At 37.1% G+C, this 144,179-nt stretch overlaps 2 protein-coding genes and 2 pseudogenes across 2 annotated transcripts; 3 read left to right on the forward strand and 1 right to left on the reverse strand.

Annotated features, from left to right (window-relative positions):
* Window positions 1-9,309: 9,309 nt before the first annotated feature.
* SIX6 (SIX homeobox 6) lies at window positions 9,310-11,202 on the reverse strand. Its single transcript, XM_044230466.1, has 2 exons — window positions 10,568-11,202; window positions 9,310-9,478 (listed from the first exon to the last, which is right to left on the reverse strand). Exons 1-2 carry the CDS (start codon window positions 11,137-11,139, stop codon window positions 9,310-9,312), a joined length of 741 nt encoding a protein of 246 aa, XP_044086401.1. The 5' UTR covers window positions 11,140-11,202.
* Window positions 11,203-38,620: 27,418 nt separating this feature from the next.
* Window positions 38,621-97,226, forward strand: C13H14orf39 (chromosome 13 C14orf39 homolog). Its single transcript, XM_044230128.1, has 17 exons — window positions 38,621-38,669; window positions 38,765-38,821; window positions 41,296-41,422; window positions 46,434-46,523; window positions 61,390-61,577; window positions 61,668-61,710; window positions 63,643-63,763; window positions 66,962-67,059; window positions 68,710-68,843; window positions 69,544-69,620; window positions 75,420-75,505; window positions 75,591-75,649; window positions 82,111-82,172; window positions 83,482-83,657; window positions 87,610-87,754; window positions 94,194-94,251; window positions 97,030-97,226. Exons 1-17 carry the CDS (start codon window positions 38,621-38,623, stop codon window positions 97,224-97,226), a joined length of 1,767 nt encoding a protein of 588 aa, XP_044086063.1.
* On the forward strand, window positions 84,716-86,086 carry LOC122894012 (annotated as a pseudogene).
* A 15,178-nt stretch (window positions 97,227-112,404) lies between the features above and the next one.
* LOC122892992 lies at window positions 112,405-113,446 on the forward strand (annotated as a pseudogene).
* The last annotated feature ends 30,733 nt before the right edge of the window (window positions 113,447-144,179 follow it).

Below are 144,179 nucleotides of genomic sequence, written 5' to 3' on the forward strand. Positions count from 1 at the left end.
GTCCCTATCTGTAGGTAATTCATTAAGCTTTTAGCAGCTATCTGTATGTCAATGTGAATTGGCTTATCTGATTTTTTGGAAACAACCAAGAATAGATTTTGATAAAGGGCGGGTAAAGAGCACTGAAGGGTTTTTGACAGTTTGGTATGTGGCACCTATAAGGAGGAAAGGTGAAGAATTCCCAAAAGGAAAAGGTGAGGTTCTAAAGGGTAACCTCTCTATCTCATAGCCCCACCCAAGGCCAGCTACACTCTAAAATTCTTTCCTTCCATCAATGAACCATTTTGTAAAATAGCTTTTGAGTAAAATCTTGTCAAAACTTTCTGGGGAAATACATTATGTCCTGGATGATAGAAAATGATACTAGACATAGAATCAGAAAACCTGTTCTTAAAAAAAAAAAAAAAAAAAGGAAAAGAAAACCTGTTCTCATCAAACACTTACTTGGCCTGCACGGAAGCAGAACTACCTTGAAGCAAGTGATAGGTAGGTTGCAAAATACCCATTTGCACAGATCCCTTCAAAGGCCCTGGGAAGGATCCTAGCAACATTTTCATATGATCATGCATTTTTGGAAAATTTGCAAAACAAGATAATTTAACTATAATACACCATTGTCTCTATCCACTCCTATTTTCCCTTTGTCACATTTCCCCTAGTGCTGAGTGGCACTGGAGTAACCAGTCATTTTTGCTATCCAGTACCTAAAGGGAACTTGAGTTGGGGATACAGTTTGGGTTTAGTGGTATATATTTTAATGGCTTATTGTCATTTCTGCGTACTGTTAGATAATTACTAGCTCTTTTGGTGCAGGGATGTCTTATAGACATATTCCTATTGTCTGTTGGGCTAATTTATGTGTCACAACATGAATATGTAAGGCCCTTGATTAAAAACTGGTTAATGAGTGCCATCAATGCAAAGATTAGTTAAGATTGGCTGCTATTCAAGGAAACTTGAAACATGAAATTCAAGGAAATCTTGAAATCTGTTCATATATGAAGAAACTTCACAGAGGCTTTCCCAAATTTGATACCAACCCCAAAAATTACATATGGCATTACCAATGAGTTATGAAATTGAAAGAAACTTTTCTAAACTATGAATAATAAATATTAAAAATGAACCCATACTAAAGGAAAGACAAAATTACCTTTCTATTCAAGATTATACTGCAATCACTCAAAGAACATACAGGAAAAAATTGGGAAAAAACTATTCTAGAGGGATATATGACAATTAGTAGAATGATTTTGTTATTATTTGGATTTTGTGACATTTGTTGTATTTGCTGGTTTTTAAAATTTTGTAATTGTGATTTATTTGTTTATTTTTTTTTTTAAGAAAGATTTTATTTATTTGAGAGAGAGAGAGAGCATGAGTGAGAGAGCACAAGCAGGGGTAGGGCAAAGGCAGAAGAAGGCCCTTGATCCCAGGGGCTCGATTCCAGGACCCTGAGATCATGACCTGAGCCAAAGGCAGGCAGACATTTAACCAACTGAGCCATCCAGGTGTCCCTGTTACGATTTCTTATGCCCAATTTTGTACTCATAATTTTACACCTTTATCTTAAAGAGTATCCCCCACCCCCCAAATTAGCTAAACTTTAAGTCCTATAAAGTCTGGATTCTTCTCTGATCCTGTGGCTGAGCAAGTAATGTGAGCCCCTAGTTCTCTTATCTGGAAGGTAGGAACTATATCTGCTGACTCACCTCACGGGGTGCTTGTGAGGAAGAGAGATGGTGCAGCTCAAAGGCCCTCATTACTAGTTACAAAGAGCCATACAAATGTAAGTAGTAGGATCACTGCCTCTTCCTCAAAAAACAGGTCTTGCATTTTCCCTAAGAGGTTATCTTTTCAGTGATCATACTTACATTTCGGGTTATCCTGAATTGTAGGATGGGCTAAGATGCCTCTGGAGAACTTCATACAGATGACAAGCAGCCCCAGACAGAGTTAAAAGCCTAAGAAAGAATGGTGTTCTATTAGCACAAGTTCATCCATTACCACGCCTGGGAAACCAACACACTGGGTCCTCCCTGCTAGGGGTAGTGAGCAGAGATGCTTCTAACAACAGCATTTAGCATTCAAATTCAATAATATTCCAAATATGTAGAATGTAAAAATTGGGAAAAAACTATTCTAGAGGTATATATGACAATTAGTAGAATGATTTTGTTATTATTTGGATTTTGTGACATTTGTTGTATTTGCTGGCTATTAAAACACAGTTTTTACAGGAAATTACATAGCTTTTATTTCCTTGGCTGAGCATTTAACCAGGAAAAATGGGAAAAGGGAAGTTCCAGTCACTGAACACTTAATATATGTAAGCATCCAATCTAGGTGCTGTACATATGTTATCCCAAACACAATATCCCTGGATATTATCAACAGATATAAAAGAAATTTTGCAGAAATAAAAGCTAAGGCTCAAAGAATAGAGTGACTTGCCCAAATCCACAGTAATTAGGGTATTTTAAGCAAGGTCTGTTTGATCCCACCCTTTCAGGTATTAGTCTATCGCTACATGCTGTTTCCAGTATAGTTTTTGTTTTCCTATTTGCTCCTCTTTTCTATTGTTATTGAGTCTGGCTCATACAGTCACACTTGCCTGCAAAAATAAGTTTGTAAATCAGATGTCTAGTGTATATATATGCATAGGTCTTTAGTTCAAATGCATACTCCATCATGAATTTATGGAAAGTCAGGAGTATATCCAATGCAATAAAATATGCCTTAAATGGTACTTAATTTGAATGGACAAATCTTTAATAGGAATTCTAAATGTCTGAAAATGTCTGAAATAATAAACTAGTTTACCACCAACCAGACTGTTCATGTATCAAATTAATATGCACAATCTAAAGTAAGATACTTGATTTCGTGCTAAAAAAATTCAGGGCCAATCTCTTCAGTCTGAAAACAAATAGTGAGTCAACATTCTCAGGTTGCAGATTGATAGTGTCAGGTTAAAATGATTTTCCAAGAGGCAGCTTTATATATATTTTATCAGAACTCAAAATTACACACAGTTCACTTGCTTCTGTCCATTAAATTTTAAAATTGAGATGAGTTTAGTAGCTAGTAGATTTTCACAGGGCTTTTGTGATTTAATATTTTAATGGAAACGCTTGTTTTTCATCCCCTGATTTAGCCTAAGCATGGGTGGGATGCCAATCCAAGATCTTAAAATTGAACACCTTGAATATTTGTGATTTTGTTGTTGTTGTTGTTGTTTATCTTTTAATTTGTAGGTCAAGACCAAAGTGAGGGAGGTAGGGCAGAAGGCAGAGAGAGAAAGAAAGGAAAGAAATATTTTGGAAGAGGAAACCTCCTTCATTCTATAAGAGACAAATATATTAGAAATTATATTTTATAGGGTTAAGAGAGTGTAATAGCTAGAATTTTTGAAACCTAAGGGGATGACTCTTATCTTGCTGTTTGAAAAAAATGTGCACACGAGAAGATAATTTTCATATTATGAACGCAAAGCCACAGAATTCTGAAAAACCGTGTACTTAGTGGGAGTATCATCCCAGAGGACCTGACGAGCAGGCAAGAGCCGGTAAGCTGAAGTATTTAAGTGAACTTTGGGTCTAGCCTGTATTGGTCATCTTTGCCGTTCAAATGAACTCAGCACTAGCCGTATTCCCCAGCTAATTCGGGACAGGTTTCAAGGAAGATCCATTGTTTTGGTTTAAATATATATATTGAGCACCTACTACTAGGTCAGGCTGTGAGCATAGAAAGATGGAAAAAATTCAAGAAAGATGGAAAAAATTCAGTATCTGCCCTTAAGGAGCTTATATTCTGGAAGGGCAGGGGTGTGTCAAACATTCAGACAAATGCACAACTATATGACAGTGTTTAAAACTTAACACGTTAGATAAGGTACGGCGAGAGCACTAAAAAGGAAGTCGAAATGTCTCTGTGGGGAGCCCACTGAACCAAGAAAGACTCTTTGGAAGTAGGACAGGTTTCCAGATGGACCGGCTAGCCCAGGAGGTAGGCGGCAGAATTCGCGCAGAGGAAGCGGAAACCGCGCGGGCAGAGGCACAGGCGTGAAACTGCTGGCTCTGCTCTGGGATCGCCCTCGCACCCCTTTGTCTCCAGACAACCGGAGACGACCAGTTCGATCCCTCACGGCAGGGCAGATCTGAAGAAGTTTGGGGATATAAATCCTAGCCAACAGAGCTGCAAGGCACCACCTAGCCTGAGGAGATTTGTAGGAGCCGAAACGGGAGCCGCCAAGTTTCTGAAAGACCGGGCGGGGCTCGGGTGGCGGCGGGGCCCTGCCTGAGCTTAATCGTGCTGCCGCGGGCCTTTGGTTCTCAGGGAGCTGTGCTCTGCGTCCCCGCCCCGACGGCCGACACGCGAATCTGCGGGGCGCTCCAAGCCTTCCCGAAGCTGAGCGCCGGTGAAGCCCGCTCCCTGTGTCGGGAGCCTCTCTGCCCTCCTTGGTCCCTACTTGGGAAACTCGCGTGACGCAGCCGAAAGCCCGCGGTGACAAATGCTGTTCTCTGGTCCCAGCGCACGACGGTGCTTACAGCGGCCTGACGAGCGGCCCTCGGCGCGCGGCCTCCCCCCACGCAAGCCCACCGCGCGCGGCACCAATCCGCGCAGGCCCAGACCCGCGCTGCGGCCTCCCGGCGCGCGTCGCACCGTCTGGCACGAGGCGCACGAGCCACCATGCGGTCCGAGGCTACGGGCTAGCGGGCGCCTCAGTTGCTGCCAGGGCGCTGATCAGTTTATCCCCTCACCTTGGGCTTTTAACCCCGCGCCCCGCTTGGTTTTGAGAGGTTTCTGTGCTCGAGCTATTTGAGTCGGGCACTCTTAACAATAGGAGTGGCTCGCGGCCTGCGCGTCTGAGAGCTTCCAGGGCGCTGGACGGAAAAGGTGGGTGTGTGGAATTGTCACCTCACGGAGTCGCGATCCGAACCTTGGAGGAGGGACACACCTTCCCGGGTACTCTAGATCCACGGGGCTTCTCCTAGGGAACAAGTTCGTCCCGAACCCCTGTCTCAGGGCAGCCTCCCTTAAGGGACCGACGCACCGGCCGTTCCTGCCGCCATTTCCCAGCAGGCCTCCAGGGGGCCTCCCGGCCGCGGCCTTCCTGTGGGCCGCTCCTGGTCCGGGGGCCGCCGCGCGGGGAGGGACGCGCCTCGGCGCCCGGGCCAGTGCGCGAACAATGACCCCTTTTCCCTTCGCCGCCGCCTCTTCCCCGACACCGCCCCCCTCGCACCCCCAGGCAAACCTATTAGCCTTTCAGGCCGACAAAACCCCGCGGCCCCGCGCATTGTCCCGCGGAGCGCCCGGCCGCCGTCATTAGCCCTGATTACGCTGAGCCGCCTGACAGCCCTGCGGGCCGCTCGGCAGACCCCCCATTCACCGCCGCCCCCGGGCCCCGCCTCACAATAGGAGCGGAAATCGGCCGCGCTCCCGCGTCCCGGCTGAATAGAGCGAGAAGCTGCTTCTCTTCTCCTCCCGCCCCTTTCACGTTCTTTTTGGATACAATATTTTTTCCTTTTTGTTAAAATTAGGGAGAGAGAACGAGGTCAAGGAAGATTTTGATTGAGCTCTTTGCCTGTCATTTGTTTAATGTAAACAAAGAGCAAGTCCTCCCCCCGCCCCAGCCTCTCTTCACCTCCCTCCCAGATTTTTATAAACAAACTGGAGAAGGGGTGGGAGGGGGGTGCGAGCGCGGCGGGTGGAAGCCGAGTGGGTCATTAAAGTGGAGGAGCGAGGAACTGCGGCATTTGGGGAGCGGGAGCCATCGCGCTTTTGGTGGAACTGGCGGGTGGTTGAAATATTTATAACCAATAAAGAAGCCGAGCTGGGGCTGGTGGTTAAATCCGCACGTTGGTAAGATCCGTTGAATTGTTAAAATGCAGCTTCTTTCCACTGTGCTGGAATAACTGCTTTTTGGGAAATTGTTACAGGAAATAAACTTCAAGAGAAGACAGGAAGGAAACCCATCATAAGGAGATTTCTCCAAATTCGGAAACCTTCAGCATTGCTCCTACCTGGAATTAAAAACAAACAAACAAAAAACCTTTCTAGAACAGGATAAAACTGATACAGAAAAAAAAATCTTAAAAAGTAAACGAAAACTTTTATGATACCTGCCCAAGGGAAGATTTGGACCAATTAGCATAAATATCTGTGTGAAGATATGGACCGATTTCCCAACATGTGATCATCAAAGAACTGATTATTCACAAGAGCAATTAGGCGCCACCAGGTTTCAGATAAACATTTTAAAAATTCTTTAAAATAATATGTCATCCCTCCCTTAAGATTCTAAAATGAAATCAGATTAAACCTACAGATCGGTGAAACAGAATACCTACTTTATAATATAATTCTTAGTCAACACGTTACTTTAAGCAAATTAGAGGTACTTTAAAGGAAAATACTTTAAATGCTTTCACCAAAGCAGGAAGAAAATTCCTCCATAACTTCGGTCTTCTCTTTTTTTTGCCAGGCCAAAACGGTTATTTAAGAACTATTTGTACAGGGGCTTCTGGGTAGGTTCCTGAATCCAGGGTCCTAGGATCAAGCCCCACAACGTCCGGCTCCTTGCTCAGGGAGGAGACAGCTTCTCCCCTGCCTGTTGGTCCTCCTGCTTGTGCTTGCTCTCTGTATCTCTCACTTGTTCTCTCTGTGTTAAATGGATAAATAAAACCCTAAAAATAAATTATTTGTGCAGAGAAAGCTTAGTTCTTAGCAATATAATCCTTTTTTCTTCAGAGTGCAGAATGGACATTTTCTTCTGCTTTTAGGCATCATTTGAATTGGTTAGTGGGATGGGATTTTTAAGAATCCCAACTGCCATTACATCATTCTACTAATTCTTTCCCTTCCTTCTTGGACCTAGAAACATTAGCTTAAGAGATAAAATTTATCTTCTCCAAGTGCTGGTTTGGACAGTTCCTTAGTACTAGGTGGATCCGGTAAACAAGACTGGAAATTTCTTCGTTTTTTCTTGAAGTGCAATATTCCTTAGCAGACTAGGGTAAGGCAAGGGAAGCACCTACAGTGCAAAATTTAAGGAGGCACTCATTTCCAGATGTCTTGCACTTGTGTAGCTGCTGACCTTGAGAGTGAATGCCTCCTTCAATTTTGTACTCTGGGTGCTTCCCTTGCCTCATTGGAGTCCTGGCCCTGCTCCTCAGCATTCAAGGAACTAGATGTGTGTAGGGGGGGTTGTTCAAGAAAACAAAGTTAAGAGTCTTCAGGAAGCTCTCCCATCCTAGCCTTTCCAGACCCATGGAAGGGCATTTGCTTGCTTTCCTGAAGAACACCAGCTTGATCACAAAGACATCCCCACTCCTTCCATCTAGAGCTCTTGTGCAAGAGAGTTTTGACTGTCAACAGTTCTCTGGATAAGGGCCCCTCTATATAATGACAACAGTTTATAAAGCCCAAATGAGCCAAATCTGTTTAAGTGATTTAGAAACTAAAAAATCAGCCCTTAGTCATATCCTGGACTTCTCTCAGATATCTTGCCATTTGACTGCTTTTTGTCTTTCAAGACTTCACTTTTTCTTTTTCTTTTTTTTTGGGGGGGGGCGGCGGGGGGCACATTGGTATTTCTACCCAAATAAGTTAACAGGGTTCTGAACCAAAGGACATCTGGTAAGGACAGAGAGGTACATTGAAAGGATCCAGTGTGTGTGTGTGTGTGTGTGTGTGTGTGTGTGTGTATGTGTGTGTATCAGGAGGAGCTCAAGGAGGGAAATTCAGCTTAACTGATTTAAAGATCAGTGTCAAATTTTATAATATACAACCCATTTCACTAGGAAAAAAAGCTTAGAGACTCAGGATAGCATTTACTTTTTTAGCGCAAGTACAGTGAGATTTTTTTGTTTGGGTTTTGGTGTGTGTGTGCGCCTGCATGTACCTATACACTTTGGGAGGACAAATTAAATCCCAAGAATATTTGATAGTTTTAAATGAGGCCATTACAGAACAATGAGGCTCTAGATGACTTATTTCATGTTTAATACAGAGATCAGATTTTTAAAATGCCAGTCATTTCTCTGCAGCCTTCCATTTCACTTCAGCATGTCACATGATTACACCCTTTCCTTCATCTAAGTATCACTGTTGTGGAAAAATGTGTTTGATTAAAACCTGCTTCTGCATCAAGATGTTAGTTTAGTTATTAAAACCTCTCCTATCTTTTGTCTTATTTTAATATGAGTTCAATCCTAAACATAGTACATACTCATTCTAACATGATCATGGGTGCCTATTGCTTTTGTATGGGAGGGGTCTTGAAAAGAGATGGAAAACTTTTGTAATTGCAGAACCTGTGTCAGTATAGTCTTGCATTTTTATAAAATAGGACTCATGACTGAATCCCAGAGTTTGGCTTCTTAAATTGTTCCTGAAAGACACTGACAATTCATAAAAATGAGTGTCAGGAGGACAAGCCATAGTAACCGGAGTTTGGGGATGTGTGGAGTTGTCTTATAGGGGATGCTCATGTTGCAAGTTTCTAGATTTAAACATATCACACATACACACATGTATATACATACATACAATTTTTTGAGCAGGTGGTTATGGATCTACCATTGGCCATTTAAAATATATACCAGGAGACCTCAGAGAAAGCAAAAGATAAGACTCTCCTGGGACTATGCACAGGGGCCCCTGCTTACCTGGTGAAGAGCATCTTTTTTTGTTTTGTTTTGTTTTGTTTTGTTTTTAAGGAATCTGAGAGCAGCTCACTTAATTAAGAAAGTTTGCTCACCAGGTTTTTATTGTTTGGCTTCTTCACACCGAACCCATCTGCTCCATCCTGCGCCTTTAGAAACAGCAAGTTCCCAGGATATAGAGAAACCTACCAGGCAGTCTCTTAAATAAGTAAATAAACAGCATATATATGTTTTGTTTTGTTTTGTTTTGTTTTTCTTAAAAAAAAACCTTTAAAGCAAAAGTTATACATATATAACAGCGTCCTTTTGACGTGAAATACCCACGGAAGATTTAGGACAGGCGCTCAGCGTTCAGTTCAGGTTCCGGAGCATATTTGCAGCAAAATTCTTGGGAAAAAGCAAAGCAAGGAGAACGTAGCGCTGGGTTGGGCCTCGCCGCGGACCCCTGTGATAGCGGCCGGAGGGCGCCAGTGGAGCCAGGCCGGCCGTGGGGCGGAAATGGGCACCCGGAGCCCGTGGGTCCCTGGCCCCCCCCCCCCGGTTTTGCAGGCTGTGGGTTTGCTTGGTCTCTCATCCTTCCTATTTCATTTTGTCTTGTTTTTACACTGGATTCTGTTTCTGAGCGTGCTGGGTGGGCAGTTCAGATGTCGCACTCGCTGTCGCTGGACGTGATGGAGATGGCCGAAGTGGCTGCCTTGCTGGATAGGCTGGCGGCGGGGCTGGCGGCGGCGCCGAGCGCCTCAGGCGTGCCCTCTTCCTCAGCCCTTAGAGCCCGTCCGGAGCCCTGCGTCATGACCTGCTGCTGGAGTCTAGGAAAAGGAAAGGGATAGCAGTCACAGAGCACAGAGCATAACATAGCCGCCCTTTGCCCCCCGGGGTCTGCATCCCTTAAGCCCAGCGGATCTCCCACAGGCCCTGGCACTTAAAGTGGGGAAAGTGAGGCATCAGAGACCAGGGCCAGAGTCCGCGGCGGCCTCTCCACGTAGCCCCGCAGTTGTCCCATCCTTCTTCTGAATCCTTTCTCGGCTCCCCATCCGAGACGCTGGGCTCAGGGTCATTCGCGATTGTTGGCCGCCTTTGGGAGATTTACAATACTGTCAAGATAAATGAGGTGTGGGTGACAACGACGTATCAAGCTCTTGGATAGGGAACCCCCTTCCCAGCGTGCATCTGCTCCAGGCGCACGCTTCTGTCAGTGCCCTCGAGGACGGGTCAGACCAAAGCTAAAACAAAAAAGGGCTGCCTGAGGATTGCACGGAACGTTTGGGCCTGGGGGATGAGGCGGGGTTTCTTGGCCAAAATGTTTGGCTAATTTAGATCCACACGCTGCGAAAGGAAAAGCCTCAGCTGACTAGTTTGCTGTTTTGAGGCAGGGTTGTCCACGCGTGAAAAGATGAGAACTCGACTTCCATCCAGAAGTCCATGAGAAACTCTTTGCAAAGCATTAGGAGAAGAATTTATCTGGGCTTTTAAAATGGCAAAATCGGTAATAAGCCAGGCTTCACTTAATAAGAGGAGCCTGGACCCAGGCTGACAAGAATTAGCTTTGGGCCTTGGGGTCCCTAATTATTGCTGGGATTTTAATTTTTATTATTTCTTTCCACTACATAATGCAGCTTTGGTTTGGCGACTGGAACTATCTGGTGGAGGGACTCCCCGCCCCCCCCCCAGGTGCCGAGAACGAGAGGAAAAGAGTATGGGGAACCAAGAGCGGGGAAGGAAACCGTGCCCCTCCTCCCGGACCAGGATCCCAGAATACGGTGGGCTCATAACTGAAGACAGACTGAGCTCTCAAGTCCTGCGGATCCAAGTCGCCAGGCCCCCGTAAGGGCGCCCGGGTGCCTTCCACCTGCCCCATCCAGGGAAAGTGCAAGGCGCGTAGGCCTCTAGGTACTGACCTGTTCTTGGCTGCAGCCGCCCGATCCCTTTGTCGGCGGTTTTTGAACCAGTTGCCCACCTGCGTAGGGGTCAGTCCGGTTGCCTGGGCGAGCTCACGCTTTTTGCTGGGGTTGGGGTATGGGTCCTGCAGGTACCATTCCCGTAGCAGATGCCGCGTGCGCTCTTTGAAACAGTGTGTCTTCTGTTCGCCATCCCAAATGGTGCGCGGCAACGGGAACTTCTTCCTCACGCGGTACTTGTCCACCGGCCCCAGGGGCCGTCCACGCAGCTTCTCAGCCTCCTGGTAATGCGCTTCGAGCCACAACGCCTGCAGCTTGGCGTGGGACTCCTTAGTGAACTTGTGGTTTTCCAGGATATGGTAGAGTTCCCGGTAATTGCCACCGTGAAAGGCCACGATGGCTCTCGCGCGCAGCACCGATTCATTCTTGTTGAGGGCCTCGCAGGCCGCAGGGGCCACGGGCAGCGACCAGAGGAAGCGACCCAGGCGTTCTACGTCGCCGCTCTCCTCCAGAGTCTCGCATACCCCGGCCACTTGCTGGGGACTGAAATTCAAGATGGGCAGCTGGAACATCGAGGCAGCGCCGACTGCAATGGGGACGCTGAGCACGGAGTGGGACACGCAGTAGATGCCCGCGGGCCTGGTCGGGTGCTCCAGGCTCTCCTCCGGGAGGCGGCTTAGGGCAGTGGGGACGCACAGCTCCCGGCAGCTGCGGCGGCGCAAAGGATGCGAGCGAGCGAGCGGGAGGGATTGGAGGAGGTGCCGGCCCCGCAGCCCAGGTTCGGCTCCGCTCGGTTAGGGCACGCAGGCCGGCGAACTGGCGCCGCTACTGGAAAGGGCGGATTGGCGGCGCGGGCGCCATGGAGACCCCCTGTCAGTCACCGGCCCGCTCTGCCAATCAAGACTGCGACCAGTGCGCCCGGGTCCTTTCAGCACCTCCCCGCTCTCGACAGCGCCCGCCGTTCACCCGTGGACTTTTCCTCAGTATTTTGCAGAATCTGGAGGAGGAGAAGACTGGAGAGTGGCTCGGAGAAAAAGAAAGGCAAGAACAGCAGCGTTTCAACACCCTCCTCCAGCGGCCTTCCTCCACCCTCGAGCCCCCCAAACCCCCCACCCTCAGTCAAAAGAGGCAGTAGTGCTACAGGAATCCACTTTGGAGTGATGCGCCGCCTGGGTCAAGAGGTCTCCAGAGGACAATGAGGACTGGACCAAATCGAAATCCTCGGAGAATTCGCCAAGTTTAACTGGAAAGAAACAGAAAACTTTGGGGGGAGCGCATGAATGGGAAGGGAGGGAAATAGATCACCTATTTTTTTTTTCCCACTCAGCACCCATCCCCGCACGGCTTTCCCTCTTTTCTAGCTGCCAAAGCAGCCGAGTGGGAAGTGAATCTGAAGCAGAAGGCACAGGACCAGGGATCTGTTAAGAGGTCAGTTTGGGCTATCCCCAACACCTTCAAAAGCCTCCTGAAAATTTAAATACGGGCTAGAATAAATCTCCCACCTGAAATCTCACACCTGATAACACAGGTGTTGACCCTGAAGTTAAACACTCAAAAATAGGGGTGTTGTACTTCCCCAAAGTTTATATTTTTCAGCCCCCCCCCCCACGTTAACAGACTTGAACAAATGTGCAGCACAGCCACATCTAGAGTGAGAAGTCACTGGTAGGTCAGGACAGCAACTTAAAAGCTTATTGCAAAGATCTATTTAAAAATATTGATTTGCTCTTTTTGCAGGCTGATTTTGCCTTACCCTGTGTTAGAACATGTAACTCTTGTGCTGGGAGTAGAAACTCTAACCTTGGCCTTTTTGTCCGAAAGAAACTCAGTGCAAGTAAAATAGAGAAAGGGGAACCACAGCAATGGGAAGGGGGGCAGAAAATGCTTTCTAAGCCGCTGAGCACTGACCCCTCCTGCAGAGAAGAAGGGCCTTCTTGGCAGCTCTGCCTTAGGGCCAGCAGACTGAATTGGCAACTTTTATTGATTCCCAATTGACATCCACATCATACCATTTTCTGAGGTCTCTGTCAAAAGAAACCATGATCTCACCTGGGCCTTTGATAGGGGCTTGTTCAGTTTGAAGAAAATAATTGGGAAAGGGGAGTCCAATGAAAATGACTGGAAAACCATCTTTAGAGACCTATCCCTAAAGAAATCAGGTAGAAATGTTAACCCCCGAACTGGACTGGGCTGGCCCTCTTTTCTTTAGTATCAAGTACAATTTGTATGCGGCTTGTACAGCTCTGGTAAATCAGAAGGCAGATAGATAGCACAGATGGTTGGAGGTGTCGGGTCAGATTATGCTACGCCTGAGTGCAGGGCAAAGCTCGTTCTGACAGAAAACCCTGATATTATTTTCACAGATCTTCACAGTTCAAAAAAAAAAAAAAAAAAAAGCTGAGGTTGGCCAGGGGAAAAGGGGGAGCCCTGCAACCATTAACATCATTTCTGTGAGATTGCCAGCCACCTCCACGGAGAGGCTTTCTTTTTTAAGGGCTCGGGTTTGTTTGGTTGGTTTTTGTTTTTGTTTTTGTTTGAAATGCGACAAGGCAGGGGCAAATAGGGTGGTGAAGACAATGTCAAAGCACAAATCTTCTCTAGCTTGGGGAGATTTCAGAATTCGCTGGAGGAACAACTTCAGTGAGGAAAGTCGCACACAAAGTGCCCCCTAAAAACGCAGTGTAGAAAACCCAGAGGACCATGGGGATCTGGCAGCTGTGAAGCAGAACCTGGGAAGGCTGTGTTCCCAGCACCTCTGGCCCGGAAAGAAAAGCATCCCCTTGCTCAGGATGTCTCTCCTGCCTGCTCCCCCTAGCTGAATGGTCTCACGTTCTCCTTCTGCGCGGAAGAAGCCGCAAGTCTGGGAGACCCTACAGCCCCAGAGCCCAGAGAGAACCCCAACACTTGCACCTAGCCGCTGAGGTGAGAAGCGGTGCCTCACGGGACCGCGCCTCTCCACCCTTTTACTAAACAATTTGAAAGCTGCGAATTCCGGGAAAGCTGGCTACTTGCCCTTAGTTTTTGTGAGCAAAGTCGTGTTAATTTTCCAGTCTATGTGCACTATCCAGGAAATGGGAATATCCTATTTCTTGGATAATAGTTCTACAAATATTAGAGGAGAGGCACTTTAGCTTCTGAGTGTTTGGGGATCTCAGGCAGCTGGAACCAAAATCCTGGCTTGGCTTCGCCTGGCGTCTGTAGCGTAGGAAAAGGGGCACTGGTTAGTGTCGACAGAGTCCCAGTTTCAGCGGACGCTGTGTCTGGACACCATGCGTATGGAGGTCTGAGAAGTGTCTAGAGGCCTCGGTCTATGATCAGGAGCTCCTATCCTACCACAGCGGACTGGTTTAATTTTATTAACTCAAAGGAAATAAACCACCCTTCGGAAACTTAGGATCACATATTCATTCATCACTTTCGCAAACAGAAGAAATGCATGCCCACCCTCCTCCCGTCTCCCCCCTGTCCCTGGAAATGAGAGATGCTCCACTGGGTTCCTTAGGAAAAAACCCATTGTGGACAAGGCGGTGACCCCCACCCCACCCTTAAAGCTCCAGATGAATGTTGGACTTTCGGGTTGAATTTTCTTAATTTTATGGAAGGATAAATTTTTACTAGTTTTGAAACTTTGCACCAACTACCTGCTTGCTACCCCCAACTTTATTTTTCTTTTGCGTTTTACCAGGAAATCTAGAAAGCTTAGTGGCAGCCCTTAGCCCGATTTTCAGTTTTCTGTGGTTGGTCTGTAGCTAGTAGATTTGGGAGGCCTTGGGCAGGCAAATGCTTGATTCTCGCTAGGAATCCAAAGACGTCTATTTTGTTCTCTGCAGACTCAATTTTACTTTAGTGGGAAAAATAGGGAGAAAAAAGCTTTTAGAAGACGAAGTCCCTGGGCAAATTGTGTTTAATTATTCAGTGAGGCTGCAGCAGAGCAAAGTGCCCCTCTAGCCCTGCAGAAAGTTTTGAGGTTCCTACCAGAAATGTTCAGAGTGGGACTTTTTGAGGTTATCAGTGTTGCTCCCTCATTTTGCCCTCTCTGATTCTCCTCTAGAGTAGAGGGACATGTGGATTCCCCGCTTACACCTTGCTGAATAATTTGCCAGTGGAGAGTGCTGCTTAGGGGTCAATACAATCTTACCTCAAGATTTCATTCTCTTGTTTTGTCTCTTGTCTTTGACTTTTCCTAAATCAGATACCTGTAAAATAAATGATATATTTTTGTTTTCTTTCCTACATAATTTCACAGTTAGGGATTTTAAAAATGTGGTAATTGAGTGCATCTGAATTCCTTGATGAAGACATATGTGCTGCATGTAAGAGTCATAGACTGGAAGACAATGAGGTCCTAGCCTTTTGTGTAAGTCCATTTTGACATTTGGGGAGAGATCTTGGTTTTCCTTTCTTGGGTCTCAAAGCTGTGTGTTGCTGGTGGGTGAGAATCACGTAAAAAAAGATCTAGAAATCTTTAAAAAGTGTTTTACGGTCTTTGAATTTACAGTATTAAAAATTTACACTCTCACACATTTATTCATTTTTAGTATTCTGACTTTCAGATGATACCATATGCATAAATAAAGATATATGTTTGTTTATGTATTTGGTAGTCCAAATCTTGAGGTTAGGGAATTAATTCAATATCCTAGTTTTTAAGTGCTGATCGTCCTAATTAGTTACCAAGGTAGATTGTTCTATTTCATTCATTCTTCCCCTGCCATTATGCACCTTGTAACAAAGAACAGAGATGGCTCTTTATTGTGTGTTCCTGAGAGCAACATGATTTGAGAAATATTTTGTAGATTTCCTGGCATTGTAAAATTAACAGGGAAAAAGTATTACAATTAAAATATTGATCTAATTTTAAGTGATTAGAATATTTTTGCTGTTATTAGCACAATTATTTACCAGTTATTTTTAAAATGATGCAAAATTGCTTATGTTGTTAAGTAGAGGAAATTTGTATAAGCTTAAATGTGGGAAAATGTACCATTTGAAAGTAATGATGAACTAGCAGTAATTTTTTTTTTTTTTTAATGTTAGCCTGACTACACAACTCTGTTTGGACCTCTAGCTTATTGTTAATCCTAGGCTTTGAATGAAAATTTGTATTTAAACCACAGAGTATATTATAAGTCATACTTCTTTTTAAATCTATAGTCTTAAATTCACTTTTCTCTCTTTCTTCTGCTTCTGTAGCATAAGTCTGAATCTGCATGGGGCTAACTATACCACAGCATAGCTTGCTTAGGGCTGTGTATCAGTGGGTTCTTGTAGCATTAAGGATTTTAAGCATTAAGGATTAATGCTTAAAAATGTAACTAATATGTCACTTATAAACACTTTATTATTAGTAATGGAACACTAGTTGAATGACTGAAAGAATGATTAATTCGATTATTTTTGGCCATTTTCAAATCCAAGATCAAAGTATCTTTCTAAAATATACATAGAAATGTTAAAATTTAAAGAAGTGAAAGAATATAAGTTTGTTTATGCCCTTTGGAGTGAGCCAAAGAGTATTCGTGTTAAATTATATGTGTGGCACATATATGTATTAATTACATGTATTATATGAGTAAATAATTTCCTTCCAATACTATAAAATCAAATAGAGGTATTAGCCTGTAATAAAAACCTAAATTCTCCTGGTAGTCCAGAGACTGCCAGAAAATAGGTTTTTTTTTTTTTTTAAGATTTTTTATTTATTTGACAGACATATATCACAAGTAGGCAGAGAGGCAGTCAGAGACAGATAGAGGGGGAAATAGGCTCCCTGCTGAACAGAGAGCCTGATGGAGGGAGGGGGACCTCAATCCCAGGACTCTGGGATCCTGACCTGAGCCACCCAGGCGCCCCAGCAGAAAATAGTTTTTAAAAATATTGCACTACAAAAATATTTACATAATATATTATTTACATATTATATATAATATGTAATAAATTATGTACTATATATGATTCATATAAATAGGTATAAATAAATAATAATAATACATTACAGAAATACATTTATGTGACATCTTACCTGTCAAAGCAGCAAATCTCAACAGAGAGCAATTTTACTCCCCCTTTCAGGGGACATTTAGCAATGCCTGAAGGTATTTTTGGTTGTCACAACTAGCATCTGATGGGTGGGTGCCAGAGATGCTGCTAAACATCTTACAATGAACAAAACAGTCAATTATAACAAAATGTCAGTAGCACCACTGTTGAGAAACCCTGCTTCAAGAAAGAATCTCAAAATAATCAACAAGGTGTAGACAAACAAAACCTGTTAAAATTGTTTATTCTGGAGTTGAAGCACTTTCAAAGGAATCAGTGCTCCTTTAATTTCACCTTAGACCAAGTCTGCACCAATAAAATCTTTTCCTAAGACCCTACTGTAATTTTATTTCTCCTTAAAATTTACTATAAATGATACTTATGGTGACTGAATACTTATATATTTAGAAGTATCTCTGGGAAAGGTGGAGTTTTGCTTCTATCATGTTGGAATTTATACTGTTTGAGTAACTGGTGGGACATGCAACAATGGTTGAAAGTTATTGCTCAACCCTTCTTTATTTCACAAGTGAATAAAAGATGAAGACCTCTTTGGTTAAAAGATTACTCATGTTACACAATGATTAGTGGCAGAAATTGGTTTAAACACAAATTCAAACCTCTCTCCACTATATACATCGCTTTTCTTACCCAAGGAAGATGGTAATAATTGCAGTTGAGTTTAAGCACAAAGGATCTGAATCACGCATGAGTATTTATTGGTGGTTGCCCTGTGTAAGGTCTTATGCTGTTTCCCATTGCTGTGACTTTCAGAGGTTGATGCGCTCTAGTTCATGGATCCCAGAGAGATTTAAACCCTTCTGGGTCTTGTCAAGTTTTATGCCCTTGTAAGCCCTAAAAAGGCTTTGAATCTCAAATGTGACTCTGGGACTTCTTCTCGAGGGGGTGGGAACATTGGAGTCTGGGTGTAATTGAAGACATTTCTCTGAGTCATCACTCTGTATACTACAGGAAAATGGGACTGAATCCAGCCTCTTGGGGAGGAGAGATTGGAGTTGAGGTGTTGTAAGGCTTGGTTTAAGTAAAAAAAAAAAAAAAAAAAATCTGAAGTCTTTTGTCAGGTTTTTCAAAAGAGTAACAGTGATGTTCACTAGCATTTCTATAATTAACACGCTGTCAGCATTTCTATTACAACCACAGAAGTCTATTACAGACCACAGAATTGTGATAAATGTTTCTTTAGGTTTAAATGTTAGCCTTCATCTTCTTTTCAGCCTAAGGGCAATTTTTGAAACCAATTTTGTTTCAATCATTTTGGATCAGTTGTGTGGTAATTTTGGAAGTGCAGATGCTCTAGGCCCACCTATTGAAATAAAGATTTTTAAATGGAAACACAGAGAGGAGTCTGCTTAAGCCCCAGTGGGGACCAGCTGCAAAGCTCTGGTAGGGAATTACATAGGCAGACAGTGGGAATAGATTTAGAAAAAAATTAAGGGACAGAGAAATGTGTGCATGTTTCCTTTAACAGCATATATATATATATTTTTTTTCCAGATCCTTCACATTATGGAACTTTAATCCTCCAGTTTTTGTGTTTTGTATTGTTATCACTTTATTATTGCTGGGTTTGGGTGAAATTAAGTGTAAAAGAATTTGTTATTACAGCTATTAAAATTTGAGGCTGAAATGACTTTTTGGAATTTTAGTATTTAATTTTTATCCTTCACTTAGTTAAATTTTCTTCCTATGTCTCTCATCTTTACGCTTACTTTATGCTTACTTTATACTTCATGCTTACTTACCTTTTTATCCTTATCTGTCCTTTTTGTGTACTCTGAAAGTTCATTATTTCCCAATGATTGTAGTTTTCTGTAGTGTAATGATTTGTATTTACTTCTCTTTTCTCTTTGTTCTGACTGTGACTCCTTTCTTCTGTTTCCCATTCTCCATTGCCAAATACCTCTTCACTAAATTAAGCCTTGTAAAATTGTGATAGACAGAGACAAAGTGCTCACTCCTGAAAGTCAATGGGGACTGGGAGTGGTTCTCAGAGAAGAGGGATGTAGTGTCATTATAATGATGTTTCAGAGAAGTGATGCTTCTCAAGCTAAACTTTGTGGAAGCAGATAAAATAGTAGAAACAGCAAGCATTCTAAATAATTTAAGTTTATATCATTGCAGTAACCACATGATTTTAGGCCCTAGTTTCTTTCTTTCTTTTTTTAAAAAGATTTTATTTATTTATTTATTTATTTGACAGAGATCACGGGTAGGCAGAGAGGCAGGCAGAGAGAGAGGGGGGAGCAGGCTCCCTGCTGAGCAGAGAGCCTGATGTAGGGCTCAATCCCAGGACCCTGAGATCATGACCTGAGCTGAAGGCAGAGGCTTTCACCCACTGAGTCACCCAGGTGCCCCGAGGCCCTAGTTTCTTTACTGGATTATGCATGACTATTCCTTGCATAGTACCTGGCTTATAGTAAATTCACAACAAGTATTATTTCCCCTCTTGTGGAAAACCATCCAGTTAATCTGTTAGTTTGACCCTCTGTATTAGTGATGGCTCACTTTCCATCTTGTCTTTGGTCTCATAATCCCTTGGTGTTCTGCTTAGGTCTCTTGAAACTTTCCAAATAATAAATTATTTTGAAGTTGGCCTTCCTGTTCTATGGGCCACTATTTTTACAATAAGTTAGTCTAAAGAAGTTAGTGGATAGTTCACATGAAATTCTCCAAATGCTCATTGTATTAGTCTCCAGTAGCTGCTATTACAAATTATCACAAACTGGGTGCCTTAAAACAACAAGAAATGTATTCTCTCATGGTTCTGGAGGCCACAAGTCTGAATAAAGGTGCAGTGCTCCTTCCAGAGTTCCTAGGAAAGGATGAGTTTCTTGCCTCTTCTAGCTTCCAACGGCTTGCTGGCATTTCTCAGTTTGTAGCCACATCTCTCCAGTCTTTGCCCCCTTCACACCACATCCTCTCTTCTCTTCTTTCCTCTCTCCCCTTTTAAAATAAATTCCAGTGTAGTTAACATACAGTTATATTATATTCAGGTGTACAATATAGTCATTCAACAACTCTATACATTACTCAGTGCTCATTAAGATAAGTGTACTCTTAATCCCCTTCACTTATTTTACTCATCCCTTGACTTACCTCCCCTCTGGTAACCCTCTCTTCTCTATACTTAAGGGTCTGTTTTTGGATTTGTCTCTTTTTCAACTCATTCATTTGTTTTGTTTCTTAAATTCACATATGAGTGAAATCCTATTGTATTTGTCTTTCTCTGACTTATCTCACTTGGCATTATACTCTCTAGTTCCACCCATATTGTTGCAAATGGCAAGATTTCATTCTCTTCTATGGTTGAGTAATATTCCATCGTATGCATATACCTTATCTTCTTTATCCATTTATCCATTGATGGACACTTGGTCTGCTTCCACAATTTGGCTATTGTTGATAATGCTGCATCCTGCCCTGCTCCCCCACCCCGCTGTCTTGCTCTTACTCTCACTGTATCTGTGAAAACTCCTTCAGCCTATATTTTTTAAATGCATGTGATTGCCTTTAGGTCTACCTGTTTAAACCAGGATAAGCTCCTCTTCTCAAGATCTTTAACTCAATCATATCTTTTGCCACATAAGGTGATATTCATAGATTCTAAGGGTTAGGAAGTGAATACGTCTTTGGGAGCTAGTCTCAAATGTTTCTTGGAAGTAAATTTAGAGAATAAAACATTGTAAGTAGTTAGTATACAAGTAGGAAAATAGTCTTTTTGGCTTTGTTGTTACAAATTATAGACTTTTCAGGATGCGTGGGGTGGCTCAATCAGTGAAGCGTCTGCTCAGGTCATGATCCTGGGGTCCTGGGATGAGTCTCGCATTGGGTTCCTTGCTCAGCTTGCTTCACAAGGAGCCTGCTTCTCCCTCCTCCCTTCCAAATTATATATTCTCCGTGCTTGTGCTCTCTCCTTCTCTCTGACAAATAAATAAATAAATAATCTTAAAAAAAAATTACAGATTTTCACCTCGTCATTATTCAGAGTTAAGATTGGCAAGCTCGGGGCGCCTGGGTGGCTCAGTGGGTTAAGCCGCTGCCTTCGGCTCAGGTCATGATCTCAGGGTCCTGGGATTGAGTCCCGCATCGGGCTCTCTGCTCGGCAGGGAGCCTGCTTCCTCCTCTCTCTCTCTCTGCCTGCCTCTCTGCCTACTTGTGATCTCTCTCTGTCAAATGAATAAATAAAATCTTTAAAAAAAAAAAGATTGGCAAGCTCTTAAACAAAGGAAGATGGTAATTAAATTCTTTATTTTCATATTAAGCTTTCTTTAAAAGCTTCCCTTGGGACATTAACTGAATTAAACAAAGTAGTTGATTTATCTTATGGGACAAGATAAAAGAGAAGACTCTTTCCCTCTCTGCATATGTTAGTGTAAAATGAAAACATATCATGGTATTATGTTGAAGTACAATTCACAAATATGAGAAGAAATTTAGAATTTGTTTGTATTTTTCTTTAGTTCAGTTAGTTGAAATAATGATTTGGAAATTCTACAGTCATTTTTAGTTCATCAGTGGTTATCTTTCTTTTCCCTGCTCTCTCTGATTTTTACATGACTCTTCTACAGTTTATAAACAAGATACTTAATATTTCCCCCATCCAGATGTACTGTTTTTCCTACCATGACATAAATCTTCCCATTCTTCTTATCCAAATAGGATCAGACTTTTGGAGTATTTTCACGTCCCTGTTTTCCTCCTCCTCGGTGATGCGAATCCCCACATTTCCTGAAACGGTATAGAACCTAGTTTTCCTTGAAGTGTGCCGCTTCTGTTTTAAGAATACTTATTTAACAATAGTCACACAGTTCTAGGCCATCTAGTCTTATTATGAACACACATACAGACACACACACACACTCCTCTCCATTCTTCTTTCTGCTCTTGTTCATTATTGACATTTAGATTCTGTTCTCATGTATTTTCATTATCTGGAGCACTAGCAGTGTTTTTTTTCCTTCTGGAAACACCTTTTTTGCTTTTCTTCTTGTAAAAGTAATACATACTTACTGCAATAAATATCCATATATTATGGTTTTATGGAGTCAAAAGCGCAAGTTTTTATAGTCATTATTCCAGAGAAAATCACTAATAGTGCTAGGTGCATATCTTATAGACCTTTTTTCCTTACATATACAGATACACTTTTTTTTTCTTTTTACAGAAATTTTGTCATATTATCCACACTGTTTTATAACCTTTTTTTCATGATAATATTTTGTGAACATTTTTATTGATAATAAATGCATATTATTATTTTGAATGGTTGCATTGTATTTCACAACATGTATGCATAACTTATTGAGCCAATCTCTGTTGATGTTTGTTTAAATCAATTCCAATTTTTCAGCGTCATAAACAATGAGGCGTGAGCATCTTAATGCATTGTCCAATCTTTTTCCTTAAAATTCTTCTTTTTTGCAACAAAACAGCTCTTTTTAAAAAAATTTGTAAATAATTTTATCTTCTTCATCATGAAAAAGTATACTCTAATCCCTATCGCCCCCACTTCCCCTCTAGTAACTATCAGTTTGTTCTCTATATTTTGATTTGTCTTTTTCTTGCTTTCCTTATTTGATTTGTTTCCTAAATTCCACATGGTATTTGGATTTTTCTTCTGAATGACTTATTTTGCTTAGCATTATACTTTCTAGCTTGATCCATATTGTTGCAAATGATGAGATTTCGTTATTTTTTATGGCTGAATAATATTCCATTGTATATACATGCCACATCTTCTTTACCCATTCATCTATCAATGAATATTTGGACTGCTTCCATAGTTTGGTTATTGCAAATAATGCTGCAATTGAATAGGGGTGCAGGCATCCCTTTAAATTAGTGTTTTTTGGGGTAAATACTCAATTGTGTGACTCCTAAATTGAGGTACCTCTGTACAGTTTTCTACAATGGTGCACCAATTTACATTTCCACCAATAGTGCAAGAGTGTTCCCCTTTCTCTACATCCTTGCCAACACTTGTTGCCTCTTGTTTTTTAAATTTTAGCTATTCTGTCAGGTGTGAGGTGATATCTCATTGTAGTTTTGATTTGGATTTCTCTGATGGTAAGTGACTTTTCATGTGTCTCTTGGCCAATCTTCTCCAGAGATTTCCATTTTTAAATTGGATTATTTGTTTTTTGGGTATTGAGTTGTATCAGTTCTTTATATATTTTGGGTACTAATCCTTTATCTGTTTTGTCATTTGGAAATATCTTCTCCCATTCAGTAGGTTGTCTTCCTTCAAATTCTTGGAAGTGAAATGAGTGGATTAAAGAGTTTACATATTTGAAAAATTGATACACATTTCCAAATTATCAACCAAAAGGATTTTTACTTCTACTTATACTGCGTAAGAGTATGAGAGTATAAGATACCCCCCCCATGCCCTGGCTGTTATTATTCTTTTAAATCTTTGCTATCTTGATAAGTGAAAAATGTTTTTTCATTTTTATAATAGGCATTTCTCTGGTTATTAATAAGGTTATGTTTATATTTCCCCTTTGAGAATTTCTCAATTATATCCCTTCATTGGAATATTTTTTCCTTTTACTCATTTGTAATATTTCTCCAAATATTAAATATCTGTTTTGCCCTGTCCTATATTGCAAATATTTTCCCTTTTTCACTTGCCTTTTAACTTTATGGTTTTGTTTTCCCTGTAAGTTTATAATTTTTACATAGATCTATCAAATCTGGTTCTATTTTGCATGGCATACTTAGTATTGCCTCCCTTCCAAATTATATAAATAATCAGCATTTTCTTCTCCTACTCTGCCTAGATTAAAAACACAGGTTTTCCCCTTCATATAATTTTCTAATTCTTCTGCTATTATTTTTTGATTGATGCATTCATATCCCATTGATTTGAAGTGCCACCACTATCACATACTAAATTTCTATATATAAATAAATTTCTATGTATACATAGAATACATAGGTTTTCTTCTGAACCTTTTATTCTCTTTCTTTGGCATGTCTACTTATTCCTATGATTTCACTGTAGTTAAATTACATTTTAATATTTGATATATTAAATTATTCCTTAGCATTTTTTTTAAAGATTTTATTTATTTATTTGTCAGAGAGAGAGCGAGCGAGAGCGAGCACAGGCAGACAGAGTGGCAGGCAGAGTCAGAGGGAGAAGCAGGCTCCCCGCAGAGCAAGGAGCCCAACGCGGGACTCGATCCCAGGACGCCGGGACCATGACCTGAGCTGAAGGCAGCCGCCCAACCAACTGAGCCACCCAGGCGTCCCCCTTAGCATTTTTTAAAGAAAAATTTTTTGGCTTTTCTGTGAATATTTTCTTCCAGATGAAAGGTCAGTTTTGTCAAGTGTCTTTTTGACACCTGCAGAGAGAGAGTCCAGTGGGAGTTTTTGTGTAATTGTGTGCGTTTGCAAACTGACCCCATGCATGGAAGGCAGAAAGAGACCAAGGAAAGAGGCAGACCACTCCAGATTGGCAGGTGGCAGGTTTAATAAGCAAGCAAACTTACTTACAAGGGATGTCTCAAGCAGTCACAAGACGACCAGATCTCTGCACCTGCCTACCAAATCTTTTTTTTTTTTCTGCCTACCAAATCTTAAAAATTTATATAGAGGCCTTGATTGGGCTCAGTCATGTATTCAGTCCAGATGATCTCAACAATACCTTATCCTCTCAAGCCCATGTCCTTGAAAATAGCTCCCACTATGAAAATAGTGAGTAGAACTTACATTCCAAGGGTAGGGAATGGGGTGAGGAAACTCCAGTTGGCTGGTCTAGCTCTTAAGTTAATAGGTAGTCATGTCTTTTCAATGACCTTCTTCAATACTCTATCCCTCATACTGCTCTTACAATCTTATACATACCCTTCTTCCACATTATGCCCTAAGAAGTCAGTAAGAAATTTCACTAGCATAGAGACAGCTTATCTGGCCATCCTAGTGAGACATCCCATTGTAAATTCCAGTAGATGATTCCTTTCCCATGTGTATTGGGGCTTTGGTGTTTTCAGCAGCATAGCATATTTGTGTGTGTGTGTGTGTGTGTGTGTGTGTGTTTTAAAGGAGGTATAAATTTATTGAATACACTGCAAGGAGGTGGCAGGCAGGACAGCAGAAGAGGACTGTCTGCCAGCAGCATAGCATGTGATTCATAGTGAGAGTTGGGGCAATGGCTATTTCCTACAACTTCTATATCTTTGTGGTACTGAGTGTCTCAGCATGTGTCCCCAGTCTGACATATGGGAATTAGGCATTACTGGTTGATCATTTAAATATATTAAAGCCTGGAACTGTAATCTATCTGGCCAAGGTGGTTTTACCTGTTAGTAATTTACTCTGCTGCTTTAATATGGTATTTCTCCTTTCTACCAAATCTGCTGCTTGGGATTATAGGAGAGATGGAACCTCCATTCAATGTCATGTTCTTGGTCCATCTTGCTTATCACGATCTTGCAAACATAACTCCCAATCACTGTCTGATTGGGAGTTTGATAAGGGTATCTGTACATGGTACTCAGATTCTCTAATGCCCTAATGGTGGCAACATGTTTTGTGCAGCAATAGGGGAAATCTTGGTTTAGGCCAGGTACAGTATCCATACAAACCAAGGCATATGTAGAACCCTCATTCTTAAGGGATGGAACCAATATAGTCAATTTGCCAATTCTTCACTTGTTGAGAACTCTGGTGGATGGCCCCAGACTCCTTTGGCAATTGTCCAATTGTCAATTGTAGTCAATTGTCAATTGAGACCATTGTCTCAGGCATTGTTTAGAACACCCAGGAATGCTATTACTGCATTAACCAAGTCATTTTACTGATATGAGGAAGGAGAACAGGGATAGGTTTTAGGCCACCATCTTATAACATATTGTGAGGCTATGTGGATTGCCTTGGAGAAGCACTTGAAAGGTCTGTTATTAAGCCTCCTATGTGAAAACAAATTGATCTTGGTTATCAGAAACCTCTGCTTGTCAGAGTCTTTTTCATAGATCTCCTTGAAGATGAAATACTTTTGCAGGGACAGTTAAATTAATAACATATTTATATGAAATAACTTAAAGTTTAGCTTCACTTCTTTTTTTACAATGCTTTCCATATAATTTTACCTGACAAATAAGCCTGGTTTAGTCTAATATCTCTCTTTTATAAGGAGAGAGAGCACATCTTTTGAGATGTTCTAGGGCTTCCCTACAAAATCCCAAAGTTAACTCAAGGTCAATAAAACCTTATTTAGAATTTGATTTTGAGGAAATTTGTCAAAATTATCAAAAATTTTACTTCTTTTTTTTTTAAGTTTAAAGATTTTATTTATTTGACAGACAGAGATCACAAGCAGGCAGAGAGGCAGGCAGAGAGAGAGGAGCAAGCAGGCTCCCTGCTGAGCAGAGAGACCGATGCGGGGCTTGATCCCAGGACCCTGAGATCATGACCTGAGCCAAAGGCAGAGGCTTTAACCCATTGAGCCACCCAGGTGCCCCAAGATTATCAAAAAGTTTAAAACTCTTGATTACATAGGCTCAGAGGTCACTGTGATACATTACTTAGTTATTCATTTAACCAAAATAACAATTGAGGACTTCAAATACCTAGGATTTAACTAAGGAGGTGAAAGACCTGTACTCTGAAAACTATAAAAACATTGCTGAAAGAAATTAAAGACAGCACCAACAAATCTAAAGATAATCCATGCTCATGGATTGGAAGAATTAATTTTGGTAAAAATTCAGTACTACCCAAAGCAGTCTACCGATAGAATACAATCTCTATTAAAATATCAACAGTATTTTTCAGAGAACTAGAAAAAAATAATACTAAAATTTTTATGGAACTACAAAAGAGCCCAGATAGCCAAAGTAATGTTGAGGAAGAAAAACAAAACTGGAGATATCACAATCCCAGATTTCAAGATATACTACAAAGTTATATAATCAAAGCAGTATGGCACTGGCACAAAAGTAGACACAAAGATCAATGGAACAGAATAGAAAAATAATCTGTGACAACAGAGGCAAGATATACAATGGGGAAAAGTCTCTTCAATAAATAACGTTGGGAAAACTGGAAAGCTACATGCAAAAGAACAAAATTGGACTACTTTCATACATGATAGAAAAAAATAAACTCAAAATGAATTAAAGATTAAATGTGAAACATGAAACTATAAAACCTCTAAAAGAAAACATAGGCAGTCATTTCTTTGACATTGTCCCATAGCAACATTTTTCTAGATATATCTCACCTGGATAGGGAAATAAAAGCAAAACAATCCATTGGGACTACATCAGAATAAAAAGTTTGTGTGCAGTGAAGGGAACCATCAAAAAATGAAGAGGCAGCCTACTGATGGGGAAAAGATATTTGTAAATAATGTATCTGATAAGGGGTTAATATTAAAAATATATGAAGGACTTAGACAATTGGACATAAAAAAACTTCAATCTGATTAAAATATTGGTAGAGGAACTGAATAGATGTTTTTCTAAAGAAGACATACAGATGGTCAACAGACACATGAAAAGATGCTCAACATTCCTAACCATCAGGGAAATACAAATCAAAACCACAATGCGATATTACATCATACCTGTCAGAATGGCTAGTATCAAAAAGATAAGAAATAACTAATGTTGGTAAGGATGTGGAGAAAAAGGAGCCCTCACTATTGGTGGGAATGTAAATCGGTGCAATCTTTGTGGAAAACAGCATGGAGTTTTCTCAGAAAGTTAAAAATAGAAGTACCATACAATCTAGTAATTCCACTACTGGGTATTTACCCAAAGGAAATGAAAACACTAATTAAAAGATATAAGTACCTCTAATTATAGCAACATTATATTCAATAGCCAAGATATGGAAAGAACCCAAGTGTCCATCAATAGATGAATGGATAAAAAGATAAATGGATAAATATATACCTATAATATATATCTATATTTCTAATATATGGAAGAAATGAAGATTGTCTTGTTTCTCCTAAGTGTGCATGCGCGCGCGCGCGCACACACACACACACGACTATTACTCTGCCATAAAAAGAATATCTTGCTATTTGTAACAACATGGATGAATCCAGAGTGTGCTAGTTAAAGTGGAATAAGGCAAATATAATTTTATTTCACTTATATGTGGAATTTAAAAAATGGATAAACAAACAAACAAAAGCAGAAGCAGACCCATAAATATAGAGAACAAACTGATAGTTGCCAGAGGGGAGAAGGGTGAGAGGATGGGCAAAATGGGTGAAAGGGAGAGGGAGAGGCAGGCTTCTAGTTATGGAATGAATAAGTCACAGGGATAGAGCATAGAGAATTTAGTCAGTGATATTATAATAGCATTATATGGTGATAGATCGTAGCTACACTTGTGGTGAGCACAGAATAATGTATAGACTTCTCAAGTCACTGTGTTATACAGCTGAAACTAATGTAGTATTGTGTGTTAACTGTACTTCAGTAAATAAAAGTGACTTCAAAGGCAAATACAAGAAGTTATGTAGTTGGAAAAATAACTCTTAGTAGAGAAGACACTTTTCTTAAGTAATCAAAGACTTAATAAAGACAACATGAAGTACAGGAAATTATTTTGATAAAACACAGAATCTTTGTTTTCTAGGCAGATTACTTAAAAGTTAAAAACATTTCATAATTCCATTAAGAACAGACCAATAGTCCAAGAAAATGTCCTTTTAGCATATGAAAGAAAATTAAGTTTCAGTTCTATATACGTACACTACTGATTTTATTTTATTTTAAAGATTTTATTTATTTATTTGACAGAGATCACAAGTACGTGGAGAGGCAGGCAGAGAGAGAGAGGAGGAAGCAGGCTCCCCGCTGAGCAGAAAGCCCAATGTGGGGCTTGATCCCAGGACGCTGGGATCATGACCTGAGCTGAAGGCAGAGGCTTTAACTCACTGAGCCACCCAGACGCTCCCACAATACTGATTTTAAAGCTTAATTTTCTTTAAGCTAATTAAATAGAACTCTTTTACAAATTAATTTAAGCGATATCCACTGGAGGCAGAAAAACATCACATATACATAACATATATCTACAGACATAACATATATCTAAGAATACAGACAAATTCAAACAGAGACCCTATAGCTTTCATTCCAAAATTTTATCTATGAGTCAGGTATAGCAACATAAAACTCATTCGTTTACAAAACCCAAATATGTCTGGTGAACCCAAATGTGTCTCTGATGGAACAAGTTAAGGTTACCCACTTACAATGCTAAAGCTTTTTACTAATATTTGGAGAAGATTTTTAAGATTTGTATTTGTCGTTTACTGATAATGTTTTAGTGGACTAGATCTGGGGTAAGGGAGCTTCTATAGCAGTCTGTATTTTAAAAAACTTCTTTCCCCTATTTTTCTTCCCTACTCTCAGTCAACTGTAGTCAGTGTTTCAGTTATCTATTAGGATGTTTATTTTTCAGATATGATAAATTTATAAACTCAAGGGACAAAGAAAGAATGCAACTTTTCTCGTAGTTTTGGGGTATATTTTTCTATCTTTAGAATTCTAGGGTAATTACTATTTAAAATTGTCAGACAGCATGGGGCACTCTGTCTACATCATTATCAATAACCACAACATCCTTCCCTTTGCTCTCCTCACTTTCTGAGTAATTCTACCTTTTAGTGTCCTAATCAGGCTTTAGCCCACGTGCTTGGATCTTAATCTGTGGTAGTTTATGGACTCCTTGCTTTGTAAAATGGCATGCAAAGGTCTCCAATTTATTATCATGCCCTCCCACCTAGTCCCCAGCACCAAAGTTAGCAGAATAGCAGACAACTGCATGTTTTTCTCTAACTTCAGCTCTTCTTCCATCTTTCTAACTTGAGCTTCAGTCTCTCATTGGGCATTGATGGCCAGCTGAACTGCCCACAATAGAGGCCATTCCACTGTGACGGCTGTTTGTTTCCCTTCTTTGCTACAGTGTGTTATGCAGAGTTTCTCAAACAAATGCATTGAAACAGCTTGCATTTTTGGGGTGTCCTTATACTTACATAGGGGTCCATAAGCATTTGACATATGGGCCACTCTGTCCCACTTAGAGGTCAATGGTCAACTTGGAATTTCCCCTGCAGATACCACTTTCCCAAGGCATATTTCTTTGGTTTCTTGTCTGGCTGCCTAATTATTGGTTCAGAAACTTAGCCCTATACACAGAGGGCAAGAGAGAGCAAAGAAAGAGGCTGACCACTTCAGATTGATAGGGGGCAGGTTTAAAATAACTTACTTATGGGGCGCCTGGGTGGCTCAGTGGGTTAGGACACTGACTTTGGCTCAGGTCATGATCTCAAGGTCCTGGGATCGAGTCCCGCGTCGGGCTCTCTGCTCGTCAGGGAGCCTGCTTCCCTTCCTCTCTCTCTCTGCCTGCCTCTCCGTCTACTTGTGATTTCTCTCTGTCAAATAAATAAATAAAATCTTTAAAAAAAATAAAAGAAAATAACTTACTTATGACGCTTGTCTTAAGTGGCACAAGATGGGGGCACCTGGGTGGCTCAGTGGGTTAAAGCCTCTGCCTTCAGCTCAGGTCATGATCCCCGGGGTCCTGGGATTGAGCCCCGCATCAGGCTCTCTGCTCGGTAGGGAGCCTGCTTCCTCCTCTCTCTCTCTCTGCCTGCCTCTCTGCCTACTTGTGATCTCTGTCTGTCAAATAAATAAATAAAATCTTTAAAAAAAAAAAAGTGGCGCAAGATGAGTAGATCTCTGCACCCACATGCCAAATCTTAAAAGTCTTCAGAGACCTTACCTGGGTTCAATCATGTATGCAGTCCATTTGGTCTCAATAACACCTTACTCACTCAAGGCTATGTCCTTGAAAATGGCTCCTGTGTTGGGAATGGTAGGGAATGGTATCCCTAAGGATAGGGAAGGGGTTGAGGAGCCTCCAAGTGCTTGGGTCTAGCTCACAGGTCAACCAGCAGTTATCCTATCAATGATATCCTTCAACAAATTGTATTACATAAGTTGATTTATTTGGGATAAAGTACATTTTTACATTGATGAATATTCCCATTCAGGTACATGGAATGGCTGTCATTTATTCAAATGTTCTTTTATGTTCATCAGTAAGATTTTATAGTTTCCTCATATAGGAAAAGCAGATAAGAGAACTGAAAAAGTGTCATGATTTGAGGTTATTATTGTAAACGTTTTAAGTCCTACACAGTTCCACAGATTTTGAAAGCATCATTGTATTGCAACATGGTACAATAGTTAACATTTAATATTGTTTAAAATGAATGAGGAAGTTTTTCTATTGATTGTCCCTGAGTTGGTAGATATAAAAAAATTGCAAGGAGGAGAGGAGCAGAAAATGAGGTTACAACTTGAAAAATTATCCAGAGCAGGGCTGTGATAATTGGCCTCTCCTATCCCCTCCTACTTATATGAAGGCACCCAGACTGAAGCCTAAGAAATTGTCTGCAACGAAGTCAAGTGATTAACTTGCGAAGATATGGGTCTCTCAAAGTAGAGTGTTTGTGCTTACTTTAGGCTTAGAAATTATGCTAGGGCAATTAACAAGTAGTAAGGCACCTGAGGGATTTAATGATATGATGAAGAAGACATATGATTCTTCTCTTTATGGGGGGGAAGTACAATTGAAACTCCAGGGAAAACAAAATATGTATAAGAAATCATGGATCAAATATGAAACAAACTAAGACATGGAATGGTTACAATTAATTGATGGAGACTAAACAAGGAAAATTTAATTTACTTTAATGATTGGAAATTTGATGCAATCAAATTTCTTTTTTTTTTTTTTTAAAGATTTTATCTATTTGACAGAGAGAAATCATAAGTAGGCAGAGAGGCAGGCAGAGAGAGAGAGGGGAGAAAGCAGGTTCCCTGCGGAGCAGAGAGCCCGACGTGGGGCTCGATCCCAGAATCCTGGAATCATGACCCGAGCCGAAGGCAGAGGCTTTAACCCACTGAGCCACCCAAGCGCCCCGATGCAATCAAATTTCAAATGACATGTGTAGCGACAAAAATGTTATCATCTCTACTTCTCTGCCTTTAAAAAGACTCTATAGCTTCCCTATGACCCTGTAATTGCACTACTGGGTATTTACCCCAAAAATACAGATGTGGTGAAAAGAAGGGCCATCTGTACCCCCAATGTTTATAGCAGCGGTCGCCAAACTGTGGAAAGAACGAAGATGTTCTTCAATGGACGAATGGATAATTAAGATGCGGTCCATATACACTATGGAGTATTATGCCTCCATCAGAAAGGATGAATACCCAACTTTTGTAGCAACATGGACGGGATTGGAAGAGATTATGCTGAGTGAAATCAGTCAAGCAGAGAGAGTCAGTTATCATATGGTTTCACTTATTTGTGGAGCATAACAAATAGCATGGAGGACAAGGGGAGATGGAGAGGAGAAGGGAGTTGAGGGAAATTGGAAGGGGAGGTGAACCATGAGAGACTATGGACTCTGAAAAACAACCTGAGGGTTTTAAAGGAGGGGGGGGGGTGGGAGGTTGGGGGAACCAGGTGGTGGGTATTAGAGAGGGCACAGATTGCATGGAGCACTGGGTGTGGTGCAAAAACAATGAATACTGTTACGCTGAAAATAAATTTAAAAAAATTTAAAAAAATAAATAAAAGGACTCTATAAGTGCAGGCAATATAAACTGAACTTAGACTATCTTGAACAAAAAGGGAACCTATTGACTTACAGAACTGAAAACCCTAGGGTAGTTGACTTCTTTCTATCTTGTTTCTGTTTTTGTTTGTGTTGCCTTCTTTATAGGGCAGAGTTGTTTTTTTTTTGTTGTTGTTGTTGTTGTTGTTGTTTTTTTGTATGGAGAGAAGGACAGTTAGCAGCTCCAGCCTTACAAGGTTTTTGGAGTTCAGTAGCTTAGAGAGACATTTTTCTTTCACCATTCTGACGACACCATGTAAGCAAAGACTGGCCCCAGAGATGGAGAAATGTGATTGGCCAGGCCATTTCTGGCCTGGTCACATGTCCATCCCTGAGATGAGCCCTCTGGGAGCTAGATATATAAAGTTATTGGTATCTGTTAAGAAAGAGGAGTTCTGTTGTCTGAGAAGGAATTCTTAAATGTCCTAAGCCTTTATTTCTCTGCAACTGATTTAAATGTGCCAAGAAGAAACTTTCTAGTTGAGAGGAACATTGAACACAAAACCATGGAAGCTTAAATAAGCATAGTGTCTTCATGGATCAGTGAATTGGGCTGCTAAAAAGAGAGAGATTTTGTTGTGAAATAAGGTCAAGGTTAAATTATAGACGGTCTTAAAATAGTGCAGACATTCCAATTTGAAGCAGAGGAAAATATAATCATTAATTTCTTTCAAATTAGATGGATACCATAATGAGATAGTTGCAAGAAAAATCAGAATTATTGTAGGATGGAATAAGAAGAGTATAGGATAGGTCAAGGGGATAGGTTGTTCCCAGTCTGTTATAGTAATCCAGATATGAAATGATATAACCATTTTTGGAGCACTTTTCATTCATTCATTTATAAATTAAATTAAAGTACCTTTTTTTTTTTTTTAAAGGTTTTATTTATTTATTTGACAGACAGAGATTACAAGTAGGCAGAGAGGCAGGCAGGGAGAGAGAGGAGGAAGCAGGATCTCTGCGGAGCAGAAAGCCCGATGTGGGGCTCAATCCCAGGACCCTGGGATCATGACCTGAGCTGGAGGCAGAGGCTTTAACCCACTGAGCCACCCAGGCGCCCCAGAGATCCTGGTCCTGGGATCAAGCCCGCATGGGGCTCTCTGCTCAGCAGGGAGCCTGCTTCTCCCCCTCCCCTCTCTCTGCCTGCCTCTCTGCCTCCTTGTGATCTTTGTCTGTCAAATAAACAAATAAAATCTTAAAAAAAAAAAATTTAAGATCTCATTTAGTAGGATTTTAGAAGTAAGTAGATATATTTGAGGGAAACAGGATTGCACCCAAAACGAAGATACATGAACAGTAAAACAATGAATGAGTCAAATTAACATTAAATGGTGCCTTTAAGATCTACAAGAACAAAAAAGTCTGTTTTTGTTTGTTTGTTTGCATTTGCCCAATATGGTTTGTACACACTTAGAAGAAAACCTACTAGCATTAGGATTATTGTCAATAGAGCAGAGGTGTCAAATAATTACTCATATTTTATTGATGTGGTAATTCAAGGAAGTGATGAAAATACAAACCTAATGTGGCCAGGAAGGTGAGCAGCACTAATCCTACCACAGGGGATCAAATGAGGAAAAAAAGGAGGGGGGGTGTTTTGATTAATATTAATATATAAATTTAATATTAAACTGTACATTTCATCATGCATATTTGAAAATCTGGGCACACTTTAAACTTGTTGGTTTTTTTCATGGACCTGATTACCATTCATATAAATAAAAATTTGTGTTAGATTCAAATTGTTTTACTTCCTCTTCTATGACGGTTTTCCCTATAAGGACTATTCTTAGAATGAGGTGGCATTTATTACCTTATAACTGCATGTGATTATTCCTTGTGGCTGTGAAGGTGTGTATGTGTTGGAGCAGAGGGAACAGAGGAGATTAGGCCTGTTCTTAGGAAGCCTACTGTATCATGGATGAGATAGATATTTATACAATAATTACACAAATAACATAGAATTATAACCATGCTGAAGGCTATGAAGGATGAATACGTGAAATCTGAGAGTTTTTAATGAGCGTTACTGTTAATGAGCTGTGATACTTGAGTTGAGATTTGAAGAATTAGGAGGTTATCAAATGAAAGATAGAGCATTCCAAACTAAGCAGTCAGCAAGTGCAATACCTAGAAAGGAACATGTTAAGAACTGAAAGAAGGTCTGTAAGGCTGGATTGCAAGGAAGGAAATAGGGTTGGTATAATATGAAAAAAGAGATATATAGGGACAAGGATCATGAAGTGCTTTGTAAGTCCTTAGAATAATAGGAAGTCATTGCTACTGAAGTGTTCTAAGGTGTGTGTGTGTGTGTGTGTGTGTGTGTGTGTTTGTGTCTAATGAGAGAGAGAGAGAGAGAGGCAGAGAGAGTCATAAGTTTGCATTTAAAATCACTCCATTGAAGGATGAATGAAGAATGTTCTAGAGGGCCAGAAGTAGATACACAGCAAAACTAGTTTGGAAGCTACTATAATAATCCAGGTCAGAAAATAATGGTAACCTGGACTAAAATAGTGGAAACTGAGATGGAGAGAAATAGAATCTGTATATGTATGCCTACAAAAACAGTTTATAGAGTTGATTGGAGATAAATAGGGATATATCAAAGAACACAGGGTGTTACACACACACACACACACACACACACACTAATGATTACATTAGTTACATCACAGTCACATTAGTTACATCACAAACTAATGATGTACTATATGTTGGCTAATTGAATTTAAATAAAAAAGAAACGAAAAAAATCAAAAAGACTTTGTGAATAGTTATAAGAGATGAAAAGAGTAATGAGTCATATAAGATACCAACTTTTCATGTATTGATTTTGGGGGGAATTACAATGTCACTGAGACCGGTGTGTTAGAAGGAAAGGAAGAGATGACTTTGGATTTGGATCAGACTGAACCCAGACTGATGGAAAAGCAAGTAAATGTAAATATATTTATAACTCTTAGATAATAAGATAGGACTGGAAATAAAGATTTGGGAATTTTAAGCACAGAGGTGATAACTAAAGTCATTAGAATGAATGATCCAAAGAAAAGAGTGTAGAGAAAGTTAGAGTTAAAGAAAAGGCTTTGAGGGACACCTGGGTGTCTCAGTTGGTTAGAGCGCTGCCTTCGGCTCAGGTCATGATCCCATGGGATGAGTCCGCAAGGGGCTCCTTGCTCGCTAGGGAGCCTGCTTCTCTTGCTGCCTCTGCCTGCCTCTCTGCCTGCTTGAGTGTACTCTCTCTCTCTCTCTCTGGCAAATAAATAAACTCTTAAAAAAAAGAAAAAGAAAAAGAAAAGGATTTGATAGGAGTCCATAGTTGGGTAGTGATGGCAAAAGAGAAAGAAGTAGATGCCAAAATCAGATGAGCAGGTAGGAGAGATAGAGAACTATGAGCGAGTAGTGTCTTGGAAGTCAAGGTTACAAAGACCTTTACTAGGACCAAATATGTAGAAGAGTTAGAAAAGGGGGGGGGCGGGATAAGACTGAGAAAAGACCATTAGATTTGGAATAAAAATATTTATTGATTATCTGAGAAAGCAGTTAAATGTGATGGGGATAGCAGATGAGTTTAAAAAGCCAATGAGGAAAGGAGTGGAAAGCAATAGTAAATAGGAGATGTGTTTTCTGTTGGATAGATTCAGCAGTGAAAGGGGAAAAAAAAAAAAAGGAATACAGTACAGTTAGAATGGGGAACACGTTTAAATAAAGAATTTCTTCAGATTCTGATTTGCATGTCTGGAGCAAAGGAGAAGGTGCTTATAATAGGTGGGGAGGGATTTTTACAGGAGTACTTTCCCAGAAAATGATGTTAAGATAAATGTTTACCTAAGTCAATGGTCTATAATTTTCAAATGGTGCTCTATATTTCATTGGGGGGATAGAGAGGGAAGAGCAAAACTTGTTATTTAAAATTCTCCAGTTGTTGGATCTTTCTCATCTTTATTGCTTTCCAGAAGGGATTTTTTGGAATGGAATATGTGGCAGTGGTTTTGGTAGAACACAGTTGTATTTTTGTGAGAGTAATTAGATATGCACAGATGTTGGGACACCTGGGTGACCTTCGGCTCAGAGGCTCAGATCATGATCTCAGGGTCCTGGGATCTACACTCCCCCACCCCCCACCCCCACCCCCACCGTCCCTGCCATCAGGCTGTCTGCTCAGCAGGGAGCCTGCTCCCCCGCAACACCCCCCCTACTTGTGATCTCTGTCAAATAAATAAAACCTTAACAAAATAAGATATCATAGATGTGAATTTAAATGGAAATAAATTTCCAGGTGTCAGTAAGGTGATGTTTCTAGGTTGCCACAAATTTTTACAAGAAAATCTACTGCTAAGTTGAACGAATCGATTCTTTTGACCTATGAAATTGTCGTAGCAATGTAGTACCAGCAAGACTAAATAACTGTAACCTTCATATTTATACCCCTACGCCTTTCTGAAAGGAGGTTAGTTAACAAATACATCATAAACACGTATAAGAATAAAGCTGTTAAATGTCTTACACCATCAAACTTAGTTTTGATGGCTTACTACCATTAATACTAATGAGCAACATTACATCATAGTATATTATATTACATCATAGTATAATAAAGTCAATTATGCATACATACTCTGAGGTATTTAAACAAGAAACACCTCAAAATTTTTCATTTTAATAATCTGTGAGTTAGGTTGTGATGAGTTGAGGCAATTATTTAGATCATTTAGTATTGAAAATCTTTACCACAAATATATTAATAATGAAAGCAATTTGGGGGCTGACTTGCTTATATTATTTTTTCTCTACCCTTTTTTCCACTTTGGGTATGCTGACAAATTCTAAGAGCACAAATTATCTAAAGGCAGCGTTTGGACAAAAATGTTAATGTGCAATTTATTTGAAACTACAATGAGTCACTCAGAAAAATGTTTGTTAAATGAAAATGTATTTGAATTCTTATGCTTGCTTTTTAAGAAGTTTTGAAAATACTGAATGCAAAATTGAATTCTGATGATTGATTCGAGGGTTTTCCTCTCACGCTACGATATCGAATTTACTGCTGTTCTCTGAAAATACTTCTTTAAACTGTTAAATTACAAGAGGAATGAATCGCCTTAAGACAACATTCGTCTTCAAGACAATAAGAGAATCCCTGAGAGGTTCCTGCTCCGTCCCCGTCCAGGGCTGCTCTCGGATTCTAGCACCACCTCTAGGGTTTTAAGGTGCTCGGTTCACGCTTCGCCCAGAGGGAAGGGGTGATTGCCTCAACGCTGGTCTCGCGGGGAGTTCGATCTCGCTCTTCAGCGCGATCTGCAGCTCCCGCTGCCGGCTTCGCGGGGTCTCGCGGGGCTGGGTGGGGCGGAAGCGGACCCCCGGCCGCCTTTCAGGGTCGGGTTCTGCGTGGCGTACCCCAAACTCGTGACTCTGAGTCGAGTTGTGGGCCCCAGACAAGGGAGGGCGTGAAACGTTCGGGTCCCGGAGGGGCCGTTGAGGTGGCTGGGTAAAGGAGCTGTGCGTGGCGGTTATTCCTACTGCACGGGCGGCTCTGAGGGATGTGGGGGGCTGGCGGGCCCAGTCTCTGACGTTCCACCAGCGGTCGCATGACGGCTTGTCGGCGCGTGGCCTCCTCCTTGGCCCCAGAGCCGCCCCAAGCTGTGGGCATCGCCGCCAGGCTGGAGGGTTGGGGAGGGATCCGGGTGAGCAGAAGCGCCTCGGCTGTGAGGGTGAGGGTGTTGGTGGTGAGCGAACTTCGCGCTTCAGAACGGGCGGGAAGAGTAGCTTCTCGAGTCTGCGCCTGACGAGTCATAACGACCCCGCCTCGGGCGTATTTTGTAACGCGCCTTGGCAGTCCTGTGAAAACCTTTACTTTTTGCATTTTGGGTGGTAAATTCGTTAAGTGTAAAATTGCACTCTCAATTTGTTTTACCTTGGGTGTTGGTTAAGGACTTTCTTTAGGAATCTTGCTGCGCGTAGTAGTCCACGCGCCGAGAAAGGGCATATTCAGAGAGTTCATTTTAAAAGGCATATCCCTTTGAGAAATCTTGGTGTCTCCGCACTCCAGAATATTCAGTGACGTGTTACAATACCACGTATAGACGGTTATTAAGGCTCCCCCCGACCCCTAGATGCTTCCGTTCTGCAGTGACATTGAGCAAGTATTTTTTAAGTGTCTTTCTAGGGCTGTGCCCAGTCCTGGGCTGAAGGGGTCTCTCTCCTCCTCAGTTCTTGTTCCCCCCACATTCTTCTGAAATAATGCGTAGTACGAATATATGCTGTTTTGCATAGGACTTCAGAAAGTCTCTCCTTACAATTTTTTTTTTCTTTTAAATATAGTATCCAAGATGAATGACAGCCTGTTTGTCAGTTTGGACAGACTTTTGCTAGAATTTGGTAGGTATAAAATGAAAAGAAAGAAAGAAATAACTATTTGTATTATCATTTAACATTTTAATAATGAAGTGAAGTCACTATTTTTTTTTTTTTAGTTTTCCAGTATGAGCAAGATATAAGCACTAAAGAAGATATGCTTCAACGAATTAATAGTAAGTCATTTTGCATGATAAAGTTATTCTAGCTTTTAAGTTTTTTTTATGGCATATAAGATAATAAGCAGTTGCCTTGTTTAGGGTAATTTATAGTGGGGATTATAACTTTTGTTCTAGTTTTATCTATCTAGTGACTGTTTGCCCTAACTAAGGCTTTTCAGTAATAAATTTCTGTATTTAGCATTTAGTTGCTTTGTGTTGAAGAATTTTGCTTTAAGCAGACCTAACACCTTAATTAAGTACAGTTCAAAATGTTATTTTTCTCAGATAACAGTTTCTTTCAAACCTATGATTGAATTTTAAATTTGTGCTTTTTTATACTTTCAAATTTTTATTTAAATTCCAGTTATTCAGCATGAAGTATAATATTCATTACAGGTGTAGGACTTAGCAATTCATCACTTACATACAACACTTGTGCTTATCACAAGCACCCTCCTTAATACCCATCACCCATTTAACCTGTCCCCCCATACACCTCCCTCCCACCCCCAGCAAACCTTAGTTTGTTCTCTATCATTAAGAATCTGTTTTATGGTTTGTACCCCTCTTTCTTTTTTCCCCCATGTTCATTTGTTTTGTTTCTTAAATTCCACAGATAAGTGAAATACTATGTTATTTGTCTTTCTCTGACTGACTTATTTTGCTTGGCATAATGTTCTCTAGCACCATCCTTGTTGCAAACAGCAGGATTTCCTCTTTTTCATGACTGATATTACATTGTATGTATGCTCTGCATCTTTTTTTTTTTTTAAAGATTATTTATTTGAGTGCAAGAGAGAAAGAGAGAACATGAGTGGGAGGATCAGAGGGAGAGGGAGAGAAAATCTCAAGCAGACTCCATGCTGAGTATGGAGTTGGATGAGGGGACTGGATCCCAGGACATGGAGATCAGGGCCCAAGCTGAAATCAAGAGTCAGATGCCCAACTGTCTGTGCCATCCAGGTGCCCCTACACAACATCTTCTTTATCCATTCATCAGTGGATGGAGATTTGAGCTCTTTCCATATGTTGTCTATTGTTGATCATGCTGCTGTGAATATCAGAGTGCCTGTGCCCCTTCTAATCAGGTTTTTGTTTTGTTTTTGGTTTTTTGGAGAGAGCATTTGTGTGGGGGTAGGGCAGAGGAAGAGATAAAATCCTAAGCAGGCTCCTCACTTAGCACAGAGCCACATCCAGGGCTCGAACTCACCTCCCTGAGATCAAATCAAGAATTGGATGTTTAACTGATTGAGACACCCAGGCAACCCTCCAATCAGTATTTTTATATCCTTTGGGTAATACCCTGTAGTGCAATTGCTGGATCACAGAGCAGTTCTGTTTTTAACTTTCTGATGAGCCTCCATACCATTTTCCAGAGTGGCTGCACCAGTTTACATTCCCACGAATAATGTAAGAATGTTTCTCTTTCTCCCCATCCTCACCAACATTGTGGTGGGTGTGGTGGGTGCAAGGTGATATCTCATTGTAGTTTTGATTTGTATTTCACTGATGATAAGTAATGTAGAGCATCTTTTCATGTGTCTTGTTAGCTTTCTCTATGTCTTCTTTGGAAAAATGTCTGTTTCTGTCTTCTCATTTTTTAACTGGATTATTTGGGTTTTGGGTGTTGAGTTTGATAAGTTCTTTATAGATTCTGGATCACGTGAGTGAATTCTTAAAATCTTTTTAAACATCACCAAAAGTCAGGCTCCAGGACTGATGGATGTCCATTTTCAGGAATAATTCTGAAAAATGATATGAGAGAAATGGCAAAGCAAATTACATAAATATAGTATTTTAAGATCCTACATAAAAGCTATCATAAAATAGAACCATTAATTTCTTGATAGTTCTGAAAAGATAGAATTTGGTTACCTTTCTACAACAAAAAAGAATGCAGATAAAATAAAAAAATAATTTATTTTAATACTTAAGAAATTCTATTTTTATTTTGTATTGTTCACTAGTAAGAAAAAATAAATGAGTTGAATGTGTATTTAGTAATTAATTGACATGGAATTAATGAAGAGAAATTTTACTTTTGTCAAAACCAAAACAAGTCAGTATCATACATGACTAAATGCTTACATGAACTCATACTGTCATAAGATGCCATTGATCCTAGGTATCACTTAATCTAGCCTTCTTATGTTAAAGATTATGGACAGAAACCAACCTTCCCTCCATCCCTCCCCTCTTTCCTTCCTTCCTTCCTTCCTTGTTTTTATTTAAATTCCAATTAGTTAGCACAGTATAATGTTAGTTTCAGGTGTACGGCTCCTTCCAAACACAAATCCTTTGCTTCTAGGTCTAGGAGCAAGCCTGGTTCTGGTTCTGTGCTTTTTAGTATAGGGCCTTCCCATCTCAAGCCTCACTTCCCTTCAGTTCTCTAATTCTCTTCCTTTTAGGTAAGTTGCTATACCCCTTCTCCCTCTATATTTGTTAATTTTGAATTTATGATTTTCATCTTAAGCATTTCTCCTTTCCAGAATGCCTTGAAGATATTAAAGAAAACAAGGCAACTATTTGCAAGATACATGAAACTATAAACACAACAGATGAGGAAATTGGTCATTACTGTAAACATAGTAAGGAGATCAAAGACAACTGTAGTAAGTGAGTATTTGAAAGAAGTGAACTTCTAGTAATTGTCGCTAGATCTTTTATTCAAGGTTTGTGTTATTTATAATTTCTAGTATTTTATAATTGAAGACACTGTTGCTTTAAAGTAGTGTGGGGGTTTTTTGTTGTTATTTTGTTTTTTAAAGATTTTATTTATTTATTTATTTGACAAACAGAGATCACAGGCAGTGAGGGAGGCAGAGAGAGAGAGAGAGAGAGGAGGAAGCAGGCTTCCCACCGAGCAGAGAGCCCAATGCGGGGCTTGATCCCAGGACCCTGGGATCATGACCCGAGCGGAAGGCAGAGGCTTTAACCCACTGAACCATCCAGGCACCCCTTAAGTAGTGTTTTGTATTAGCAAAGTAATGAGTCAGGTTTTAACTTGCTTTGCTACATGCTTTGGTAAAAAGGGATCATAGGAGGATCAAAAGAAAAATAGAAGTGCTGTAATATTTCTCTAATTCAGACCCAAATAGTCTACAGAATCTTGAATAATATAGACTCAGTATATAAAATTTCTATTAGATAAATACATTTGAAATAATTTCCATCTTTGAGTTTTTAAGATTTTATTTTTTTTCTAGGGGAATCAAGCCTAAAATAAGTTGCTTTTCAAAGTAAAAGTATTCAATATGTTAAGAATTCTGTCAGCATGGCTTCAGATTCTGGATCCCGGTGTTCAAATTTATTATGAGACAAACATTTCGAAATAAAAACTTACTAATGGAACTTTATTGTATATTACAAAAATAAAATGTGTTAGTTTTCTGTACTTTATGTAGGCCATTGTCTTTGTATTAACCACTATGTTTTAGAATCTTATTTTAAAATATTTTTTATTCAGAATTTTAATGTTCTGATTTTTCCCCTTTGTAAAAGTAATGGATACCTAGTACAAAAATTCAAAACCTTTATAAATGTGTACTGTAAAAAATTATTCCCTGCCTGCAGTTCCTACCTCAACGATTCTATCTTACCAGACATTTTTTCAATAAAAATTCAATGTCATTATTAAATAGACTTGTATGTACATCTATCTATATATCTATTTTTTCTTTTTACAAAATGGAATCATACCATACTTAACTATTTTTTTAAAATTTAGCAGTATGTTATGTAAATGATACTATATGTGTAGTGATTATATATAGATATCATTCTTTAACAACTCCATAGAATTTTATAGCATTGGTGTATCTTAAGTTATTTAACCATTCTCCTATTAATAAACATTTGGGTTTCTAGTGTTTTCCTTCTATGAGCAACATGTGCAGGTATCCTTCCTTGTTTATAGACCTGTTGCTATAGAATGAGCTTCTAGAAGTGCAATTGTTGCATCAAAGAGTATGCACATTTAAACATTTGATAGGTAATGCCAAACTTCTTTCCTTGAAAAGATTATATAAGTTCATACTTCTGCCAACAGTGTCTGAGAAAGTTCCTGTTTCCTTGACAACACTGAAATTATGTTTAAATTTTTGATTAAATTATTTGTCAATCTGATAGCACAGTTCAGTGTTATTGAACTTTCTCTTTTGTTTTGATTTAAGTTTTTTGTAGGAGGTTTTACCAGTGGTTTCCCTCAACTAGTTGTAGTGGCTGCTGGAAAAGTAGTTTCCCCTTAGAACCTGCTATATCTAAGATGTACTACTTCATTAAGCTTAATCTCTGTTGGGTTCCAATGACAGTTAGTCGGATTTTAATACCATAATATACCTCTAATTCACAATTTCAGCATACTGGTTAAGAGATTTAAATGTGGGAAATGAATTCATAAAAGTACTGAAAGAAATAAAAGTAACCATGTAATCTTTGAGAGCAGAAGGCCGATGTCTTTTTCTTTTTCTTTTTTTTTTGTGTTGTTTCTTTTTTTTTTTTTAATTTCTTTTCAGCGTTACAGTATTCATTGTTTTTGTACCACACCCACTGCTCCATGCAATATGTGCCCTCCCTAATATCCACCACCTTGTTCCCCCAACCTCCCTGCTCCCCCCCCCACCTTCGAGACCCTCAGGTTGTTTTTCAGAGTCCATAGTCTCTCATGGTTCACTTCCCCTTCCAATTTCCCTCAACTCCCTTCTCTCCATCTCCCCATGTCCTCTTTTTCTTTCTTTTTTAAAAGATTTTATATATTTACTTGACAGAGAGACACAGCCAGAGAGGGAACACAACCAAGGGTAGGGGAGAGGGAGAAGCAGGCTCTCCGCTGAGCGGGGGGCTTGATGTGGGGCTTGATGCTGGGCTCAGTACAGGGCTCAATCCCAGGATCCTGGGATCATGACCTAAGCCGAAAGCAGACACTTAATGACTGAGCCACCCAGGTGCCCCGAGAGTAGAAGGCCTTTGTAAGTGTATCATCAAAAGTAGAAACTGCAGAGGAATCAATGGATAAATATGACTACACACAAAAAGAAAAATACCCCCAAATGATGTAAAAGGCAAAAAGATAAAGTAGAAAAAATGTCAAGTAAGGGTTAGTTTTTAAATATAAAGTAGGGGCACCTAGGTTAAGTGTGGGGTTGAGCGTCTGTCTTTGGCTCAGGTGGTGATCCCAGGGTCCTGGGATTGACCCCCCCAAACTGGGCTCTCTGCTCAGCAGGGAGCCTGCTTCTCCCTCTTCCTTTGCCTGTTCCGCCTGCTTGTGCTTGCTTTCTCTCTCTCAAATAAATAAATAAAATCTTTAACAAAAATAAAAACAATAAAAATATAAAGTACTTGTGGAAACTAATAAGCAAAAGGAAAAGCCCCACTAGAAAAATGGGCAAAGAAAATAGGTAAACACCAACATGAAGAAATATATATTTAACAAACATGTGAACAAATGCCCAATCTTACTGGTAATCAGACATCCAAATTAAAGCAATAATAAAATGCTCTTTTTTCCCTTTAAGTTTTGCAGTAATTAAAAGGAAGATGATACCTGTGTTGGCCAGGGAACAAGTCATTTAATTATGTACACTGTAGTAAGGAATGCTGGTGTAAACCTTTTGGGTGACACGTCGGTATATATATATTTTTTAGTCAGTATATTTTTTTAAAAAGCTTTATAAATAAGCACGACTTTTGATTAAAAGTTTCCTTTTCTGAGAATTTTTCATTAAGGAAATAATTGGGCATTTTCTTAAAGATGTACAGTAGGGTATTTATTTCAGCCTTTTTTATGATAGGAAAACATTGAAAAGAACTCTAATGTTCAACGTTAAGTGATGGGTTAAATGAATTTTGGTATATGCATGTGAATGAACAGTAGGCAAACAATAAAATTATAAGTGTCTATTTACTGACCTGGAAAGATGTTAGCTTTCTATTGTCATGGAAAGATGTATATTCCAAACTGAAAAATGGAATAAAACAACATTCATAGTATGAAACCAATTTAGTAATTGTGTATTTATATATAATGAGAAATAATCTAGGAATATATACATCAAAATGCTTACAGAGAATAGCTTTTTAGTGAGCATGTATTTCTTACAGAATTTTTAGAATACTCAGAATATGTGTATGTATAACCTTTGACCTTTAATTCCATTTTGGAGAATGTTTTCTAAGGAAATGATTAGAAATTCAGACAAGGGACACCTGGGTGGCTCAGTTGGTTAAGCAGCTGCCTTCGGCTCAGGTCATGATCCCAGCGTCCTGGGATCTAGTCCCACATCGGGCCCCTTGCTCAGCGGGGAGCCTGCTTCTCCCTCTGCCTCTGCTGCCACTCGGCCTGCCTGTGCTCGCTCACTCTCTCTCTCTCTCTCGCAAATAAATAAAATCTTAAGAAAAAAAGAAATTCAGACAAATATTTAAGTAAAAGTTCTATTTACAACAGAAAAACTTAAATTAAGCAAAAATGGTCAACAATATGGGAATGCTTAGATAAATTATGGAATGTGATATATTTATTAAAACCTTTACAATGAATTCTTAGTGACAAGGAAAATGTGTATAATTTAAAAGTGGGTGCTAAAGGAGGATACATTGTTATATATGTGAATATGATCTCAAAGATGTTAAATATTGGGGACCTGGAAGGCGCAGTCAGTTAAGCATCCAGCTCTTGGTTTTAGCTTGGTGGTGAGATAGAGCCCTGCATAGGGCTCTGCGCTCAGTGCCGAGTCCACTTAAGATTCTCTCTCTGTCTGCCCCTTCCCCACTCTTTCTCACTCCCTCAAATAAATAAACTTTTTAAAAAAGATGTTAAACATATACTTATAATAAAATCTGGAAATAGTTTATTAAAACAATAGTAGTAGTTATTATTCAGTGTTGAGAATATGGATGATAGTTATTTCCTTACATATGCTTTTCTGTGCTTCCAAAGTGGGCATGTGAACTTTTTGAATCTGAAAATAATATTTTTAAATATTTGGAAAAAGCTAGAGGAAATAGTTGAACAGCACTTATAATAGAAGCTCCCATGGTATATGCAAATTTTAGATTTTTCATATTTGGTAACATTTCTCAAGTCTTGTAATAAAACAAAAAATATATAACTGTTCATTTCATTCTTACTATCTGATTTTATAACTCATTTTTGCCTAGTTTCTTTCTAGTTCAGGAGGGTATAGCAACCTGACTTTCTAGGTTTTAAAGGAGGAAAAGCCTCTTTTTATTTCTTATTCTAGTTCTTTGAATCCTTATTCCAAAAGAATTTCTTAGTCAAGATGTTAGAAGTATGATGAGAAGGAAGCCTGATGTTGCAGTGTTGCACAGTATATTCTAGAAATACCGTAGTGATACATAGTCTAGCCATGTAATAATACTTGCTCCTTCCTTAGTCATGGATCCACAATGGGTTTTATGTAAAAATTAATGGATATTGATATTTGAGTATATGTATGATTGCCTAAATCATGGTAGTGGTGATGATGGGAGGTGGGAATATTTTCTTGTTATAAGCTTGTTTTCTCCAGGAAGAGCAAGATTCATTTATTTTTAAATAATGAAATTCAATTTTATTATCTCTTACAATTTATCATTCTGAGATTCTAATTACAATATTCTTTTTCCATAGCTGGAAGCCAACATGTGATGTTTTTCATAAGCATGAAGACTATATGCAGGACCAATTTACTATTTGTCAAGAAACTATTGAAAAAGACAAGTACAGTACATACATTAACTTAACAGTACATATATTAAGTTTATCAGTTAAATTATTTAATATAGGATATACGTAGTAAAAATGTTACTTGAAAAATGCAGAAACTTTGTACATTGGGGGAGTTTTTTGTTTTTAAAGTATATCCCGTGTTTTGGACTCTTTGGAGGCCTACCTATGTGTTATAAAACTCTACAACCCTGGATGTGTTTAGTGATGTCCTTAGATAGAAACAGTTTATCAATAGGAATTGTTATAGGGAGTGCTTCAACTAATGGTCCTTATAATTGAATTGTTATAGGTAAATATCTGGAGGAATAGTTAGCTATAGAATTAGCTTATGAAAAATTTGGAGTATTGACTTTTGAAGGGGGTTTTATATGAAACTTCTCATTTTCAGAGAGCTAATGTAGTTACATTCTAATGGAGAAAGCCATTGTATGGGTTTATTTCATTATGTGTAAAATAATCTCATTTGGAGGACTAAATGTAATTCGTAAATATAATGGAACAAGGTAAGAGACCTTGTTTTTTGTTTTTTGTTTTTTAAGATTTTATTTATTTATTTGTCAGAGAGAGAGAGTGCACACACAGCACAAGCAGGGGAAGTGGCAGGCAGAGGGAGACGAGGGCTCCCTGCTGAACAAGGGGCCCCATGCCTGATGCCCTCCACCTGAGTGAAGGCAGGTGTTTAACCTACTGAGCCACCCAGGCTTACCAAGAGAGACTTTGAACACATTATACAACATTATAATTTCACTTAATTTAAAAAATGGAAATGTTTTCATTTTTAACGTAATTAGACAAGAGCATAATTTTCTATTTTTTTTTTGTATTTTATGTTATCTTTTTTATACTTTAGTTTTATTTTTTTACTTCTCCCAGCTTTATTGAGATATAACGGACATATAACATTGCTTAAGTTTGAGGTCTACAAACATGATGGTTTGATATATGTATATAATTTTAAGTGTCTACTACAATAAATTTAGGAAGGTAGCACTTCTGTCATCCTGTATAATACTATTTTTTTGTAGTAAGAACATTTAAGATTTACTCTCTTAGCAACTTTTAAGTATATAATACACTATTGTTATATTTAATATGCTGTATATTAAATCCCCAGAACTTATTCACCTTATAACTGGAAGTTTGTATCCTTTGGGCAGCATCTCCCTATTTCCTCCACTCCTGGCCCCTAGCAACAACCGTTCTATTTTCTGTTTCTGTGATTGGACTTTTTTTAGATTTTTACATATAAGATTATACTGTATTTGTTTTTTTCTTATTTACTCAGCATGATACTCAAGGTCCATCCATGGTATCATAAATGGCAGCAATTCTTTTTTTATGACTAAATAATATTCCATTGCGCATATATATATATATATATATATATATATATATCACATTTTTAAAAAATTATTTTTTAAAGGGTTATAACTCAGTGCCCAATGTGGGACTCAAACTCATGACCCTGAAATTGAGTCCCATGCTCTACTGAGTGGCCCAGGCAGCTACCCCTATATACCTATTTAAAAATATTATTACTGAATAATAATTGATGTACAATGTTATATTATTTTCTGGTATATAACATAATGATGCACACACACACGTGTGTATATATATGGCACATAATGATTTAAAAAATACATCCATTCCTCTTACAATTTTTTAAGAAAAATGTATTTAGAGAGAGAGAGTGCATGAGCAAGCAGAGGGAGAGGGAAAGAGAATCTCAAACAGATTTCCCACTAAGCTTGGAGGCTGATGTGGGGCTTGATCCCCCAACCAAGGAGATCATGACCTGAGCCAAAACCAAGATTTGGACACTCAACCAACTGAGCCACTCAGGCATCCCCTCATTTATTTTATAACTGGATGTTTGAACCTCTTAATCTCTTTCTTGTATTCCCCACCCTCACTGCACCCCTACCCCGGCAACCACTAAGTTGGTGTCTGTATTTAAGAGTCTGTATTTTTTGTGGGTTTTTTTATAGATTGCATATCTAAGTGAAAACATGACTTATTCCAGTCCCATTAGTACCCCTTAGATTTATCCATGTTGTCACAAATGGCAGGACCTCATTCTTTCTTATGAGTGAGTAGTATTCCATTGCACACATATGTGTGTGTGTGTGTGTGTATCTCACTTTTTTATCCATTCCTCTGTATATGGACTCTTGGGTTGCAAGTATATCTTGGTAATTGTAAACTATTCAGTTGTACACATAGGGGTGCATGTATATTTTTGAATTAATATTTTTGTTTTCTTTGGATAAATATCAAATAGTGGAATTACTGGATTATATGGTACTTCTATTTTTAATTTTTTGAGGAACTTCCAAACTGTTTTCCACAGTGGTTGTACCAATTTATGTTCCCACCAGTAGTGCTCAAAGGTTGCTTTTTCTCCACATTCTTACCAATAATTGTTATGTCTTATCTTTTCAATATTAGCTATCCTGACAGATGTGAGGTGATATCTCTGTGGTTTTGATTTGCATTTCCCTGATGATTAGTGATGTTGAGCATCTTTTCATGAACTTTTGGTTATTTGTATGTTTTTGGAAATATGTTCACACCCTCTGCCTGTTTTTAACATGAATTATTAGACTTTTTGTTATTCAGTTGTATTGAATTCCTTATATACTTCGGATATTAACACATTATTGGATATATGGTTTGCAGATAGTTTCTTCCATTCTACAGAATGCCTCTTCATTTTGTTGATTTTTTTTCTTTTCTTTTTATTTTTTTTTCTGTGCAGAAGCTTTTTTAGTTCAGTGTGGCCTCACTAATTTAGTTTTGCATTTCTTGCTTGTGATTTGGGTATTGTAACCAAAAAAATTGTTGCAAAGACCAGTATCAAGGACCTCTTCCCCTGTTTTCTCCTAGGAGTTTTATGGTTTCAGGCATTGTATTTTAAGCATTTAGTCCATTTTGAGTTAATTTTTCTGAGTAGTGTAAGGTAGTGGTCCAGTTTTATTCTTTTACATGTGGATATCCAGTTTTCCCAACACCACTTATTGAAGAGACTATCTTTTCTGCATTGAGTATTCTTGGCTCCTTTTCCAACTATCTTTTAAAAGATTTTATTTATTTATTTGATAGAGACTGGGAGAGCCCAGAGGGAAAGTGAGAGGGAGAAGCAGACTCCTGCTGAGCAGGAAGCCCCATGCAGGGCTTGATTCCAAGATCCTGATATCATGACCTAAGCCAAAGGGAGAGGCTTAACCCACTGAGTTACCCATGTGCCCCCTCCTTTTCCAGATATTAGTTGACTGTATATACATTGTTTATTTGTGAGTTCTTGATTATGTTCCATTGGTCTGTCTGTCTGTTTTCATGCCAGTATCATAGTATCTTGATTGCTGTATCTTTGTAACATAGTTTGAAATCAGGGAGTGTGATGCTTCCAGCTTTGTTCTTTCTTAAGATCGCTTTGGCTCTTTGGGGGCCTTTGAAGTTGCATACAAATTTTAGTGTTGTTTTTTCTATTTCTGGGAAAAATGATACTGGAATTTTGATAGGGATTACATTGAATCCAAAGATGTCTCTAGGTAGTATGGACATTATAACAATTCTTCTGATCCATGAGCACAGGATATCTTTCCATTTATTTGTGTCTCCTTCGGTTTATTTAATCAATGTCTTATAGTATTCAGTGGACAGACCTTTCACCTCCTTGGTTTAATTTATTCCTAAGTATTTTATTGTCTTTGATGCTATTGTTAATGAAATTGTTTTATTTCTTTTTCACATAGCTTATTATTAATATATAGAGATGCAACTGATTTTTGTATGTTGATTTTGTAGTGCAAAATTTCAGTGAATTTGTTGATTAGTTCTAACAGTTTTTGTGTGGAGTTGTAGAGTTTTTTGTAGATAAGATCATGTCATTTTGCAGACAGACCATTTTACTTCTTCCTTTCCTGTTTGGATGACTTTATTTCCTTTTCTTGCCTAATTTCTCTAGCTAGAATCTCCAGTACTACATTGATTAGGAGTGGTGAGAGTGGCATCCTTGTCTTGTTGCTGATTTTGAAGGAAAAGCATTTAGCTCTTCACCATTGACTGTGATGGTAGTGATGGACTTGTCATAGATGACCTTTATTATGTTGAAGTATGTTTCTTCTATACTCAATTTGTTGAGAGTTTTTATCATGAACATGGGTGTTGAGTTTTGCTGGATACTTTATCTGCATCTATTGAGTGAATTGTATTTTCTTTTTTTTAAGATTTTATTTATTTATTTGAGAGAGAGAGCATGAGAAGAGGGAGGGTCAGAGGGAGAAGCAGACTCCCTGTCGAGCAGGAGATGTGATGTGGGACTCAATCCTGGGACTCCAGGGTCATGACCTGAGCCAAAGGCAGTTGCTTAACCAACTGAGCCACCCTGGCGCCCCTGGATCATATGATTTGTATCCTTTATTCTGTTAATGTGGAATAACATGTTTATTGACTTGTGCATGTTGAGTCCATTCTTGCAACCCATGGATAAATCCCACTTGGTCATTGTGTATGATCCTTTTAATGTGTGTTGAGTTTGGTTTGCTAATGTTTTGTTGAGAATTTTTCTGTCTATATTCCTCAGGTATATTGGCCTATAGTTTTCTTTTCTTGTAGTGTTCTCATCTGGCTTGGTATCAGTGTAATGTTCTTAAAATGAGTTGGAGGGTGTTGACTTCTCTTCTCTTCAGAAGAGTTTGTGAAGTATTGGTATTAATTCTTCAGATGTTTGGTACAATTCATCAGTGAAACCATCTGGTCCTGGATTTTTCTTTGTTGGGAAGTTTTGGTTACAACTTCAATCTCCTTACTAATAATTGATCTGTGCAGTTTTTCTGTTTCTTCATGATTGAGTCTTGGTAGGTTGCATGTTTCTAGAAATTCAATTCATTTCTCTGGGTTATCTAATTGTTTGCCTTGTAATTGTTCATGGTAGCCTCTTATGATCCTTTGTATTTCTATGGTATATCTCCTTTCATTTACAATTTTGCTTATTTGAGTTCCTCTCTTTTTTTCTTGGTTGGGTTAGCTAAGGGTTTGCAAAACGTTTTAATCTTTTCAAAAAATCAGTTCCTTGTTTCACTGATTTTTTTCCATTGTCTTCCTCTTCTCTATTTTATTTCTGTTCTAATCTTTCTTGTTTGCTTCCTTCTGCCAGGTTCAGGCTTAGATTGTTCTTCCTTAGATTGTTCTAATTCTTGATGTGTAAAGTTAGTTTATTTACATTTTCTTAATGTAAGCATTTATTGCTATAAATTTCCCTTTCAGAACTTTTGCTGCATCACTTCCTTAGGTTTTGGTATATTGTATTTTCATTTTCATTTGTCTTAAGATACTTCTGATTTCTTCTTTGACCCAGTGTTGTTCAGGAGTGTATTGATTAATTTTCACATATTTGTGAATTTTTCATTTTCTTGCTGCTGTTAATTTCTAGTTCCATATCACTATGGCCAGAAAATAACTTTGATATAATTTCAGTCTTCTTAAGCTTATTAAGGTGGCTTTGTGGCTCAAGATATGATCTCTCTACTGGAGAGTATTCCATTTGTTTAAGAAGAATGTATATTCGTGTGTTGTTAGATGGAATGTTAGACTGAATGTTCTGTATAAGGCTGTTAGTTCCATTTCGTCTACAGTGTTATTCAGGTATGCTGTTTCCTTGTTAATTTCTTTCTGGATGATCTTTCCAATGTTGAAATTGAGGTATTTGAGTCCTCTACCAGTATTGCTTTCTCTCTTCAGTTATGTTAATATTTGCTTTAAATATTCAGGTGGTTTAGTGTTGGTTGCACATATACTTGCAATTATTTTATCTTCTTGGTGAGTTGATCTTTTTTATCATTTTATAGAGACTTTGCTTTTTTCTTTGTGTTTTCTGACTCATTTTGACTGAACATCTATATTGTCTGGCATAAGTATAACCCCTTTTTCTCTCTTTTGGTTATCATTTGCAATATCTTTTTCCATCCATTTACTTTCAGTCTCTGTGTGTCCTTAAAGCTAAAGTAAGTTTCTTGTAGGTGGCATATTTTTGCTTCCTGGTTTTGTTTTTTTTAATTTATTTTTTATTTATTTTCAGCATAACAGTATTCATTATTTTTTTGCACCACACCCAGTGCTCTATGCAATCCGTGCCCTCTATAATACCCACCACCTGGTACCCCGACCTCCCACCCCCCCACCCCTTCAAAACCCTCAGATTGTTTTTCAGAGTCCATAGTCTCTCATGGTTCACCTCCCCTTCCAATTCCCCACAACTCCCTTCTCCTCTCCATCTCCCCTTGTTATGCTCCACAAATAAGTGCTTCCTGTTTTTTAAATTCATTGAGCTCTGTATTATTTGAATTTAGTTTATTTATGTTGAAAATGATTAGTTTTTTTCAGAAGATGTGTTTATTTATTTTCAAGAGAGAGATAAGAGTGTGAGCATGATGCTAGATGGGCAGAGGAAGAGGGAGAAAATCTTTGTCAGGCTCCATGCTGAGCATGGAGCCCAATTTGGGACTTGATCCCACCACCCTGAAATCATGACCTGAGATGAAATCAAGAGTTGGGCACTCAACCAACTGACCCATCTAGGTATCCCTAAAATAATTATTGATAAACAAGAACTTCTGTTGTCATTTAGTTAATTGTTTTCTGAGTGTTTTTAAAATTCATTTGTTCTGTATTCCTCTCTTGTCTTCCTTTGTGATTTGTTTTTCATAGTTCCTTTCTTTAGTTCCTTTCTCTTTATCTTTTGTGTATCTACTATAAGTATTTTTTCCCTGCGGTTACCATGAGGTGTTAACATAAAACATTTATAAATATAACACTATTTTAAGCTGATATAATGTACCTGCAATTGCATATAAAAACTCTACATTTTTACTTCCCCCTCCCCAGATTTTATGTTATTTATGTCATACTTTACATCTTTTTTTTTTAAGGGTGGGCATTATATAGGTGTATGCTTTATTTATTTATCTTAAAGTTCCCTTTTATTTGTTTAATACATTTTTTAAAGTAATCTTTACCCTCAACATGGGGCTTAAACTCATGATCCCAAGATCCCAAGATCAAGAATCAGACGCTTCACTGACTGAGCTAGCCAGGTGCCCCACTTTACATCTTTTATACTGTGTATCCATTAACAAGTTATTGTAGCTGTATCTATTTGTTAATATTACTGTTTTTAAACTTTTATACTAAAGATAAAAGTGATTTACAAATTGTTAATACATTATTATGGTATTCTGAATTTGATTATATGTTTACCTTTACCAATGAATTTTACAGTTTCATATGTTTTCCTGTGGCTACTTAGTGTCATTTCATTTCAACTTGAAAAATTCCTTTTAAAATTTCCTGTAAAGCTCCTCAAAGGGTGATGAATTCCCTTAACATATGTCTGTCTAGAAATATCTGTATCTCTCTTTCATTTCTGAAGGACAGTTATGCTGGGTGTACTATTCTTGATTTGCAGTTTTTTGTTTTAGCATTTTGAAAATATGATCTCATTCTCTCCCGGCCCTCAAGGTTTCTGCAGAGAAATCTGCTATGTTATAGGGGTTCCCTTGTGTGAAGACATATTTTTCTCTTGATGCTTTCAAAATTCTCTCTTTGTCTTTGACTTTGAATATTTTGATTATAATATACCTTAGAATAATCTTCTTTGAGTTGATCTTGCTTTGGGTCCTTTGAGTTTCCTATACTTGGATGTCTAACTCTTTCCCATGATTTAGTAAGTTTTCAACTATTATTTCTTTAAACAAACTTTCTGCCATGGGACTCCCATGATGCAAAAATTTGTTTGCTTGACAGTGTTTTATGATTCATGTAGGCTTTTTTCATTCTATTTTTTTGTTCCTCTAACTGGCTAATTTCAAATGAACCTATTTCAGATTTGTGAATTCTTTCTTTTGTATGATCAAGTCTCTTGCTGATGCTTTCTGTCATTGTATTTTTCAGCTCTAGGATTTTTTTTCTTTCTTTCTTTTTTTTTTTTTTTTAAACGATTTTGTTTATTTATTTGAGAGAGAGTAGAGCAAGCAAGAGAGAGCAAGCATGAGTGAGGGTGGGAGGCAGAGGGAAATGGAGAAGCGGACACCCTGCCAAGCAGGGAACCCGATGCAGGGCTCAATCCCAGGATCATGACATGAGCTGAAGGCAGACACTTAACTGACTGAGCCACCCGGCTACCCCTAGGATTTTTGTTTGGTTCTTTTTTATGGTTTTTATTTCTTTATTAAACTTCTCATTTTGTTAATCCATTGTTTTCCTGATTTTATTTACTGAAACAACCCAGATTAGTTGTCTGGGTTCTCTTGGAATTTATTGAATTTCTTGAAAATGATTATTTGAATTCTTTGAAAGGCAAATAGTAAATCTCTATTCCTTTGGGGTTAGTTGTTATAGCTCTATTACTTTCCTTTGGTGGTTTCATATTTGCCTGGTTCTTTGTGATATGTATAGCTCTCATTAATAATTTTGCACTTAAATGAACAAACATCGCTTTCAGTCTTTATAGATTGGTTTTGGCAGGTAAAGACCTTTTCCTATTGGTTTCTTAGACTGATGGGTTTACCTCTAGAATTGCAGTCCTGATGGGTTAAAGTTGTTTTTGAGGCTGTCTTTGTCCACATTGGGATCTGTGGTTGTTGTGCTTGTTATGAAGTGTTCAGGTAGGTACAATCCTTCTGGTCTCTGGGTGCTTGAGAATGTTTCTAGTACTTCATTCAGTTAGATAGTGCTGGGACAAAGGTCTGCTTCAGGTTCTGTAGTTGGTCTTCAGTCAGCAAGTCTATTACCAAGTATGTGGACTGCTGTGGCTCCCACTTAGGAACCTGGTAGAGCCTGCCTAGTCACTAAATGGATCTGTGGGTGGTTAGGACTGGCCCTAGACTATGGCCAGGAAGGACTGGAACTGAGCCTCTGAGATGTTCACAGGTTACATGTTCAGGTTCCACAGTCATACGTTCTGTAGTCCTGGCTCTGAAGGCACAGATAGACATATCTTCGACCAGTTCCTAGGCTAGAGTACTCCTTGACTGTAGCTGGAGGGACTGGAGCCAAGTATAGGGCCCTTTTAGGATCTCTTGGGGGTACATATAGGAGTACCTATTTTTGGGTTCCAAGGCTGGCAGTTCTGCTGATGGCTTTTGACTGTGAGAGACCTAGAACCAAGTATATGGCTCTTTAGAATCTAGTAGGGTGCAGATAAGAGAGTCTCCCACTGGGAACTAGACCCTTAGTACTGTTGAAAAACTGTGGCTGTGAGGGGGTTGGAACCAAGGATAAGGTCTTTTCAGGATCTTCAGGGGGTACAGATATAAGTATGTCCTGCTTGGGTCCCTGTGTGAACAGGACTCTTTGGTGACTGTGGCTGGGATGGGCTAGAGCCCAGTTACAGGGCCTTTTCAGAATCTGTAGTCTGAATGAGTTTGGCAGACTAATCTCCAGGGGCTCCTGGATTGCAGACATAAGGACTGGAGCTGGTTCAGGGTCACTTCAGAGTCTATAGCTGGACCAGGGTATGTATGCCTATTACCTAATACTTGGGTGGGTATGACTCCTTCTGGGTCCTTTGATGTATGGTGCTAGTAACAGACCCAAAACCAAATAGGGCTGTAGCAGAGTTCTCAGTGAGTACTGAACTGTTTATAGGTCTGTAGCCAGGACCACAGTTAATAAGTTACCCACCAGGATGTGAGCCTGCCTTCTCAAAATGACTCTCCTCAGTCTTGGACTATACTAGGATTTCACAGACTTCTACCTGGATCCCAGAGATCCCACAAACACACTTTTGTCCTTGGTTGGATGCTAAATTGTTATTTTTGTTGGGGCAGTACACATGAGGGATATTTTATTCTGTCATCTTACTGACATCACTCCAATTTTTATATTTTAATTAAAAACACACATACATGGGTGCCTGAGTGGCTCACTCGTTAAGCATCTGCCTTTGGCTCAGGTCATGATCCCAGGGTCATTGAGCCCTACTTCGGGTTCCCTGCTCAGCAGGAAGTCTGCTTCTCCTTCTTCACTCCCCCTGCTTGTATTCTCTCTCTCTCTCTCTCCCTCTCTCTGTTAAATAAATAAATTCTTAAAAAAAAAAAAACCCTACATATAGAAAATCTAGACTGTAGTGCTCTATATTTAAAGATGGGTCTTAAGAGGAGAAGGTAGGGACCAGAGTAATAGATTTGGACTTCTATGGCATTTGAAATCATAGAAATAGATGATTGCCCAGGGAAATGTATAGTGCAAAAAGAAGAGAAAGCTAGCATATGCTATCATCCTAGTATTAGGCAGAGGATGGAATTGGTAAAAGAGATTGTTACTTTGTCATTTTTAGACCTTGCATTAACGAAAAGGATTTGGAATTTGTATTATACCATAGTGTTAAAAGAAAACTAAATGTAAAAATCAAGGCTATAGGGATATAAGGATAATATAGGAAGATGAAGCCTTTGATTAGCATAGAAATTCATATTATATGGTCTTGCACAGTTGTTAAATATAGGTAAGATTAGAATTCCTAGTAGTAGTCAAGGCGTTGTAGAAATGTGATCAGTTTGAGATTCAGAGTATTCATTTAAAAAACAATTCAGTTGTTCAAAAGTGGCCCTAACTGGGTCCTCCCTGAGTTTTGGGGTGTTGAGTTCCCCGAGTAAAGGGCCTTGCAGTGAGGGCAGAATGGGCACTGCTCTTGGGAAGGTTCTGGCAGATGCCTCCTTAGCTGAAGCTTGGAACAGACTCACAGGCAGCAAAGTGAGTTAGTTCAGTGGGTGAGGTGAGGTGACGTACCCTAACCTGGGGGACCTCATAACCCAATTCAGATTACTTTCTTCCATCCTCTCTTAAAAAAAGGAAGGAAGGAGGGAAGGAGCCCAGCTCAGCTGTTTAGGATAAGCAGAGGTTTTTTCTGGTAATGAGATTTGAGAGAAATTTCTCCCCTGAGTTTTCATGAAAAGGGACTTATGTAGCATGGTAGTCAGTTACCTTCTTCAGTGGCCTCCCCAAATAAACACCATACATACATTCATACGTACACATAACTTCTCCTTAGAACATCTCTCAATGCAAGTCAAGGTTGTAAAACATTATTAAAATGCTTCTATGAGGGGCTAAATCAAAGCAGTTTAAATATGTACCTCTCTAATAGTGTTTGTTGTGGATGACTTCTCTTAGGTAGCTAAAGGTATTAAAGTGGAAACAGGTCTTTCTTAAAAAAAAAAAAAAACAACCACATAGGTTGGTTGAACTGATGACTCAATATCAGACATGTATAGAAGAAAAAAGACTCCATTTGCTGGTATCATGTGTATTGAAGGAAACAGAGGTACCAGCTTCTTGTTTCTCCTAATCTTCCATTCTAGACCTTGAAGTATTGTTGGCAACAGGTGAGATAGTCAGGCTATACTGGTCTTTGCTAAAGTTCCTGTATGGAGTATATAAGAAGAGTGGGCATGAATATATAGCATGAATAGGGTAAATGTGATATGCTAATTTCATCTGAAACTGGTGACTCAGACTCAGTTTTCTAATAGATATTTCCCTCTTCCCTGCACCATTTCCCCCAAAAGTGAGAGATTAATTAGCAAATGTATATTTAAAGGAATAAGTTTGTTTTGGGCTCAAATGTTTTACTTGATGAAAGGGGACAGAGTTTAGTATATCAAACAAATTAAAACATTCAGAAGATTCAGATCTGCTGACCAGTACAATACTGTTATCCTTAGTTTTTTTTCCTCAGTATACAGACATTTATAGAAACTGTTCTTGTTTTCTCAGCTGCTAAGATGAGATAATCAGTATAGTATCTTTAAATAAATTTCCCTGTATAGTATGTCTTGATTTAGAAAATTTACAGAATTTTGAGGGGCATAAGGACTATGTATTTTTAGAAGATTTTCAATGAATATTATTTCTTGATGGTAAGTATATGATAAGAATTGGGTAAAAAGAGGATCTAGGAATATATTTCCTGTAAAGAACCTGGATTGAACATTTTCATTGTTGTAGATTAGGATAGGCAGATTTTTTTATTATTATTAAGGGCCAAATAGTAAGTATTTTAGGCTTTATGTGTTATACAGTCTCTGCTGATATTCAGCCCTGCTGTTGTAAATGCAAGAACAGCTTTAGACGCTATGTAAATGAATTGCTGTGTTCTAATAAAACTTTGTGGATATTACAGCTTGAATTTCATATAATTTTAATGGGTCATGAGATAGTATTATTTTGATTTTTTCAATAGCTCACAGGCCATACAAAAACAGGTATAAGGTTGAATTTGGCCCATTGGTTTAAAAAAGTAAAATGAAAAGGGTTAATATCCTCTTGTAAGAATTAACTGTCCACTTAAGACTTGTGCCCAAATTGGTGACCATCCACCTCTACCTGCATTGGACTGGAGGAGCTCTTCCAAACAGTGCTGAAATTTTCTTCATAAATAGTTAAGGTATATATAAGAATGACTGTGAACCCAGAGCTCTAACACATAAAGCATGACTTCCTATTAAAATGTCAGCTTAGAGAATTGAAAGTTTAAAAAGCATAGTTACAGAGGTAGCTGAACTGGGGAAGGTAGAAATCAAAAACCTCAGGGAGGATAGAGATCAGGAAGTCATTGGAAAAATGAGGTTTTCATTTTAGTTTTGATTTGTGTTTCCCTAATGATGAGTGATGTCGAGCATCTTTTCATGTATCTGGTGGCCCTCTGTGTACGTTCTTAGGAAAAATGTCTATTCACGTGTTCTGCCGATTTTTAATTGGACTGTTGATTTTTGGATGTTCAGTTTTGCAAGTTCTTTATATATTTTGGATACTAACCCTTTATCAGATATGTCTGATTTGCAAGTATCTTCTCCCATTCCATAAGTTGCCTTTTACTTTTGTTGTTTCCTTCATTGTGCAGAAGCTTTTTATTTTGATGAAGTCCCAAATACCAACAACACAAGAAACAGCAGGGGTTGGCAAGGTTGGGAAGAAAGGGGAACCCTCTGCACTGTTGGTGGAAATGTAACCTGGTGCAACTACTCTTGAAAATGGTATAGAGGTTCCTCAGAAAGTTAAAAATAGAACTCCCCTATGATCCAGCAATTAAACTAGTAGGTATTTACTCAAAGAATACAAAAATGCTAAATTAAAGGGATACATGTACCCCAGTATTTATAGCAGCATTTTCTACAACAGCCAAATTATGGAAACAACCCAAGTATCCATCAATAGATGGAAGATAAAGAAGATGTGGTACCTATATACAATGGAATATTTCTCAGCCATAAAAAAGAAAGAAATTTTGCCATTTGCAATGACATGGATGGAGCTAGAGAGTATTATGCTAAGCAAAGAAAATCAGAAAAATATAAATACCATATGATTTCACTTATATGTGGAATTAAAGAAACAAACTAACAAAGAGGGAAAAAAGAGAGAGGGAGGCAAACCAAGAAACAGACTTTAACTATAGAGAACAAACTGATGGCTACCAGAAAGGAAAATAGCTGGGGAGATAGGTTAAGTACGCAATGGGGATTAAGGAGTCCACTTGTAAGGAGCACTGAGTGATGAATGAAATATATTTTACACTTGAAACTAGTATTACACTGTATGTTAACTAACTGGGATAAATAAAAACTTTTTTTTTTATTTTTTTTATTTTTTATTTTTTTTTCCAAATTATTTATTTTCAGAAAAACATTATTCATTATTTTTTCACCACACCCAGTGCTCCATGCAAGCCGTGCCCTCTATAATACCCACCACCTGGTACCCCAACCTCCCACCCCCCCGCCACTTCAAACCCCTCAGACTGTTTTTCAGAGTCCATAGTCTCTCATGGTTCACCTCCCCTTCCAATTTACCCAAATTCCCTACTCCTCTCTAACCCCCCTTGTCCTCCATGCTATTTGTTATGCTCCACAAATAAGTGAAACCATATGATAATTGACTCTCTCTGCTTGACTTATTTCACTCAGCATAATCTCTTCCAGTCCCGTCCTTGTTGCTACAAAAGTTGGGTATTCATCCTTTCTGATGGAGGCATAATACTCCATAGTGTATATAGACCACATCCTCCTTATCCATTCATCCATTGAAGGGCATCTTGGTTCTTTCCACAGTTTGGTGACTGTGGCCATTGCTGCTATAAACATTGGGGTACAGATGGCCCTTCTTTTCACGACATCTGTATCTTTGGGGTAAATACCCAGGAGTGCAATTGCAGGGTCATAGGGAAGCTCTATTTTTAATTTCTTGAGGAATCTCTACACTGTTCTCCAAAGAGGCTGCACCAACTTGCATTCCCACCAACAGTGTAAGAGGGTTCCCCTTTCTCCACATCCTCTCCAACACATGTTATTTCCTGTTTTGTTAATTTTGGCCATTCTAATTGGTGTAAGGTGATATCTCAATGTGGTTTTAATTTGAATCTCCCTGAGGGCTAATGATGATGAGCATTTTTTCATGTGTCTGATAGCCATTTGTATGTCTTGATAAAAGTAGGTTCTGCAGTATTAACTAAGACGAGAAATAAAAACATCACGGAGTTAGACAACTCGATCATTGGTGACCTTGAGAAGAGCAGTTTCTTTTCTTTTCTGGGAGGAGGGCAGTTCCTTTGGAATGATGGGAGTAAAATTGAAGAGGGGTAAGGAATGACTCAAGTAGAGGAGAGAAAAAGTAGAGAGTTGAAAAGTGGAATGAAGTTAAGGAAAATTTGAAAAGTAAAGAGTATTGAGGGAAACATGGATAAGTTGGTATTTGACTTGCCTTTTATGCTTAACTTTTTAGACTTTAACAGGTGACACTTAGACAGTTTTTAGATATATTCTTGTTAAATTGTCATCATTTCTTTTAATTTCAACAGAAAAATGTACCATGGTTATATATGTCAGTATAAAGATGTTTTGAAGCAGTATCAGTTAAAATACTCAGAAACACCACTTTCACAAGAGTATTATAAGAAGAAAAGAGAACATGAAGAAATTCAAAATAGAGTATTGGCATGTACTGAACAACTAAAAATAAATGAAACTATCTTTATGGAATTTCTAGGTATTAATATTTTTATCATATGTTTAAAAAACAGCATCTCGGACATGAAAAGAACAATGAATCAGACTAAAATATGATTTTGTTTTTCAGTGCCTGCTCCTTTTCCATCACTTACTAAATGGACATTGCATATGTATCCACAAAGTATTTTTACCTAGAATTTTTATTAGATAAGTATTATTTCTATAGTTTAATTGTTATTATGTTTTACTGGTAAGAATCAAATGGATTTGGGTTTTTTTTTTGTTTAATTAAAAAAATTAGAAGTTACTTTAAAGGTCATCTGGGATTGGTTTTCATATATGTGCATGTGATTAGAAGCAAGCAGTTTTAATGAGAATAAAATGGTATATATGTCTGGCTTTAAGTGGTTTATCTTAGCAACTAAACCAATGAATAAGTCATCTTTCTCTGTCTTAGCAAAGAAAGAGTTCCAGTTAAATCTGTTGATTATTACTTCTTAGGTTAGGAAGGTGGTGAGGAGGTGAGTCACAATTATCTACTCATCTATTAGAGATTGATTTGGTACCTACCTTGTGCCAGGCAGTCCTTGAGAAGTTACAGAGCTTTTTGTAAGGAGCTCACAGTTTAGTAGGGAAGATAGACACATAAATAAATAATTCTAATACAGTGGCATTTTATTAGATGATTAAGTAATTCTTAATTGGTCTAAGTCTCATCTGTTTGTCCAGGAGATCTTCCCTGATGATGAACTTAGAACTTTAATCCTCTTCCAACCTCTACAATCCTTCATGTGCTTTCCTATCAGATTATAACTCCACTGCTTGTACTAAGTCTTCTTTATCCCTGCATTCTACCTCGCTTCATTCTGCTTCATTCTAAATCATCCTTTTAACTCCTTTGTTGCTTGCTCTCTTCATGTTTAGGTTTTAGCTTATACTGTTTTTAGTTGTTTATTTGCTGCCTACCTGTGTTGTAACTTCTCAATAGGAAGAGGTAGAGGTTGGTTGATGCACGAGGCATAGCAGAAGTTTAGGAAGTTTGATGTAGGAAGGGATGAGAAATAAGATTATGTGAGAAACAAGAAGAGGTGATGGAGATAGGGAAAACTGAAGATTAGGATTTAAATACCTGTATCTAAAAATTTTAATTGATACTTTTTATGACAATATAGCATTATAAGTAATATTCATCTGAAATTTTATGTTTTAAGGCAGAGTATTTCTTACTTTGCCTTAACTCGACAGATTTTTCTCTAGGGTTCTTGTCCACTACCACTATTCCATTAATTTTAATTTTTAAGTTCTCCTAAATGATTTGTGGAGTAACTTAGGAAATTATAATAGTTAATAACTATGCAGGATGTCTGTTAACAGCTGAGAAGTTCTTGAAATTGGGCATAAATCTAGTTTAAGCATGAAGCCCAGATGGAAGATCTAGCTGTCTTCTGAGTCCGGCAGCTACACTGATGAAACTTACAGAGTAAGAAAAGGGAAATTGGATGGATTTTTATTTAATCAATCAATCAATTAATATTTTAAAAAGATTTAGTTATTCTTGAGAGAGGATGGGTAGAGGGAGAGACACTCTGCTGAGCTCAGAGCCCCACTGTGGTGCTTGATCCCATGGCCCTTGGACCTGAGCCCAAATCAAGTCAGACACCCAACTGACTGAGCCACCCAGGTGCCCCAGTTGGATTTTCAAATGTTGACTTTGGAATAAATAGTGGAAACACAAGAAGTTAAATTTGGAACTGAATTGATTATGTATTATTAGTCATGCCAGAAGACATGATGAACATGGGTAAAAAAAATAAAACAACCACCATGTGAAATATTTAAGTAAAAGAAAAACTCTAACAAATATTTTTCAGGAAGAGTTTTTAAGCTCAGTATATAACATAGGTAAGCAATAAGTTATCTTTGTCAGTTTGCCAAATGATTATATTAGTTTTACCTCTATTTTCAGATACTGTTATTAATATTGCTTATTGCCAATATGGAACATATATAAATAATGTTACATAGTATTAACTATTTCTGATATGGTACATATATTATAAATATAAAATTTACTTGCATAACATAGTTCCTTAACATAAAAGGGCTAACATGAGATTTAAGACACAAGATATTCTTAAACATGCTAGTGATTATTCCAAAAGTTCATCTGAATTGAAAAAAGAAGTAGATGAAGTGGAAATAGAAATTAATTATTTAAACCAGGTATATATTTTGTAATATGTTTCTAATATATGTATTAATGTAGAAGTATAATGCTATGTTAGTTGACAGTCTTAGAAGTGCTATTTCTAAAGAGCCTAAATATAGAGAAAGACTTAGGAAAATCTATTTACCTCTGATTACCTTTGGAGCCAATATACTAAATATGTGTTTAGGTACAGAGCGTATTTAGTTACGAGTTTTACAGAATAGTTTAATTTTCTTTGGCAGTTGAAAAAAGATTAATTAAAAACAAGACACAGCTTAATAACAGGAATTTAAAGGCACTAAAAGGGCCACAACAGTGTTGTCAAAAAAGAGAACAGGACAGTAAATTGTTTAAATAATTTAATTTTAAATATTTATGGTTTTAATCTTTATAGAACTAAGTTAGAACTAGTTTAGCCCTTAAGATGATGGTGCATGATATTTTTCTCGAATACATTTTTATTGTCCTCTACCAAAATGGCTTTCATTGACTGTTTGAGAACCCATCAAAGTCATTTCCAAATTCTGAGAAAAAAATTGAACACCTGATTTTATGGACTTTTTGTAAATTGTGTTAAAGAAGGTATATTCACTATTCATAGGTATAAGTTTCCAAATAATGTAAAATCATTTTAATAAGAAGAACAAAATAGATGCTACTTCCTTCAAAATATAGGGTAACTGTGTCTATATATAGGAAATTGATACCTACTTTGCTTCTGACCTTTTTAAAAAAGAAGATGGAAGTTCACTGAATCTAGGTTTGTTAATAGATTTGTAAGGAAAAGTTAAAGGAGTATGAATTATTTTTAATTTTGACCTTGTTTTAACAACTTTCACTAAAAGATAGCTAATGCATATTATCAAAGCCATCTATGAAAAACCCACCACAAATATCATTCTCAATGGAGAAAAACTGAAAGCTTTTCCGCTAAGGTCAGGAACACGGCAGGGATGTCCATTATCACCACTGCTATTCAACATAGTACTAGAAGTCCTAGCCTCAGCAATCAGACAACAAAAGGAAATTAAAGGCATCCAAATCGGCAAAGAAGAAGTCAAACTATCACTCTTCGCAGATGGTATGATACTATATGTGGAAAACCCAAAAGACTCCACTCCAAAACTGCAGAACTTGTACAGGAATTCAGTAAAGTGTCAGGATATAAAATCAATGCACAGAAATCAGTTGCATTTCTCTACACCAACAATAAGACAGAAGAAAGAGAAATTAAGGAGTCAATCCCATTTACAACTGCACCCAAAACTATAAGATACCTGGGAATAAACCTAACCAAAGAGGCAAAGAATCTATACTCAGAAAACTATAAAGTACTCATGAAAGAAATTGAGGAAGACACAAAGAAATGGAAAAATGTTCCATGCTCATGGATTGAAAGAACAAATATTGTGAAAATGTCTATGCTACCTAAAGCAATCTACACATTGAATGCAATCCCTATCAAAATCCCACCCATTTTTTTCAAAGAAATGGAACAAATAATCCTAAAATTTATATGGAACCAGAAAAGACCTCGAATAGACAAAGGAATATTGAAAAAGAAAGCCAAAGTTGGTGGCATCACAATTCCGGACTTCAAGCTCTATTACAAAGCTGTCATCATCAAGACAGCATGGTACTGGCACAAAAACAGACACATAGATCAATGGAACAGAATAGAGAGCCCAGAAATAGAGCTCTCAACTCTATGGTCAACTAATCTTTGACAAAGCAGGAAAGAATGTCCAATGGAAAAAAGACAGCCTCTTCAATAAATGGTGTTGGGAAAATTGGACAGCCACATGCAGAAAAATAAAATTGGACCATTTCCTTACACCACACACGAAAATAGACTCAAAATGGATGAAGGATCTCATTGTGAGAAAGGAATCCATCAAAATCCTTGAGGAGAAAACGGGCAGCAACCTCTTCAACCTCAGCCGCAGCAACATCTTCCTAGGAACATTGCCAAAGGCAAGGGAAGCAAGGGCAAAAATGAACTATTGGGATTTCATCAAGATCAAAACCTTTTGCACAGCAAAGGAAACAGTTAACAAAACCAAAAGACAACTGACAGAATGGGAGAAGATATTTGCAAATGACATATCAGATAAAGGGCTAGTGTCCAAAATCTATAAAAACTTAGCAAACTCAACACCCAAAGAACAAATAATCCAATCAAGAAATGGGCAGAAGACATGAACAGACATTTCTGCAAAGAAGACATCCAGATGGCCAGCAGACACATGAAAAAGTGCTCCACATCACTCGGCATCAGAGAAAGACAAATCAAAACCACAATGAGATACCACCTCACACCAGTCAGAATGGCTAAAATTATTAAGTCAGGAAATGACAGATGCTGGTGAGGAAGTGGAGAAAGGGGAACTCTCCTACACTGTTGGTGGGAATGCAAGCTGGTGCAGCCACTCTGGAAAACAGCATGGAGGTTCCTCAAATTGTTGAAAATAGAACTACCCTATGACCCAGCAATTGCACTACTGGGTATTTACCCTAAAGATACAAACATAGTGATCCGAAGGGGCACATGCACCCAAATGTTTATAACAGCAATGTCTACAATAGCCAAACTATGGAAAGAACCTAGATGTCCATCAACAGATGAATGGATAAAGAAGATGTGGTATATATATATACAATGCAATACTATGCAGCCATCAAAATAAATGAAATCTTGCCATTTGCAATGATGTGGATAGAACTAGAGGGTATCATGCTTAGTGAAATAAGTCGATCGGAGAAAGACAACTATCATATGATCTCCCTGATAGGAGGAAGTGGAGATGCAATGTAGGGGGTTGGGGGGTAGGAGAAGAATAACTGAAACAAGATGGGATTGGAAAGGAGACAAACCATAAGTGACTTAATCTCACAAAACAAACTGAGGGTTGCTGGGGGGAGGGAGGTTGGGAGAGGGTGGTGGGGTTATGGACATTGGGGAGGGTATGTGCTATGGTGAGTGCTGTGAAGTGTGTAAACCTGGCGATTCACAGGTCTGTACCCCTGGGGATAAAAATACATTATATGTTTATAAAAATTTTAAAAATTTAAAAAAAAGATAGCTAATGCCACAAAAACATAAACCCTGTGATTATATAGAAAAAATCATATTCATTAGTTAAGATGAAGCATATGTTCCTTATTGCTTTGCAGATAATTACTTTGTTTTGCTTTGCCATTTTTCTTTTTAGCAGATTGCAAGACTCCATGAAACTAAGAATCTTGGAGAAACTCTGGAAGAAAAAAATAAAAATATAGAAAAGATAAAGGAATTGAAAGAAAAGGATAGGTAAACTTTATTTTATATAAAGATTTTATTATTTATTTATTTGGAGAGCATGCACAAGCAGGGGGAGGGACAGAGGGAGAAGGAGAGAATCTCAAGCAGACTCCATGCTGAGCGTAGAGCCAAACCCATGGCTCAATCTCACGACCCTGAGATCATGACCTGAGCCAAGAGTTGGACGGTCAGCTGACTGAGCCACTCAGGCACCCCTAGGTAAACTTTAAAATGGGATTTTTATATGAGCAGTTATTTTGCATCTAAGCATTTGATTCTATATTTTATATTCTATGCCAAGCCACTAGTATTCACATATTTACATATATACTTTTGTGCAGGCTATTTTCTGCTTATTTCTTGAGAAATACTGATTTTACCCTTAAATATTATAGATTAACATTCAAGTATGCTTGTTATTTAGTAAGGCCAAGGATAATGTATAGAGAGAAATAAGGTAGCAGTAGCACATTTGCTGTTTTATAACCTGTCATTACACATTTCACCCAGATTTTGATGATGGGTCACCAAAAGGAGTAAAACAGAGGAACAGTTATGGAAATAGCTTTGTATTTACCTTTTTATCACCCCTGTCACCAGATTGACCAGTTCTTGTTTTGCCCCAGAGACTGAAGATGAATTAAAATGCTGCTGAATCTATGGCATCCTATGCTTCCTTGTCTTTCAACCTAATGGTGATAAAATAGACTTCAGTGGTGGAGGCATTAAAAAAAAAAGGATTGATTTTGTCTTTTATTGTGTGACAGAAAAATAGGTGTATTATAGTTGCTGTTTCTGATAAAATTTCTTTTTCTCCTTCTGCCTGTAGCCTTTTAAATTCTTCTTAAGTTCGTCTCATTAAGTTCCATTTCTATTGTCCTGATTTTTCAACACATTCCTCTCCCCAGTTAATTTCTCAGACCCCACTTCTTTGGATTTATTATTTCCTTGATTCCCCCCTCACACTTCTCATAGCCATAATAATCTGTCTTTAATTCTGTGAAGAAATTGATTAGAATTTCACTTCATTGGCAACTTTTTAATACTGTAAAAATCCTCTATATTGAGAGGAACTTACGTAACTGTTTAGTCATTTTCACCCAATTTCTATTTTGATAGTTATTATAAATAACATCATTACTTAAAGTATTTAACTATCAATAACTAAAATTATTTCTCTAACTTAGGAAAAATTCAATGAATTTTTTTTTCTTCCAGTAAAAAATTTAAAAGACGTATTTATGATTATAAATTGCTTTAGTGATTTCTGGATTCTAGTGTACTAGCTGATTTGATCCTGAATAATTATTTTTAAAGTTTGAAGTACTTTGAAATATACAGCATGCTATTTGTGGGTAAAGTTTTGGTTTTAAATTCCTTTGATATACTTAGAAATTCTTTTAAAATGATTGTTCTAAAAATTAAAGTGTGGTATACTAAGAAGGGTACTAGACTTAATCAGGAAAAGTGTGTTTTAACTGTGACACCTGTAAATAATTTAATAATATTGGGCAGATCTATCAGATTTTCTGGAGCTCAGTTTTAGTGTATGCAAAATGAATTTAAACTGTGTGTAGTATATAAATATCTCTTCTAGCTTTAAAATACATTTAAAATGCATTTTTACTTACTAAATATTTAATGTAATTCACTCTTCAGAATTTTTGAAAAAGATGAACAACCTGCACTTATATTGAATAAAACCCCTCAAAACAGTCAATTATTTCTTCCATATGAATCTCAGAAATTAGTCAGACTAATGAAGATGCATTCTTCAGAACCAAGAGTTATAGGTACAGTATCTTAATTATTTAAAAACTTAGTTTTCTTTGCAAACACATGGAAGAAATAGAAGCAATTTTTGCTATCATTAGGTGTAAGCAAGAACAGACAATACTAGAGAGCAGTAAACTAAAAAAAAAAATACCACTTTAATTCTTTTTGAGAGCAAACAAGATATGCCTTCTATGCCTAAATTTTTTTCTTTGAGAGAGAAATCACTCACAAGATATTAAAGAAAGTGTTCTGGTCTGCTTGCACAGCTGTCCCAGGAGGATGAATAATAAGAAATTTTTCATTTGGGAAGTTATCAGAATGTATAATTAAAGTGGATAGCAGATTTGTGTTAATGATATTTCTGACTTAGTCTCCTAAGATATTTGAATCATGTTTCATTTGGTGGATTTGCAGATTAGATTAACTACATTGTATCAGTTTAACCCCATTAGCTCTTCTTTTTCTTCCAGTCTTCTTTGGTTCTTCATTATAAAGATGTAATTTTGTAAGCTGGTTTTCATTTTACATTCATGCTTATTGAAATAACTGTTATATGTATGGAATTAAAACTTATGTAGAAATTTCACATTTCTATATTTTAAGTTAAATATTCATGCAACTTGATTTTTTAAATTACAAGCTTAGGTTGAATGTTGGGCATGATTTTTTATTCTATCTCTGGAAATTCATTTGAAGTTGTACAATTTAATAACCTAGATAAAAAAGAAGAAAGTTCTGTGAAGCAGGCAAAGCTTGCCAATATTGACTTTAGACAGAAAGAAAACAATGTGCAGGTAGGCATTTCTTTTTTAATAGTATAAATTAAATATTTGCTTGCATTAAATGAAACCGTGAATGTACTGCATTTGGAACATAAGTCTGTGTGTATGTGTATATATGTGTTATAAATATATTAACTCAGCCATTACTATAACTCAAGGTCTAAAAATCTTAAAACAATTTCAGAATGTCAGCCTGAATATTCACTGCATAGCCTTATTGTTGTTATTGTTGTTGTTTTTAAAGATTTTACCTATTTATTTGACAGAGGGCAACACAGCAAGAGAGGGAACACAAGCAGGGGGAGTGGGAGAGGAAGAAGCAGGCTTCCTGCTGAGCAGGGAGCCAGATGCGGGGTTTGATCACAGGACCCTGGGATCATAACCCCAGCTGAAGGCAGAGGCTCAGTCGAGCCACCTATGCACCCTAGCCTTCTCACTCTTAAAAATAGGAAAGATATTTAAAAGTACCAAGCCCTGGGGTACCTGGGTGGCTCAGTGAGTTAAGTGTCTGACTTTTGATTTTGGCTCAGGTCATGATCTCAGGATGTGAGATTGAGCCCTGCACTGGGCTCCACACTGGACATGGAACATGCTTAAGATTCTCTCTCTCTACCTCTGCTCCTCCCCGTAAGCTTGCATGCACACATACACTCTCTCTCTCTAAAAAAAAACAAACAAAAAACCAAGTCTTGTACCTAGTAGATCAAAAACATATTTCTGAAGAAGGAAAACAGAATTGGATTGAAGAGGGAAATTGTGGCCCATGACTTGTATAGAATACTCTTGCAGAAGAAATAGGTGTGGAGATAATGAGTAGGGTAATTGGTTGGGTTACTTCAGTGGGAGTTAGTTAACACCTGTTCATCTCATAACCCCTTTGCCTTTGGGCAGTCATCAGCAATGGCACGACTGTCTCCAGGTAGAAGCAGTAAGAGTTTGGGTTAGAGAGATAGGTGGTACTGTAGGAAGTTCATGATGCTTATGGAAAACAGGGAACGTACCACCCAGAAAGCTGGCTTTTGATGTGACACATCTCCATCGTCCCCCATTTTTCCTGAAAATAGTCCGTAGGGAAATTCTCAATGAAAAATATGATTGCTTTCATTAATTCATGATTAACATATACAAACAGAGGTGTAGTGGTGACCAAAGTAATTAATGAAACTTATTAATTCTAAATATGTATTAATTACAAAAACTTATAAATCTGGTACTAAATTTCAGATTAGATCAATATGGGATGAAGGTGGGAAGATAAGTGAGGGAAACAAAAATTTACCCAAGTTCTTTTTTTTTTGTTTGGGGATAGAGGTAGAGAAGAAATAATACTGATTTACTTATAAATTGTTGGAAAACAAAAAGTATGAATTCATGCATGTATATTGAACACATAAGGATATACAACATAAATGAAATGCCTTGTATAAAATTTAAAATAGGAAAAAAAGAATGAGACAAAGAAAACTTAATCAGTTCAACAAAAGGCAGGAATGGAAGATGCCATAAATAGTTTTAAACAAATCGGTAATCAGCAATTGACAGAGGTGCTTCTGTGGAATATATATATAAATACAGACATGTTCTTTTTTCCTCTTCCAAGTTTTAAAATTCCAGTTTCTTTCAGGTATACAATATAGTGATTCATCACTTACACAATACCCAGAGCTCATCACAGTTAAGAGCCCTTCATAATATCTATCGCCCATTTAACCCATTCCCCTGCCCACCTCCCCTCCAGTAACCCTCAGTTTGTTCTCTGTAATTGTAAATTTATTAAAAAATATCTTTTATGGTTTGCCCCTTTCTCTTTCCCCCCAGTGTTCATTAAATTCCATATATGAGTGAAATCATATGGTATTTGTCTTTCTCTATTTCACTTAGCTAGTACTCTTTAGCTCCATCCACATCATTGCAAATAGCAGTATTTCATTCTTTCTTACAGCTGAGTAATACTCCCATTTGTGTGTGTGTGTGTGTGTGAATATCTTCTTTATTTATTAGTCAGTGGACATTTGGACTCTTTCCATCTAGTATTATTGGTAATGCTGCTGTAAACAGAGAGGTGCATGTATGCTTTTGAATTAGTATTTTTGTATTCTTTGGGTAATACCTAGTACTGCAATTACTGGATTGTAAGGTAGTTCTATATATAACTTTTTGAGGAACCTCCATACTGTTTTCCAGAGTGGAACAGCCATATACTTTTAAAACAGAAGAGCTGAAACAATTTGACAAATGAAGAGTGAAGGTAGAAGGAAATGGGAAATATATATCAGACACATGCAAACAAAAAGCAGATGTAACAATATTATATAAAATAGAGTTCAAGACAAAAATCATTAATAAGGATAACTATATTTCATATTTTTGAAAAAGAGTAACTCACCAAGTTCTAAGAACCGTGCTGCACCATATGTAAAGTAAAAATTGATAGAATTCCAAGAAAGTATTGAATCCACAGTTTAAAAAGGATAGCTCTCTCAAAAAAAGTACTATCTTAAGTTTAGGTGTTGAGTTTGGGTACATTGTAACTACAAAACCAAATGAATGAAATAACAGCATCTTAAACAAGATCATTTCTCAGATTCATGTATGCTTTCTTTTCCTGATATTTGCAGTATTCACCAAAATTGACCATTTACTACAACTACAAGGATATTTCAACCAGTTTTAAAAAGTTGTTCTCTTTACTTACCACTATATAAAAAAAGAGAAGTTCAACAAAAAGATAAATCCTCCTCAAAAAAGTATGTAGCAGAGGAAAAAGAAATTCATACACTTTCAATTATTTGGGGGTTATAGAAGAAATCAAAATAAAACTATTTAGAATACTGTAAACCAAAACCTATGAAATATATCCAAATTGGTCCTCCAAAATTTATATTTGAAAACAAGTATATTAGAAAATAAAGATTAAAATTAGCTGAACTCTAAGTGTGAACAGCTCAATTCAAAGTGAAAAAAGCTCAACTCAAAACAGGAAAATAACAATCCAAAGAAAGTATGAATTAATAAAGAGAAAAGCAGAAATTAATTAAATTAGAAAGTTGGGTTAATCAGTATAGCCAGAAGCTAATAACTTTCAAATATCAATAAAATAAAATTGCAGCAAGTGTAAAAAAAAGAGAAGCCCCACCTCCCAAAAGGAAGAATAATAAGGGGAGAAAGTGCATATCCTTGTACATAGGGAAGAAATGTTTTCAAGGCCCTAAGAGAATACTATGCAAGACTTTATAACAATAAATTTGAAAAATTATGTGAGGGGGTTAATTTTCTAGGACAATATAAATTGTTAAGTAGACTGAAAAAGAAAGACATGAATAGAACCATAAACTAGAAGAACTGGAAACATAAGCAAAACGTAAGCAAATCTCTGTTTTGCTCTTTCCTTCCCTACTTGCCTCCTTTCTCACTCTGACACACACACACACCCCTTTCAAAACATACCGGAATCAGTTTTTCCTGTGAATTCTACCAAACCTTTAAGGACTAAATCAGAATTTCTAAACTCTGACATTATTGACATTTTAGGCGAGAGAATCCTTTTTTGTAAGGTCATCTTGTGAACTTTGAGGGGCAAATAGCACCCACACCAAAGAAAAGACAATAGAAAATGGTCTCTAGACATTGTCAGATGCTCCCTGAGAGGAAAAATTGCCAGTTGAGAGTAATCATTTTATTATTTATTATTAATAAGTAATTCTAGAGTATAGAAGAAGTTGGAAACTAGCCAATAAATTATGCATGGCTATTCCTTAGGTAGCAAGGACAAAGATAGTGAAAGAAAAAATTATACATTCATCTCAAGAATGAATATACATGTAGAAATCCAAATAAATCATTTGGAAACCTAGTTTGGCACTGTAACATTAAAAAAACAATGTATTGTGACTAAAAGTTGGTTTTCCCAAGAATTATAATGATAGCATTAGAAAAGTCTGTCAATCATATTGACACTTTATCAACAGATTAATAAAAAATTTTAAAGATTTAAAATAAAAAATCTTTTTAAACAATGTGAGAGAAACTCATACTCTTAGATATCAAAATGTTTATCATAAAATTCATTTTGAAGTGTGCATTTCAGTGGTTTTTAGTGTATTCTTTCTTCTTTTTTTTAAAGATTTTATCCATTTATTTGACAGAGAAATCACAAGTAGGCAGAGAGGCAAGCAGAGAGAGGGAGAGGCAGGCTCCCCACTGAGCAGAGAGCCCGATGTGGGCCTCGATCCCAGGACCCTGAGATCATGACCTGGGTGGAAGGCTGAGGCTTCACCAACTGAGCCTCCTAGGTGCCCCAGTTTTTAGCATATTCTAAAGGTAGTATAACCATCACCACCGTCTTAATTCCAGAATATTTACATAATCCCAGAACATTTTTTTTTTAAGGGTGGGAGAGAGAGCAAGTGAGCAGGGGCAGAGGGAGAGGGAGAGAAAGAATCATAAGCGGGCCCCATACCCAGTGCAGAGCACAATGTGGGACTCAGTCTCACAACCCTGAGATGATGACCTGAGCCAAAATCAAGAGTTGGCTGGCCACTTAATCGACTGAGCCACCCAGGCACCCTATTCCAGAACATTTTAAAATATTATCAAAATCCAATGATTATAACAGTGTGATGTAAGAAAAGACAAATTGATCAGTGGACTACATCAAAACAAAAAACTTTGCTGTGACAAAAGACACCAACAAGTTCTAGAGAATGACAGAATAGATAGGAAATTGGTATGCAGAATGTGTAATACATAAATACATAATACAAATTAATTTTTAAGATAGGCAAAAGATAAAACAGTTTACAGAGAAAGTGTCACAAAACAAGATGCTTGAATTTTGGGGTACAGGGAAATGCATATTAAACCAATGAGGTATCTGGTTTCCCCTTATCAGATTTGCAAACACTACAACATTTGATAATATCTAGTAAAGTCACCAATAATGGGAATGTAATTTGGTGTAATTACTTTGGAGGACTGGTTCATAATACTTATTAAAAATAAAAATGTAAATATTCAGCAATTTTAGTTCTTAGCATCTTACTATGAACAACTACTTAACTTGTACAAATACTTTTATAGGGAGCCCATACAAAATGTATATTGTTTAATTCATCGAAACAGTAACAACACTTATTCTTTAAGGGGCAAGGTCTTTTATGATTTAAAAGCACAATAAGATCACAGAATTCAGACCAATGGCTGTTATAATAAAAATAAATGGGATTTTTCCTATTAAAGATATTTTTATGTTGAGTCGAATAAGAAACATCAGGAACTCTTCAAAATGAGTGACTCACAGAGAATGAATGACTTGAAACAGACAATACAAACATTAGTAAAGCAGTGGCTTAGATATTGATATTAAATAAAATCTAAAGTTAAAATTGAAATATTACCTTTATCATACATACATAAAAAAATCTCAGGTTTTAATCTTTTAACCTGTTTTGCTTTTTAATGTTCAATTTAAGAGGTTATAGAAAATAGACAAATATCATTTGAGAAAATGGTTAAGATTGACTTGAATAGTCATAAATATGGGATAAAAAATTGTAAGTTTACCTTGAATGTAGAAATACTACGAAGCATAGTTGTTAAACTTGTCCAAAATACTAAATTCCTTATGAGTCTTAAAGTTTCCTAGCATTTGAATATTTTGTATATAGTGGTTTCAGTTAATGTTTATAGTTGTTCATATTCATGATGATGAGGAGAATGACAATGTTCTTGGAGAACCTTCAGTAACCATGGCAAGCAAAAAATTGTTATTGTCTGTGCAGCTGGTTCTAATACTTAATTTCTTTTGTTCAGGTACTTAATGACTTTACTCTGAATGACCATTCAAAATGCTCAAATTCTGTGGCTATTAAAAATTCTCAAAATATGATGCATTTCAGGTAACTTTTAAAATAAGAAAATATTTTAATTCTGAAATTTATCAGTTCAACAAATAATATAAAAATTTTATTTATTGTATTTTAGATTGTTAACCCCACAGAAACAATCAAATTGCAGTCAGTGGTTTGAAAAAGGAGATACAGGTATTTGCTATTTACATTTTTTCCTAAGAAATGGGAGTAACAAATTATATCCAGTTTTTATACTATTCAAATATATTATTTGGATTGTTCACATCTTTGATTAGCTGACTGTGCATGCCTGGTTTTTAAAAGCATTTTTCACTCAATATAAAATATATCATTTCATTGTAAAAGATTTGGAAAACAGGGAAAAATGCAAAAGAAACAAAGATACCATCACCCAGGTATAACTGGCACCATCCGTACTGGTAAACGTTCTTGTCCTTCTTTCCTATGTATATGTGTGTTCTTTATTTTCTCTCCCAAATTTGAAACATACTATATCTCATTTTGTAAACTTTTCTTTCTATTTGATATACTGTTTAGGATATTTTTCTATGCCATTAAATAGATTTTATTTTTAATGACTGTATCATATGCCATGGAAGGATATGCTATAATTCATTTAGCCATTACCTTAAAATATTGAATTATTTTAATTATTTAGCCATTCTTCAAAATATTAAATATTTTATTGTTTCTAGGTTAGGCTACTATATTCTTTTACATAAATCTTTTACTGTTTGGATTATTTTCTTTGAATAAAAGTGTAGAAATGTTACTGGAGATATATATATGAGTTTATTTTCTTAGACCAACTAGCTATTGGAAGATTTTAAGGGTATCATACTCTTGAAAAAAACTCTGTGTGTGTATGTAAATATATATTTGTATATGTACATGTGTATACATAATATATATAATACAGTGTATAATATAAGATATCTTATATGTACATATACATACATATTAGTAATCCAATAATGAATAACAGTTATCCCACTATATATATATTAGGCTATATAAAAGTCTTCACTTTTTCTTGTCTTTATGATGTGGATTATAGCCTTTTATTTTGAAGTTTTAAAAATGTCTCATTCTATTGAATCAGTAATAAAAAGTCTCCCAACAAACAAAATCCAGGGCCAGGTGGCTTCACAGGCAAATTTTACCAAACATTTAAAGAAGAGCTAATACCTATTCTTCTCAAACTATTTTTTCTATTCCAAAAATAGAAAAGGAAGGAGAACTTCCACATTTATTTTATGAGGCCAGCATTACCCTGATGCCAAAACCAGATAAAGACTAAAACAATAACAAAAAAACCTACAGGCCAATATCCTTAATGAACACGGATGCAGAAATTCTCCACAAAATATGAACAAACCAAATCCAGCAGTACATTGAAAGAACTGCTCACCACTGTCAAGTGGGATTTATTCCTGATAGGAATAAGGTAGATTCAGTATTCACAAATCAATCAACATGACACATCACATTAATAAAAGAAAGGATAAGAACCATATGATCCTTTCAGTAGATGGAGAAAAAGCATTTGACACAGTACAACATCCATTCATGATAAAAACGCTCAATAAAGTAGGTTTAGAGGGATCATTCCTCAACAGAATAAAGTCCATATACAAAAAACCCACGACTGAAATCATCCTCGGTGGGGAAAAACAGATCTTTTCCTTTATGATCAGGAACAAGATAGGGATGTTCACTTTTACCACTTTTATCCAACATAATACTGCAAATCCTTGCCACAGCAATCAGACAACAAAAAGAAATAAAAGGCAGGCAAATCAGCAGGGAAGAAGTAAAACTTAATCTATTTGTAGATGATATGATACTATATAGAGAAAACCTGAAATACTTCACCAAAAAACTGCTAGAACTGGTAACATGAATTCAGTAAAGTTGCAAGATACAAAGTCAATATACAGAAATCTGTTTCATTTCTATATGCCAATAATAAAGCAGCAGAAATAAATTAAAGAATAAATCCCATTTACAATTGCATAAAAAACCACAAGATACCCAGGAATAAACCTAACCAAAGAGATGAAAGACCCATACTCTGAAAATTATAAAACACTGATAAAAGAAATTGAAGATGACACAAATGGAGAAAAATTCCATGCTCATGTATTAGAAGAACAAATACTGTTAAAATATCTGTGTTACCCAAAGTAATCTACACATACGATGCAATCCCTATCAAAATATTACCATCATTTTTCACAGAGTTAGAATAAACAATCAGAAATTTTTATGGAACCACAAAGAGACTGAATAGCCAAAGCAACCTTAAAAAGCAAAGCTGGAGGCATCACAATTCTAGACGTAAGTTATATTACAAAGCTGTAGTGATAAAGATGGTATGGTACTGGCACAAAAACAGACACATAGATCAATGGAACAGCACAGGAAATCTAGAAATGGACCCACAACTATATGGTCAACTAATCTTGACAAGGTAGGAAAGACCATTCAATGGAAAGGAAACAGTCTGTTGAAGAAATGATGTTGAGAATACTGGACAACCATATGCAAAAGAATGAAATTGGACTATTTTCTTACACCATACATAAAAATAAATTCAAAATTGATGAAAGACCTAAATGTAAGACAGGAAACCATTAAAAAATCCTAGAGGAAAACACAGGCAGTAACCTCTTTGACATCGGCTCTAGCAATTTCTTACTAGATACACCTCTTGAGGCACGGGAAATAAAAGCAAAAATAAACTGTTGGGATTTCATCAAAATAAATTTTCTGCACAGCCAAGGGAACAGTCAACAAAACTGAAAGGCAACCTATGCAGTGAGAGAAGTTATTTGCAACTGATGTATCTGATAAAGGGTTAATATATAACATATGTAAAGAACTCATAAGACTCAACCCCCCAAAACAATCCAATTAAAAAATAGAAGACATGAATAGATATTTTTCCAAAGAAGACATACAGGCGCATGAAAAGATGCTCAACATCACCCATCATCAGGGAAATACAAATAAAAGTACAACAGGATATCATCTCACACCTGAGAGAATGGCTAAAATTAACAATACAGGAAACAAAAGGTTTTGGTGAAGATGTGGAGAAAGGGAAACCTTCTTACACTGTTGATAAGAATGCAAACTGGTGTAGCCACTGTGGAAAACAGTGTGAAGGTTCCTTAAAAAGTTAAAAGTAGAACTATTCTGTGATCCAGCAATTGCATTACTAACTAGGTATTTACCCAAAGGATACAAAAATACTGATTTGAAGGGGCACATGTGCCCTGATGTTGTAGCAGCAGTATGAACAATAGTCAAATTATGGAAAGAGCTCAAATGTCCGTTGATTGGTGAATGGATGAAGATGTGCGGGGTGTGTGTGTGTGTGTGCGTAATGCAATATTAGTCATAAAAAAGAATGAAATCAGCAATGTCCACAATAGCCAAACTATGGAAAGAACCTAGATGTCCATCAACAGATGAATGGATCAAGAAGATGTGGTATATATACACAATGGAATACTATGCAGCCATCAAAAGAAACGAAATCTTGCCATTTGCGACAACATGGATGGAACTAGAGCGTATCATGCTTAGCGAAATAAGTCAAGCGGAGAAAGACAACTATCATATGATCTCCCTGATATGAGGGAGTGGTGATGCAACATGGGGGCTTAAGTGGGTAGGAGAAGAATCCATGAAACAAGATGGGATAGGGAGGGAGACAAACCATAAGTGACTCTTAATCTCACGAAACAAACTGTGGGTTGCTGGGGGGAGGGGGGTTGGGAGAAGGGGGGAGGTTATGGACATTGGGGAGGGTATGTGCTTTTGGGTAAATTGGAAGGGGAGATGAACCATGAGAGACTATGGACTCTGAAAAACAGTCTGAGGGGTTTGAAGTGGCGGGGGGGTGGGAGGTTGGGGTACCAGGTGGTGGGTATTATAGAGGGCACAGCTTGCATGGAGCACTGGGTGTGGTGAAAAAATAATGAATACTGTTTTTCTGAAAATAAATAAATTGGAAAAAAAAAAAGAATGAAATCTTGCCATTTGTAACAACCTGGATGGAACTCTAGAGAGTATTATGCTAAGAAATAAATCAAAGAAAGAAAAATACCATATGATTTCACTTGTATGTGAAATTTAAGAAACAGAACAAACAGTCATGGAGGGGAAAAAGAGGCAAACCAAAAGGCAGACTCTTAACTATAGAGAACAAACTGATGGATGAGAAGAGAAGGAGGTTGGGAGTGGGTTAAATAGGTGGTGAGAATTAAGGAGTGTACTTGTGATGAGCACCAGGTGTTTTAAGTTTTGAGTCACTGAATTGCACACCTGAAACTAATATTACACTGTGTTTACTAACTGGATTTCAAATAAAAACTTTAAAAAACTGGCTCATTTTGGCAGTAGAAAAATTCTGTAAATATATGTATACTCAGAATGGTCTTAGAATAAACTATGCATCTGTTTCTCTCTCTCAATATAATAGTCAACCAACATAATGTGCTTAGTCCATGTAGATGGGTTTTCTTCATGCTGTCTTCTGGAAGAAAGAATTCTATCTTAACTGCACAGATGATTTGTTCCACCTGTTTATAATTTTCTATATATACTAAGCTGACAGAGTGTAAGACAAGAGAAGAAAGCTGATCTCTAGGAACAGTGCACCCCTAATACAGATATGTGGGGAAATGCATATGTCTGGCATAGTCTAGCTGCTGTTCAGCATATATAGTAAGGCTTCATACCCAAAAAGGCATGTAATTATCTTAGAAGAAAAAAGGACTCTTTTCAACAATATCCAAGCTCGTCTTTTGAGGAAGTTAATATGTGATGAAAATAATAGTTGTGACTTAACTGCAAAAGACAAAAGCTTTCAGATGATCAAATAGAAAAAGGTCTATTCAAGGTAGGAAAGAATTTCTTAAATAAGAATTAAAATGCCCAATCAAAAAGTTTGATAAATTTGGCTATACTAAACTTAAGAATTTCTTAAGACATAAAGAGAATGGAAGGGGAGCCCGAATGACTTAGACATAAAGAGAATGGAAGGGGAGCCCGAATGACTCAGTCGTTTAAGTGTCTGCCTTCAGCTTAGGTCATGATCTCAGTCTTGGGATCAAGTTCCATGTTAGGTTCCCTGCTTAGTGGGGAGTCTCCTTCTAGCTCTTCCTCTGCCTGCCACTCTGCCTACTCTTGTGCTCTCTTTATCTCTCTCAAATAAATAAAAATCTTAAAAAAAATAAAAAGAAATGAAGACAATAGGATATATATTTTTTTAAGATTTTATTTATTTATCAGAGAGAGAGAGGGGGAGAGAGCAAGCACAGGCAGACAGAATGGCAGGCAGAGGCAGAGGGAGAAGCAGGCTCCCTGCTGAGCAAGGAGCCCGATGTGGCACTCGATCCCAGGACGCTGGGATCATGACCTGAGCCGAAGGCAGCTGCTTAACCAACTGAGCCACCCAGGCGTCCCAATAGGATATATTTTTAACACATAAAACTTTCAAAGGACCAGTTTCCAAAAATATATAAAGAATTTCTACAAACCAAGAAGAATAAGTCAAACAACCCAATTAGAAATATGTGCAAAATATACAAGTAGGCACTTCAAATAGAGCAACTCATATGGTAAATAAACATAAGAAAAGATGCTCAGCAAATTAGGAAACTGAAAAAGCCACAGTGAGCTATTACACATCCAACAGATTAGCAGATTCAGAAAGTCTGACAGTGGTAAGTATTATTGAGAATATAGAACAATAAGGACTCATAACTATTGGAGGAACTCATTTATAAATGACTGTATATTGAGACTATATATAAATTATAATTAAAGCTAATGGTTTTGTCTGGTGAAACTGAATGAGTTCCTAAGGTAAGTTGGGATGGCTAGGTACCACAGCAAAAATTGATAAATAGTTTGGAAAATAAACTCTGGAAAATAGTTTAAAATTTGGTAAAATGAAAGATATACATACTCTTTACCTCGTAATCACCCTCCTAGGTATATACCTGGAGAAATATAAGTACATACATACAAGTATATATGTAAAGATCACTGTTTGTAAGAGTCTCAAAGTAGAAACACCCAAATGCTTGTTTACTAGTAGAACAGATGGATATATTATGTTGTTTGTACAATGGAATGCTTAAATCAATACAAGTAAGCAAATTATGTCTATATGAAACAATACAGATGAATTTCACAAGCATATGCTGAATAAAAAAAGCAAGACAACACTTATATTACCATTTTATCATATAACATTTTAAGACAGGAAAAATAACTGAATTACTTAGGTGATAAAACTATAGAAAGCAAATCAAGGAAATTCAGGATAGTCAATACCTCTGAGGAGGACAATATGAGGAATATGTGGACATTTGGAGTATGTATGATGTTCTGTTTCTTTACCTGTGTGATGGTTACATGGGTATTCTCTATAAATTTCTTTTAAACTGTTCACATGGGTTTTATTCTCTTATCTGTGTGGATTGGGTTAAACTATATGAAACCTATTTTTGTAGGTCAAAAACAGTTAAATATTCACAATTTCTTACTGTTTATGTTTTCTTTACAATTAAATTGCCAAAAGAAAAACTAGTTTGTTCTCCTGTAACAAACAGATGCTGAGAGTGAAGATAAAGGGACAGTAAGACAATTGAGAGAATCGAAATGTACTTCACAAGTAAGTCAAATATTTGATTTGTGATTTCTAAGCAAAATATTTCCATTTAAAATGCTGTTTCCGCTTTAATTTCAGATTAGTGAAGATTATATATGTGAGGTCTAGGTGTTTTAGGTTAGTAATCAAGTTCCTGTGATGTTAAAGCTTCTATTCCTTAGAGGAGTTCTAGATTTAAAAAATGAAGCCACAAAAAGTTTATATGAAAATACACAGAGTTGTTCTTAATAATTGATCATATGTATATGTATATATACATATATATTTATATCACAACTAAATTACAACTGAAGAAAACAATTTTGTTTGGTAAAATTGAATGACTTTCTAAGGCAGTTCAAGACTGGTGTTTGCCGCAAAAGTATTTTCCAAAATATTTTTTAATAGTGGAAAACATTAATGATAGATGTAGACAATGTTTATTGGCTTTACTAAGTTAGCTGCTAAGGGTTAAAGCAAGACAAATGACACAGTAGAATTCTGCTCAAGAAGAGCAGGTAAAGGGGTGCCTGGGTGGCTCAGTGGGTTAAGCCTTCTGCCTTCAGCTCAGTTTATGATCCCAGGGTCCTGGAATCGAGCCCCACATCGGACTCTCTGCTCTGCGGGGAGCCTGCTTCCCCCCCACCTCTTTGCCTACCTCTCTGCCTACTTGTGATCTCTGTCTGTCAAATAAATAAATAAAACCTTAAAAAAAAAAAGCAGGTAAAAAGAACATTTAAGATTTTTTTGGTAGACAGACCCAAATTGTTTCTGAAATAGGGTTTATTATAGCAAACATATTTCAGGAATCATAGTCCTACCCCACAAAATGATATAAGGGAAAATTAGTATTCACGTTTTCAACCTTTGCAGGAAAGTAATGAATTTATAAGGACAAAATGTGCAAAGAACACAACCAATGAGAATAAGATTACTTGGAAGTAAATCACTTTTCCCTTCCTGTATATCATAGACAATCCATGAGCCAGTGCATGATGTAGAATTTTAAAAAACATCCTTAACCATTTTTCTTCATCAATTTGAGTATGTTCTGGCTATCATTTACTTTTTTAGGTAGAGGTAAGGGAGGTGGAGCTGGGAAGAAAAGAGAAATCAGAAAATTAAAAACTTTTTTTCCATATTTTACACAATTCTATTTTGGTATCTCTTTCATCAATTATTCTTATTTTACTTATTATGTTTATGACATATAACATCATTGATTAATATGGTGTTTTTTCCTCACACATTTTTACATGTGAATTTGTTAATGTAATAACATTTAAAAAAATAACATTCATTTTTATAGTTTTTTATTATTTTGAATTTGCAGGTTATATGTGCAGAACATTTTGAGAAGCCAATAGAAAATAATAGTGATGAAGTAGAAGAAAGGGCTGAGAACTTTCTACAAACTTCTGAAATTCCTTTATTTTTAAAAACACCTGAAGCTGTGAAAACACCTGAACCTTTGGAGAAATTATTCCCTAAAACCCCCTCTTTTGAAATGTAGGATTTTAATTAATAACTATTATTAAAGAATCTATATATGTTGAGCCAATATTTTATAAATAATTGATAAGAATAGTAAAATGTCTAGTACCTATAACTTTTAAAAAGGTTTTATTATGGAGTATTTCAAATACACAAAGGAGAGAGACTAGTGTAATGAACCTCCATGTACTTATTGCCCTCTTTAAACAATTACTAACATTCTGCCATTCTTGTTTCATATAACCTCTTCCCCATTTTTTCTACAGCATTCAGCTGAAGTGGATATAGATTATGAGTACTTATCCAGTGCAATAGTATACATTTAAGATTTTCTAAAGTATAAAAAGTATATGAAAAATATTAAATGTCAAGTTAAAAAGTTACTATCATGTATGGAAAATTGTGGACATCATTGAATAATGTTCCAGCTGTCATTTTTCCTTATGTTGTAGTGTCTAAAGCAAGAATTGCCATCTGTTACGTAACTTTGGTGTAGGCAGTAATATCTCTTAACATGATTATTTAACTTGGATAACCACAGATTTGTTGTTTACAGCTAAGAGAAAAGGTTGCATTTAACCTTTTTGTTTAGTTTAATCCCTTTTTAAACTACAGAATGAAAGATTCTTTTAAAACAATGATTCCACTTCAGAACTCTCTCACCCATGTTCTACTTCTGTATTTGAAATTGCTAATCAGTTTTATATAGTAAAGTCATGCTGTTGATTCACACACAGTATATTCAAAGTGGAATTCACCATCAAATATGAGAACTGTAAAAGGATATGTTTGCCATAAACCTCCACTTATGGATGAGAAAACTGATCTGTAAAGTTAAGTGACTCATTGATGGTCAATGGAGACAGTTACAGAAAGATCTTCAGATTTTTGTCCTATCTGTCAAAAGCATAAACTGTCTAAACCCTTTATAAGTATTGCTCATTTAATATTCACAACTTTATGAGATGTAAATATATTATTATTCTTATTTTATAGAAGAGGAAACAGACTCCCAGGTGATACAACTTGACAGTGATTGAGTTGAGATTCAAATGCAGGCAGCTCAGGAGAACATGCTGGATGGTGAAGAGCCAGAGACAAAGACAAGAATAGAGGAGCTGCTGGCTGAGAAAAGGGCTGTTGTTTCTGGGTGTGGGGACACTAGACACTGGGAAGGTCGCTGCAACCAAAAAGAAGTTCCTCGAGTGATCTGGACCCTTCACACACCCTGATTTCAAACTGAGCACTGAATTTCTCATTTTTGTTAGATACTTGTAAAGTTCTGGTCATTGGACTGGAAGCTTAGGATGTGAGCTCCTGAAAAATCTGGCGTTGTCTGGGTTTAGACAGATTTATGTTATAGACATGGACACTATAGATGTTTTCAATCTAAATAGGCAGTTTTTATATTGGCCTTAAGATGTTGGAAGACCTAAGGCTGAATTGCTGCAGAATTTCTAAATGACAGAGTTCCTAATTGCAGTGTAGTTCCATATTTCAACAAGATTTCAGGATTTTAATGACATTTTCTATCGACAGTATCATATAATTATAAGTGGACTGGACTCTATCGTGGCCAGAAGATGGATTAATGGCATGTTGATATCTCTCCTAAATTATGAAGATGGTGTATAAGACCTAAGCTCCATTGTCCTTTGGATAGATGGAGGGACAGAAGGTTTTAAAGGAAATGCCTGGGTGATTCTGCCTGGAATTACTGCTTGTATTGAATGTGCACTAGAACTGTATCTTCCACAGATTCCACAGATCTCATGTACACCTTTGAGTCTATGCCCAGGCTACCAGAACACTGTATTGAGTATGTAAGGATCCTGTAGTGGCCTAAGGAGCAGCTTTTAGAGAAGGAGTTCCATTAGATGGAGATGATCTTGATCATATTCAGTGGATTTTCCAAAAGTCCATCAAGAGAGCAGGACAATATTAAGGGTATTACCTAGAGATTCACTCAAGGAGTAGTAAAACAAGTCATTCCTGCAGTAGCTTCTACAAATGTAGTCATTTCAGCTGTGTGTGCCACTGAGGTTTTTAAAATAGCCACAAGTGCGTATATTCCTCTTAATACTTGGTATTCAATGATGTAGATGGACTGTACACATATACATTTGAAGCAGAAAGAAGGAAAACTGCCCAGCTTATATAGCCAGCTTCCTTAAAATATCCAGTGTTCTCCAACCACTAAACTCCAGGCGGTTTTAGATTATTTAACCAATAGTGCTTTTCTACAGATGAAATCTCCAGCCATCTCAGCCACTTTAGAGGGAAAAAATAGAACACTTTACTTACAGTCAGTAACCTCTATTGAAGAATGAACAAGGCCAAATCTCTCCAAGACATTGAAAGAATTGGGACTCATTGATGTGCAAGAACTGGCAGTTGCTAATGTCACCATACCACAAACTGTATTATTCAAACTTCATTTTACTTCTTTTTTTTTTCCAATTTATTTATTTTCAGAAAAACATTATTCATTATTTTTTCACCACACCCAGTGCTCCATCCAAGCCGTGCCCTCTATAATACCCACCACCTGGTACCCCAACCTCCCAGCCCCCGCCACTTCAAACCCCTCAGACTGTTTTTCAGAGTCCATAGTCTCTCATGGTTCACCTCCCCTTCATTTTACTTCTTAAGGAAGATCAGTCTGCACATAATAGAAAATTCATGGAAATATATTACGTGGATGCTAAGAAATTTAAGTCATTTTTAGCATTAGTGTTGCTGGAATTTGACTTTTTAAATATAATGAAATACTCTTTTTAAAAAATTTATAACTTACCCTTGAAGATAGAATTTTGAGGTTGGTAATTGTAAGCATTTTCATTAAGAATATGGGAAGTGATGCCTGGAGAGGGAGATAATGAGCAAATGTATTCTTTCAGAGGAGGAGATAAGCACTCTCTTGTGTCTGAATTTTGTTCCTATGGTCAAAGAAAGCATTCCTCCGTTTTCATTTGAGCACCCACCTACAGAAGAGATGTCCCTTTAAAGAAAAAAAGAAATTAGGTTTTAAATAACATTGATTATTATACCCTGACACCTAGAACATATTGAACATAGCCTATTTCTTGCTTGATTTAATATTCATTTATTTGTAGTTATCAAATGAATATTAACTATTGCAAACTTTCTTTGTCCATACTAATTTTATTTATCTATCTATTTTTGGCTATTGATATCTCTTCTTTCTTAACATATAATTGTTTCAGGGGTCCAGGTCATTCATACTAATTTTAAATGGTGTTATAGCTGAATACCTGTGCATGGAAATGGGAACTATTTTCATGTTTACTTGTGGTGCCATAGAGGCCAATATGCACTATATTAAAGCCAAGACATGGATGTTCAGAAGAAAAAAAATACAGGCAGCTCTGCCTCCAGAATTCATTTAGCCACTTTCTTCTCTAATTATTGTTCCCAAATCATTTTATAGTTTAACTTCCTTGTGCAACAATATGTAATGACTGACTCCTCATCAATACTAAAATCTTGTAATTGTCTTTCAAGATCTTGGAGACATAGCCTGAAAGTTATGAGCTGGGAATTTGAATCTGGATTGCTGAACTCAAATCCCAACTCTGGCACTTTCATTTCTTGGAGAAAGTCATTTAACCTTTCTATGCTTCAAAATTTTCTTCTGTAAAATGGAGGTGGTAATAATAGCACTTATTTCATAGGTTTACTGTGAGGAATAAGTAAATTAATGACAGTGGAAATATCTAGAATAGAGCCAGACAGTATATTCTCAGTTGGAATTCATTATTCCATAACTGATCTACTTTAACATTGTTATCTACCTCAAACTATCTTTTTCTCAAGAGGTTTGTCACTTTAAGAACTATTCTCTTCCTTTTTCTACTGCGCGAATTCTTATTTCCATGATATTGTTTACTGGTCTACAATATTTAATAATATATTTTTAACATTTTTATTATTTCTTATTTCTTTGTAATAGAAACAGAAATATAATGCCTGGAAGTCAAACACAAAAGGAATCTCCTGGATTTTCTTTTCTTATAAATTATACTTCTAGATCTCCTGGATTGAATTTATTTGATTCTACTATATTTGATTCAGAAACCTCATCAGATCAGGTAATAATGAGAAACTAAAGTTTTATTTCTAAAAAACTCTACACTGGTACCTCAAGTAATTTTTTTTTTTTGAGAGAAAGAACACAAATGCACTCATACATGTAAGCAAGGGTGGGGAGGAGCAGAAAGAACTTTTTTTTAAAAAGATGTATTTCTTTATTTGAGAGAGAGTAAGCAAGTAAGTGAGTGAGCAGGGAAAGGGCAGAGGTAAAGAGAGAATATTAAGTAGACTCCTCACTGGTGCAGAGCTCGAATTGGGGCTCCAACTCATAGCCCTGAAATCATGACCTGGGTGAAAATGAAGAGTCAAAAGCTTAACTGACTGAGCCACAGTTCATGTGCCTAACTTCTAAACAAACTTTTCATTTCTCAGTGTGAAAAATTCTCCAGGTTATTAGTCAGTGTTTTTATTTACATATGTGTACATAACAACATTATTGGTTAATTTTAAAAGACCTAGTTTTCTTCTCGTAGTGATTTATGCTATTCAGTGATAGAACAGTAAAGTGCTTATTTCCATATTTGGCAATTGAAACTGAAAATTAAGATGTGCCTTATTTGGTCAGTAGAGACAGCACAGTATAGTAGTCAAGACCAGATTCTGATGCCACCTGGTTGAGTGTGTTCTGGATGTAGGATTTTGGGTACATAGCTTCCTGTTTCTCATCTGTAAAATGGAAACAAGAATTTTTGCCATTGAGGGGGTACCTGGATGGGTCTGTTAGTTGAGTATCTGCCTTTAGCTCAGGTTCTGAGCTGGGATCTAGTCCCCCATTGGGCTCCTTATTAGTCAGGGAGCCTGCTTCTCCCTCTGCTTACTGCTCTTCCTGCTGTGCTCGCTCACTCTGTCTCTCTCTCTCACAAGTAAAATCTTTAAAAAAAGGATTTTTACCATTGGTTTTATGTATATTAAATGAGTTTATATACCTAAAGCCGTAGAAAAATTCTAAATAATGAATAATGTATATGGAAGTATAATATAGTATTTTTGGTTGTTTCTCATTTAAATTAGTCACATTTGGCCAGTTTTATGTGGATTAGAATATTCCTTCCTGTACCCCCAACATTATATTAAATGGTTGAAATTACAAATTTATTGTTGGATGATATAGTATTATATACTTCATAGTATTTCATGATAAATACTTTGTCTCAATTTTTATCTCAATGCTATTTCAAAAACAGGTAATTCCAAGAAGGTGTATGCTGGGCATTAAAAAAATAGAACATCATTGGATAATTGTCATTTTTAATATTAAGATTAATGGAAAATACGTGCATGTAACTTTAACAGGAAACATGTACATTTGGGTAAAGAAGACCACAAAAAGTACTGAAAAAATAAATATTGAGTACATAGACATATGAGATAGCTATATAGGAATAAAATATTGTAAATGTGTATTTCTTCCCAAAATAATTTATAAATGTAATTAAATTCTAATCTAATTGGAATCCTGGCAAGATGGTTTATCTTTAATTTTTTGTTTGGTTTTGTTTTGTGGTCTTGGGGTGGGGAATGAGATTCACAGATAATTACTAAGTTTCCTGGTCAAGAATAATCAAGAAAATGTTCAAAAACAAGATTGGCAATACATTTAAGGTGGAATCCTAGAAAAAAATTAATCCAAAATAAAGCAGAGAAGTGACAGAGTAACAAAACTCAGAGAGAGCAAACAGAAAACAAATAGTAAAATGTTAGACCCAAATATCATAAGTTTTAATAATCCCACTAACTATAAATGAGCTAATCACTCCATTAAAATGGAGATTATAAGAGTGGATTAAAAAACAGCTAGTTGATAACTACTATAAGCTATCAACAGGAAACATTTTTTACTTTTTTTCTTTTTTCAAGTTTTTGTTTAAATTTCAGTTAGTTAACATACAGTGTAATATTAGGTTCAGGGTAGAATTTAGTGATTCATCACTTACATACAACACCCAGTGCTTGTCACAATAAGTGCCTTCCTTAATGCCCATCAACCTTTCACTATTTGCAGATGACATGATACACACACACTCACACATAGAAGAATATTACTCAGCCACCAAAAAATGAACTGTTGCCATGTGCAACAATATGAATGGAACTAGAGGGCATTATGCTAAGTAAAATAATTCAGTCAGAGAAAGACAAATACTATATGATTTCACTCATATGTGGAATTTTAAGAAAGAAAACAGATGAACATAGGGGAAAGGAGGGAAAATAAAGTAAGACAGAGAGACAAAAGAGACAAACAGAGAGACAAACCACAGGACTCTTAACAATCAGTAACAAACTGAGGGTTTTGAACAAACCCTAAAGAGGAGGTGGGTGAGGGGTTGGATAACTGGGCATTAAGCAGGGCACTTGATATAATGAACACTGGCACTGGATGTTATATGCAAGTCAAGTCATGAAGCAGTAAATTCTACCCCTGTAACTAATACTACACTAGTTAACTAACTTCAATGTAAATAAAATCCTGAAAGAAAAAAATCCTGAAGTTAGTGGTTAGAAACAGATACATCATCATAAAAACAGTAAGAAGGTCACAATGGCTATACTTATATCATTTTAGGTAATCTTCAAGACAAAGCATATGGCTAGAGATGAATCTTTTTTATTATGTTATGTTAAAAAAATCTTTTACTATGTTACTCATCATACAATACAACATTACTTTTTGGTGTAGTGTTCCAAGATTCATTGTTTGCATACAGCACCCAGTGTTCCTTGCAGTATGTGCCCTCCTTAATACCCATCACTGGGCTAACCCATCCCCCCACCTCTTTCCCCTCTAAAAACCTCAGTTGGTTTCTTGGAGACCATACTCTCACATGGTTCGTCTCCACCTCCAATTTCCCCTCCTTTGTTTTTCTCTTCCTTCTCCTAATGTCCTCTGTGCTATTCCTTACGTTGCACAAGTAAGTGAAACCAGATGATAATTGACTTTCTCTGCTTGACTTATTTCACTTAGCATAATATCCAATCCTTTCCATGTTGATGGAAAAGCTGGATTTTCATCCTTTCTGATGGCTGAGTAATATTCTATTGTATGTATGGACAATTTCTTAAGAATAAAAGGGCTAGGGACAACTAGATGGTTTAGTACGTTAAGCATCTGCTTTCAGCTCTGGTCATGATCCCAGGGTACTGGGATCAAGTCCTGCATTGGGCTCCCTGCTCAGTGGGGAGCCTGCTTCCTCCTCTCCCTCTGCCCCCTGCTCACTCTTTCTCTAATAAAAAAAATAAAAAGTCCAGTTCTTAAGGAAGATGTAACAATGACATATGTGTATGTGCCTAATAACAGCTTCAAAATACAGAAACAAATGAAAAACAGACCATAAGGAATACAGTCAATGATACTGTAATAGCAATGTAATGGGATGGATTGTAGTTATGCATGTGGTTATAGCATCATAGCATCATGTATAAACTTGTCAATTCACTAAGTTGTGCACCCAAAACTAATGTAACATTGTCAACTACACTAAAAAAATACAAAAACAAAAAACACAAACTTGACTGGAGATTTTTAGCACCCTTCTCTCAGCATTTGATTGAATTAGATAACATAATCCATAAAGGTCTATAAAATCTGAACAATACCATCAACCCTCTTGGCCTAACTGACATTTATAGAACACCAACCACACAGCAACTTCAGCTCCGCAGCTTATATAGGCACGTCTTTTTTTATTGCACTGTGCGGATACTGCCTTTTTTTTTTTTTAAATAAATGAAGGTTTGTGGCAATTCTGTGTCAAACAAGTCTGCTGGCAACGTTTTTCCAATAGCATTTGCTCATTTTGTATTTCCGTGTCACGTTTTGGTAATTTTCACAATATTTCAAACTTTTTCGTTATTATTATATTTGTTATGGTGGTCTGTGATCAGTGATTACAGCTCACTGAAAGCTCAGGTGAAAGTTTTCTATAACTACATGCATAACTACATATTTTAGCAATAAAGTATTTTTAAATTTATGCATTTTTAAAGATGTGACACTGTTGTACACTTAATAGTGTAGTATAAACATAACTTTTATATCCATTGGGAAACAAAAAATTCATTGTACTTGCTTTATTCTGATATTCACATTTTTGTGGTGGTCTGGAACCAAACTTGAAATATTTCTGAGGTGTGCCTGTATATTCTTTTCAAGTTCTGTTGGTATATTCACCAAAACCATATTCTGGGCTATTAAATGAGTCTTACTAAATTTCAAAGGATTGAGATCAGACAGAGCATGTTCTCTGCCCACAATATAATTAAATTAGAAATGAATAAGATAGAAGGAAAATCCTAAGTAAGTAGGGCATGGATCAAGGAAGAAATCAGGAGAGAAAGTAGAGAAGATTTTGAAATGATTATGAAAATTCAGTGTATCAAAATTGAGGGATATTGCCAAAACTAGAATAAAACCATAGCTTTAAATAATATAATTAATATTTTAAATAATTCAGTTGATAGAAAAGAAGAAAGGTCTAAAATCAGTGACCTAAGTTTTCACCTTGAAAATCTAGCAAATAGGGCCCTGGGTGGCTCAATCAGCCTCAGTCTCTCCACTAAGCTGAGAGCCTGCTTCTACCTCTCCTTCTACCTACTGTTCCTCCTGCTGTGTTCTCTCTCTCTCTCTCTCTTTTTGTCAAATAAATAAATAAAGCTTAAAAAGAGAGAGAGAGAGACGGTGAGTGAGCTCAGTTGGTTAAGCGGCTGCCTTCAGCTGAGGTCATGATCCCAGGGTCCTGGGATAGTCCTGCATTGAGTTCCTTGCTATGCAAGAGCCTACTTCTCCCTCTGCCTGCTGCTTCCCCTGCTTGTGTTTGCACTCTGTCTCTCTCTGACAAATGAATAAATAAAATGTTTTTTAAAAAAGAAAGAAAATTTAGAAAAAGAGATAAAGTAAACCCAAAGTAAATAGAATGAAAAAACAAAGGAGATAAGAGAAATCAATGAAATAGAAAAGAAGCAATAGAGAAAATTGACAAAGCCAAAGTTGGTTCTTTGAAAAAAATGGACAGAATTTATGAACTGGTCATTAAACTGACAAAAATAAGAAAAATTACCTATTTTATAAATAAAATATTATAGATCCTATAGACATTAATAATAAAAATATTGTTGAAAAGACTGGTAAGGGGAAAGTGAGAGTAGTCAAATGTGATAATGATACAAGGATTGATAAATTGATCAATAGTATGGGCTAGAAAGTCTTGAAACTTTAAATATTCATCAGATCTTAGTAAGAGGAAGGATTCTCTAAGCATTAAAACAGTGGAAGAAGAGCCAAAAGTAAATAAAAAGAGTTTGGGTTTGGTTCTATAGAGAATTTTTGTATGTTAAAAAAATATTTTAAAGACAAAATGATAATGTGATATAAAATATTTGCAATAATATAAAGAATTAATGTCTTTAATATATAAAAAGCTTATATGGATTAGTAAGAATTACTACTTCAGTAGAGATATATACAAAGTTCTTTAGATGAATAGATAATAATTCACTGAAAAAGAAATTCAAGTACCTTATAAAATCTCTGGGAAAAACAGCTTTCCTTATTAATTGTCAAAATGTAAATCTGTGCATAACAGTATTTATTCAAGTGTAATTTGTATTAGGAAAAAAAACCAGAAGTGACCTAAATGTCCAAAGTGAAAGAATGATTGCAAACCAAGAAACAGACTCTTAACTATAGAGAACAAACTGATGGTTACCAAAGGGTAGGGGGTGGGGGGATGGACTAATTAAGGAGTGCACTTATGATGAGCACTGGGTTTTGTAAGTATTGAATCATTAAATTGTTCACATGAAACTAATATCACACTGTATGTTTTTAAATAAAAACTTTTAAAAAAGAAAGAAATTGTATGGTATATTCATATGGAAGAATATGAAAATTCCATGAAAAGAATCTGGTTTTAGAAGAATAGTGACGGGAAAATGCTCATTATGCAGCATTAAGAGAGAAAAAGGGACAGAAAACTGTGTTATTAGGATCCCATTTAAAAAAAAAACCTGTTTTACAAAGAAAACAAACTCTTTTGGCAGCAAAACTTGATCTGAACTGATGTGAAGCTGTCATATTTCCCATTATTTTTACAAACTGGAGAACAATACCAAGAACCTGTTATGTAAAAGGCCTCCAGATAAAGCAAAAGTTAATTAGAATTTTAGGTTATATTAATATTCCAAAGTAGGAACTATCTTTAGTACACTATATATATCCTTTTAATGTATTATCTATTGCCAGAATCAAGTCACTAAGCCTTATTTTAATATAAGCAAATGATAAGTTTTAAAGCACAGAAATGTGCTATATAGAATGTTGCTGTTTCATCTACTATAATTATGCTTATTAAAAGAACCAGGTTTTATATTCAAATATAAATGCCATATATACTGTTTTACTGATTTCTTGAATAATACTGAATGGAAATTATTTTTCAGTTTAATGAACATTATTCTGCTGGAAATTTAAATCCTCTCTCTTCACAACAAGAGATTGGTAAGTGATTTGAAGTTTGCTACATACAAAAACATGTTAACTTCCTCACTTTTTATTTAGTTTGCCTTCTGATTTTCTCAGGCCCTCAGTTTATTCTCTTAAAATTCTATTACTTCTGCACCACTCACTAATTATTTTTTGTAACAATTTATCTTCTTTCACTACGCCACTTAATTCTGCAATAAGTACTAGTGACTTAACAATTATTAAACATTATGGGTATTTTGTATTTATTATCATATTCACTATCTTTGTAGCATTTGGAATAGTTGATTATTCTCGTCTTCTTTCCGAAGTTTTTAGATTTCCTCCTATATCTCTGGTGCTTTATTTTATTTATTTATTTGACAGACAGAGATCACCAGTAGGCAGAGAGGCAGGCGGAGAGAGAGGATAAAGCAGGCTCCCTGCCAAGCAGAGAGCCCGATGTGGGACTCGATCCCAGGACCCTGAGATCATGACCTGAGCCGAAGGCAGAGGCTTTAACCCACTGAACCACCCAGGTGCCCCTCTCTGGTGCTTTTTATTGGGTCTTCTTTCTTCTCTTATCCCATGATTGATTCATTCAACATACAAATATGTATGTGTATACATATATTTTATATTCAGTACTGCTCTAGCTCTGGTGATTAGTGGACATTTCTTTTTCTTTTTTTCTTCTTTCTTTCTTTCATTTCTTTCGGTTCCACATACAAATGAAATCATACATTATTTGTTTTACTCTGACTTACTTCACTTAGCATAATGCTATTAGTGTTACTATAAATAGCAGGATTTCCTGGCTTTTTCACGGCTCAATAATATTCCATTGTGTGTGCGTATGGATGTCTATACATATATATTTCTTTTCCTTGCCTGGCTGCTCTATCTAGGACTTCCAGTACTACTTTGAATAGGAGTGGTAAGAGTAGATACTCTTGCTTTGTTCCTGATGTTAAAGGAAAACCTCTCCTCCTTTCACCGTTGAGTATAGTGTTACCTGTGGCCTTGTCATATACGGCTTTTATTACGTTGAGATATGTCCCCTCTATGCCTAAATTGAATTTTTATCATGAATGGATGTTGAATTTTGTCTAATGTTTTTTCTGCATCTATTGAGATGATCATATGATTATTTTCTTTTATTCTGCTAATGTGATGTACCTAACCTCATCCAACATACATTTAAAGCCTTTTCTAATAAAAATAACATATGCTTTTGACCAGACCAAAGAACAAACTACAACCCAAATATGCCCACACTTTCTTATCTACTTAATTCTTCCTGAAATCCTCAACTTCCATTTCTTTCTAACCATCTTCCAAGACCAGTTTCCATAAATCCTTTTATTTCCCTTCAACTTTTCATCCCCAAAAGATATCTCCTTCAGTTTTCTATATTTTCTTTTTCTATATACTTTAAAATATTCTGTTGTCTGTTGTTACTTATTAACATATAAAATCTCTTCTAATCACAGATCTTTGAGGACAGGGATTCTGTTTTATTCACTTTTGTATTGTCTACAACAACTTGCACATTAATCTGTTATTTTATTTATAATGAGTATAGGTGGGGTTTTTTTTAAAGATTTTATTTATTTATTTTACAGACAAAGATCACAAGTAGACAGAGGCTGGCAGGGAGAGAGGAGGAAGCAGGCTCCCTGCTGAGCACAGAGCCAGATGCGAAGCTCTCACTCTATAAAATAAATAAAAATAAAATCTTAAAAAATTCCTTTTAGAACTGTAGAAGCCTTTTCACTGTTCTGTTCATTTCCTTGAACAATGCCACAAACAGTATATTGTAGTAATTCATAAACAATAGTTGAATAAGCTTGACTTCTGCAGTATCTCTCAGACCCAACGTCTTTCCCCATTCACTTTGCTATGACTGTAAGATCAAGCCTTCTTTCCTGTTATCCCCACTTGTAGATACTCTACTGTTCCAAACTTCCTATGTATTCTTTCCTTAGTGAGACTTATAAAAAGAAATTGCTCAAATTATTTTGGTGGGGGCACAGGGAATGGGAGAGTGAGAATCTTAAGCAGGTCTACACTCAGTGTGGATAAGGAGGCAGGGCTTGATCTCACAATCCTGAGATCATGACCTGAGCCAAAATCAAGAGTCCATTGCTTAACTGACTGAGCCACCCTGGTGCCTCTCCACTTGAAAACTTTTAATGGCTTTCTTTTACATATAAAGTCCGGATTCTGTAGTTGGACATTCAGTAGTCTTTCCAAGCTCATCTTCATTAATACCCTTTTAATAACTTTTTATTATTTCTCAGTGTTCCTGACAAGCTGAATTGATTTCTGTTACCCTTATACTTCTATGCATGCCTGTTTCTGTGCCTCTGTGCTGTTCTTTCCAGTTGAGGAAAGAACATATATACTATGCCATATATACTAGCCCTTATTATACTCAAGTTCAAGTTACCTAAAAGTAATTTTGGATCTATTTGATTTTTCATAGTACAAAGGACAGCTCTTTGCATATAAGAATACAACTATTAATAATTGTAATTATTTGGTAGTAACTATGCAGAATTAGTGCTGAGGTATACGTTAGCTACTAAAAATGCTTTTAAAACTACTGTTTCACTTACACTTCACTGTTGAGTATAAAGAGTGGTGCTTTAATTTATTAATTATTATTTAATTATTAATAATATTAATATTAATAATCACTTAAGTGATTCAGTGTTGCCCTATTTATTGTTTACAGTACACCATAATTTAATAGATTATGCAAATTATGTAACATGAATAGCATGGTATTGAAATGTTTATCTTCCTCAGGAAACTTATTTGGAAAACCAGAAGGAGAAGATGCTTTCACATTTTCTTTTTCATCAGACTCTTCAACTCATACATTTGGAACTGGAAAAGATGATTTTAGTTTTCCATTTTCATTTGAACAGGATCAAAACTCAACACCTTCTGTAAAAGGCTTTTCCTCTTCCTCACAAAGTACAACACAATTTACTTTTTTTTGAGCTCATTACTAATTTCTCAAATTATTTAACTGCTCTGTAATCATCTAGGGCATAAATTTACATTATTACTTAAAAATGAAGACTACTTTCTTTTCTTGATTAAAGCAGTAATGGGTTACCATAGTTACATTATTGATTATATATTTAAATATTGATGGAAATTAACCCTATGTCATCAAATTTGTTTTATTTGAAACATTTGCTGTCATAATTTACTTTGATTTTGATTTTGCAAACCCTCTTTAGACAGAATTAATCTTAATAGAATTTGATGCTTTTTCATTGATCTTTACTATAAGTATTAAGCCTGCTTAATGCTCCAGAACCTGAGTTTCATTCTGGTAGTATTTTAGGTGTTTTGATAAGAACAAGAACTTTAGGCTATCAGAAGATTTTTTGGTAGTAACTATGCAGAATTAGTGCTGAGGTGTACTTTAGCTACTAAAAAATGCTTTTAAAACTGCTGTTTCACTTACACTTCACTGTTGCAGTATAAAGAGTAGTGTTTTAATAATAATTTCACAATTCATGTTATTGGTAGTGAATAAAATATGTTATTTTCTTCTAATATAACAAATAATAAAAGTCTAATTTTATCAGTTATTCTAGCATCTTTAGTGGAAAGCAGTTAAATATGAAGGGCTGGAGTAATTTTTGAAAATTAGATCATTGTATTAATGATAATACTGTTATATTTTCTTGCTTAAACTTTTTTGAGGAACATTTAAAATTTTGTTTACTGTTTCTAACAAAAAAAATTGGCCCTCATGTTTTATATGCAGTATTTGCTTGTGAATTGTAAGTGAAATGAAGATACTTAAATTTTGATGAAATTATATGAATGTATTATTCAATGTCTGTATTTTGTGCTTTCTAAATTGGTTACATTGAGTTATTGAGTAATAAAGAGTCTTGACACCAAATTCTGGTGTGTGAGTGGTGACAGATTTTAAGTTTCACTGCATTTTCTTTCCCTTCTGCTCCACAACTGATCAAGCTGATAAGCAAGCCCAGAGATTCCCACCTTTAGCACCAGTGGGACGTTCAAGCCCTGTATAGGAACTCTTGATCTGGACCCACCCACAACCATAAAAACCCACAGCCATTGATCTCTCAAGCCATTTTAAGACAAATTACGTAGTCCTGCCTGCTTTTTTTAGAAAAACGTCATTATATGAGTAATAAACATTTTCATACCGTACTGGGGTGTATGTGGTGCCATTAGTCTCAATATCCAAGCCAAATTTTGGTGAGAGTCTCTCTTGCTTCTTCAGGGTGTCCACAATATATCACAATTGTGTTAAATTAAGCCTTCCCAAAGACTTGACAGAAGTCAGAAAATAATACAGCTAATGAGTGAAAGAATTTTTTTTAAAGATTTTATTTATTTATTTGACAGACATCACAAGTAGGCAGAGAGGCAAGAATTTGATGCTTGCGGGGGAAGAGAGAGAGAGAGAGCGGGGGAAGCAGGCTCCCTGCTGAGCAGAGAGCCCATGTGGGGCTCAATCCCAGGACCCTGGTATCAAGACCTGAGCCGAATCTGACTGCCTCTCTTCCCCTACTACAATTCATGTTTAAAGCCATAGTCGCCCAGGAAAGAAAATAGAGAGAGGGGCACACTTTATGTGTGTGCCTAGTACCTAAGGAATTAGAAGGAATCAGCTGGGTTTGGGAGTTGTCTTATGTTTTCACTTTTTTTTTTTTTTTTGCGGGGGGTGGGGGGAATCTGGGGTTTTGTTTTGAGGAGGGGTGGGGAAGGCGAGGGAGGTGAGGGTGGGGTGAATCCGCCTCTACTTGTTCAAACTTCTATGCACTGAAACTCTTGAGTACAGTAAGATGTGCCCATCATGTGAGAGCATATGCAATCATTAAAAAGCTTCTGGCATGCAGTTAAAAAAAAAACAAAAAAACAACTCTGTTAGCGTTCAGAGAAACAGAACCAAGAGCATCCATTTCTGTCTTCTATCCATGTATTTATCCATAATCTAGATTTATTTTAAGGAATTTGTTCTCATGATTGTGGAAATTGCAAATCCTAAATCTGTAGGACAAATTGGCGGGATGGAAATTCAGGTAAGTGTTAATGTTACAATCTTGAGTCTGAAATCCACAGGGCAAATCAGGCAGGCTAGAAACTCAGGGTTTCTATATTAAAATCCAAATTCCTTTTTTTTTGGGAAACCTCTGTCTTTGCTCTTCAAGTCTTCAAATGATTGGATAAAGTCTGTTCACATTATTATGAATAATAATCTGCTTTATTCAAAATATACTGATTTAAATGATAGTCACATTTAAAAATACCTTCACAGCAAGGCACATACCTCAATATTATCAAAGCCATCTATGAAAAACCCACCACAAATATCATTCTTAATGGAGAAAAACTGAAAGCTTTTCCGCTAAGGTCAGGAACACGGCAGGGATGTCCATTATCACCACTGCTATTCAACATAGTACTAGAAGTCCTAGCCTCAGCAATCAGACAACAAAAGGAAATTAAAGGCATCCAAATCGGCAAAGAAGAAGTCAAACTATCACTCTTCGCAGATGGTATGATACTATATGTGGAAAACCCAAAAGACTCCACTCCAAAACTGCAGAACTTGTACAGGAATTCAGTAAAGTGTCAGGATATAAAATCAATGCACAGAAATCAGTTGCATTTCTCTACACCAACAATAAGACAGAAGAAAGAGAAATTAAGGAGTCAATCCCATTTACAATTGCACCCAAAACCATAAGATACCTAGGAATAAACCTAACCAAAGAGGCAAAGAATCTATACTCAGAAAACTATAAAGTACTCATGAAAGAAATTAGGAAGACACAAAGAAATGGAAAAATGTTCCTTGCTCCCGGATTGGAAGAATAAACATTGTGAAAATGTCTATGCTACCTAAAGCAATCTACACATTTAATGCAATTCCTATCAAAGTACCATCCATCTTTTTCAAAGAAATAGAACAAATAATCCTAAAATTTATATGGAACCAGAAAAGACCTCGAATAGCCAAAGGAATATTGAAAAAGAAAGCCAAAGTTGGTGGCATCACAATTCCAGACTTCAAGCTCTATTACAAAGCTGTCATCATCAAGACAGTATGGTACTGGCACAAAAACAGACACATAGATCAATGGAACAGAATAGAGAGCCCCGAAATAGACCCTCAACTCAATGGTCAACTAATCTTCGACAAAGCAGGAAAGAATGTCCATTGGAAAAAAGACAGCCTCTTCAATAAATGGTGTTGGGAAAATTGGACAGCCACATGCAGAAAAATGAAATTGGACCATTTCCTTACACCACACACGAAAATAGACTCAAAATGGATGAAGGACCTCAATGTGAGAAAGGAATCCATCAAAATTCTTGAGGAGAACACAGGCAGCAACCTCTTCAACCTCAGCCGCAGCAACATCTTCCTAGGAACATTGCCAAAGGCAAGGGAAGCAAGGGCAAAAATGAACTACTGGGATTTCATCAAGATCAAAACCTTTTGCACAGCAAAGGAAACAGGTCAACAAAACCAAAAGACAACTGACAGAATGGGAGAAGATATTTGCAAACGACATATCAGATAAAGGACTAGTGTCCAAAATCTATAAAAAACTTAGCAAACTCAACACCCAAAGAACAAATAATCCAATCAAGAAATGGGCAGAGGGCATGAATATACATTTATGCAAAGAAGACATCCAGATGGCCAGCAGACACATGAAAAAGTGCTCCATATCACGCGGCATCAGGGAAATACAAATCCAAACCACAATGAGATACCACCTCACACCAGTCAGAATGGCTAAAACTAACAAGTCAGGAAAGGACAGATGCGGGCGAGGATATGGAGAAAAGAGAACCCTCCTACACTGTTGGTGGGAATGCAAGCTTGTGCAGCCACTCTGGAAAACAGCATGGAGGTTCCTTAAAAAGTTGAAAATAGAGCTACCCTACGACCCAGCAATCGCACTATTGGGTATTTACCCTAAAGATACAAATGTAGTGATCTGAAGGGGCACGTGCACCCAAATGTTTATAGCAGCAATGTCCACAATAGCCAAACTATGGAAAGAACCTAGATATCCATCAACAGATGAATGGATAAAGAAGAGGTGGTGTATATATACAATGGAATACTATGCAGCCATCAAAATAAATGAAATCTTGCCATTTGTGATATGGATGGAGCTAGAGGGTATTATGATGAGTGAAATAAGTCAATCAGAGAAAGACAATTATCATATCTCCCTGATATGAGGAAGTTGAGAGGCAAAGTGGGGAGTTTGGGGGGTAAAGAAGGGAAAAATGAAACATGATGCAAGAGGGAGGGAGAAAAACCATAAGAGACTCTTAATCTCACAAAACAAACTGAGGGTTGCCAGTGGGGGGGTGGGGAGAGGGTGGTTGGGTTACGGACATTGGGGAGGGTATGTGCTATGGCGAGTGCTATGAAGTGTGTAAGCCTGATGAGTCACAGACATGTACTGCTGGGGCTAATAATACATTATATTTTAATACAAAATAAGAAATTTTTAAAAATCTGCTTTCAGCTCAGTTCATGATCCCAGAGTCGTGGGATCTAGCCCCACAGGCTTTCCTTCTCAGCAGGGAGTTTGCTTCTCCCTCTTCCTCTGCTCATGCTCCCCCTCTCTCTGTCAAGTAAATAAATGAAATCTTAAAAAAAAAAAAAAAAAAAAACTTTAGAGTCATATATTTAATTTGGGGTCTGTGATATATTTAAGTTATTTTTTTTAAGATTTTATTTATTCATTTGACAGCAATCACAAGTAGGCAGAGAGACAGGAAGAGAGAGAGGGGAAGCAGGTTCCCCACTGAGCAGAGAGCCCGATGTGGGCTCAATCCCAGGACCTCGGGATCATGACCTGAGCCGAAGGCAGAGGCTTTAACCCACTGAGCCACCCAGGCGCCCCTATTTAAGTTAATTTTTGTATAAAATGTGAGGTATGTATCAAGATATAATTTGGGGGGGGGCATCATTTGTTGGAAAGATTGGCCTTTCTCCACTGAATGACTTTTGTATCTTTGGCAGTAATCAATCAAAATGTTCACGTTAAGTTTTTTTGTTTGTTTGTTTGTTTAAGTAGGCTTCTCTCTGAGCATGGAACCCAATGTGGAGCTTGAACTCACAATCCTGAGATCATGACCTGAGGCAAAATCAAGAGTCAGATGTTTAACCAATGGAGTCACGGGTACCCCTATATAGGTCTACATGGGGACTCTGTATTATTTTCCATTGATTTGGGTGTCTATACTTTCATCTAGAGCACATTATCTTGATTACCATGAATTATAATGCATCTTGAAATTGGGTGATGCAAGTCCTCCAACTTTGTTCTTTGTAAATATTACTTTAGTTCTTCTAGTAGTTTTGCCTTCTATATTTATTTTAGAATGAGCTTGTTTATTTTTGTAAATGTCTGTGGGATTGTAACTGGAATTGCATTAGCCCTATAGATTCAGAATTTGGGGGGGCGGGTCAGAGAGAGAGAGAATCTTAAACAGATTTTACACCCAGAACCCGATGTGGGTTCAATCTCACAACTCTAAAGTCATGACCTGAGCTGAAATCAAGAGTCAGATGTTTCACCAACTGAGCCACCCAGGTGCTGATCACCCAGTTGACGTATAGATTAAGCATGTTAACAATTTTGTGTCTTCTAATCATGAACATGGTGTATCTCTCTATTTGCTTTCATCTCTTTGATTTCTTTCATTAGTATTTTGTCATTTTCATAGTCCTGCACAAACATATATTTGTTTTTCTTCTTTTTCCTCCATTTGGTACTATTGTAAATGTATATTTTTTCTACTTTTTATTTTGAATGCCAATTATTTATTGCTAGTATGGAGAAATAAAGTTGATTTTTGTGTATTAACCTTACATCCTGTAATCTTGCTAAACTCACTTAATAGGTTTTGTAGCTTATTTATATATTCTTTGGGAGTTTCTATGTAAGTAATGTTGTCTGCAAATAGAGGCAGCTTTCTTTCTTTTTTCCCTCAGTATAAATGCTTTTTATTTCTTTTGCTTATATTATTTCACTGGATAGGACTTCTAGTAAGATGTTGAATAGGGGGTGGGAAGAGAGGACATCCTCACTTTTTACCTAATCTTAGAGGGAAAGCGTTCAGTCTTTCACTCTTTAGTATGATAGCTGTAGGTTATTATATAGTTGCCTTTATCAGGTTAAGAACATTCCATTCTATTCATAGTTTGCTGTGAATTTTTAATATGAATGGCTATTGAATTTTGTAAGATTCTTTTTCTGCAACAATTGATATTATCATATTGTATTTTTTTTCAGCCTATTAATACAGTAAATTACATTGGTTGCTTTTTAAATGTTGAACCAGCCATGATTTTCCTTTTTAATATATTCTGATTTCAATTTGATAATATTCTTTTGAGGGCTTTTGCAATTTATGTTTATGAGAAATTTTGATTTGTAGTTTTTTTCTGTTGTCTATTGGTATTAGGGCAATGATGGCCTCATAAAATGAGTTAGGAAGTATTCTTACCTCTTCTGTTTTGTGGAAGAGATTGTATAGAATTGTCTTTTTTTTTTTTTTTTTTTGGTAAAAGTTTGGGGAAACTTACCAGTGAAACCATCTCATCCTGGAGTTTCCTATGTAGATGGTTTTAAACTTTGAATTCAATTTCTTAAATAGTTAGAGGAATATGCTATCTATTTCTTCATGAATGAGTTTTGATTGATTGTATCTCAAAGAATTAGTCCATGTCATCTAGGTTTTCAAATTAATAGTCATAGGGCTGTGTGTAATATTTCCTCATGAATCTTTTATTGTCTATGTAGTCATTAGTGATCACTGATAATTTGTAGTCTATCTGTCTGTCTCTGTCAGTCTGGCTAGAGGATTATCCATGTTACTGATTTTTTCCCTCTAAAACCACTTTTTGGTTTCATTGATTTTTCTGTTTTCAGTTTTATTGGTTTATACTTTTTACTATTCCCTTCCTTCTGTTTGCTATGGCTTTAATTTTCTTTCCTTTAGTTTCTTAAAGTGGAAAATTATATTACTTATTTGAAACCATTTGTCTTTTCTCATTAGTACTTAATGCTATAACATTTCCTGTAAACTCTGCTTTAGCTATATCCATCAAATTTTGATATTTTTTATTTTTATTTTTACTTAGGTAAAATTTTACTTCAGTTGATATTTCCTATGGGACTTTCTCCTTGACCCATGGGTATTTAAGATTTATTTATTTATTGACAGACAGAGATCACAAGTAGACAGAGAGGCAGGCAGAGAGAGAGGAAGGGAAGCAGTCTCCTTGCCGAGCAGAGAGCCCAGCTCGGGGCTCTATCCCAGGACCCTGGGATCATGACCCAAGCTGAAGGCAGAGGCTTTAACCCACTGAGCCACCCAGGCGCCCCGACCCATGGAGAGAAGGAGTTGAGGGAAATTGGAAGGGGAGGTGAACCATGAGAGACTATGGACTCTGAAAAACAGTCTGAGGGGTTTGGAGTGTCGGGGGGCGGGGGGGAGGTTGGGGGAACCAGGTGGTGGGTATTACAGAGGGCACGGATTGCATGGAGCACTGGGTATGGTGCAAAAATAATGAATACTGTTATGCTGAAAGTAAATTAAAAATAACTTAAAAAGAAGTTTGTTTAATTTCCATACATTTTCTTTAAAACATTTGACAGAGAGAGAGAGTGCACAAGCAAGGAGAGTGGCAGGCAGAGGAAGAGGGAGAAGCAGGCTCCCCATTCAGCAATGAGCCTGGTGCCCACTCGATTGCAGGGCCCTGGGATCTTGACCTGAGCCAAAGGCAGATGCCCAGCCAACTGAGCCACCAAGGCACCCCTAACTTCCACACATTTAGGGAATTTTAAGTACCTGTCTGTCATTGATTTCTAGTTTAACTTCATTATGGCCCAAGAAATACTTGGTATGATTTCTTTTTCTTTTTTTCTTTCCTTCTTTCTTTCTTTCCTTCCTTCCTCCCTCCCTTCCTCCCTCCCTCCTCTACTCCCTCTCTCCTTACCTTCACCCATTCTCCCTTCCTTCCTTCCCCCCTTCCTTCCTTCCTTCTTCTTATGGTGCAAAAGTGCTTTATTACAGCAGGAGGACAGGATCCGTGGGTAGAAACAGGTGATTGTGAGGTGTGGCTGATGATTTGTTTTTGGTTGGGGGTGGGGTGGAGATAAGGGAATTATCTAAAGGGATTTCTTTTAGAGAAAACTTGTAAGATCCTGGAGGTCTGGCTATTATCAAGCTAAGGTTGCTTTTAGTCTCTAGCAAAGCATTAACATTAAGGCATCTGTGAGTCCCTTGAAGAACATCACACTCTGCTTGTCTCAGGTATTTATCAAAGGGCTGTAAATTATAAGGAAATTTAATTTTATCTACATTTCTCTTGTCTTTGTTATATTTTACTCCCTGAACAATTTTGACCTTTAAATCTTCAAGGTTGCTGAGGGTGGAAGGTCTTATCTTCTGTAACTTCTTCCTGCTGAATAGGGGCATAGAGATGTCCCTACCTATGGGTCAACATTGATCTGTTGGGGAGCTTATATATGTTGGGGAGTTATGAAAGGCAGAGGCCGGGGCGCCTGGGTGGCTCAGTGGTTAGGCCGCTGCCTGCGGCTCGGGTCATGATCTCAGGGTCCTGGAATCGAGCCCCGCATCGGGCTCTCTGCTCAGCGGGGAGCCTGCTTCCTCCTCTCTCTGCCTGCCTCTCTGCCTGCTTGTGATCTCTCTCTGTCAAATAAATAAATAAAATCTTTAAAAGAAAAAAAAAAAAAGCAGAGGCCACCAAATCTAAGGTAGACAACATATACGAATCTTCTTGAGTAGAAAGCATCATCTGTTGGCTTAAAGTTATGACAGTGAAGGAGTCTCGGCACCAGGTAGAGAGACACTGAAAAAGACAACAAAATAAAGTAAATATTTTGAGAAAGTGGTGCCTGGGTGACTCATTCGGTTAAGTGCCTGACTCTTGATTTTGGCTCAGGTCATGATCTCAGGGTTGTGAGATTGAGCCCTGGATTGGGGCCCCGTGCTGAGTGTGAACACTACTTAAGATTCTCTAGCTCCCGGGTGGGAGGTCAGGGTACCAGGTGGTGGGTATTATAGAGGGCACGGATTGCATGGAGCACTGGGTGTGGTGCAAAAATAATGAATACTTTTATGCTGAAAATAAAAAATAAATTAAAAAAAAAAAAGATTCTCTAGCTCCCTCTCTCACTGCCTCTCCCTTGTCCCTGCACATGCATGCACGTGCATGCTCTCTCTCTCCAAAAATATATATATATAAAATATTTATTTAAATACATATTTATTATATATATAAATTTAAATAAATATTATATATATATATATATATTTTGGAGAGAGAGAGAGCATGTACGTGCATGCGTGTGCAGGGACGAGTAAGCTTTAAGAGCTACCCTATGACAATTGCAATTGTCATAGGGCAATTGCACTACTGGGTATTTGCCCCAAAGATACAGATGTAGTGAAAAGAAGAGCCATATGCACCCCATTATATTCCCACCAACAGAGCACGAGGGCTTTTCTCCACATTCTTGCCAACACTTGTTATTTCTTGTCATTTTCCTTCGACCACTTGAACTGGTGTAAGGTAATATCCCGTTGTGCTTTTAATTTGCATTTCCTTGATGATTAGGGATGCTGAGCATCTTTTCATGTGTATTGGCCATCTGTATGTCTTCTTTGGAAAAATGTCTACTCAGGTCCTCTACCCATTTTTTGTCAGATTATTTGTTTTTGTGTGTGTGTGTTGATTTGTATAAGTTTTTTTTATATTTCAGATATTAACTCTTACTGGGTTATCTGCAAATATCTTTTCCCATTCAGTAGGTAGTTTTTTGTTGTTGTTGTTGTTGTTGTTGATGGTTTCTTTCACTATGCAAAAGCTTTTTATTTGATGTTGTCCTAATAGTTTGTTTTTGCTTTTGTTTCCTGCCTTAGAAGAAATATGTAGAAAAAGGTTGCCATATTGACATCAGAGAAATTACTGCCTGTGCTCTCTTCTGGGATGTTTATGGTTTCAAGTCTCACATCTAGGTCTTTAATCTACTTTGAGATTTTTTGTGTGTGTGTATGGTGTTAGAAAATCCATAAAAAATCTAGCATAATTTTATATTATATGTTCTCCATCTAATATCCCTGGTGTCACACTTGCTAACTATTATTTTCTTACAACTTAGCAGTCTGATTACCCATTCACCTTTTTTTAAGACTTACAGTATAAAATACTTGGAAATTAATTTGGGCATATTTGCCTCTTTTTTTTCCCCCAGAAGAAGTAATCCCATAATTTTCAGTATTGACTTGTTGACTCAGGTTAAATACAAATTATAAAGGAAACACAACAAAAGTTTAAAAATGTGAAGCGGGTGAGTTTAGCAAGAAGCATTACAAAACAGGACATATTTATCTGTGGCAATGGAATTTAGGCAGCATTTTGAGATTCTGAACTAAAAGAAAACTTATTTAAGTTGGATCGACTTTCTTAACTGTACTGAAACCATACCATCACTATTTAAAAATCATTTGACTTGGTTATTTAGTGTTTGATTCAGTGTAAACATTAAGGGAACCCACCATTTTACTGACCTTGTTTTTTCTCAGTGTTTCATTAGATTTTTAAGAGTGTAACTTAGATCAAATTTAAAGCTCAGAGGAATGAAACAACTTTCTACTTGTTAAGGTACTTTAACATAGTTAGGGAATAAGATACAAATACTGCTGACTAGAACATATTGAGATGTGTAGATTTATAGTCTAAAAAGCAGAAAAGAGGGGTGCCTGGGTGACTCAGTGGGTTAGAGCCTCTGCCTTCGGCTCGGGTCATGATCCCAGTGTCCTGGGATCGAGCCCCACGTCGGGCTCTCTGCTCAGTGGGGAACCTGCTTCTCTTCCTCTCTCTCTGCCTACTTGTGAACTCTGTCTCTCAAATAAGTAAATAAAAATAAAAATAAATTTTTTTAAAAAAAATCAGAAAAGATAGTAAGCTCAAGAAGAACTTAATAAATAGATAGGCCATGTTTATGGATAGAAAGATTCAATATTGTCAAGATGTCAGTTCTTTTTAACTTGAGCTATAGATCAAATTCAAATGCAGTTAATCCCAAGACATTATTCTGTGCATATAAAAAAAATGATTCTAAAGTTTATATGGAGAGGCAAAGGACCCAGAATAGCCAACAAAATAAGGAAGGAGAGGTACAAGGTTGGATGACTTACTATAAAGCTCCAGTAATCAAGACAGTGTGATATTGATGACAGAACAAGTAGGTCAATAGAATGGAATACAGAACGCAGAAAAAGACCTACACAAATTGATTCAGTTGATCTTTGACAAAGGAACAAAGACAATACAATGGAGTAAAGATAGTCTTTTCAACAAATGGTGCTGTAACAACAGGACATCCACATCCAAAAAAAAATGAATCTAGACACAGACCCTATACTCTTCACAAAAATAAAATGGGTCACATAAATGTAAATATAAAATACAAAGCTATGAAATTCCTAGAAGATTACATAGAAGATAATCTAGATGACCTAGGGTTTGGTGATGACTTCCTTCTTTTTTTCTTTCTATTTCTTTCTTTTTCTTTTTTAAAGATTTTATTTATTTATTTATTTATTTGACAGAGAGAGATCACAAGTAGGCAGGGAGGTAGGCAGAGAGAGAAGAAGGGAAGCAGGCCCCCTGCTGAGCAGAGAGCCTGATGCGGGACTCGATCCCAGGACCCCGAGATCATGACCTCAGCCGAAGGCAATGGCTTAACCCACTGAGCCACCCAGGCGCCCTCTTTCTATTTATTTCTTAAAAGATTTATTTATTTATTTGAAAGGGAGAGCATGTGAGTATGAAGAGGGGATGGAGCAGATGGAGAGAGAAAGGGAAACAAGCAGACTCCCTGCAGAGTGGGGAGCCCAACATGGGGCTTGATCCCAGGACTCCAAGATCATGACCTGAACTGAAATCAAGAACTGGACACTTAACCTGAGCCACCTAGGTGCCCCCATGACTTTTTCTACATATTATTAAAGGTACAATCTATGAAAGAAATAACTGATAAGCTGAATTTCATTAAAATTGAAATTTTCTACTCTGCAAAAGACAGGTCAAGAGAGTAAAAAGAGAAGCCACAGATTGGAAGAAAATATTTGCAAAAGACACATCTGATAAGAGACTGTTATCCATAACATACAAAGACTCTTAAAACTCAACAATAAGAAAAAAAAAGCCTCAACAATAAAAAAAAAAAATCACTCAATTTAAGAATGGGCCACAGATCTGAACAGACACCTCACCAAAGAAGATATACAGATGACAAATAAGCATATCAAACAATGCTCTATATCTTACGTCATCAGAGAAATGCAAGTTAAAACAACAATGAGATACCACTATATATCTATCAGAATGGCCAAAATCCAGAACATTGACAGAACAAAATGCTACCAAGGATGTGAAGTAACAAGAACTCTTACTCATTACTGGTGGGAATACAAAATGGTAGGGCTATTTTGGAAGACAGTTTGGCATTTTTTTGTTTTTGATTTTTAAGATTTTATTTATTTATTTGAGAGAGAGACAGTGAGAGAGAGTATGAGACGGGAGAAAGTCAGAGGGAGAAGCAGACTCCCCGTGGAGCTGGGAGCCTGATGCAGGACTCGATCCCAGGACTCCAGTATCATGACCGGAGCCAAAGGCAGTCGCTCAACCAACTGAGCCACCCACGTGCCCTTTTGTTTGTTTGTTTATTTTTAAGATTTTATTTATCAATTAGGCATTTTCTTAAGAAACTAAGCGTACTATTACCATATGATCTAGCTGTGGTGGTCTCATATTTACCCACAGGAGATGAAAACATATATGTACACAGAAACCTACATACAGATGTCTATAGCAGCTTTATTCATAATTATCAAAACCTGGAAGCAACCAAGATATTCTTGAGTAGGCGAGTGGGTAAGTAAACTGTGGTACACCCAGACAACGAAATATTACTCAGTGTTAAAAAGAAATATGTTGGGGTGCCTGTGTGGCTCAGTGCCTTCGGCTGGGGTCATGATCTCAGGGTCCTGGGATCAAGCCCTGCATCGGGCTCTCTGCTTGGCAGAGAGCCTGCTTCTTCCTCTCTCTCTGCCTGCCTCTCTGCCTACTTGAGATCCTTCTCTCTCTGTCAAAAAAAAAAAAAGAAAGAAAGAAAGAAAGAAAGAAAGAAAGATGTTACCAAGCTATGAAAGGGCTTGGCTATAACTTAAATAAATATTAATAAATGAAAGAAATCAATCTGCAAAAACTACATATTATATGATTCTAACTATTTGAGGTTCTGGAAAAGGCAAAACTATGAAGACAGTAAAAAGGTCAGTGGTTGTAAAGGGTTAAGAGGGAGGGAGGAGTGAATAGGTAGAGCAGAGGATTTTTAGGATAGTGAAAATACTCTGTATCGTGCTGTAATAATGGATACATGTTATTACAAGTTTGTCCAAACCCATAGAATGTACAACACAAAGAGTGAACCCTAATGTAAGTTATGGACTTTGAGTGATAATTATGTGTCAATGTAGGTTCATTGATTGTACAAATGTACCACTCTGGTGGTAGATAATGATAATGAGGGAGGCTATGCATGTGTAGGGGTAGGGAGCATATGGGAAATCTCTACCTTTTACTCAATTTTTCTGTGAACCTAAAACTGCTCTAAAAAATAAAGTCTATTAAAAAAATCAATACAGGAAAATTTTGAACAAAGCATACACACACACACACACACACACACACACACAGCTTTAAGCTTTCTACTGCTTTGCTGATTTCAGGGTTGTAAATCCTTTTTGAGTAATGGGCATAGAAATATTACTTTTATATTTATCATGACTGAGAATTTCAGGGGCCTAAATAGGTGACAGACCAGGGCTTTAATCACTGCTAACTGACCAGAGAATGTTAGTAATTTCGAAGAGAAGAAAAATTACAATTTTTAAAATAAAGTTTTTCTGATCTTTTGAAGAAATGAACAAGCAATGTATAAACCTGACTGGCATGTTGATGGTTTCGCTTTGAATTTCAATTTGCTCCATATAACTTGCCTTAGAGGCTGAATGGCTCATTTAGAACCATTCCCATTGCCTTGCTTTTATAGTTTGCTCTTGATTTCTCCTAAGCTGACACAAGTCACATGCAATCAAATCTATATCCCTGGTGGACAGGCCTGTCCTAATATTCTCTGACTCACACCCCGGTTGTTTACACTGCAGCAGTTTCGCTTCTAAATACATCATTTTGTATTCTGATGTTGACCTCTTGCTGAGAATTTCTCTCTTAAACATTAGTTTTTTTAAATTTGAAATGAATAGTATACTCTTTTTAGAACTTTCCCCTACTTAGAGAGTAATTTTCCCAAAATATCCGCTCACTTCTTTCTTTCTTCTTTCTTTCTTTTCTTTCTTTCTTTTGTTTTGGCATGATTTAGGAAGGTTGTTTTTGTTTTTTTTTTTTTTTTTTTTTTCATGAAGGAGCTTTTTTTCTTTGAAGTTTTTTTTTTTTTTTTACTTCTACATAATCTCTACACCCACTGTGGGGTCTTGAACTTACAACCTTGAGACCAAGAGTCACATGCTCCACTGACTGAGCCAACCAGGCGTCCCTTCATGAAGGATTTGCAGCTCCAGATTGATACTTACAAAAGAGTAGAGCAGAGGCATGATGGATAGAGTATTGAACAGTGGTGAAGAAGGTGGGCCCTGGTATTACGGTCCAGGTTTAAACACTGAAAGATTCATGCTCAAGTGTGACTCTGGACTAATTATTTATCCTCTTTCCTTCAGTTTCCTCATTTTAAAAATGGGGTTATCCTATCGAAGAGGATTATTAGGAGTATTAAAGTGACTTAGCTCATGGTTAGTGCTTGGTGATCTAATTTGTTTTAGAGGTAGATAATAGAGATTTTCATGCAAAACATAAGAATTTGATGTTCAGATTTCTAAAAAAATTTATAAAGAAATGCTAAATACATCAAATGATAGATACAAAAGATATTTTAAGGATCTCTTCCGCCGCCATTTTAAATCCAGCTCCATACAACGCTCCGCCGCCGCTGCCGCCGCGACCCGGACTGCGCGCCAGCACCCCCGACCGACAGCTCCGCCGCCATGGAGGACATGAACGAGTACAGCAACATTGGGGAGTTCGCAGAGGGATCCAAGATCAACGCGAGCAAGAACCAGCAGGATGACGGTAAAATGTTTATTGGAGGCTTGAGCAGGGATACAAGCAAGAAAGATCTGACTATTTGTCCCGGTTTGGGGAAGTGGTGGACTGTACCATTAAGACAGACCCGGTGACCGGAAGATCGAGAGGATTCGGATTCGTGCTTTTCAAAGACGCTTCTAGTGTCGACAAGGTGTTGGAACTGAAAGAACACAAACTGGATGGCAAATTGATAGACCCCAAAAGGGCCAAAGCTTTAAAAGGGAAAGAATCGCCCAAAAAGGTGTTTGTGGGTGGATTGAGCCCAGATACTTCGGAAGAACAAATTAAAGAATATTTTGGAGCCTTTGGAGAGATTGAAAATATTGAACTTCCCATGGATACAAAAACAAATGAAAGAAGAGGATTTTGTTTTATCACATATACAGATGAAGAGCCAGTAAAGAAATTATTAGAAAGCAGATATCATCAAATCGGTTCTGGGAAGTGTGAAATCAAAGTTGCACAACCCAAAGAGGTATACGGGCAGCAACAGCAGCAACAAAAAGGAGGAAGAGGTTCTACAGCTGGTGGACGAGGTGACACTAGGGGTCATGGACGAGGTCAGGGCCAAAACTGGAACCAAGGATTTAATAGCTATTATGATCAAGGATATGGAAATTACAATAGTGCCTATGGTGGTGATCAAAACTATAGTGGCTATGGCGGCTATGATTATACTGGGTATAACTATGGGGACTATGGATATGGACAGGGATATGCAGACTACAGTGGCCAACAGAGCACTTACGGCAAGGCATCTCGAGGGGGTGGCAATCACCAAAACAATTACCAGCCATACTAAAGGAGAACATTGGAGAAAACAGGAGGAAATTGCTAAAGTTAACCCATCTTGCAGGACGACATTGAAGATTGGTCTTCTGTTGATCTAAGATGATTATTTTGTAAAAGACTTTCTAGTGTACAAGACACAACTGTGTCCAACTGTATATAGCCGCCAATTAGTTTTCTTTGTTTTTACTTTGTCTTTTGCTCTGTGTTATGACTCGATGTGGATTTGTGTTTATGCAAATTTTATTTGTATGATTTCATGTTAAACCTCAAATAAATGCTTCCTTATGTCAAAAAAAAAGATATTTTAAAGTAATTTTTAGAGTCTGTCCAATGATAAAACAAGTGTTCAGTAAGAAGATATTTATACTAATTCAGTTATACCATGGTCCAAATGAGCCTGAAAAATAACTACTTGCAGAAGTTATGCATGTTTTTTCTAGCCAAGGAAGAAATAATTTTGTCTTCTAATATATCATGAAGGAGTAACATTAAAATACTTACCCTTAATCTAATTTTATTCTTTTGCCCAACCTTATGATTAATTGATGACTTCTGTTGACATAAAAATATTTGAATTATGCATTGAGGTTTTTGATAACTAGTAATATTCTGTATCTGTTGAATTAGTCTCTTTCTTACTCTCCACACCTAATGGGTAGAAAAACAAAAGGATCTCAAAAGTTAATAATGTGGCTAACCTAATAATAATTAATTAAAGAGGGGTGCCTGGGTGTCTCAGTGGGTTAAGCCTCTGCCTTTGGCTCAGGTCATGATCTCAGGGTCCTGGGATTGAGTCCCACATTGGGCTCTCTGCTTATAAGGGAGCCTGCTTACCCCTCTCTCTGTGCCTGCCTTTCTGCATACTTGTGATCTCTCTCTCTGTATTAAATAAACAAACAAATAAGAAATACTTGTTAAGGTCTACCAAGTGGGAATGATAGTTGGTACACAAAGTGTACACAAAGAACTTAAAACGTTCTCACTAATGAGCACAAAATGAGGAGAGGTCCTGAGGCAGGAACCTGGCATTTCTAGGAAGTGGAAGTCAGTATGGCCAGAGCATAGTTAATGAGAAGGAGAGAAGAAAGGGGAAATAGTAGTGTTATTTTGCAGTCTGAAATTAACTTCAGATAGCAACCTAAAATCTAAGAATAGCCTTTTCTTTAAATAACTTGAACAAAAGTTACTTTCCATCTTATTTGACATTAAATGGCACGTTAGACTCCTCAGATATAAGCAACAGACACCCAACTCATACAAGCTTAAGCACAAAAGAAATTATAGGTTTGGCTTCAGGTCTGATTAGAAGCATAGGCTTTGTTACACCAGTATACTCACTGATTCATGTCAGTTTCTCAAAGAAGCCTTCCCTTCCATCCATAACTGTTAGGCTATCTTTCATAACATTCTGCATACCTCCTTCATATAACATTACAACTTTAAATATATAGGAATTATGTATGTACTTTAATGTTGTGTCTGCCACTAGCCTGAAAGTTCCAGAAGGAGAGAGATGAAGTCTGTCATATTCACTTCTTTCAAACACCTAATACAGGATTTTTCACATAAAAATGCTATATAAATTTTTGTCAAATAAATAATTAAAATTCTTTTTGAAGACTACTGGAATTTATAGGCAGTAAAACCTAGGGCAATATGGCTCAGAAACTGTCATTAAATTTTTTATTAAATAATGAAGCAGTCTCTTCTACCCCATATAAAAAGAAAAATTGTAACTATGCAGTGAGTCTTCTATAGTAGGAGAAAAAGTATTCCTTTCTAGAGGGTACAGGTGACCTAAAGCAGAACAAGGATTATAGGAAAGACACTGATGGGTTAGCTCTCTTGAGGTGTACCACTGCCATTTTACTTCTAAGAATTTTCACCTATCCATACACACAGCTGCATATTTTTTGGTTTAGATAACAAGGAAGAATACCAAAATGCTATATAAGAGGAATAATTTATTTATACAATTTAACATATTTTATGATCTGTTTCTTCCTCTTTGTAAAATCAAGACCAATCTAAAATAACTTTTTGAATTTCATGGGACCTTATATGTATTTTCCTTTGGTTCTTCAAGGAAATGACTCTTCAGAATTAAGATCGTCAGAGACTAAGCATGATGGGTGGATTAACTGTAAGTACTGACATAATGTTAAACTATTTGTATTCCTGGTTTTTGTCATTTATTGCTCCTTGTTAGTTATGAAAATCACTTTGACAAGGGAATGCTGAAGGCTTAATAATTTTTTTTGGACTTCAGATATAGTTACCTTTTCTCTCGGCTATCAATATATGAGAGATGACATTTGATGGTCAATGCTTACAACATCTTTGTAATTTAAGAAATGAAATTGGATGCAAATACATGTATTTTATTATAATGGTCATAAGCATGGATTTATAAACTACCATAAGAATCCTTTTGTATTGGGGTGCCTGGGTGGCTCAGTGGGTTAAGCCTCTGCCTTTGGCTCAGGTCATGATCTCAGGGTCCTGGGATCGAGCCCCGCATTGGGCTCTCTGCTCAGCAGGGAGCCTGCTTCCCCCTCTCGCTCTCTGTGTACCCTCTGCCTACCCTCTCTCTGTGTCAAATAATAAAAAAAAATCTTTAAAAAAAAAAAAGAATCCTTTCGTGTTATAATGCCTCCAGATTCTGTATTGTAAACTCATAAGAAAAATAACACAAAATATGTCCAGATTTACTCTTACAAGCAGGTGTTTTAAATATGTCATTATTTTTATTTTTTCTTTATAAGTCAGTTACAAGAACTGCTATAGGGTGGGTTATTATAAAAAACAGTGGGTCAGCTATTACCAAGGAATTAGAAGTAAAATTTTTAGAATGGTATTTTCAGGATAACATACTATCTATTTAAGAGAGTGTTATTAAATTTAGTAAATTTTTTTTTTTAGATTTTTTTATTTATCAGAGAGAGGGTCGGGGAGAGAGCAAGCACAGGCAGACAGAATGGCAGGCAGAGGCAGAGGGAGAAGCAGGCTCCCTGCTGAGCAAGGAGCCCGATGTGGGACTCGATCCCAGGACGCTGGGATCATGACCTGAGCCGAAGGCAGCTGCTTAACCAACTGAGCCACCCAGGCGTCCCTAAATTTAGTAAATGTTAATCTGGTAACTTTAATTTAAGAAAGTGATATTAAATTTAGTAAATGTTAATCTGAAAAATGCCTAACCATTGTTTCCTAAAATGAACTAGTTTTTTCCATGAAAAAAATAATACAATATTCTTTGCTATATTTCATCTCACTCTTTTATTAAGATATAGGGCACCCGAGTGGCTCAGTCGGCTGAGCCTCCAACTCTTGATTTCGGGTCAGGTCATGATCTCAGGGTCGTGGGATTGAGCCCCATGATGGGCTTCCTGATCAGCATTTCCAGGAAAGCCTGATTGGCCTAACTGTAAGTTATATGGTTACACCCTGGTATCTTTATCGATGGTTCCACCAAGACTGCGTGGGTCAGGGGAAATAATTTCTAAAAGGAAAATTAGATTCCTAATCTGAAAGAAGGGAAACTAGATTATGGATAAACAAAAACATCATATACCCATGACAATATAGCACATATACTTTCTTGCTAGTAGAAGCTTTTCCCAAATGAACAACAAACATTTTGTACTTGTCAGAATTCACTCATTTATTTAACAAGTATTCAATGTGTACTCTGTGGTAGGCCATGCAAGATGTAGGAAATCCCAGAATAAGCAAATAAAAATTGGTTTCCATATGATACAAAAAAGATCCATTTGGCAACCTAAGGGAAGAAATGTAATGAACACTCACTCCTCCATACCATCAACTCTCCTTCAGTCCCACTTTGACTTAAATTCCAGGGCAGCTGTTGGTGATAACACGTAAGACATAGCTTCAGCCACGCCTTGTTTGTCCAGAAGTAGCAAACTGGAGGTCTGAAGTCTTGTTAATCTTGCACAGTGTTATAAGAAATTGCTAACATTAAAAAATCACGACAAAGGAGAAACGACTAAATACAACATGGGATCTGAACTGGATCTTGTTTCAGAAAAAAAGAATACAGGGTGCCTGGGTGGCTCCGTGTGTTAAAGCTTCTGTCTTCACCTCAGGTCCTGATCCCAGAGTCCAGGTGATTGAGCCCCACATCGGGCTCTCTGCTTAGTGGGGATCCTGCTTCCTCCTCTGTCTCTCTGCCTGCCTCTCTGCCTACTTGTGCTCTCTGTCTGCCAAATAAATAAGTAAAATCTTAAAAAAAAAAAAAAGGATATTAGGGGGACAACTGGTAAAATTTGAAGGTCTGCACATTAGTTAATACTGTTGTATCAATGGTAATTTTCTGGTTTTAATAACTGTACTGTGGTTATTTAAAATATTAACATGAATGTAAGTCTAACATCGTTTTTAATAAAAAGAGTATTAATAAGACTTAATTTCTAGCTTCTCTTGAAAAATGGGAAGATCTGACAAGATTATTTTGATGGAATGAATGAGTTTCTAAAAAAATAATTATCAAAATTGACTCAAAAAGAAAAACAATCATGTAGTAAGTTGAAGAGTTTATTAAAATTGGCCTCTATAAAATGAACCAGCTCTTAAAGGTTTTAATGGTTGTTACTATCAAACCATCAAAAACAGATAACTCAGGCCATTCAGGCACCCCCAGAAATACTTTTAAAAGTATTTTAAAGTATTTTAAAAGTATTTCTGTGGATGTCTGAGTGGCTCAGTCAGTTAAGCATCTATCTTTGGCTCAAGTCATGATACCAGGGTCCTGGGATCAACCTGGCATCAGGCTCCCTGCTCAGCAGGGAACCTGTTTCTCCCTCACCCTCCGCCACTCTCCCTGTTTGTGCTCTGTCTCAACCTGACCCCCCCCCAAAAAAAAATAGAGAGAGAGAGGGAGAAAGAGAGGAACATATCATACAAACATTTTTTTTTAAAAAACAGGAATGGCTATATTAACATCAGATAAGATGTAATAAAAATTACAAGAGATGAAGAAGCACATTACACATGATGAAAGGATCAATCCATTAGGAAAACTTAATCTTCAATGTGTATACACCAAACAACAGAGCCCCAAAACTAGGAAACAAAAACTGATAGGAGAAATAGACAAACCTACAGTTATACACCGGGGACTTAAATATCCCATTCTTAGCAATTACTACTAAACAGCTACTAGATGGCAAATTATAAGATCTAAACAACACAATCAACCAACTGGATCTAACTGAAATATGCGAAATACTCTACCTATCAGCAGCAAGATACACATTTTTTTTTTCCCTAGTGCCCATGAAACATTCACCAGGATAGACCACATCCCCAGACCACAGAAAATATATCAACATGCTTAAAAGAACTGAAATCACACAGAATATATTCTGTAATCATAATGGAGCCAAAGCAGAAATCAATAATAGAAAAACAACAAGGAAACTCTTCAAACACTTGGAAATAAAATAACACACTTCTAAATAATCCATAAATCAAAGAGAAATTCTCAAAGAAAAGTTTAAAAATACATAGAACTGAAAGTGAAAATACAACATATGAAAATACGTGGGATGCAGCTAAAACAGTGCTGAGTATTAAATGCTGATATTAGAGAAAAGAAAGATCTTAAATAATCTAAGTTCCTTTCTTAAGAAACTAGAAAAAGAAGACAAAAATAAATCTAAAGCAAGATGAAAGAATATAAGAGCAGAAATTAATGTAATTGGAAACAATAGAGAAAAATCAATAGAACAAAAAGCTGGGTTTTTAAAAAATCAATAAATTGATAAATCTCTAATGATACCAACAAAGATAATAAGAATGAAGACCCACATCACCAATACTAGTATTAAATAGAGAATATTACTAAGATCTTGCAGGCTTAGGAGGAAATAATTATTAGTCAGATTCTCCAGAGAAACAGAACTGATAAGATGTGTATGTATAGAACAAGTTTATTTTAAAAAATTGGCTCATGTGTTATGGAGGCTGGCAGTCCAAAATCTGCATGGGAACCCACAGAAAAACTGGTGCTGCAGCACAGTTCTAAAATTGGCAAGTTGAAAACCCAGAAAAGAACCAATGTTAAAGTTCAAGTGTGAATGAAGTTAGGGTAGGGACCCAGGAAGAGCTAATGTTGTAGTCCAAATCCAAAAACTATCTGATACAGTATTTTTCCTTGGTCAGGAAAGATGAGTCTCTGTACTATTCAGGTCTTAACTAAATGGATAAGAGCCACTCACGTTATGGAGGGCAATCTGCTTTACTCAAAATCTACCAATTTAAATGTTAATCTCATTCATAAACACCCTCACAGAAACATCCAGAATAATGTCTGAACAAATATCTAGATACTGTGGCCCAGCCAAGTTGACACATAAAATTAACTATTAACAACTTAATTCTCATAAATTTAAAAACATAAAAGAAATGAACCAATTCCTCAAAAAATCACAAACTGTCAGAATTCAACCAAGATGAAGTGGAAACACAGTAAGTCCTACAATGATAAAGGAAATTAAGCTTATAATTAAAAAGCTCCCCCCAAAGAAATCATTAGATCCAGGTAGACTCACTGGAGAATTCTACAAAACATTTAAAGAATTAACACCCAGGTGTGCCTGGGTAGCTCAGTTGATTAAGTGCCTCCCTTTGGCTTGGGTCAAGATCCCAGAGTCCTGGGATTGAGCCCCAACATGAGGCTCCCTGCTCATCAGGGAACCTAGTTCCCTTTTGCTCCCTCTGCCTGCCACTCCCCTTGCTTGTGTGCGGGGCACACACACACACGCGTTCTCTGTGTGTGTGTGTGTCAAATAAATAAATAAAATATTTAAAAAGAATAAAAAGTAAAATAATTAACACCCATTGTACACAATCTGTTCTAGAAAATGGAAGAGGAAGAAACACCTCCCAACTCATTTTTTAGGCCGTTATTACACCAAAGTCAGAGAAAGACAGCACAAAACAAAACAAAACAAACAAACAAAAAAACACCAAAAACTACAAGCCAATATCTCTCATAATGGGATTAATAGTCATTAATTTCAGGCCTGAGAATTTGTTCCATAGAATTAAATCCATCGAGGTATAAAAATATATAAGCACTTACTGAATTTTTTCTTAGTGGCAAAACTCAGAAACAAGTGACTACCCATGAATTTAGTAGTGATAGAATAATTATGATATATAATATGCATCTATTAAAAATAAATTAGAAATATATCAGCTGATTTGAAAGAATTCTCACACAAAGTTGAGTAAGAAAACAAAGTGAAGAAAAATGTGGTTAATATAATACCCTTTTAATAAAAGAAAATAATGACAAAAACTCCTACGTGTTTGTGAATATATGTATGTATGTACCTGGGTTTACATACTTTTTAAAATTAATAACCTAATTTTTAACAGTCCTTCCTATACCAGATTACACATACTTAACATTTGACAGTTTGTCGCATATTGAGTAATTCTACATTGAGAAATATACCTTGTATGTATATATATATATGTATACATATATATATAGCGTAAGACAGATGCTTAACCAAATGAACCACCCAGGCATCTCTGGCATGTCTCTTTCTATTGTTATACTTTATTTTTCTACAAATTAGTTTTTTATTAAAAAACATTGAAACCATTTATTTTCTTAGTGAATAATTTTGTTCATGTTCAATTTACTTGTCTAGTCAAATACAAATATATTAAATTCAGAATAAAAAAGAGCATAAAATTATAGGGGCTTTGCAGAACACATAATTAGATACAATTCCTGTAAAAGTTCTTCTTTTTTTTTTTTTAAGATTTTATTTATTTATTTGACAGAGAGAGATCACAAGTAGGCAGAGAGGCAGGCAGAGACAGGGAGGAGGAAGCAGGCTCCCTGCTGAGCAGAGAGCCCGATGCGGGACTTGATCCCAGGACCCTGAGATCATGACCTGAGCCGAAGGCAGCAGCTTAACCCACTGAGCCACCCAGGTACCCTGTAAAAGTTCTTCTAATCTAAAATATTAATTACAAGTAAGGACCATCAATAATTTTCTATATTTTTCAGGCTTATTATGTAGAGTCTTTCCTTGTAAAACTTCAACAAATGTAACCTCAAAGGTACTATATTTCAATACTAAATAACAAGAAAATTCCTTAAAAAAAACCTGAAAAAATCAAAATAAAACTTTCAAAATCATTAGAGCTTGTCATATATAGACTTCATTGAGTTGAGATAAATTCCTTCTATACCTACCATGTTGAGAGTTTTTATCATGAAAGGGTATTCAATTTTGTCAAACGCTTTTTCTGCATCTGTTGAGATGATCATGTGATTTTTATTCTTCATTTTATTAATGTGGCATATCACATTAATTGATTTGCAGCACTGAAAGGCTGGGGGTGTTGGATGTTCTCCTCACTCTCTCTTCTTCCTCCCCACCCCACCCAAGGGAGAAGTCACAATCTCTATCTGTGATGAGTTGTGCCAGTTTGGGGGGACTGATGCAAAAAAACCTGAAATTACTCTTCTCACCTGTTTTAGTACAGCCGTTGTCAGGTTTTTTATTTACCTGGGGTACTGCAACTTCTTAACTGAATCCTGGACTTCTCATAAAGGTATTTTGTGATTTATGTTGTTTAAACCTGTGTTGGTGGGGAAGTGGGAATGAGGGCTGGCACTTCCTATTTTGTCATCTTGATGTCACTGGATCTCTATTTTGCTTGAAACCTACTCATGTCATTGTATTTGAAGTGAATTTATTATATACAGCATATTTTTGGATGATGTTTTCTCAGCCAGTCTGCCAACCTGTCTTTTAATTGTGTCTAAACTATTTACATTTAAGGGAGTAACTGATATGTTAAGGCTTTAGTCAGTCATTTTATTGTTTTCAGTTTGTTTCTTCTGTTTGTCTTTTCTTACCTTCCTGTGAGCTATTTGAACATTTTTAGGAGTGAAGTTTTTCCATTGATGTTTGGCTGGAATGAGGTAGGTATTGCCCGTGCCTGTTCATGGTTTCAGTTTGGAGGCTTCTGCAGTTCCTTGTCCAGGGTGCTTGGGAGGCAACAGGAAAACTCAGGAACTCATTACTGTTTTGTGTCATTTTTCTGTGTCTACCTAGTCAGTAATGATGGCTTCCATTCAGAGGCAGATTTATGGAGGAAGTGCTAAAGCTTAAGCAATTCTTTGACCCCTTCAGATGGGTCATACAAGGCACATACTTAATGCTTTGTAAAATTTGTAAGACCCAGGTATTTTAAATTGTAATCAGTTAAGGCCACTTGTGTGAGGTGTTGATGGAGTAGCCAGTGGGATTTTGGGGATTCAGATGAGGGGCAAATGAGTTGGAGTATATCTTTTTTGAGTTTGATGGGGTGTATTTAGGTAGCTTGCAGCCACTTGCATGTTTATTTAAGGCATTGTTAGGTGTCAGAATAGTGTTGGATTGGCTTTCAATATGCTCCCATGGCCCATTGAGCCTGTTTAGCTAGCAACATGACAGGAAGGTATAAGCCCATAGTCCACAGTACCATACGAAGTCCACAGTCCTATGGTACTGTGAAAGGCAGCTCATAGAATGATGCTTCCTGATATTCACCCCCTGTGTAATTACTTTCCCTTGAGTGTGGGTGGGGCCTAGGGATTCCTTCCAAATGAATAGTGAAGGGATGCACTTCTGTGATTAGGTTACCAGAAGACTGGCTTCTTGCTAGCTTCTTTTCTCTTGCTGCAACGTTTTCTCTTGCCCTCTTGCCTGAATGTACTTCCTCTTGCATCAAATCAGCTGCCATGTTGTGAGATATTCAATGTAGAGGCATGCATAGAAAAAAACATTTTTTTAATGGTAATCATGTGGAATAGAATTTATCAGATTCCATAGACGTGTAACCACAAGCCTAAAAGAAACATACAAACAGCAAATACATCTTTTAGAGCTGCTATTGGAAAGAAATCTGACAAGAATTTTCAAATTTTTTTTCTATAAAAATACCGGGGAAAATGTATCATAGAGGTTTTTCAGGCAACTAATTAAAAAATTGTGTTTTCTGGGGTGCATGGGTGGCTCAGTCATTAAGCGTCTGCCTTCCACTCAGATCATGATCCCAGGGTCCTGGGATTGAGCCCCGCATCGGGCTCCCTGCTCAGTGGGAAGCCTGCTTCTCCCTCTCCCACTACCCCTCCTTGTGTTTCCTCTCTCACTGTGTCTTTTTCTGTCAAATAAATAGATAAAATCTTTAAAGAATAAATAAATAAATTATAAAAATTATGTTTTCTAGATTTCATGATGTTTGCAGTAGATATCTGTTCTTTATTGTTATATACATCCTCATTCTAAATAAATACTCACTTTCTCACTTAAAAGTTGTTTTGAAACTTGATGCTTTGCTAAGGAATTTCATTATCACATGCATTGTGTGCAAAATGGAATTATCATTTTTAAAGTGTTTTTAATGTTTTGGAAAAAATGTGAAAATAGTAGATTTATTTTAAAGATGCTCAGGAAAAAATATGAAGAGGCTGCTTTTCTATATATAGAGAAACCTTGGAATTTAACACATCTGGCACAAATAAATACTTGTTGAGTGAGGAAGTTACAAAATAAATGAGTTGTACTATCTGTGCAGGACTACAATCTGTTTTCCATTACAATAGATGCCTCATTATTACTACACTTTGTCTAACATTCTTAACACAGCACTTTGAGTAGTAAACAAAGAAGAAATTAAATTTAAAAGGTATTTTATTTAACTCTATTGATGAACATGTAAGATTTTCTAAGAATTAGAATTTTTGAGAAGTTAGTAAAGTCTTAGCATACAAACAGAAGAAAAACAAACAGAACTATACCTCTTAAAAATAACTTTCCAGGGGCGCTTGGGTGGCTCAGTGGGTTAAAGCCTCTGCCTTCGGCTCAGGTCATGATCCCAGGGTTCTGGGATGGAGCCCCACGTCGGGCTCTCTGCTCCGCAGGGAACCTGCTTTCTCCCCTCTCTCTCTGCCTGCCTCTCTTCCTACTTGTGATTTCTCTCTGTCAATAAATTTAAAAAATCAAAAAAAAAAAAAAAAAACTTTCCAGGGGCACATGGGTGGCTCAGTTGGTTGAGCTTCTGCCTTTGGCTCAGGTCATGATCCCCAAATCCTGGGATTGAGTCCTGCATCGGGCTCCCTGCTCTCAGGGAGCCTGCTTCTCCCTCTCCTTCCTTCTCATGCTCATGCTCCCTGTCTCTCTCTCAAACAAAAAATAGTCTTAAAAAAAATAAAAAATAAAAAACAACTTTCCAAAAGAAATATTTAGCAAAGGCAGTTGAACTTTTGATTTGATTAGATGCCAGCATTATGTACTAAAGACTATAGGACAAGTCTGCATATCGTTCTATTTGTGATAAAGCTACATGAGGTCCCTTAATGCTGTAGATATTCTTTTGAGTTGAAATACCACTTGCTTAATCTAACTTGTTTGGTGATTTCCAAGTACTTTTTCTTTTGTAAGATTTTATTTATTTATTTGACAGAGATCACAAGTAGGCAGAGAGGCAGGCATGGGGTGGGAGAAGCAGGTTCCCCACTGAGCAGAGAGCCTGATGTGGGGCTCGATACCAGGATCCTGAGATCATGACCTGAGCTAAAGGCAGAAGTTTAACCCATTGAGCCACCCAGGTGCCCCCCACAAGTACTTTTAAAATTATATTGACTTTTACCAAATCCTAGTGATTAAAGTTCATACCATGAGATTGATCTAATTATAGGATATATTCCTTTTTTTTAATTAAAAGATTTTATTTATTTATTTGACAGACAGAGATCACAAGTAGGCAGAGAGGCAGGCATGGGGTGGGAGAAGCAGGTTCCCCACTGAGCAGAGAGCCTGATGTGGGGCTCGATACCAGGATCCTGAGATCATGACCTGAGCTAAAGGCAGAAGTTTAACCCATTGAGCCACCCAGGTGCCCCCCACAAGTACTTTTAAAATTATATTGATTTTTACCAAATCCTAGTGATTAAAGTTCATACCATGAGATTGATCTAATTATAGGATATATTCCTTTTTTTTAATTAAAAGATTTTATTTATTTATTTGACAGACAGAGATCACAAGTAGGCAGAGAGGCAGGCAGAGAGAGAGAAGAAGCAGGGGCTCCCCATGGAGCAGAGAGCCCGATGCGGGGCTTGATCCCAGGACCCTGGGATTATGACCTGAGCAGAAGGCAGAGGCTTTAACCCACTGAGCCACCGAGGTGCCCAGATATATTCATTTTTTAAATGAAGACCATTATAAAACATCTTTCCTGTTGATTGCAGCTTTTGTATTTAAATAATCCTGGCCTATTAGAGAATCATATAAATGTAGTTAATACAAAACAGACATAAAATATGGGGAAAATAGCAAAATAGAAAGCTTGTTCCAAACAAATATCCATAAATTTCTGAAAAAACTGTAAAGGGTTTTTGCAGAAAAATAATTAATAATTGGTACTAAGTTTTTAGCAGATGGAAAAGGGATATTAATGTGAACCTATTAGTGTATAGCTTTCATTATGCATACTTATGTCATTTAGCGGAACTTATTAACCTAAAGGTGAGTTTTTAGCCTTCAATGAAAAACAGACTGTGCTGCAAAATCAGAGATAATCAGCGACCAAACATCAAAGTTTAATTAATGAACTTTATTTGATGATAAATTGATCTGATTATATTAGGATGACAAAGTAATTTAATAATGGTTCCTGGTACATAAATATAACTATTTATTGCATTTCTTTAAAAATTCATTATGCTAAAAAGGAAAAGATAAATATTTTCCATACTTTCAAATTCAAATTTTAAATTTGAGCTTTTTACCATTTTAAATTAAAAATTTTAGTCACTTCTCAGGAAAAGGCAAAGGATAAAAAGTCTCTAAACTTTTTAATTTTCCCATCTTTTTGTGGATATGGAGAAATTAAAATGATATACCATTACTGAACTCATTTTACTCTATGATTTTAAACCAATGACCAAGTCTCTGCACAGCCCACTGAAATGCTAAGAATTTATTAAAAGGTGGAGAACAGGGGCACGTGGGTGGTTCAGTCAGTTGAGCATCAATCAGACTCTTGATTTTGGTTCAGGTCATGATCTTAGGGCTATGAGCCTGAACCCCAAGTTGAACTCCGTGTTGGGCATGGAGCTGGCTTAAGATTCTCTCTCTCTGTTCCAGCCCTCACCCAAATAAATAAATAAATAAACAAATAAATAAATGGAGGAGAATATGAATCAAAATGAGAAAATTAAGTCAAGATTAAAGTAATTCTTCAAAAAAAGTTTAAATAATCCTTGAAATTCATTTTAAATTGTTAAATTTTCATCACTTTAAGAAAACTCCTGAAGGGGCACCTGGGTGGCTCAGTGGGATAAGCATCTGCCTTTGGTTCCGGTTGTGATCTCAGGGTCATAATCCCTGCTCAGTAGGGAGTCTGCTTGTCCTTCTCTTGATGCCCCCACCCCTATCTCATGCTCTCTCTCTTTCTCTCTCAGATCAATAAATAAAATATTTTTTGAAAAAGCAACACTGAAAAGAAATTTTAAAAATAAAAAAAAAAAAAAGAAAACTGCTGGAAAAAATAGATTCTACGGAACTAATGGTAGACACCAGCTTCTCCTTTTAAGTATATTAATTTAGTAATTCATTTGTTTACCAACTTACTGTTCAACAGACATGAGGCAAAACCTACTGAGAACTGTGCTAAATGCTAGGGATATAGTGGTGAACCCAGAAGACAAGGTCTCTGCCCTCATGGAGCTTCAGCTTCCAGAGATGCTTTATCTGAGAATTAAGAAATCTGCTATGGAACCTCACAAATTGACTGCAGTTTTAAGGAGTATTTTGTTTTGGGAGGGAAAATCTTATAAAAGTGTCAAAATGTGAAGCAATACTCTAAGTTCAATTGAGGTCATTACCTAGTCTTTCTGAAAGACAAGAAGAGGAAAAACTTACTGTTCTGTCTACACCATATTTGTAACAGCTAAAACTAGCAGAGAAGCAGCATGGCGTGTGGCCGAAAGGAAAACGTATCTATGCTTCACACGTTCCTGCTATAGAATCACTGAATCATCTTGGGCAGCTAAGTCAACTGGGCTTTCATTTTCTCACTTATAAAATAGAATTATCTCTGAAGATTTTTAAGATCAGTGAGATCATATATGAGTGCTCAGAAGAGCACCTACTTTAAACAGTTATTATAAATTATTTTATCACTGATGGTCAAAAGGAAAAATAAGGAAGAAATATCCTGACATAAAGTCAAGTTCATTGTGTTATGGAGATTCAGGTACCCTTCAAAAGAGACTGGGGGGTTTAGCTCACTCTCAGAATATCAGAAATAGATGTTTTCTAGCTGTCCCATTGTGTTTGGTGATGATCAGGAGTGCTGGTTGGGACCCACTTTCCCCAACGGCGTGATCTCATTTCCATCATCACAGATGTATAGAACTTGCAGGCAGCCACATTTCATAGACATGTATTAAAGAGAGTCAAAGGCGGAGAATTAACACCTGCATAAAAGATGCAAACTAGGCCATCACATTAAAGAGTATAAATTGATTAAATGAAAATGTAGTAAATGACATCCTAATGGTCCTTATTCTGGCTTCCTAATTCTCTGTGCATAAGATGCTTTTATGCACCACTGAAGTGGAGCCATCACAACCTCCAACTAGCCCCGGTTAGTCTAATTACAGCCTAATGCTCTCCAGATATGTCTGGCATAAAAGCCTGCATAACCTGCCTTTTCTTAATTTAGAAAGGTCAGATCAAGCACTTTTAAAAGCCTGAACTATAGTAAACCCTATAGTACACACAAAATATACATTCTTAAGGGAAATGTGCATTTAAACTATCTTTGCTATAGTAACCTGTCTCTACACAGACAGAATTTGTGAAACTAGAGGAGTTTAAGGATTGAGATCATGTGAATAAACTGCTATGAAAACCTTAAAAGGTATTGTTTAATCTCCATGTCTTAATATTTGTATTCACTGTGGACATGCAGTTTTGTCTTAATAAGACATGTAAAATTAGATAATTGTTTTATCATATGATCAATATAATAATAATAGCTAGTAAGCACTAATCGCCTTACAAGGGTTAGCTCATTTAATCCTATAACAACCCTAATCAGAAAATACTATTATTATCACTATTTTAGAGATGAGATAACCAAAGCATAAAGAGGTTAAATTATCTCAGGCCACACACCATGTAAATGGTAGACCTGATATTGGAACCCAGGCAGTCAGTCTGTCCCTAGGTCAGCTCTTTTAACGATTATATCAGAATGCCTATAGGGGCGTAGAAATGCAAGTCAAAGCCTATGGTGTCATGCAGGATATCTTAACTCAGAGTATGACAAGCAGGGTCAGAGAGCCAGGTTTGAGGCCACCTAGTCTGGAACAGTGTTGAAAATCATGCCATAGACCTGGTTTCTTAAAACTACCTTAGTTTTCCCTCTTCACACAGCATCGCAGTTCAACAACTAATGTCAGCCAAGCTGAATTCTGGATACTGCTGCCAAAGTCTACTACAGGCTCCCCCAGACAGTGGGCATAGCCACCCCTTCACCCGAATTGATTCTGCCCCAAGTCCCCACTTCTTTGTATTCCTAGGTCCTACATTCAAGTCCAACCCCTATGGCTGATAATGACCACAGAGAATCCGTCCTACAAAGACATTAGAGGCAACACATTGTTTCAGGTGAAACAACTATGTAAACCTTTGAGAAAGAAAGCAACTTTTAATTGTTGATATGTGTCACCACTGAGAGGAACTTAAAGTCACCATTTCCATTAATTAGACACAATCAACCTGCAGAGATAATGGAAAACAGGAGTGTTTTCTTAAGAATATATTTTCCATTTAGATTAGCAAAAAGTATCTGAAAAATCCTCAGAGGAAATGAGTAATCACAGGCAATATCTACTGAGTCTACATCTTTTTTGCCTGTAGAATGTTTCACCTCATATGACGCTAATGGAGAAAAAATAGTTTGTTGTTTGAGTGTAAAGACTAAATAATGATAAATTGGTTGCCTGAAGTGCAGTAAAAAAGAAACAAATGGATGTGTGGCATTAACAGAGTTAATTATAGATGCAGATTAAAAGGCAAGATTAAGTAGGGGAAGAAAAGCAGAGAGTCACCTTCGGCCCAGACCCGCCAAGCAGCAGCGGTCAGTCACCTAGCAACAAGTTTCCTATCCCCGCTGTGCTCTTTAATTCAGCAAATCTGCTCAGGATGGCAGGCTGTTCTTCTGACAAAACGCATTATGTAGGAGACGGAGGGATACAAAAATCCACTGTACACAGCACTCTGCTCCCTATTGACCACTGATCCTTTCTCTCAATCCACAAAAGAGGTTCACATAATGCCCTGAAAGGAGAAGAGTCTCCACAGAGAAAACATTTGCTTGTAATTGAGATTGACTACATAATGAAAATGATGTTCTTTTTAAAATTCTGCTTGTTGAGGCCACACTTTTGTCTCCTGGCACTCAAAACACATCCCTGCTGGGAAAAGGGGCAAACATTGTAAAAACTCAAAACTGTGATTTTTTTTTTCCTTTTCTTTGCATTGAAAATACCCATTCTATAACGAAATGGCCAGGTCTCTCTCCTTAGAACTTAAACAAGTGATAAGAAGGTAAACAGGAAAACTTCCATTCAGAGTTGCTCGCACAAATGCTTGCTTTGCTGAAGGCACACAGGCAATGCAAGCTCATTCATTTGCAAAACAACTGGACAAAAATAGTAGAGAGAATTTTGATTTCTTGATTGTGCCCTCTGTGAAGAGACCATAAATTGCTGGTCAAAACTCAGTCACCATTTCAAACACATTAAAATTTTAACTTTACTCAGAGACAGGAGCAGAGATAAGCAGAGAGCAGAAGAGTTCATCTTCTTAATCTAGAGGACACCATTAAAGTGACCTGTTTAAGGCTTAGGTTGATTTCCTATAAAAGAGTATGTTGGGATCTTTGAAAGGACTGACCCACCATAGTCACAGTTGTTTTAAAACAAGAACATTAAACTAATTTTGAAATAATACTGAAACTATTTTAAAATGGATTAGCAAACAATGTATCTGTCTGGGCTCCCATGCTCAGATTTTTTTATCATACAGTATATATGATCTTTACAAAACATAAATGATTTCCCACACACTAACAAAATGCCCTTACCAAAACATGCAAAAGTTTCAACAACTTTTATAAAACACCTACCTATGCCAGGCACTGTTTTAGATGCTGACGTTCCAGACATGAAAAATACAGAATCCTAGCCCTCAAGGGAACCTGAGGAGTATCATACAACTAAACCCCAGTGTGGAGGAGGTTGAGATGGAGTTGGGCATTTAAGGGAATGCCTTGAGTGTTAGATGACTCAGAGTGTAGGGGAATATAAGGGAATGTTGTCCATACTGGTTAGATATTCTGGGAGAATGACACCAGAGCTAAACCCTAATCTGGCTAGAGATTGTCCAAGTGAAAGAGAAGTTCTGGCAAAGAGAACATTGTACAAATATTCTAAAAAGAGAAAGATCAGGGTGCTTTGAGTAACTGAGAGAAGTTCGATATGGTGGGAGGCTGGAGGTGGAGATGTATCGGAGGACCAAGTCATACATAGATTTGTATGCTGGGCTAAGCACTTTGTTGTTGTTGTTTTTGTTTGTTTGTTTTACTGAGAAATAATTGATGCTCATTTCTGTATAAATTTGAGGCATACATCACGATTATTTGATTACATATGTTGTGAAATGATTACCACAATAGGTTTAGCTAACACCCATCTTCCCATACAGATATTAAAAAAAAAAGAAAGAAAGAAGAAAGGAATAAAGGAAAAGAACTCTTAGGATTTACCCTCTTAATAGCTTTTGTAGATACCATACTACAGTGTTAAAAATAAGCATGTTGTATATTATATTCCTTGTGCTTATTTATCTTATAACTGGAAGTTTGTATAACTTTTAACCACCTTCTTCTAACCACCCTACATTCCCTGCCTGATAACTACAAATCTGATTTTTTGAGTTTTTTCTTGTTTCTTTAGACTCCACATACAAGTGACATCATACAGTATTTGTCTTCTCTGACATATTTCATTTAGCATAATGGTCCATCCATGTTATTGCAAATTATAAGATTTCTTCATTTTTTACGGCTAAATAATATTTCTCTACAATTTTTTTTTGACCCTCTTCAATTTTGGGGGAAGAGTTTGAGAAGGCTTGGTGTTAAACTTTCTTTGAAAATATTTGAAGCCACCTGGTCCGGGGTTTTTCTTTTTGGGGAGTTTTTTTGTTTTTTGTTTTGTCTTTTTGTTTTTGTTTTTCTGATTCAATTTTCTTACTAGCGATTGTTCTTTTCAGATTTTCTTTTTCTTCCTGATTCAGTCTTGGTAAGTTGTAGGTTTCTTTCTTTTTTCTCTTCTTTTCTTTTTTTTTTTTTTGAAGATTTTATTTATGAGAGAGAGAGAAAGAGCATGTGCATGAGTGGGGGGTAGAGGGGCAGTGGGGGAGGGGGAGGGAGAACCAGACTCCACAATGAGGAGGGAGCCCAACTTGGGGCTGAATTCCAGGACTCAGATCATGACCTGAGCTGAAGGCAGACATTTAACCAACTGAGGCACCCGGGTGCCCCAAGTTATAGGTTTCTAAGAATTTTTTTCATTTCTTCTAGATAGTCCAGAAGTCAGTTGTTGGTGTATCGGTTGTTCCTAATAATCTCTATGACTCCTTGAGTTTCTGTGGCATCAATTTTAATGTCTCTTTTTCATTTATAACTTTGTTGATTTGGATCCATTCTCTTTTTCCTTGGTTTGTCTAGTTAAGGATTTGTCAATTTTGTTTATCCTTTCAAAGAACCAAGTCTTAGTTTGATAAATCTTTTCTGTTGTTGTTGGTTTTTTTTTTGTCTATTTCATTTATTTCTGCTCTAATCTTTAGTATTTCCTTTTTTCTGCAAACCTTGATCTCAATTTGTTCTTCATTTTCTAGTTCCTTAAGACATGGAGTCATGTTAATTATTTGGGCTCTTTCACTCTTCTTAACGTATGTATTTATTGCTATGAACTTCCCTCTTAGAATTGCTTTTGTAGGATACCTGGGTGGCACAGTCATTAATCATCTGTCTTTGGCTCAGGTCATGATCCCAGGGTCCTGGGATTGAGTCCCAGGAGCAATGAGTCAGGCTTATTGCTCAGCAGGGAGTCTTCTTCTTCTGCCTGCCACTCCCCCTGCTTGTACTCTCTCTGACAAATAAATAAATAAATCTTAAAAAAAAAACCTGCTTTTGCTATATCCCATAAGTTCTGGTATGTTCCATTTCCATTTCCATTTGTTTCAAGAAACTTTATTTCCTTTTAATTTCTTTTTGATCCATTGGTTGTATAAGAGAATGTTGTTTAATTTCCATGTGTTCATAAATTTTCCAGTTTTCCTTTTGTTATTGATTTCTAGCTGTATGCATTGTGGTCAGAGAAGATATTTGGTATAATGTCAATCTTCTTGAATTTGTTGATGCTTATTTTGTGGGTTAACTAGGGTCTATTCTAGAAAATGTTTTGTGTGCACTTGAGAAGAATTTGTATTCTTTTGTTCTGTATATGTCTATTAGATCCATTCAATCTCTTGTGTTGTTCAAATCCATTGTTTCTTATTGACTCTCTGTTTGGGTGATCTGTCCATTGCTGAAAGAAGGGAATTAAAGTCCCAAATTATCATTGTGTTAAATGTATTTCTCCTTTTAGCTCTGTTTTTTATTTCTGTATTTTAGGTGCTCTAATATTGAGCACATAAATATTTAAAATTATTATATCAACTTAATGTATTGACCCCTTTATTATTATTTAATGATATTCTTTATATCTTTTTATCATTTTTTTAGAGAGGGGGGAGAGAGAGAGAAAAATAGAGAGAAAGAAAAAGGAGGGGCTAACGGAGAGAAAATCCCAAGCAGACTCCACACTATAGGCCTGACATAGGGCTTGATCCCACAACCCTGAGACCATGACCTGAGTTTAAATCAAGCTTAACTGATTGAGCCACCCAGGCACCCTGCTTTAACATTTTTAGTTTAAAGTCTGTTTTATCTAAGTACAACTACTCCTGTTTTTGTTATCATTTGCTTGAAATGTGTATTTCCCCCCTTTACTCTCATTATATTGTGTGTTTTTAAGGCTAATATGAGTCTTTTGTAAACAGCATATTGTTGGATCTTGGTTTTTTTATCCATTCAGCCATTCTGTGTCTTTTGAGTGGAGAATTTAATCCATTTATGCTTAAAGTAATTATAAGGACTTACTATCATCATTTTGTTCTTTTCTGTTTTGTATATGTATTGTTCCTTGTTTCTTATCCAGCTGTCTTTTCTGTGTTTTGATGTATTTTGGTATCACTATGCTTTGACTTCTTTATTTTGTTCTTTTGTGTAATTACTACAAGATTTTCCATTGTGGTTACATGAGATTTGCATAAAATATTTTAAACTTACAACATTCTATTTTTTTAAACTGATAACAACTTAACTTCAATAGAATTTGTATATATAACTCTTACTTCTTCTACTCACATTTTAGATTATTTCTGTTACAATTTACATTTTTTTAATCATGTAAGTAATAACAGGTTATCTTACTTATAGTTATTTTTGCTATATTCTTTTTTAAACTTTTAAATTAGAATTGTGAGTTCAGCATCCCTATTACCATATTGCAGAATCAAAATATGACTATATATTTACCATTACCAGTGAGATTTACTCTTTTTGGTTTTTTTTGTTTTTTAACCATGATAATTAACATTCTTTTACTTGCACCAAGAGAACTCTCTTTAGCATTTCTTGTGAGGCAGGTCTGGTGGTAATAAACTTCCTCAGCTTTTGCTTGTTTGGTAAAGTCTTTATCTCTCCTTCATTTCTGAAGGACAGCTTTGCCAGATATAGAATTCTGGACTGACAGTTATTTTCTTTCAGTATCTTGACTGTCATGCCATTCTTTATTGGCGTGAAAAGTTTTTGTTGAGAAATCTACTTGTAGTCTCATGGGTTTCCCTTGTATGTAACTTCTCTTTTTTTTCTGGCTGCTCTTAAAATCCTTGGGGGGGATGAGGTAACTGGGTGATGGACATTGGGGATGGTATGTGTTTGTAATGAGCACTGGGTATTATATAAGACCCATCAATCTTATATAATAAGACTTATATAACACTTATAATAAGACTTATATAATACTGGATATTATATAACACTTATATAAATATATATAAGTATTGTATATAATACATATATATTTATATAAGTATTATGTAAGTTTTATATAATACTTATATAAAACAGACCTTATATAATACTGATATTATATAAGACTGATGAATCACAGACCTGTGCCCCTGAAACAAATAATACATTATGTCTTAATTTAAAAAAAAAGAATATTAAAAAAATTCTTTGGGGCACCTGGGTGGCTCAGTGGGTTAAGATTATGCCTTCGGCTCAGGTTATAATCCCAGGGTCCTGGGATCAAGCCCTGCATCGGGCTCTCTGCTCGGCAGGGAGCCTGCTTCCTCCTCTCTCTCTGCCTTCTCTGCTTACTTGTGATCTCTGTCTTTCAAATAAATAAATAAATAAAATCTTTTTAAAAATTCTTTGTCTTTAACTTTTTAAAAAATCTTATTTATTTATTTTAGAGAGACATGTATGAGTGGGGGGAGGGGCAGAAGGAGAGGAAGAGAGAAGCAGAGAAGCAGACTCCCCACTGATCACTGATCCTGAGGCAGGGCTCAATCCCAGGACCCTGAGATCTTGACCTGAGTGGAAACCAACAGTGGGAGGCTCAACGAACTGAGCAACTCAGGTGCCCCTGTCTTTGACTTTTGACAATTTAATTTAATGTGCCTTGGTATGGCTCTGTTCAGGTTCAACCTATTTGGGATTCTTAGGGCCTCATGGATCTGGGTATTTGTTTCTTTTCCCAGGCTTAGGAAGTTTTCAGTCATAACGGCTTTAAATATACTCTCTCTCATTTTCTCTTTCTCTCCCTCTTCTGGAATTTTTATAATGTAAATGTTATTTCTTGTTATTGTGTCCTATAATTCCTATAGAACTTCTTTTCTCTTTTTATATTTTTTTTCTTTTTAATCCACTGACTGTGTAATTTCTAATGTCCATCCTCCAGATCACTGATTCTTTCTTCTGCATAGTCAAGTCTACTTTTGAAATTCTCCATTGAATTCTTCAATTTCGTTATTATATTCTCCAACTCTAGGATTTCTGGAGGTTTTGTTTGTTTGCTTTTGTTTTCAATGGTTATTTCCTTGTCAAACTTCTTGACTTTTTTTAAAAGAGTGCTAACTTGTTTTTTTTTTAATTGTGCTATGTTAGTCACCATACAATACACATTAGTTTTTGATGTAGTCTTCCAAGATTTATTATTTATGTATAACACCCAGTGCTCCATGCAATACATGCCCAACTTAATACCCACCACCAGGCTCACCCACCCACCCCATGCCCCTCTCCTCTAAAACCCTCAGTTTGTTTCTTGGAGTCCACAGTCTCTCATGATTAAACCTCTTGATTTATTCATCTATTTTTTTCCTAATTTCATTTCGTTGTCTGTTTTCTTGTAGTTCACTAAACTTCCTTAAGAGGATTATTCTGAATTTTTTGTCTGACAGTTCACAGATCTTCATTTCTTTAGGGTCCATTATGATTAGCTTTATTAATTTCCTTTGATAATGTCAATTTTAATTGTGTTTTGTGATCCTTGATTCTTTACATTGTTATCTGACATTTGGATAATGTGGCTCCTCTTCCACACTTTACAGGTTTGCTTGGGCAGAGACAGTTCTTCACTGGTCAGGTCAGTCTGGTTTCTGGTTATGTCTGCTGGTAATCTTTGGGCAGGTAAGGCCCAGTATTATAGTATACTTTTGAGTGTGGCAACTGTTTGAGCTTTGAGGACAGGGACGTGACACTGGCTGAGAACAACTGGAACAAACTGCAGGTTTGTTCCCTACTAGTCAAATGAGGCTGTAAGATGGGCTCCACATTTGCCTGAATTCTCTGCTCAGGCCTACTAGATGATTGGGACTGGGTACAATATTCAATAGTAAGCTAGGTTATACATTATCTTCCCTGCCCTGGCAGGACATCAGGCCAGGTCTCTGGTCCTATAGAGCTCATTGTTTAGGAGCCTGAATCAGGACTGATTGTGCACTGCATTTCCTGTTCTGGTAAGGTTTTGCTCTGCAGATAGGGGAAGACACAGGCTGTGCTCTCTGTCTAAGTGCTATTATGTAGAGGGCTTTTGAATGAGCCACACAGCTTCCTGTGTGCTCTGGTTAGGCTCCCTGGTCAGACAGGCTAAAGCTATATTCAGCAATGAGCAGGGCTACAAATTAGATTCCCTGCTCAGATGCAGCAGGAAAGAAGCTCTAAAGCTCTTCGTTGTTTTAACTCAAGCTGACTCACACCCCAAGTTTCCTGGCCAAATGGGGCCACTGTCTGAAGTTTGCTCTGCAAATTATCACCTCTGTCTGTACTTCTCTTAACAAAAGCACCACTAAGCCACATAGTTCCCAGGAGTTGTCACCAACCCTTCTAGTTAGATAAGATCAGAATACACTCCACAGTGAATGGAGCTATGTCTCAGCCCCCTTTCCTGGGCAGGATGGAGAGGGACTATCTTAGGCTCTCAATTTCCCAAATAGACTCTCCATTTTGAAGGAATTAGAACTACCCTCAGCCTTGGCTAAGAATTAATCACCTGCCTGTGCATGGCATTGGAACTCTTCATGTCCAGTATTGTCTTTGTTCTGGGGGTGGTCAGTTCTGTCCACCCACCTCTCAGGTCAAGCACCACTGGGCTACACAGCTTCCAGGACTTGTCACTGCCTTTCTGGTTAGATAGGAATAAACGGGGTTTTTATTTTGGGGAGAGGGAGGGGAGAGAGAATCCCAAGCAGACTCCACATCCAGCTCAGAGCCTGATGTGGGGCTTGATCTCATGACCCTGAGATCATGATGTGAGCCAAAATTAAGAGTCAGACACTTAATTAACTGAGCCACCCGGATGCCCCTAGCAGGGACTCTTAACAGTGGGTGGGTTTGTGACTCAGTCCGTTGCCTGAGTGTGGGCAAACACTAGGCAAGATTCAATGTTTGAGGATCTAAATCATGCATATCTGCATCCCACTGAGTTCCCTAGTCAGAGTCTTCTCCTCACTTGGTTCTGCAGATGTGCAAACCTGCTGCTTGGGATTGCTGCCTGGGCACTGCAGGTATAAACTCAGTCTCCCAAGATCCATATGATGTTCACTGCAAACTCCTTCCTACCTTCTCTTTCACAGTCAGATGCCCAACAGGTTGGCCCCACAGATTTCCCTGCAATCTCCAGGTCTTGGGATCGGAGTAGGAGCTCCCAAAAAGTGACCCACCATGCAGGGGGAGGCTAGTTGTATCCCTAGTTCTCTTTTCCCCACTGGAGAAAGTAGTGGCTCAGGGGAAACCTCTCTGTAGTACTGTGTTGTCCTATGGGAGGAGCAATGTGGTGTACATTTATTTAGTCACTTCTCTTACCCTTTTAATACAGTCTGTCTTGGTCTCTGTGGTGCAAGGTGTATCTCAGCCTCAGCCCCATGTTCTAGGATTCCCTCAGAGGTGTCTTTGTTCTTAAATAGGTGTTGGTTCTTGCGAGGGGGAGTTAAGTCAGGAATGACCTATGTAGCTGTCTCAGTGACATCACTTTCAGGGCTTTCTTTGAAGGGAGTGAGCAAATACTGATAGATCTTAGGATGCAGTGACATTAGATCTGCAGGGACATTAACAGGTGATTTTTATTTCCTCTTTCTGCAGATAGCTCCCAGGTAATGAAAGAATGCAAATTCCCCATTGTAAGTTACAATTTGAATTAGATGATTGAGTTCAGATTTTGCTGAAAACTCTTGATGGGAAAAGAGGATTGTTGGTTTTATTGAGTGGTTGAAGGTGAAAAAAATAATTCAATTTTCAGGGCATAATGAAGCTGTGAGCCCTTGATATTACTGAGGCTACACCAAATTGGCATAGAATGAAACAAAGCAAATTATAATTAAGGCATTTGTGCATCATTATGTGGCTGATTAATAAAATTGTAGGAGTGACTCAATTAGAATAATGGAGCAAAAAGCTCATTTTCTGGCTTTCTAGCCTTGAGTGTGTATGCTATGCATCTGGGCAGAAAAATGGAAGATTATATGAAACACAAAACAGATCCCATAAGACCAGTGTATTATCTACACTGAGACATGATTAAAGACATGTCAATACATAGCATAGCGATTGTCTGATATTTGTCATAGGAAGGCAGTACAGTGTTATCTGCAATCACGAACACCTGTCTGTCCTTTCTACCCACCTTCTCTCTTCCCATACCTTCAGGGTATAGTTTTTTCTAGACAGGGCACAAAAGGCAGAGTCTGGTATTTATATCAGAACCAAACATAAACCAGTTCCAAATGATGACTTTGTATCTCTTCTAGGTAGTGCATCCCCATATTTGACAGACTGCTGATGGCCTTAGCACAAAGCAGTCCAGGCATAGTACTTCTTGGTTGGATGGTTAATCTAATTTTTTTAAAAGTCATTTCGGAACTCAGAAGGTCAAAGGATCATGAAAGGTGACAAAACTGAAATAGTGTTATAAGGACAGGAACTCCATTAACAACAAACCCAGGGCCCTTCCATTTTGCAGCGAGCACTTGTTAAAATGATGCTGAGAGGCTTAGCAAACTTTAGCATTCCTTTCTTCCTTCTCCCAAAGCCTATCCTTACAGAAATTTCCTTGTGGTATTTTAAGGGTTACTTCACAGTAGCTTTCTTCATTACTAAGCAGAATCTGTTGGGAAAAGAGGAGCACAACAATGTTGATCAGTTCTCTGTAAAAGGTGAATTTAAACTCTCAAATGAAAATGGGTCATATTAAGTCTGCATGGTAAGGTGCAGGGGATTTATGAGAATGATTTCAAAGGTTGTCAAAATGTAAGGGTTAGGGAGTCTCACTCCAATAGTTTCTTTCAGAGAGCATGCTTAATAACTTTGCAAATATTACCTTCTCACATTTATGTCTAATCAGTTAAACCACATTATCTACCCTCTTCGCTTTCTCATAGAAGATTATCTGACATTTAGCATTCAACGGTTTTTCTGAAAAGGTTAATAGTTCACCAGCCAAAGTTAGAACTAAACAGAATGGATCATTCCTAAAACTCTTGGTTGAAATGTGAGGGCTTTGTGTTGACAGCCAACGGATTGTAATGAGTCTTTCGTACATTCTTAAGGCTTGTTTCATTTGCCCTGTGAATGGAGAAAGTAAAATTATAGTCTCTAGGTGTTTTCCATGGTTCTTTCACATGCAGGCTTCCCGAAACCAATTAAAGAGATTATGTCATCAAGTGAAAGGAAAGCTATAACTTGTATGTTAATGCTGTGATTACTTGAGACAGGGTCACAGGACCCAACAGCATAGCAGCTGACCTTCAAAAAATCAACTTTGAGCTCAATTCCTAATTAACCTTTTTCAATGTAAGAAAGTATAATTTCAGGCCATTGGCCCTCTAAAATACTCTTATACAATGAATGTGTTACAAAAATCAATTAGTAATTATCAAGATATTTTTTTCCCCTTAGTGATGTTATCTCTGAGGATGAATTTGTATTTCCACTCCAAGTATTCTGTTTTCTCCATGAATAAAACTGCAGGAAACACATTGAAACCTACAAAAAACTTAGGGTAAAAATAAGTTCATGTTGATGCACAAAATGTCAAACACTGTACTCTGCCACCGCATACCCAACAATGTGAGATTATCAATCATTAGGACATATGGAAATATATGTAAATTTTGAAGTCCTGTTGGAAGCAAAATTTTCATTGCTTTGAATTAATGTTCTCTGTAATTCTTAAAACTTTGATATATGATGTGTATTTTATTCCAGAAATCGTTCAGTGATAAAAATACTCCAATTACATTAGCTCTTATTTAATCAGGTCTGAAGTTAATAGCTGATGGACTTCACATTTCTTATAATCTCTGGTATCCTCTGGCTGAACAAAAGAGAAAGTTACTTTTAAGGTAGTGCTATATAATGGTTGAAGGCTTTGGTCTTGATATTCATGATGTACCTCTGGAGATTATAAGCATTCTCTGAATAAATGATTTTTCCATCATTTAGTAATTATCCTTTATGACCTCCATATTAAAGCAGCATTTACCAAACTTCAAATCAAAATTAGCATTTTTATGCCATAGATTTAGAAAATGCTTTAAAAGTGACTTGAAATGTGGGTTCTTCTAGCTTACTCCTTTGACTGCTTTGAATCCAGATTGTGGATGACACAGGCCAAAATATTGTTTGGGTAATAAATTATCAGAAACTACTCTAATGAGATCTGCATTTTTCTATTTTTGCATTTCCCCCAGTTTTGTAACAGTAGCGTATTTTATTCTGTTAGTATTGGATAATAATCTATAGAATTCTGCAATATTTTATCAAAAGAATTAATAATTATTACCCTTTTGGCAAAAAGACTCCAACATTTAGATCTGAAGTGGTATTGTGGTAGAAATAGAGCAACAGACTTTTTTAAAAGAGTCGCACAAAATAGCCTGAAATATACTGGCAAATGTGAATTTCTCACTTACTCTTTGCTTCATGAACAATGTACAGAAGAATACACTGCTGTTTTGTTTATCAGTTTTATTTCTTTTGGAGCATTCACATATACCAGGATTGAAAAGAAGAGCAAGGACCAGTAATGAGACACAATTAATGTCTTGCATAGGTTTCACTCAAATCAGAAAAATGGCACCAAGAACATAGTAGTGAGCACAATAGAAAACAGTTGGGGCACAGCTGGAAAAGTTGCCTTGATATCTAAGTATGCAATTGGCATTGATCTTGGGCTTTTAAGGTGAAATAGGAAAAAAAATCTCCCAGCTCTCAACCCAATCTGTAAAATAAAGAAACACATAATGTTGGAAAAGCAAACAAAATGTGTACATTCTTAAAGCAGATTTTATATAGGTTTAGTGTCGTTCCAAAATAAAAAATAACCCTGGAGACGAGAGTTCAGGGTTACTATAAAATGTGTGTGTGTGTGTGTGTGTGTGTGTGCGCGCGTGATGTATTTGTCAATGGGTGAATTGGGCACAGAAGGAGTTTAACATGGTTATGAAATAGAATTTTCTATTTCAGGGAAAGGCAAAATGACTTCTGAAGTCACCATCAACACACTTGTTTTCCACTCCTGGTGGATTCTTTTGTGCTGCTCGATTCTCTTGAATTCATTTAAAAATAATGGGATTTAAAGTATACTAAATAAACCCCATTCTTCAACTGGTAACTAAGGTGACTTGGAGCACAAGTAGACGACTAAGGCTGAACTATTAACATTTACCTTTATTTGGTCAGTTTAAATACATACTCACACAGAAGATATTGTGTAATTATAGGAGGGTTCATCATTAATAAATTTTAATATATCTTAGCAGATAAATGCATGAAAATATTTATAATATAGGGGCACCTGGGTGGCTCAGTGGGTTAAGCCGCTGCCTTCGGCTCAGGTCATGATCTCAGGGTCCTGGGATCGAGTCCCGCATCGGGCTTTCTGCTCAGCAGGGGGCCTGCTTCCCTCTCTCTCTCTCTCTCTGCCTGCCTCTCCACCTACTTGTGATTTCTCTCTGTCAAATAAATAAATAAAATCTTTAAAAAAAAATATTTATAATATAAATGAAATAGTTATTGGATTTTTGTCCTCAGCTAGAACTGTCTCCTTGATACATGAAAGAAATGAAATGCAAGGATTCCTGGGTTCTCTTCCCAGCTTTCACTGAACCCTTTCATTCTCCAAAATGCTCTGGAATTGGGAGAAGGCATTGCTCTCAAGTTTCCAAAGAGAATGCCTTGTTGTAAATATTCAGGAACAAGCACCACCATCAGTAACTACGCCTGCCCCTCCACCAGCTGTAGAAAGCCGCAAACATACACATTTTTACCTCTTCTCATAAGCCTTCCTACTCTCTTGATTTCTATAATAGCTGCTCACATATTCACCAATGCATCTTTTAAAGTCTCCCTGAATTATTTTTCCATCTTATTTAATTCACAAACTTTCAATGAACACCTCCTATTCCAGTCCTTCTTCAATCTCTAGTTAACTCTATGCCTTTGAACAAAAACCTTAACCATTCTTGGCTTTTCATCCTTAAAATAAAATCTCTAAAGTCCCTAGTGACTCTATATGAACTCTCATGTAACTCTATAAATCATTTTGATATCTTTTCTGAAAAAGGACAAAATGTATGTAAACAAATATTATCATGTCTATTTTCAACGTGCGTTTTCTTTAATCAATGCACCTGTGGATGTTTATGTACATATGGCAAAGTTCATATAAAAAAACAATCTTCAGAGGAGCGCCTGGCTGGTTCACTCGGTGGAGCGTGTGACTCTGGATCTTGGGTTTGTGAGTTTAAGCCCCACATTTGGGTGTAGAGATTACTTTAAAAAATAAAATATTTATAAATAAATAAATAAATAAGTAAATTAACAAACTGCTGATAAAATATCTTCATGTCCCTAAGTTATACATGATAAGATGTAGGCGGTATTACTTAGTTCCTATCACTTATAACCTAGTTCCTTTCATTTAGTTAAAACGTTCTTGAGTCATAAAATTCCAACACAATATGGGGAATTGGATAATTCAGTGAAAGTAACTGTAATGAGATGTGACAGTTATACAAAGTTATGCAAATACCCACACCTGTATGTAATGCCAAATCATGTATGTGTGGAAATGAGAATGTTGTATGGGTACAATACTTTTATATGATTGTGTTTTAAGTAAAAATTGCTAAATATGTTTGGATGAAAACCCCTTTTAATCATTACTGGTGTTTTCCAAGAATACATGAAAACAGCGAAGAAACTTTTTGACAAAAGAATTTGGGGACAATGTGTGTTCTCAAGGTTTACAAACCTTAGGATCATAGCGTTGTGAATTAAGTCACTATGAAAGAGATGAAGGCTCTGGTGAGGAGAGAGGCTTTTTCAGTTCACCTGCCTGTGGAGCAGCTCAGGATGCAGACAGGAATGTAAAGTAGCCTCTCCTAATGCCAAAGTAGGAGGAACCCGGAAACTAGTGGCTAACAGGAACACTTAATGAAGACATCCCTAAACCCAGACAGAGCTGTAGTGTTTGGTGGGTTCGTGTCACACTCAGATAACCATTACAGAGATTTCTTAAAGAGAAGATAAACTCAGATGAGTAAGAAACCATCATTTCTTCCCAACTCAGTAGTATAGTGAAAGGAAAGAAAAGAATTGTAATTTTTTAAAAAATGACTTTGCAGTATGTTACAATGCTAAGAAAAAACAATGCCATTGTGCCTTGTAGTTAGCATTTAGCTTGACAGTGGACGTAAGTCTTTATATTTAATATTATTATTGCTGTTATTTTAATGGAACCTTGAATGCTAAATTTGTTTGAGCAGATAGTGAATTTTTTAATCCGTTAGTTTTCAAGTAACCTAAATATCCCTGGAATAGAATTGGGAACAGGGTTTACTCCGCCACCTGCTGGTCATTTTTAAGTACTGCTGCTCTCAGGAATTTGCCACATGAAAAGGAGACTAAACCTGGTTTGTGAAAATGCTGTACTATTGAGGAGAAGACTTCACCTAGCGGGGGTGGGGGGGGAGCAGGAGAAATCGCAGTAGGGTGAAGGGGGTCGGCGGTACTACGGGAGTCTCAGTTTTGTCACTTATTCCATGGCCAGTTGTCTAAGGCTCCCTGCTTAAGGAGAGCT

This window comes from Neovison vison, chromosome 13 (assembly GCF_020171115.1).
Source record: "Neovison vison isolate M4711 chromosome 13, ASM_NN_V1, whole genome shotgun sequence".
Classification (NCBI taxonomy): Eukaryota; Metazoa; Chordata; class Mammalia; order Carnivora; family Mustelidae; genus Neogale; species Neogale vison.

Bases quoted from the DNA above. Each gene is read 5' to 3' on its own strand.
- SIX6 (XM_044230466.1), bottom strand. From the start codon at position 11,139: ATGTTCCAGCTGCCCATCTTGAATTTCAGTCCCCAGCAAGTGGCCGGG. The intron at 9,479-10,567 runs GTCAGTACCTAG...TCCTTTTCCTAG, and splicing joins GCGGCTGCAGCCAAGAACAG to ACTCCAGCAGCAGGTCATGA.
- C13H14orf39 (XM_044230128.1), top strand. From the start codon at position 38,621: ATGAATGACAGCCTGTTTGTCAGTTTGGACAGACTTTTGCTAGAATTT. The intron at 68,844-69,543 runs GTACAGTATCTT...TTAATAACCTAG, and splicing joins TTCAGAACCAAGAGTTATAG to ATAAAAAAGAAGAAAGTTCT. The intron at 87,755-94,193 runs GTAATAATGAGA...ATTATTTTTCAG, and splicing joins CAGAAACCTCATCAGATCAG to TTTAATGAACATTATTCTGC.